This window comes from Cavia porcellus, unplaced genomic scaffold (genome assembly GCF_034190915.1).
Source record: "Cavia porcellus strain 051 isolate PalLab524CR breed Dunkin Hartley unplaced genomic scaffold, mCavPor4.1 scaffold_9, whole genome shotgun sequence".
Lineage (NCBI taxonomy): Eukaryota > Metazoa > Chordata > Mammalia > Rodentia > Caviidae > Cavia > Cavia porcellus.
The window spans coordinates 67,832,679-67,976,857 of NW_026947492.1; the positions used below are offsets into that span (position 1 = coordinate 67,832,679).

The following is a 144,179-nucleotide window of genomic DNA, read 5'->3' on the forward strand; positions in this document are numbered from 1 at the left end:
GTTTTGACTTACAGCTTTGTTTTGCCATATTTGACTTTATTCTCTCCCCCCCAAAAAAGTAATAAGAACTAAGGAGTAATAAAATACAAAATGTGTAAATTTTGTTATAAAAAAGAGAGGGAGGGGAAAAAAAAGAGCTCTAACGGATATAACAGCAAGTGTGTTTAGGGATGTTAAATAGCTGACTATATTAATGTTTTTGGATCATTGAACACAGCTGTTTGCAGTCTCTCCATTTGAATGTCTATTTTGTATTCTTTGATACTGTGATTTGAGCAACTATTTCCAAGATGATATTATGTAATCTATTAACAGGTGATTTCTTACTGTTATGTTTTTTTTTTTTTTGTAGTTCTGTATTATGTGTAACCTTACACTGCTTTGTTTTGTTTTGTGTTTTTCTCTTTTTCCTCTTAAATTAAAAAAAAAAGTATCTGAATTATGTAAGAAATTCACACAACTCACTAGGAGATAAGACCCATTTAAATTGTAAATCTCTGATATGTTACACCATGGAGAAATCTTGAACTTTCAGGTTAATGAACTAAGCCACAACTTAAAGCATAATAATTCCATGGTTCTACTTTTATATAATAACTTGGATACCAATATCTGTATGAGATAATATAGAAATAAAGGAAGTTGAGAACAGGGGCAAAAGAGTGAATTATGATTTAATACTTACTGGTTCTGTTTCAGGAAATGAAAAATGCATTGACTGAATTTTATACTTAAAAATGACAAAAATGACATATGTTTTGTGTATGCTTATAATAAAATTATTTTTGAAAAATTGGAGGAACATGACAAAAATCAATATTTAATTCTCTAAAAATGAATAAACTTAAATATATAAAAGTAATTTCATGTAAAATAGAACTAAAATTTTATGGTATAAATGTCACTAAATATCAGATATTTTAATCCAAAACTGCTCAAAAACTACAATAAATAACTTAGCATAATGAAATTATTAAACATATTTAAAAGATCTACAAACGTGGAAAACATCCGTAATTATGAAAGAGAATTACAATTAAGATGACAATGCATTCCAAGTTGATACATAATTTCAGCATATTCCTACCAAAATTTTAATGTTCTTATCTTGCAAAAATATGCTGTCAAAATTATTGTGGCAGTTCAAATATACATAACAAGACCAACATTCTGGAAACCATAAAAACAAAATTGAAAGACTCATCTTCATTTTAAACCTTACTAATCAATGATATATTGTGATGCTGGCATAAGGACGGTTATACAGCTCACTGGAAACTAATTGAGAGTTCAGGGTGTTAAGAGCTCTGAGAATACAAAGAAAATTAGTGGAAGGAAGACCTTTTTAAAGAAATGACAATAAGATAAGTAGAAATCCATTCTCAGAGAATAAGAATTGCAATATTAACTGTCACTATGGACACAAAAACAAACAACAAAATCAAAACTGGAGCACATTATATACTTAAATGTAAAAGTTAAGATTGTGCCACTCAGTAGGAATAAATATATGTGATATTGTAGTAGATGAAGATGACAGATATAATAGAGCATAAACAATGCTAAAAAATACTGAAAAAGAGATACATCTAAATGTAAACTTTTGCAAATTATATGATCCAGAAAGGTAGCGATATAACTCTGTTTGGGAGAAAATATTTGTAAGTCAAATAACACATAGGATAACTGTATTTAATCTATTCAGCTGCAAATCATAGCTTCCCTAACATTCAGCAAAATAAATCATATTTTAGTTTATAAAGAAACAAATACAAAACATCAAAAATTGCTGTTACCTTACCAGACCATGAAGAATGAAAAAATAGCAGCAAAAGAAACCAATGAAACTCTACAACACGTGACTGAAAAATTCATTTTTGGAGAATCAGTAGGTCATTGAAAAATCAGATAAAAATTTAAAATATTCTTATCATCAAGTGAAAATGAAAACACAACAAAACAGAAATTCTGCTATAAATCAAAGACAGTAGCAATAGGAAAGTTGATCACTATGAGTGCCTCCATCAATGAAAATCATACAGATCACAATAAATTACCTAATCATATTTTTCAGAGCTTTCAAAAAACAAGAACCAGTTGAATCCAAACCTAAAATAGGAAAGAAATACTAAAGAACAGAGTTGAAATTAATGAAATAGAGAAGAAAAGAATAATGCAAATGAATAAGACAAAGTTTGTTCTCTGAAAACATGAACAATATTGATAAACATGTAGTCAAACAAATCATAATGAGTGACTACTCAAACCAAAAAAGTACAATTCCAGATAAAAAGAAATGTTACAATGATTATCGTTGAAATTCTGAGGATTACTGTAGACTAATCAATCAGAGACTCTAGAAGAAATGGAAATTCTAGACACATATGAAGCACCAACATAAAACTGAGAAGATATATAAAATCCACTAACAAGCAATAGGACAAATAAAGTTACAAAAGTTTCCCAACAAGAAGAACTCTAGAACCAGAAAGGTTCTAGTCATAGTTTTATTACATCTTTCAAAGAATGCAGAGCACCTCAAATTATTTCATAAAATAGAGAAGGACTCATGTGTAATATATGCTGCCAAATACAAAAAGGAATTATTAAAAAGACAAAATGAGGAACAACATTAAAATAGGGTCCATATAAACTTTGTTATATACAAAATGTGCATTTTGAGATTGCAGTTTCAATCACAATTTTAAAAATTGCTTATTGTGTTTAGTAAATATAGGCAAAAATGAGATTTTTAGAAATGTTACTGCAATTCATTATAATGTGAACATATTGCCTTATAATTATCATCTTTGAAGGTACTGTGAAATGTACACACTAATAGAATGATTAGCTTTTTGAAAAATTTAGAAACATAACTTCACTGATATATAGACAAAGCAGACTCCTTTTATATTCGTCGATTTAGTAGATAGAATATAAGCAAGATACATAACTTGTTTCTTCTGATTATGTCACAAAATGGTTTTTTGTTTCATCAGAAGTTCACTGAGGAAAAAATAGGTGAACATTACATAAAATTTAATAAGCTGTAAAGCTTAAGGAGCCTGCAAGAAGTAACTGGTAGAAAATGTAAGGTTGATGAAACAGTATTTAACGATAGTTTGTGTCTCCATTTAATTCCAGTAAGATAATCAGGTATGACACACACAGTGAGTCAGAGAGAGTCAGAGACTGAAAGAGAGAGAGAGAGAGAGAGAGAGAGAAAAGAGAGAGAGAGAGGAACAAGGGAGATAGGAAGATAAAAGGGAGCAGCAAAAGAGGAGAAATTTAATCCTTATTTTATCACATTACACATGAATTTTAATAGTTAAATATAAAATAAAAATTAAATGATATTTTAATAGAAGTTATCTGCTTTGAAAAAAAACTAAAATTTCATATGAAAATGTGATAATAAATATTTGCAATTTTATTAATAAAATTTTATCTATCCTGTGGATTATATATATATATATACATATATACATATATATATATATATATATTTGCACACAAAGTAATTAAGACAGATACACAAGTAAATGCTAGTACTTCACTGAAAAGAAAGTTTTGTGTCTATACTATTTGATCAATTTTCTATGCCTATATTTTGTAATATGAGTAACTAGTTTGAAGATAGCAATATGCAATGCATTAATCATTGATACTTTCCTACAATCGTATTTTGAAATTTTGTACCTTTTCTTTTTATAGAACTGGGAATAGAACTGTACCAATTTAGTTGCATTTAAAAAAGTAATAACCTCAAAATTATTATACTACCATTCTGCATAACTAGAATTGCAAGGTATGTTATTGAGGGACGCCTTTCAATTTAGCCCTTGCGAATGAACATTTTCCTCACTCCCTCTCGGATCTGTTTGGTTTTCACTCCATAGACGATAGGGTTGAGCAAGGGTGGAACTAGGAGGTAAAGGTTGGACAGGAGAATGTGCACATATGGAGCAACATTGAAGCCAAATCTGTGTATGAAGGATGTGAAAAATGTGAGGATGTAGAACTGAAGAAAGACAAAGATGTGGGCTGTGCATGTGTTCAGTGTTTTGAAGCGTGCCTCCTTCTGGGGCAATTTAAAGACCGCCTGGAAGATAAAGGCATAGGACAAGAAAATGAAGATTACATCAAATCCAAGGACCGAGAAGGCCACAAAGAGTCCATAGGCTTTATTGGCTCTGATGTTTTCAGCAGCCAGCTTCACCACAGCCATGTGCTCACAGTAGGAATGAGCTATGAGTGTGGTCCGGAAATGCTTCAGGCGCAGTTTAATTAGAAGTGGACACATGATGATGATAACAGATGCCCGGACTGTCACTGTGATGATAATGCTGATAAGCACCTTCCTAGTGAGAATAGCAGAATGCCTCAAGGGTTCACAGATAGCAACATATCGATCAAAGGCCATGGCCAGAAGAATGCCAGACTCCATGCACTGGAAAGTGTGAGTAAAATACATCTGGATAAGGCAGGAATCAAAGTGAATTTCCCTTGATTGAAGCCAAAAGATGGCCAGCATTTTGGGGGTAATGCATAAGGTCAGGCCCAGGTCAGTACCTGCCAATATAGCCAAGAAGACATACATGGGCTCGTGGAGACTGTGCTCAGAGTGGATGATGGCGATGAGGAGTCCATTTCCAATGGTGGCCAGGAGAAAAGAGATGAAGAACGGGATCCCAATCCAGTGTTGCACTGTTTCAAGGCCTGGAATTCCAATGAGTGTGAAGACGGATGGATTGAAGCAGGTGCCATTGGCAAATGACATGATAGGGACACGCAGAATCCCCCCAAACTTTGGGTCTAATAAGAAACAATAAATTTATTGATAATCTTAGTTATGCAGTGCAATCCTGGAAAAATGTATAGAAAAATGCCATAATTTGTAGCATTCCTATAAGTGCTAAACTAGATTTTAGCCTGACTTTATGAAGGAAAAATGAATTTTTTTATGTGTCCAGAATTTAAAACTGTAAATAACTATCCTAAGTAAAACTTTTAGTGTTTCTTAACTATGGATAGATGCATAGGCAAAATAAAAATTCACCAACTTTTCCCACAAATTATTTAAATTCCCAATTTAAATGTCTTTATTTTTAGTATATATTTAGTATATTATAAAGTCCAACTTTTACTACTTAAAAATATAAATGTATCTATTCCAAATTTATACATGTAATTATTAATATTCTACTACAATATAAAATAAAATTGGCTACTTATATTTTTCCTCCTATTCAAAATCATACTTCTTCTAAGGAATTATATTTTAAGTGTACATTATCACTCATGTTGACATCTCTGTATTTTTCTTCCCCAGTTATTTGTATTACCCTTGTGATTATGCCATTTACAGCTTCTGACTATTCTAAAGAACAAAGAGTTCTGTAGACCTTACACTAAATAATCAGTCTGTAGTTTTAAGACATGTTTTTGTAGTGTGCATGACCTGTGTAGTTTGTAGTTCAACAGATACAACCAATAAAATCATTATCTGTATTACTATTCTTATTTCTTATCAGAAAAGGAAATTCCTTTGAAATGTAATTAAATAAACAAAACCATTTCCAAGTTAAGTAAAAACTAACTCCTTAAATTATTTCCAGCTTAAAACCACAGATCCCAGGACTGAAAAGGCCACAAAGAGTCCATATACTTATTGACTAAAACAGAAAATAAATATGTTAAAGAGTCTAATTTTACTTCTTTAGCATTAGTATGATTAATACTTTTTAATAGCTTCTTGCACATTAAATTAATTCATCTGAAGATAAACGTGATCATATTATACTAGTATTATTCAAAATTGTAAGGCCCCTCTTTCTTGGGGTAGAATCCAGTAGCAAAAGGCTGTGGGATAATGTTAAATTCTCCTCCACACCACTTGGACACATTTACATTGTTAAATCACTTACTAAATGTTTTGGTTCCATGACTGTTAGGGGTCCAGGTAAACCATTTAATCACCTCATCTTTACTGTGCCATCTGTCAAATTAAGATAAACGTGTGACCTATGTAGGAAAATGGACGCACCTTTAAACCATAAAGCTAAGTGACATCAGCCAGACACCTAAACTTAAATATCACATGGTTTCTCTCTTATGAAAAACTCAAAATATACCTAAAGAGAAAAATAAAACATTGGGAGCAGGAAGCAGCTAGACAGAACTTTCTCAAATGAGAACAGGGTCAAGTGATAGAGGGAAGGGGAAAAAGGGAAGGAGATGAGAAAGAAAGTAAGATGTGCTATGGATATGCACAACTCCCCATAGAGAAGGGAAACATTCTGCACTGCAAACATCTGCTGATAAAAAAAGGAAAAACAAAAAAAGAGAGTGACGCACTTAGTAACAGTTCTTTCAGTTTGATTTTGTGATTCCAGTCTTTTCAAGGAAATGTATCCAAGCATGGGAATATACTGCAGCGTCACTAGGAATGAGTGTTCTAGAAAGAGCCAGTGCTAACCACCCACTCCCCATCACTCTCTGCAGCCAGAACACCCCAGTGGAGCAGCCTCTGACAAGGAACAGAAGCTTACAGTGTAAATTTTCTCCATGATGTGCTGTATTTTTAAAAGGAATTTTAGGAAAAGAGACAAATAAGGACATGCTCTATCTTGCTGTTTTCTCTTAAAAAATCCAAAGTTTTAGAAAGAGCAGAGATGTTCTATATTTATGGTGCTATATTAAAATTAAAACACACACAATAAAACAAAGCAACAACAAATGAAGTAGATAGGGTAACTAACACATTTAGGTAAGAAAAATGGTTCATGAATAAATATTTCTAATTAACTTGTAGTCTTCTCTGTGTTGTATGGCTATAAAGATATGAAATGTATAATTACGTGTGCTTCAGATCCATTGACTTGGATAAATACATTTTGCTGTAATCAGTTGACAAGTGATTCTAATGCAAATATTTTAGCACTGTAATAATTCAAGTGAATCTAACAAATTTTGTGTAGGTTACATGTAGAAGTTGTATGAGTTGTTTAAAACTACTTAACATTTTTCACATACCTACTAGATAACTGGTAATATTCAATTTTTACAGTTTACATAAATGAAGCATATAAAGTATCATTGCCATTAACTAGTGGTGACAGAACCAAAGCAAGGCTACATTGCATCACTACCTAGGGTTAAACTGCTTCTGGATATACTGTATGAGGCCATTCATGCAAAGTGTATTTGTGCAAGAAGGCTCATAAAATTATATTTGAAATCTCATTAAGTTTCACTGAATATGGATGATAACAGACTGGGAAGAAGGTTTAGGTATTTTCCTTGTTATTATATATAAAATCTCATAATAAGTACACTATACTCAAAAATAAAATCCAACAAGTTTTCTGTTCTTCAGCAAAAGTATGGAAGTGCCAGTGTTTTCAATAAAAATGACATCTCTGAAATCCCAGTGAAGTGTATTTGCCCCATCATGAGTTTGTGTGGAAGAACTACATGCTAAAGAACAAATTTCTGACTTCTAAGAACTTGGTTATAGTCATGACCATGATAGTGGCTGCAGTATGAAAATAAATTTTATACCATCAGTTAAAGCAACAGCATTTATGCATTTCTTACTCAGAGCAATAGAGCTCATCTCTATCTATGAAATTCAATGACAACCAGGGAGACTGAAGATTGCCTTCTAATTAATTTAACATTATAAATAGTACATTTATTCTAAGCAAGTTAAAAATGCGTTAACAGTATCTTGTTCTAAGACAAAGCTTTTGTGTATAACTCTATAGCCACTAAAAGAAGAGGAAACCAAAATTCCCCTCAAAGTATACTATTCATTATATAAGAAGAATTATCATTGTAAAATCAGGTTAGCTTAGAAAAATACTGGGCAAATCCAAATCTCTATGGTGGACTAATGATTGCAAAGTAATCTGAACTTATACTTCTTTAGGGTTCTACTGAAAACATAAACAATAACAACAGCTAACTTTATGGGGTAAAGAAGGCATGGTAAAGGTTTTCCACAAATGCATTATCTTGTAAGAAACAACTTCCATGAAGATAAAATTTTCTCTCTTGCAAGCTATGTAGCTCCTTCTTGGGTCTAATAATTTTTTGTTTTTTTTTTTTAAAGATCCAATACCAATAATTTTCCACCTTAAAACAAGCTATGTAGTTTCTGCTCAATATTGGCATTTTTACATTCATCAAAACCCATTTTAGTAGTGTTAATGCTAAGAGATACAAAAACTAGGACAAATTCCCTCTTCCTATCAGGGCAATTATTTATAAATTATCTCATCATCTTCAGCACTATAACACTGCTTTTCAGATATTTATCCTCTCTCATGATAGCCATCTCTTTCTCTCTCATTATCTTCTCTATTAGAGTAAGTAGAAACTCATATTTGTTTATAGGTTTTTGAATATCTAAACATTCTTTCTGACTAGTGCAAAAATACTCAAATCAGAACTGCAGAGAGGAAGTTGTAAGTACCTGGCTTTTGGGCTCCCTGTGAAGTGCCTCTCAAACCAGCAAGGCCCATGACTGTTACAGAGTTCATAGTATTTAAGACATTTCCCTTAGGAGTCTGACGGTGCTCTGGAGATAAGAATGTGACTTAGTTTCCAAAGTTATCCATCCATCTCAGACTTGGATTTTTTTCTTCCTTCACTGAGGTGCTGTTAAGATCAAAAGTGTTATCACCAAACCCTTTAGGGAATGAGTAAGTGGAGAATCAATTAAAGGACACAAAATAAGACAGGTACAGGCAAAGACTTTCTGAGAAAAAAAAATACCCAGTTGTATAAGAAATAATACCAAGAATCAACAAATGAAAATTTCTGTACAGCAAAGGAAATCTGCAGCAAATTGAACATACAACATATAGAATGGGAAAACAATTTTTGCAGCTCTTCTTGAGACAAAGACCAATATCCAGAATACATAAAAATTAAAAAGTAGACCTTCCCAATAAAACACAATTAAAAATGGACATTTGCAGTGACAAGATATTTCTAAAGTGAGCTGTTTAGGAAATACATACATCAAAAGTATTCAACATCACTGGCCATTTCAGAAATGTAAATTATAACAGCACTGAGATTCTATCTTACTCCAGAAAAAATAGATACCTCCAAAAACTAAGTAAAGCAAATGTTAAAAAGGGTGTGTGAGAAAAGGAATGCTCAGTTAGTGGGGGCATCAAACATCATGAATATTTCTCAAAAAACTAAAACTAGAAATTGCGTTTAACATAGCTATTCTTCTTCTAGGAACCTTCTCAAAAATGTTAGAAAGATTATATTAAATTGATACAATAATACTCACGTTTATTACAGCACAATTCATATCAAATTAATTTTGGAAGCATCCTGTACACCAATGGATGGATAGATAATGAAAATGTGATATTTATACACAATGCAGAGTTATTCTGCCATAAAGAAAGATAAACCTGAGTCCCTGGTTGGAATATGCATACACCTTGAGACTGTAATGGTAAATGATATAGATTAGAGAAGCAAGGTTTAAGTAGTGAGCTTGATCTCTGTCTTTGGGGAAAAAAATGAGACATGAAAGGAGTAAAGGGAGGGAAACAAAGTTAAATAAAGAGGGAATTGGAAAGCGCTGGGTATATTCACCAAGTCTTTGTGAGGTATGTGATCATCATGTGCTAAATAACATGTGTGAAATATGAATGTTCTTTCTCTCTTTTCTTTCTTTCTTTCTTTCTTTCTTTCTTTCTTTCTTTTTCTTTCTTTCTTTCTTTCTTTCTTTCTTTCTTTCTTTCTTTCTTTGTTCCTTCCTTCCTTCCTTTCTTTATTTTTCTTTCTTTCAAATAAAAGGAGGATGAAGAGCGGAGAGATAGAAGGGAATTTAAAAATAATAAAGAAATATCACATAGATATACCAACTCCCTATGATGAATGTAATCATTATATTATCATGCACATGTGCCAATATAAAATGAGAGTTTCCCATAGGCTGGCTTTGAATCAGATTTCAACATTATTATTTTTTAAGGACCAGCTTTATTGAAATAAAATTCACATACTATACAATTTATAAACTTAGAGTATATATAAATCAGCAGGCTTTAGCATGTTGACAGTTGTACACCCATGCCACAATCACTTTCGTTATCCCAAGGTGAAACAGTCTGCCCACTCACTGTCATCTACCAAATTCTCCCCACTACATTCAGGCAACCACTGAGTTGCTCATACAGACTTTTGTATTCTGGAAATGTATTTGTTAATTAAAATAGACTGTGCTTGTCAACAGTAAGGATCTCAACATATCCAAAGAAATGGAAATTCTGCAAATTGCATTTTTATACCATATTGGAATGAATCTAGAAATTGATGGCAGAAACGTACTTGGCATACAGTAATATTTTTCTTTTCCACTCTTTTACTGTTGTGTTTCACTTCATACTTCATGCCAATTTAATTACAGTGAGTAAAAATGTAACTAAATAATTTTGGGCATGAGTAGAATTTGAGAGTAAATACACATAGAACTGTACATAAGCACTGGCCTATTGTGAATAAACTTCCCTGCTACACCAGGGTTTAGTGATAACAATGCTAACAGCGCGCAGGAACATGTGCATTAAAATAATATGTAAATGACTGGTAAATAGTGGAGACCATGTTTCTCTCCTGTCCTGGGAAGTTACAAGTAAGCATGAGATAACACTAGAATGATTCATGCAGTACCAAATTAGAGGTAGAGTAAATACCGTGTTTGGCATGAGATTGATGGTGATGAAGACAAAAGGATAACAGATAAATACAGATAGACAAATATTTATGGGTATGTATTTTACACAAATTTTTACACATACTTTCTGGCTCTGTCAGTGTAAAGAGCCTTGAAGCAATGTGTACAATTAAGATCTAGAATTTTGTTTGTAATGCAAATATCTAACAAAGGAAACAGTGAAATTTCCCTTATTCTAACACTGAGCAAGATGACAAATTAGATAATTATGGTCTCCTTATTTTACCAGAAAAAAGGGAAGCGCCCTCCTGCATACTCCCCAAATTAGGAACACAGAGTTATGATAACAGGGAAAATGGACAGAGTCAAACTTTAATGCTTTGACAAATAAAGGATAGTAGATTGCAGTCTGATATATTATGTATTCCTGAATTCACACACATATAACTAGATGACTGCTTAAACAAAAGAAATTGTAGTTGATTGTTGAGAATATTCTATCCTCAAGGAAGTGAAGGATGGTCTCAAACTGGTTAATTATTGGCTGTAGATTTCCAAAGAAAACATGTGGAAATAGAAGAACAAGAATGTCCTGATCAACAATGCCTTCATTAGGCGAACAAATGCAGTATCAACAGCAATAAGCTGTGTCAGGAATATATACCTTTGATATGGAAATCTATCTTAGGCTTACTAACCTTCCTCCACAAAGCATTCAATATTAGGTTAATCAGAGAAAATAAGCAGACCGACCCAAATTGAAGAAAATTTTTAAAAATGCCTGACTACTGTTCATAAAAACAATCTAATAATAGGAGCAAGAAAAGACAGAGGAACTGACATACTCAAGTCCACTCTAAGAAGATTACTAAGCAGGTGTTTTGTAATATCCTGGAAAGCATCCCATAAGGCAAAAAGTATCATAGCATAACACTAAGAAAATCTGACTAATTATGAACTGTACTGAATATTAATATATGGATATTGTTTTATTTATTTAGGCAAATAAGCCTACTCTTCTCCTTAAAAAACACTAATGATACTGTAAATTATGTAAGAGTTTTAAAATTCTGTTTTCACTATATTTTCATGTTTCTATATTTTATAACTTTTAAGTGTAGCAAATTAAAAACCTTTTTTTTATTAAAGAAGTGAAATATTACCAAGTAATATTACATTATGGAAGTGGAACAGAGAAGTATGATACATTTTACCAGATATCAAGAATTTTAATCCACTGGTGAAATAATGCACGAAGGCTATTGGCAAAAGAATGTTACTCAGCTATAAAAAATGATGATCTTAAAACTTTTATAGGTAATGGAGGCAATTTGAGTTTCTTCATAAGTGAAATAGGCAAGACTCACACTTAGTAAATATCACATTGTCTCACTAGTGTAAAAAATAATAAAAACTGACAGAATAATGGGATCCAAAATGTATAATAGATACTATAAAACTGAAAGGGAAAAAAAGTGATCTAAAGGATATAAAGGTGTGTATAGTGTGTAATACAGATGATCATATTACTAAATTTCTATTAGATCATTGAATAAAAAGACTTGAACTGTCAATGTTTGTGTGTCTAGCCACTTTTCATGCTTTGATTTTGTGACTTTCACAACTATATTTAAGATGACAATATGTAATGTTTCAACTAGCAATTTTATGATGTTATTTTTTTGAATTCTGTATCATTCTATCTTTTCTTTCTATTTTGTTTTTTCTTTTCTTTATTTCTCTGAAATAACATTAAGCAATATAACAACCATTGTTAAATTTCTTTCATTTGGTATCAAAAGCCTATATTATTATTATTTCAGGTTTGTTGTGATTTGTTGTTTTGCTTCCTGTTTTTCTTTTCTAACTTATTTTTTCTTTCTAAAATAAAAATTAATAATAAAAAAGAATATACAAACAGCTCAGTTCACTGAATAGAAATCTCTAAGTGCAGGACTGACTAGCCACACGGAGGTGATAAGACTGAGGTCTCAGTATCTGTCTTTGTACTCTCCCTGCTGGAAAGCAAGTGGTTTAAAAGAAGTGAAAAATTTTAGGAAGGGCCAGGTGATGGGGGAAATATTTAGAAAGTTTGCTTACCAATTTATTTATTTTTCTTTTTTTTTTATTTAAAGAAAAGGAAACGAAAAAAAATACATGGAGATTAAAAAAAAGGGTAGAAATAATACAAAATTACAGACAAACAAAAGGTAAGAAATCGCCGGTTGATAAGTTACACATTGTCATCTTCGAAATAGCTGTTCAGGTTATAGAATTAAAGTATCTAGAATGACATTCAAAAAAGTGACCCTACAAACCATTCTGCTCTATGATCGAACAAAAGCTCAGTAATATGATTATCAGTCCTACACATTTGTTTTACATCTGAAAGAGAGTAAGATTAACCATATCAAAACAGAACAGAACATTTAAAAAAAAATAAAAAACAATTTAAAGAAATACATATTTCAAAGCAAGTCCACTGGAGATCTTCATTATCTAACTGTCTCTAGCTTCTTATAAATAGTTGTCCCTATCTTCACCCACTTTATATACTTATTGCATATTATAGAACTAATCAAATCATTACAGGATGATGGAGTCTTTTTAGGTCCTCAAGTTCCAAATTAGGGAAGACAATAGCAACTACCATCGCATTTCTCATTCTCTTTGTGATAGCCGTCCCCATCTCTGCATATGCTGAAGTTGAACTGAAGAAACCAGTCCAATGTCATTCTAATCAGCAAACAATAGATTGCTAGAATTTATATTATAATGCTACAAAATAAGCCTCAGGTTTCTCAGCGTCTCTTCCTCAGAGCATTTGTTCCTTACATCTTGCATTATATAATCTGTTCCCATAAAAAAAAAAAAAAACCCATGGGTGAATTTCTACATATATATCTATCCTCTCTGTATTATAGGGAAAAACAAGTCATAGCAAGACAGCAAAACAATTTCCTAGAAAAACATGCAATGGATAAGACATATAAAACTACAATATAAATGATCTTCCATAGCTACTATGCTTTCTCTTGTTATTTTCAATAGATTTGTCCACAACACTGGCTTATTATAGTTAAACATACTATCACCTATTTTTATAAAAACTTAACTTTAGCTGCATTGTAGGATTTGAGAGCTGTTACTGATTCATACCAGTGTGGATATCCTTTACATCTTGTCATGCTCAGAGTAGTTTCCTCTACTTTTAGGGTTGATTCTAAACAAGCATACCAATTTCAAATAGAATCAGTCAAGGCCAACCAATAGTCTTATGATTCAGATACAATTAAGATCAGTCATAGTAAGACAATTTAAGTAATACAGGATTTCAGCCTAAGTCAATAGGAAAGTAAGGATAGTTACCATGGTATAGCCTGCTATTTTTGGTTCTAGAGGTCTGTGTCCTCAAATCTGACATGAGTGGACAGACCAGAACGAATTAAATTCAATCTAAATATGGCACTAGGACTACTGTGTCTTTTAAATCGTTATACACCATTAGCAATGACCTCTGATTTTTTTTTTTAAATATACAGTCAGAGCTGTCTATACTAAAGACTGGCTTACCGTTTCTGCCTCCTGTCTGCTACTCCACTTTTCTGCTATAATTTGTCCACCTTATTCCCTCATTCCATTGTCTGCCCCATTCACTGAGGCCTCTCTGCCACTGTTGCTGGAATCCTGATATCTCTTCCTCTCTTTCTCTGTAATGTCCTTCAGTGCTCTCTGTAGGGTTGGATTGGTGGCCACGAACTCCCACAGTTCCTCCTTGTCTTGAAAGTATCTTATTTCTTCATTAATCTTTAGAGAGAGTTTTGATGGATATATGAACTTTGGTTGCATATTTTTTTCTTTCAGGACTTGGAATATTTCTCCCCACTCCCTTCTTGACTTAAGAGTTTGTGTTGATAAGTCTGCTGTTATTTTGACAAATAACTAAATGTAGATTACTATTAGCTTTCATACAGGAGTAAAGATGATGTTGTCAGTGTTGCATGGCTGGTGAACATGTGCTGTTTTCTACTGTCACCCTGTCCGCATAAGGAGCACACAGAATGTAATTGGTCGTCTAATTAAACACTGGTTTCTAGAAGAAAGCACTATGGCCACTGAAACCTACATGAATTTCCACAAAATATCTTAGTTGAGATTATTATCAACAAATATGTTGCCTATATCATAAAATTCATTGAGGACTGAATAGGAGTTAACTTTTAAAATCTCCATGAAACTGCTTTACTCTCGGTATTATACTGCGAAATTTTTAAGTGAAATTACGGAAACTTTATTTCTTGTGTAAAGCCGACATTCATTAATTATGGGAGCTGAGATTCCAAGCCATGCAGTTTTTCTGAAGTCTACTCAGTGTACTCATGTAGCCATTTTTTTGCAACTCATATTTATTTCTCTAGACATTCGTCTTTGTTTTTTTGTTTGTTTGTTTGTTTGTTTGTTTGGTATTTATAAAGGAGTGCGTTTTATTATTAATTAGAACCAGTACAAATGAGTATTTGTGTTTTTAACAGACTGATCTTTGAATATATAATGTATATCAACTAGATTTTTCTAATGCATAGTCCATGAAATAAGAGATAATTGTTGAATTTTTTTTTCCTTTTCTTTTCTTTTTCTTTTCTTTTCTTTTCTTTTCTTTTCTTTTTTTTTTTTTTTTTTTTTTTTGTGCATGGAACTGAATTTATGACCTCATACTTATCAGGCAGGCACCATGCCTCTGAGCTATAATCATGGCTAGAGATTCAGTTTTTTTTTAATTTTATTTAAAAGGAAAAAGAGAAAACAAAACAAAAAAAAAAGCAAAGCGGTGTAAGGGTACAAGTAATACAAAACTACAAAAAAAAAAAGTAAAAAATCATCAGCCAATAGATTACACATTATTATTCCTAGAGATAGTTGCTCAAGTCACAGTATCAAAGCATACAAAGTGGACATTCAAACATTGAGACTGCAAACAGTTGTGTTCAGTGATCCAACCAAAAACATTAATATGGTCATCTATTTAACACCCCTGAAGACACTTGCAGTTGTATACTTTAGAGCACTTTTTTCCTCACTTTTTTACAACAAATTTACACATTATGGGTTTTATTACTCCTTAGTTCTTACTACTTTTTTTGGAAGAGAATAAATTCAAATATGGCAAAACAAAGCTGTCAGTCAAAACCAAGGATGGATATAGTACATGATGTAAAAACAGAATACAAGGTTATCAACAATGGTTACCATAATGCCTCTTGCTTCCTTAAAAAGAATTGTCTATCTCATTAGGTATTATAAAGTTGAACAAAACAGTAGAGAACAAGACCAGTAAAACCTAAACATTGTAAACATTACAGGACTTCCAAAGCAGACAATAGTCAAACCAGAATAGGCATCCTAGTGAATCCTACTGCCTTCAAAGTAGTTGTCTATAGCCTCAAACTTGATACTATCATACAGAATGGAACAGAGACTAATCAGTCAAAACAAGACAGTGGGAGCATTACAGGACCTTAAATCAAGTCAATAGGAAACCAAAAAAGTTACTATAACATATCCTGGTAATTTTTAAAAATTTCCCCTTAATTAAAAAAATCATAAAAAATAGCAATAATTTTTTTTAATGATTAAGGGAGAGATTGATATAAAAGAGGACATAGCAACACAACAATATAGGCCAAAGCATGACTGTTTCAGTAACCTAGTGCTTCACCAGCAAATAACCCAACTTAATAGTAGTTACCATAGTGTATGTCTTTTCCTTGAAATATTTGGATAAAACTTCATATACTGTAGCTTCAAATATTTCCATATCAAGAAGCCCAGAATCAAGCCTTTCTAATTAATAAGTGAAAACTTTATAAGGCTCCAAGGCCACATAATGGGGAATCATGATTACCACATATTTTATACATTTGAATCATTACTTACATTAGGGAAACTATTTGGTATTCACGCGTGCAAGATTGATTTATTTCACTTATGAGTATGGTCTCAAGCTGCGCCCATTATTGATTAATATCCTAATGTGATCCTTCATTATAGCTGAGTAATACTCCATTGTATAGAAATACCACAACTTTTTTATCCATTCCTCAGTTGACTGACACTTGGGTTGTTTCCAAGATCTGGCAATTACAAATTGTGCTGCTATAAACAGAGGTGCACATATATCACTGTGGTATGATGCTTTTGGTTCTTCTTGGAATATGCCTAGAAGTGGAATATTTGGAACAAATGGGACTTCCAATCCCAGCTTTTTGAGAAATCTCCAGACAGACCTCCACAAACGTTGTACCAGTCTACATTCCCACCAGCAGTGTAGGAGAGTTCCTTTATTCCCACAGTCTCTCCATCATTTGTTGTTGGTTTTCTTGATCCTGGCCATTCTTGCAGGAGTGAGATGGGATCTCGTGTGGTTTTAATTTGCATTTCTCTAATGACCAATGATGATGAACACTTTTTCATGTATTTATTTTCCATTTGTATTTCTTCATCTGAGAAGTGTGTATTCATCTCAAATGCCCATTTTTGGATTGGATCTTTGAATTTTGGGGGTCTGAGTTTTCTTTTTTTTTTTAATTCTTTATATGTTTTAGACAAAAGTCCCTTGTTTGAGGGGGAGTTCAATAAGATCTTTTCCAGGTTTGTGGGTTTTCTTTTCACTATGCTAGAGATTTCTTTTAACATGCAGAAACTTTTTAAAAGAAGTAGTCCCAGTTATTGATTCTGGGAAGTGTTAGCCATGCGGTTTGAGTCCTGTTCATGAATTCTCTACCTACCCCTATGTCTTCAAGGTTTCTATACAATTTGTCTTCCAATAGATTTAGTGTTTCTGCTTTAATATTCATATATTTGACCCATTTAGATTTTAATTTAGTGCATGGTGATAGGTATGGATATAACTTTAGGTTTTGGCAAATGGAGATCCAGTTTTTCCAGCACCATTTATTAAAGAGACTGTTGTTCTTCTAGTGAACCTGCTTGGCTCCTTTATCAAAGATAAGTTGGTTGAGTGTGTTTGTATTTGTGGTTGTATCTTCTAATCTATTCCATTGATCTTCATCTCTGTTTTGATTCCAGTACCATGTTGATTTTACTACTGTTGCTTTGTAGTATAACTTCAAGTCAGCGATTGTTGTGCCTCCTGCCTTGCCTTTGCTGCATAAAGTTGCCTTTGCTATTCTAGGTCTCTTCTGGTTCCAGATGCATTTTAGGAGTGATTTCTCTAGATTTATAAGATAAGTTGATGGTATTTTTATTCGGATTGCATTGAATCTGTATAACAGTTTTGGGAGAATGGCCATTTTCACACTTTGTTCTTCCTATCCATGAGCAAGGGATGTCTTTCCATTTTCTGAGATCATCTTCAATTTCTTTTTTCAGTGTATTATAATTTTCCCTGTATAGGTCTTTCACTTCTTTCATAAGAATAATTCCTAAATATTTGATTTTTTGCTTGCTAGTGTGGAGAGTGTGGTTTCTATTATTTCCCTCTCTGTGATTTTGTTGTTAGTGTATAGGAATGCTATTGATTTCTGAGTATTGATTTTGTATTGAGCGACTTTACTGAATTTATTTATTATATCTAAGAGTCTTTCAGTGGAGTTTAGGGGGTCTTCTATAAAGAGTATCATATCATCTGCAAACAATGATAATTTAACTTCTTCTTTTCCTATCTTTACCCCTTTTATTTCTCTCTATTGTCTAATTGCTCTGGCTAGTACTTCCAGTACTGTATTAAATAGGAGTGGTGATAGAGGATATCCTCGTCTTGTGCCTGATTTTAAAGTAAAAGCTTTCAATTTTTGGCCATTTAGCATGATGCTGGCTGTTGGTTTCTCATAAATGGCTTTTAGTATATTGAGGTAAAGACCATCTATTCCAATTTTCTGTAAAGTTATTATCATGAATGAATCTTGGACCTTATCGAAAGCCTTTTCTGCATCTATAGAAATGATCATGTGATTCTTACTTTTGGCTTTATTGATATGGTGGATTACATTTATTGATTTACATATATTGAACCATCCCTGCATTCCTGGGATGAATCCCACTTGGTCATGGTGTATAATCTTCTTGATGATTTGCTGCATCCTATTTGCAATATTTTATTGAGGATTTTTGCATCTGTGCTCATTAGAGAGACTGGTCTACAGTTCTCTTTTTTAGTTGGGTCTTTCTCAGGTTTTGTTACTAGAGTAATATTTGCTTCCAGGAAGGATTTAGGAAGGATTGCCTCCCTTTCAATTTCATTGAATAGTTTGAGGAGTGTTGGAATTAGGTCTTCTTTGTATTTCTTGTAGAATTCTGCAGTGAATCCATCTGGGCCTGGGCTCTTCTTTGTAGGTAAGGACTTAATTACATTTTCAATTTCATTAACGGATATTGGGTTATTCAGCAGTTTTACATCCTCTTGATCTAGCTTTGGTTCTTTGTATGTTTCTAGGAATCTGTCTATTTCTTCTGTGTTATCAAAACTTTGACAGTAGAGGTTTTCGAAATAGGTGTTGATGATCTTCTGTATTTCTGTAGATTCTGTAGTGATTTGACCTTTTTCATTTCTTATTGAATGAATCTGAGCTTTTTCTGCCCTTTTTAAATAAGGTTGGCTAGGGGCTTATCGATTATATTTATTCTTTCAAAGAACCAACTCTCTGATTCATTGATTCTTTGGATTGTTTTCTTAATTGCTATTGCATTGATTTCTGCTCTGATTTTCATCACGAGTAGCCATTCTTTTGGCTCTTGTTTTGGCTTTGGGCTTGACTTGCTCTTCTTTTTCTAGCTGTTTGAGGTGTAGCATTAGGTTATTTATCTGTATTCATTCTGGTTTCCTGATGTGGGAACTCGGTGCAATAAATTTTCCTCTGAGGATAGCTTTCATTGCATCCCACAGATTCCAGTAAGTTGTATCTGCATTTTCATTTTCTTGTAGGTATTGTTTAACTTCTTCTTTAATTTCTTCTGTGACCCACTGATTACTTAAGGGTGTGTTATTAAGTTTCCATTTGTTTGTGGGATTTTGGCAGTATCTTTTATCATTAATTTCTAATTTCAGAGTGCTATGATCTGATAACATGCAAGGAATGATTTCAACTCTTTTGCATTTATTTAAATACATTCTGTGAGCTAACATATGGTCTATTTTAGAGAAGGACTGATGTACTGCTGAGAAGAATGTGCATTCTGATGTTGTTGGGTGGAACATTCTGTATATGTCTATCAAGTCCATTTGTTCACAGGTGTGATTCAGTTCTGTTATTTCTTTGCTCATTTTCTGTCTGATTGATCTGTCCCTTGGTGTCAATGGCGTGTTAATGTCTCCTGTTGCAATTGTGTTACTGATAATTTGAGTTTTCATTTCTGTTAATAGTTGTTTTATATAACTGGGTGATCTGGAGTTTGGTGCATATATATTTATCTCTTCCTCTTGGAGTTTTCCCCTAACGAGTATGTAGTGACCTTCTTTGTCTTTTATGATCATTGTTGGTTTAAAGTTCACATTGTCTTCAAACGGAATGGCTACTCCTGCTTTTTTTTGGGGGGGGTTCTTGTTGCATGGAGTATTGTTTTCCATCCTTTGACTTTCAGTCTGTGAGTATCCTTCTGGGTTAAATTGGTATCCTGTAAACAGCATATGGTTGGATTTTGTTTCTTGATCCATTCTGCTAGTCTGTTTCTTTTGATTGGTGCATTGAGACCATTTACATTAATGGTTATAACTGTTATATGCTGATTTATTGTTGACATGTTATCTCTCTCCTGTTACATCTTGATCTTTCTGTTCTTTTTAATTATCGGCTTTGCTTAGTGATTTTTTCCTTTGTGTATGTAAACTGTCTCTCAATATTTTTTGCAGGGTTGGCTTGGTGTTCATAAGGTTCTTCAGCTGTTCTTTTTCATGGAAGTATCGTATTTCACCATCAGTTTTGAATGATAGTTTTGCAGGGTACATCAGTCTAGGTTGGAAATCATTTTGCTTTAGGATTTGGAATACTTCACTCCATGCTCTTCATGACTTTATTTTTTGTGCTGAGAATTCTGCTGTGATTCTGATAGGTTTTTGCATATACATGATCTGTCTTTTCTCTCTGACAGCATTTAATAATCTATTCTGGTGTTGGATTTCTGGGATGGTGATTATTATATGTCTGGGTGTAGTTTTATTTTGGTTATGACTATTTGGATTTCTATAGGCTTCGCTGAACCTGATGTCAGTTTCTGATCTCATGCTTGGGAAATTTTCAGCTATTACTTCTCTAAATATCCTCTTGACATCCTTTATGTTGTCCCCTACTTTTTCATTAATCCCTATCAATCTTATGTTATTTTTCTTTGCATCATCTTGCAGTTGTTGAATTGTTATTTCCTGATTCCTTGTTATTTTTAAAAGATCTTTCCTTTCCTGTTCACTAGCTGCAATCCTGTCTTCAAGGTCTGAAATTCTATCTTCACTTTCATTGAGGCAGTTTTTACAGCTTTCAGTGGAGTTTTTTTTTTTTTTTTTTTTTGTTTTTTTTTTTCCTGTATATCTCGGTGCATCTGCTTTATGTATTCTGTTTGTTTCTTATATTGCTCATCCAGGCATTCTATCTTTTTGTTTAGTTCCTCCAATTTTTTAACTGTGTTTTCTTTTGATATATTCAGAATCTCTTTCATTTCTTTTATCATTTCTTCTTTTACCTGGGAGATTATTTCGAGTTTGAATTCCTTTAAAGCTTCCTGGATTTGCTTGTTTATTTCAGTAGCTATTATGTCCAATATTTGAGGTGTATGGCATATATTTTCTTCTATATACATCACTTGTATGGTTTCTTGAGATGGGCTGGAGATTTGAGGTTGTAATTTGTTATTTTGTTTTGTCATTTTCCTATATTTCTGTGTTTCAAGTGTTATTTGAAAGCTTTCTCATGGTCTGTTGGAAATCCACTTTATGTTTGCAGCTCCTGAGACTCTGGCACCCAGTTCCCCCAGGCCACTGGGCCTCTAGAACCAGTGGCCCTCTTCTGCCTGTTTAGAACTCCATAGTTCCATATAAGCGGGGCTCCAGGGACACTGTGTGCCCACCTGCTTGCTGGAAACTCCACAGTTCTCCGAGTGCACCTGGAATGAGGAGGCAAATGTAGATGCCTCAGACCCACTTAGCCCCTTCACTGCACCCAGAAGCCTGGAGGGTCCCAAACAGTCTGGGCTTGGGGCAGTGTGCACTAGGCACTTACTGCAGACCACGGGGCCTCTGGAACTGGTGATGCTCACCTGCTTGCTTAGAAATCCACAGTCTTGGTTTATCAATTTTGTAAGGCTCATCAACTCTTTTTTTAGAGGTTTTGAAAGCCTTAGAGGTTTTTATTCCACATTCCTGAGCCCCAGGTTCACCTTATTTTGCTTTTCAAGTTCTTTTGAAGACTTTGAGACCTGAAGCTGGATTAGATGCCATCAGAGGTTTAGCAGTGTGACATGACAGTAGGAAGAAGCAGGCACACTGCAGCCCACTGGTCTATGCCAATCGCCTTCCTGGGCAAGGAGAACTGGAGATGAGTAAACTCACAGTGTCTTTCTCTCTCTCTCTCCCCCAGGGATTTCACCCTATCGTACCCTAGAAATATTTACTCTCATCTCAGTGATAAGTACCTCAAAACAACTTCACTTACCCTTGAGTCTTTTGTGCATATTATGTGCCAGGAGTTCCCCTTCCCTGAGGTCTAATAAAAAAGTAACATACGATCAATACTTTTACGACTCCTGTTTTTACTGCTGCTATTTATTGTTGTAAAATCTCCACTGGATGACATATCTTTCCAAAGGGGAAGAAGAGAGACAAAACCTGCAAAGTTACTAGGGAAAAGAAAAACCCTAAGGAGAATTAAGAGCTAGTGTTTCAGAAATATTACAGATGACACAGATGGTGTAGTCATAGATATAACAAAGCTATTTAATTTTAGAAATATTATATGGTTCCTTTCAATTTATATGACAAAAGTTTTGATATAGAAGCCACTGATCATTGTTTCATAATTTCTCAACCTTTCTGTTCTAGAAAACGTATTCCAACTCCTGAGGTCATTCTGTCTTCTGATTTCTTAGGCCTTGAGAAAGTACTTATGGCTACCTCTCTGTTTATTGCCCTGTGAAGATGCTGGGCTGACCCTGTCATATCTAACCATACTTTTCCTGTATCACCAAAACCACAGCTCTGTCTTTGCTATAATCTGCTGCTCTTTCAGGTGATGTCAGCTCCACTAATAGTCCAAGACTTACAGTCTCCAGGGACCAAGACAGTGTGCAGGTGTACACAGACTCCCTGGAAAAGCAAACATGCCACAGGACAGACTTGTGAGTAGAAGGCAGCAACAAATCCTCAGTTTCCCTTTCACCATTTTAAAATTAAAAATCAAAGATAAAGGAACAGAAGTATTTTTCCCATGCAAACTGCCTTACTATAGAATTTATTATTGGGGACATAGTAGTTGATCAAAATATTTAGTTTAAGCACATGATTTCAAAAATAATTTCTTAGAAATGTATGACTACTGTTGTTTTGTTTTGTGTTTTTCTCTTTTTCCTTTTAAATAAAATTTTTAAAAAAGAAATTATGACTACTTTAATATCACCTAATTTTGACTGTGTTGATTATATATGTTTTCTTAAAACACACACACACATACATAAGTTTTCTTAAGAGAAAATAACATGCAATAAATCCTTTTTTGTAATGCTATAATTTTCATAATTTTAATTTTAAAGTCACAAAACATATTATTGATATTACATCCTACAACTCATTGAAGCATTCTGCAGTACAGAGTTGAATGTGCTTACTCAAGCAATGCAATCAAAAATTCTTTGCATTCGGATGGGTAACAATTGATGAATTATATTCACCTGTTTAATTCTTGATGTTGAAAAGCATCACATTGAAGCAAAACCTTGAGCATAAATTTTTTATGTTATGATAGAAGATGCAGACATTTATTCTAAGTTTAAATTTAACCTTTTAAGTTAGTACACATTCATGACCCATAATAAATGCATTCATTTGAGGAAATTGTTACAGACGAACTAAGGTACAGACAAACTGCAACTGAAAAAGCTGTCACCACATAAACCAATCCCTTTGTTTCACAAAGTCAAAGAATGAGGTTATTAACAGAAAAGTTAAAGAAGATATGTTTATTGGAAATATGAAAGAAAATCTAGAAACTCCCAGTATCCATGACCGGGGGCCCCAGGAAAAGGGGTGTGTGAGCTCTTTGTTCAGAAACTTTTATGAATGAGTGGAGCAATGCAGATTCTCTAAAACCAGTTACCAGTTGTGCAGCAATAAATGGAAGCCAATTTTAAAAACTCTGACTATTTTGCATTTCTAAGTTCCTGAGAAGTTAGCCCTCTATGTGAGGAGAGGTTGCCTTCCACTTTACTTGAGCAACTCTCTATTAGTTAAAGAGTCAGCTTGGCAGCCTATTATTTGTTTTAATTTTTAACCCTTGCAGGTTACCTTCCCAACTGCATCTCAGTCGTTTCTCTTTGTGGCTGCCTATTCATAAGCTAAATAATTATATTACTACTTACAATATTTGAATCATTTCAGTCAACTTAGTGACATTTCAATACTCAGACTGTTTATTTGTAATTCTCTCTCCTTTGATCTCACATAAATATTTATTGGCTCAAATATGATAATAAATATATGTTTATATATAATTATCAAAAGTACAAAAGTGCTCATCCACATTATGATATGATACTATGAATACTGAACAAAATTGTGGAGTGGATAATAAAGACAGGGTTCAAGAGATAGAGGGAGCAGGGAAGAAATGGAGGGGAAAGGTATGAGAAAAAAAGAGTTAAGATGTATTATGTATGTGTACATACAGAAGTAACATAAACTTTATGCACATGTGCTAATAAAAACTAAAAATTAAAAATTCTACAGAAGATCTCCATTTCAACTTTAGTGACACTATTACTCAGAAGAAACATAAACTTTATGCGCATGTGCTAATAAAAACTAAAAATAAAAAATTCTACAGAAGATCTCCATTACAACTTTAGTGACACTGTTACTCTCTGGCTGTAGTTTTGAGTGCTGTGTTGATGGGAGTAAAAAAAAAAAAAAACAAAAAACTGTATACCCTTGCCTTGCTCCTGATTTTAGAGACAATGCTTTCAGTCATTTTCCACTTATTTTGATGCTGGCTGTGAGATTATAGCTAATTGATTTGATTTGGGTTCTTTTCTCTACCTGTTTTGGTCAGTGTTTTATCATGAATGCATGTTGGGTTATATCAAAGATTTTGTTATCTATTGAAATGATCATGTGATCTTTATTCTCAATTCTATATATGCAATGTTGTTAATTTATGTAACTTTTAAACTTTCCTTTCTGATGGGAAGCCAACTTGGCCGTAAAGTGTGATCTATTTAATGATTTGTTTAACCCTATTTTCAAGTATCTTAACGATGATATTCCTATCCATTTTCATTAAATATATTGGTCTGCAGTTTGGTTTTTTTGATAGAGCTTTTCTCCAGTTTTTATATTAGTTTACCCAGCATTGAGAAGCTAGAGGCCCTTTCTAGAACTGGTTTCTGGATTCTTTCTGTCCTGAGCAAAGAACTCATCAAGACAGGTGTGCAATATAGCAATATTTTACATTTATTAAAATAAAGAAAAACAACATACTCTGTGGAATGGTTTGGACCCACTGAATATAGGAGAGGTACCCAATCTTCTGGGTGAGAGCAAACCACTCTGAGAGAGCAGTGACGAAGCGCTCAATGGCAACCATCTTTTCTATCTCCCACTCTTCAGGCTGACATCAGGTCTAGGCCATTTTATCAATAGATAATCAATTTGGGCTCTTCTGAGAAGACCACTGATTGGTTCCAACTACACAGCCATTCTTCAGGTGTGTCTTAGAACTTTGTGATTAAGAATTCACACCATTTTCCAATCCATTTTGTTAGGCCCTGGTCACCTGCCTAATTATAGTAATATTGACTTCATGAAATGAGTTCTCTTTTAATGTCTTAGAAGAATATGAGGACTATTAATTGAAATTCTGGTAAAATTTAGTGGTAAATCCATTAAGTCTTTGGATTTTTTACTTGGCAGTTTTTAATAATCCATCAATTTTATTGTCTGATAGTATATTCTGGTTTTTACAGCTTCTTAGATCAACTTCAGTGAGTCCTGTTGTGACACTGCTGCATCTGAGAAGACCCCAAATCTGAGAAGCTAAATTTAACACCAGTTTAACTTAGAATATTTCAAGGCTCATTGACTCTTTTCCAGAAAAAGGACATCTTTAAGAAGCCCTGGAGGATTTATTAGGCAGGAGATGACACATAGCATAGCAACTGGATATTCTGAAGAGGCTGTAGTTGTTGACTTTTTCTTTTATCTGTCAAATGTATCTCAAGCCCATGTCAAACAATGAGACATTAGAAAAGCAATTAGGAGTTGCAGAGGCAACTCAGGATGGATTCAGAATTAACCAAGGATAACATAGCTCATGAATCAACAATATTCATAGAATAATATTAACACATTAAGCCAAGATCTACACTTGTTACAGTGTAATAGTGCACATAAATGAACATTGTTGGAGAATTCAAAAAGAAATCATACCCATGTAGCACTTTCCATTAGATGTTTGAGAGTCTCTGGTTCCCAAGGAAATGATCTTGGGACTGAATTATCAACCTATGTTTTCCACTTCACATATAATATCTTGAGATATCCTGTTACATACTATCAAATTATTTCTAAAATGTCTCCAGTTACTCTTATTAGAGGGTACAAAAATCTAACATAGAGTGATTTCAGACATGGAATATATCCTTACTTAATAAATACTATGCAGAAAACTATCAAATAAGTGATGAATCTAAAATTAAAGTAACTATATTAGAAGAAAGTAGAATACAGTAAAGCCTTAGGAAAAGAAATAAGTTTATGATTGAGTCAAAATGCAGAATTAATACTCTTAAGCTTGATAAATGACTGTATAGTAATTATAAATTATTTTAATGATTGAACAATAATTTAACATAATGGTGATTTTGATAACTTTTTCAAATATTTCACAAGGTATCATTTTCCAATATAAAACCAATAGTTGTACTAAATGGTAGGCGTTAAAGTATTGAATATAGAAACCAAAATCATCCTGTGCATGCTTTGTATATGTTGTCCTTCTAGGCATCCATAGTTTTTACGTAAACCATTCCTTGATACTGTCTCATTGTAGTCTGTAATTCTCCTTTTAGATGGTCCATGTCATTCTCATTCACTGTGTGGCTGGCTACAAGAATGTTCATTGCTTCATCTTCATGCCATTTTGCGTTGTCTGAATGGAAGAGTGGGCCACTTATCATCACTCATATTTTCAGAAGTCTCCAGGAGCCCATATACTTGCTGTGTGTCCCAGTTACACTTTCCTTCATGGACAGTAGCATGTCCATCTCAATCTTTCCTGAAATATTAAAAGTTCCTGTGGTTTGACATGAGGGAGACTGCTTGTATAGTCCACAGGTACTCTGTTAAAAGTATTTTTTGATGATGGATTCACCTGTGCTCCTAGCTATAGATTTTACTACTATGCGACGAAATGTGATTCTTGATGCACTACAGTAACCTTATTTAAGGTACTTTATCTGTATAGAGACCTTCATCATAATTAGGTGCTCTATTATGCTCCACATTGTTCTTCTTTGTGTTTCCACATTTTTATTCCATTTCTCCCATAGTTTTTTATGCTGTTTTTGTTCACAGCAAGATGCAATCCATTATCTTATGCTGAAAAACTTGTAACAATTTTTGTGGCTTGTTTGTTGGAGCATTTTACTAAGGTATGGATTCTCTGGAATTACTTTTGATTAATGTTTTTGTCTTCCCTTTGTACTAGACATTATATCTGAGGAAATAAAGACAAAAACCTCAGTACAAGAGTGTCACATAATCTATGCTGCTTGTTCTACACATGACAATGATGAAAGTAGCCTCAGCACATTTATTTGAAAAAATATTCCTTCCCCATCATCTATATAACTGTGGTCAACGTATAACCAATAGTCCTCTCGGTATGCTACTCAAATATTTATAGCATCATGACAAAGCCTAGTCACCAAAATTTTCTAAAAATATTAGGACTTATTGTTCTTATTTATTCTTTATAAGTACATGATTTCATATAATTTTGTAACTTGCAGGCAATTTTTTTCTCCCTGAATATCTTAAATTTAGAACTTCTAAATTTATTCACATTTATTGCCCAATCTTCCCTTCACAGTTCATATATCCACACGTTCCTACTATTAAAGTACTAAATTTGTGTCTTTCTAACTTTACAAATCCCACTATGAAAAATTTTAGTAAGACAAGATTTATAGTAAAATAATTTATGCATCTGTTTTTCTACTCAGTCTGGAAAAGCAGTCTAGTTCTTGTATTTCAATGTCAAAACTTGGAGAACTTTAACTATTCAAAATGAACAGAAAGAAAAACAGATTTGTAATTGTTAACCATATGATTTTCCTTACATGAGACAAAGTGAAATTCATTCTCCAGACATTGATCAAAATAATAGTCAAATGATTATATGAAATGATATGAATGAGGCTACATTCTTCATATCTACTGCAGTAAGTACCAGAATAAAACATTGGGAAATATATACGCAGATTTTAATTTCTCCAGTGAAGAAAACAATGAGACTAATCAACACTTCATATCAAAGTGGCTAGATACCTATCATGATGCAGGATGAAAAAATCTTTTCATTATCATACTTTTTCTTTTAGACAAAAATTTTTCTGTGCAAACTTAGGAACAAAATTTATTTTAAAAAATTTCCAATGATAACTATCTTTATGTCTAATTAAATTCCCCAGAAAATAAGAGAGAAACTAAATAATCTTTGAAACTCAGCCTAAATTATACAACCAAGTAGAGAACTGTCATAAAGGTGAGGTAATTAGAAAGACTCCAGAAGAACTTAAAACAAATCATTTCTTGTGGATATGCTTTTCAATGACCTAAACATTACATTTCTTTACGAACTAACAGGAAGATGGACAATGATAAAAATCAGATTTTATATTAGACTAACACTTGTAATTTGAAATAAAGAAACTATATAGAAAATAAATGCAAAATTATTACAAAACTTAAAATAAAAAATTTCTCAGAAAATACACCCATCTCTAGAAAGAGAAAAATAGAGCAGACACAGTTACGAAAGCATGCAGAAAAGCATGACTTTGTAAAAATACAGTTAAAAGATAAATTGAGTTATGTAAGCAGATTTTAGATAGCAGTGTCTTAGGGATCCTTAGAGACACAGATGATATAAAAATGTGTGTTGAAACAACAGCATGAGGTAATCCACAGTTCAAGAGGATAAGGATGAATTTAGAAAAAATAGAAGTGAAATAGTAAAGAAAATGAGAATTAAAAACATAATTGATATATAAGTCACTTTATAATTTCATTATCTAAGTAAGTGACATCCTAATAATGAGAAGCAGAACAGACAAAACAGAAGTTGTTAGAAATAGTTTTATTTCAGTATTATAAAGTATTTCCACTGGGGCATAGTTTGCTATGTTTATTAAAGATCATAAAGAAAGAAGATTAAATACTTTGAAAAATGTTCATATCAACAGAAAAGAAATATATTGAATCAGAGTCTCAGAGTTTAAGTTAAAAAAAGGAATGGAAAATTGTAATAAGGTCGAGGTAATTACAAAAATGATTTAAGAAGAACCTATATAAGGAGAAAAGTGTGTGATACAACATTATATATTCAGCTATACTATTTGTTTATTGACTCTTTTAATATACAGAGTATATGTCTAAACAATTTAGAGAAGAATGAAAATGGTAATGATACAAACAAAAACCTCAATGGAAAGTGGATCTGTTGATAACTGTTTCCTGTCATGTTTCATAAATGACAGTGCTGGCACTGACAGAGCTGCTGTCACTATCTCACACTTAATTCTGGGATTTAATTCCCTCAGGACCGCAAGAAGCCTTTATTAATTCACCTCACTTGCTCTGAATTTTAGAAGAAATCTCTCTTGGCAAGAGGAACTATTTTGGTATGTGAGACCTGGGAACAATAAAAGTGGGAGAGATTAGGAAAACTGAGAGTCACTTGAAGAACAAAAGACAAGAAGGGCAAGCCTTGAAAGTTGGAGAAGGATCAGGGATCTATTCAGAAAAGCTGCAGCTCTAAGATCAGCTCAGGACATAATTTCCATTCATCAGATAAACTTCATGTCCAAATCAAGCATTCATTTCTTTTTAACATGATTTTAGTTAACATCTCAGAGGTCTCCCCATCTACATTTTTTAAATTTTGAGGTTTTTTTTTAAGAGAAAAATTCAAAAACATAAAAAAAGTTTTAAGACAGGTTCGTAGGTGTGTTACTGCTAACACTTGGAAATGACCCAAATGACCATCAAGTGACACACTAATAAAGAAGATTTGTGTGGGTGTATTTTAAAACATAAAATGGAGCGCTACTCACATGTAAAAGAGAATAAACTGGAGACTTTTATAGGTAAATGGATGCAACTCAAGATCACAGGCAAAAGTGTAATAAATCAGACTCATATGTATAAATATCATATTGTGTCACTAGTGTGAAAAGATGAATTAGTAAATAAGATTCAAATGTACACTAGATATTGTGAATTAGGAAGAAATTACTCAGAAGAAAAGATAAACTGGATGGGGAAAAGGAATAAGAAGAAAATGAAAAATAAAAATACATATTGATATATAAGATAGTTAAGATAGTTATACAGCTAATCTCTTAGTTCACTGAAAAAACTGTTTTGTGCTAATACTGTTAGGACGTGCCTATACCATGTACTCTGAATAAGTACTATGAAGAAAACATTCAGGTTTATAACTGAGCCTCAAAACATTATTCTCTTCTTCTAGAAAATGATGGAAGACATCATGTAGTCAAATGGACAAATTTGAGATTGTAAGGTCAAAAAAATAGGAGGCAAACAGTCCTAAATCTAGTGATGCTACAGTGTAAGGGGTAATTAATATAGGAGAATTAGTACCTAATGAACATATATGTTGAATAGTGAAAATACGTGATATTGGAGCTTCAGATTATTAATGTGTCTGCACGGGTTCACGGCTCACTGAATTTCCATCTGTGTAAGCCAAACTTTACTTTTTTATTCTGGGCACCTTTTTCTTTCTTTAAAGATTGCCCTGAATAGAATGACAAGCACACTTGTGGGCACATCATAAATACTGGGAAATGTTCAAAGTAGCCAAAAATATGAAACCAAACATTTCTTTGCCTATGTTGGGCCTTTGCTGCATACAAATGAGATAAAGCTGACAGTTGTATCCAAAAGAAGAGTGCTACCTGAGACCCTGTTTTTCTCTGTGAGAGGAGAGTTCAGAGCCTTCCTTTTCTCTCACCCTTCCACTGTGTATCAAAGGACACTGTCCTGCCAGCAGGAGCATTTTCTAGTGAATATGTGTAAAATTTATTTTATGAATTCTAGTAACACTTCATTTGTAATTGATATTTAAATATAGTTGAGAACAACAGAACTTGTTAAAACTTTTGAGGTTATGGGTTTGTGAATTTTTTCTAACTTTATCACATATTAGTATTTTAATTCTCAGCCCAATTATGTAAAATTGTTATTATCTTCAGTTAACAAAGGAAGCAATGCTGGTACAAAAGAGAACCAAATAACTCATTTGCCCACAACTAAAAAGCAACCAAACAGTGGATGCCACAGGAGATGGAGAGTCCAAGAGACAAGGGAGATCACAGCTAGGAGTCTCCCTAATGCCTCGGGAAAGTCTCTGAGTAACTAACTGTGAGCTAAATGACCTCCTTGTGGGATATATTCCAACCTTCAGGTTAACTGAATATTTCCTCCTTCTTGGTGAGGTGGAGGGAGATAACAGGATCCGGGAAATAGTCCAAATTAAGTAGTGAGGTGGTGAAGGGGTTCGTGTCTTAGTTCGGATTTTGGATAAAAAAAAAATGGAAAAGATTAAACAACCTCAAAAAAGGGATGCAATATGAAGAAAGTGATAATAAGCAGAATCACAGGAGTTCAGAGGTTAGTTCTAAGGTCCACAGGGTGAGAGGGACAGCAGGCTGATCAGTTCATAGGCGGCATAATTAGAATTTCATTATAATCTGAGCAGCATAAAAGACTGACTTTACCTGTGGAATTTACTTGTTTGATTTCCTGTTTACGGGTCTTTCATTTCTTACAAAATTGCCATTATTAAACATCTTATTTAAACATCTACCACAAGTGGTTAGGAAACAGGAACTTAAGAATCTTAGTGTCAGAGTAGATGCTGTAATACAAGCAGATACCAGTTTATTTTCTCACAATTAGGAGTAATCTGTGTACATGCAGTCCATTATTCTGCCAGACTTTTAATAAGCAAGCATGCTTGGCAAGTAATACACTAGCTGGATTTTAAGAGAGAACTGGTCTTTTTACTTCAGAGATGTGTTTTTAATCTGAGAGTAAGTGGGGAAAAATGTTTTCTCATTTACTGTCAAATTTGAATGTCTATAGGGTTATTCTGACCACTGCGCACATATATTCTGTTATTTTATGTGATCTTTCTTTTGTTTAAAATTGTAGGTTTCCTCTGAATCTCTCCAAAGTCATGCCTATCATTTAGCTTATATTTGTGGGCAGAATAATTTTCTGAGTCCTAAAATAAAGCAGGAAATGACTTTTAACTTTAAAAATCAAATTCATAGACCAGTTCATGAATTAAACATTACATATTCTGCATTTTTAAAATATTCTATTTTAATTTAATCTGCCTTAATCTGATCACACTCATGGGGATAACAAACAAACAAAAAATACTGATGTTAGAGTTGGTTATTAGAACAAGACAAGCTTGTGACACCTGAACAAGAACCATGCTTACTGAATCTTATTTAAATTCTATAAATTTTATATATGTGTTTTGCTTGATGTTCTGTACAGTGAAATAAAATAGTAGGCTTTGTCATACAAAGATTGTAGGAGTCTTTTTTTCTTTCAGATAAACAGGCTAATAACAAATCAATTCCCTTATCAAAAGTGTTTCTGAGAAAAATATGAAGTTAAAATTGTGGCATAGAATTTTGGTGTATACTGCTCCCTATGGATTATATCTTTCCAAGATAGAGTTTAGATGGATGATAAATGGGTTTGTAATTAGCAAGCAGAAATAAAGACCCTGCTGGGTATAAATGGATATTTTACAGACAAAACCAGCAATGAAATAGAGAAAGATTAAAGCTACATGGATTGGTTTCAGAAGAGCCCACTGGTAGGCATTAAATTTTTGTGGGTGTTCTCTCTCTCTCTCTCTCTCTCTCTCTCTCTCTCTCTCTCTCTCTCTCTCTCTCTCTCTGTCTGTCTCTCTCTCTCTCATTCTTTTCTTGTTGCAGTTTCAGTTCTTAGCGATGCCCTTTCCACTGGAGTGTGACTGTGGAATCTGTGGTTGAACACTCATCTCCATAGCAACTTCAAACACCAGCAGCACCCTGTCCCCCACATTCTATCTCACAGGTATCCCTGGCTATGAAGAATTTCACCACTGGATTTCCATCCCCTTCTGTCTCCTCTACCTTGTTGGAGTGATGGGCAACTGCACCATCCTTGCACATTGTCTGGAAAGACCCCAGGCTGCATGATCCCATGTACTACTTCCTGGCCATGCTTTCTCTCACTGACATGTGCATGTCCCTGCCCCTGATGATAACACTTTTCAGGGTGCTCTGGTCCATTTCTAGGGAGATTCATTTCAATATCATTCATTTCAATATCTGTGTGGTCCAAATATTTCTGAATCATACTTTCTCCTTCACTGAGTCATCTGTGCTCTTGGCCTTGGCCCCGGACTGATATGTAGCTATCTGCCACCCACTGTGATATACTACCATCTCACCCCAAAACTGATCAAGGTTGGGATTGTAGCCCTGCTCAGGAGCGCTATTCCACTAATCCCACTCCTGGTTCATTCTTTCCTTCTTGGCACTCCCATGTCCTTTCTTATTATACTGTCTACATTAGGACATAATCTGCCTTGCTTGTGCTGACACATAGTTTAATGTTATGTATGTTTTGGTTGTGATTACTATCCTATGGGGCCAAAATTTAAAATCTGTAGATATTATGATATGAGGATAGTAATGGTGAACCTTTGATTTTATAATATTTAATAAAAATTTAAACTATACATTTGTATACAAGGAATACAGATCACTGATATGTAAATTTTTACATCTTTATGGTACTTAAAACAGGAGAAATTTTAAGTAATTTTATATAGTATTCCTTTCTACATATGAAATTATCTTTTCTTTGATTTTTGAAATTGTCATGAAAGTGATTGTGTATACTTTTAATGTTGTTAATTTAGCTGCATTTACCCAGTTCTCACGTCTGCATTCGCTCAAATGAAGAAAAAGACCAATAGCTAAACAAAGGCTTTAACCAAGAATTATGGCTATCAATATTTGTATTTGCCATATTCTAACTGCATATTTATATAAATCATATCCTAACTGCTATTATTTAAGAGTTGCAAGAATTAGACTATATGCAGTATGAAATGGTCATTTAACAATTACTTATTGTAGAAGTGTTAATGAATTAAACTGGTCTTTAAATCACATGAGCAGTTTAGTTTAGTTATATATTTTTCAACCTCAGAATTCTGTTGTGGTAACATTTCATACAATAAAGAGATCTCAGAAACTTGTAATTAATATCTCACATTTTTGGAATATTAAATGATACTAGCAAATTCATGAGCTTTTCTTTGCTCTCTGATCTTAATTCAACCTTGTGTGTTCTCACCTCTTTTTATCATGTTATTGAGTATAACTATTTTTATCCTTTCTTTTAGTACATTCACCTGTTCCAAGAAAATATAAACTACAGAAGAAGTTTGAATATCAAAAAGATAATTCTCTTTGTATAATGGTGAGGAAAAATTGATTAAAAAGAATATTTTGACAGCTTGAACGTTACAATCAGTTAATTGTGTTGACAACAATTAATTACACATTACCGCATTTGAAATACGACATTCATGTAATTACTGAACAAACTCTTGAGAGCAATTGTTCTAAAAAAATAAATGTTTAATATGATTTTTGCTTGCAAAGGTACATTTAAGCTATTGGAGCATAGATTTTTTTAAATTTATAAATCTATTAAACTATTTTAGTAGTTATAAATATGAAATACATTTGTTTATGAATTATAGTTTACTCGCCTTTACCTTATAATTCATTGTTAGAATTATGCTTTATTCATAAAGCATAACTCATCAAAAACATGTGGAAAATACATGTTCTAAAAATTAAGATGCTCCTTCCTACTAATGCATTTTGTAAAGAGGAGAGTGATTCAATATGTGAAGTAATAAGTAAATCAATGGCAAGATTCTGTTACTATCAATGGAGAAAATAAACTATGTCTTGCTTTTAGAACTTAATAAGCTGTGGAGTCCATATCTTTGTTAAATACTCAGGACTAGCGCAGGAAACTCTGCTTCTTGGCCAGAATTGCAACAATACAATTAAAGTATCTATCACATTTGATTATGGATTGATAAACTAAGAGATGTTTTCATAACATTACACTGTTAAACAATTACATGAGTTTATATTTGTCTCCTGAAAGTATTCTCTGCATTTCTGCAGAATATGTGACTTATCCATCATCTCAGATAGTACTTATTAATTTTGTATTACAAATTCTCCTTAGGCAAAAATATCAGGAGTTTGTTTTCACAATGTTCAGTGTCACCCTTTGTGTAATGTGAAGACCGTCTTCATACAGGAAAAGATATTTTTTTGGAAAACACAATGAAGGAAACTGTAATAGCATTATCCATTTCACCATCTAAATATTTGGCCATTCCTTCTATAAAAAGCACTATTGTAAAACACTTAATAGTTTCACTTGCCACACAATCATTCAATAAAATGACATAAACGTCAAGGAAATTTATTTTCAAAATCTGTGGAAAGCTACCTGATTACATACAATGTACAAAGAATTATATAAATTTATAAATAGGATGACACATAATTTTTTCCATAACACTCAATTCTGCTGAGAATATGTAGGTTAATATTATATTATTTATGCACTTTTATCTTGTCAGTATGGCTGGGATATATTTCAGCTATTTTTGTAAACAAGAGATATATGTAGTGAAGGAATTGACTGTGTTGAAGGGGTTGTGGCTGTTAGGTTTGTAGATTATAAAGTAGGACCCTGGTTCCACAGCTGCAGTTAGCAAGGAAGGTGAGGGTAGCAAAAGCCAAACTAGAAAAAACTAGTTTATATACAAAAGTCAGATGAATACAGGGAACAAAGTCTCAAACATTTTCCATTATTCTTCTCAAAGATGTCTCCAACACCGTTGTAATCCTTTAAATTGGAATATGAAAGAATATAAGGGATTTATCCAGCATAACAATCTGAACCAATCTGAAGCTAACACACTTATTATCACAGAAATAAAAGCAGCTGAGACAAACGATGTCACCTCTTTCAGTGATGCTGTCATTCAGTTGAGAGAAAAGCAGCCCGGCTTCTGTCCTTCCTAAATCTTATCTTATGCATAGATGTCACAATATAACTCAGGATGTTTCCATAAAATAACCAGTTTTTATGTACTTTATCAAACAAAAGTGAATGTTTAGCATGTGGCAATGAAAATTTCTTTATTATGAAAAAATAATAAGGAAGATAAATAAATATTTTCTGAACACCAAAAGAAAGTGTGTTTGTTTAGAAAAAAGGAATAGATTTTTACCTATAGGTTTCAAACATAAGTACATATCATAATTCCTATTTGAAATTATTTATTATTGATTAATTAAATATTTGTCTTTTTAGCAACTATTGGTTGCTTATTAGTGTTTCTAGGTCTTGCTGGAACAGTCAGATTTGAAAACACAATTAATACCTGGCACTACCAAATTTTAATTTTATCCCTTATCCTTGCCATGGAAACGACATTAGAAGAGGCAGGTCTGATGCAAAACAGAACTTCAGTCCTTTGCTTTGTTCCCTGATTTCACTATTTTAATATATTGGTAGACTCCTTGATGGTGCCTAAATTTCCTGTTATCACCTTGTGTACCCATATCAGTAAGGCAGTGTTTGGGAATATGAATATTCTATGCTCTATTCAGTGGTTAGGAGTTCTTGGATAGATTTGCCCAGATTGATTCAGACTTGACATTTGAATCTGATCATCCATCTTGGATTCCTTTGTTCCTTGATGCTTCATTGTTCCTGGATTGTTTTGGTTGGCTAACAAACCCCTGAACTCCCATACTTATTTCTTTGGTTTTTATTCCATAAATAATGAAATTCATTGTAGGTGGTACCAGTAAATAGAGGTTGGCCAGGAGAATAAGGATGTACCTGGGGTACGTGATGCCCAAAGCGATGGGTAAAGAAGGAGAAGGAAGCCAGAGTGTAGAATATCAAGATGACACATAAATGAGCTCCACAGGTTCCAAAGCCTTTTGTCTGAGCCTCCCTAGAAGGTAGTTGGAAGACTGTTCTTAAGATTAACCAGTAGGAAAGCGTGATAAAGACAAAGTCCAGCCCTGTAGTGAGCAGGGCAGCAGTGAGCCCATAAACACTGTTCAGAGTGATACTATTACAGGCCAGTTTGGCAATGTCCATGTTCTCATACTAGGTGTGGTGGATGATGTCACTCCCACAGAAGTGCAGACAAAGAATGAGAGGACACCAGGAGTGACAACAGCCATACCCCGAGCCACCAGCACTAAGCCTACCTTGTCAATGAATGAACCTGTCAGCAGAGCTGCATAATGGAGTGGTGCAGAGATGGCCACATAGGGTCAAAAGCCATGGCCAGTAAAACAGCAGATTCAGAGAGGAACAGAGGATGAACAAAAAATATCTGTGTGAGGCAGGCTGGAAATACTGATAGAGAAGGACCCTGCCAGAAAATATCAAACATTTTGGGCACTGTGACGGTACAAAGGAGGACATCGTTGAGTGCCAGCATGGTCAGAAAGAGATACATGGGTTCGTGGAGGCTCTTGTCACAGGTCACCACCACCAAAGCAAAGCCAACGCCTGTCACAGCCAACAGGTACATGAAGCTGAAAGGGATGAAGATCCAAATTTGGAAATCTTCTAATCCTGGGACACCAGTCAGAAGAAAGTAAGTGAACTGAATAGATGTATAGTTGCTTGCTGTGACAGAGAGCTGGCTGGAGTCTACTGCATGGAGAACAGAGACATAACTTCTAGAATAAACAATAGTACAGACATATTTGCCAAGCCCTAATCATTTCTTTTGATTTGATGGCATGGAGGTAATGAATTTCATGAATGACAGTGTCTGAGACACATTATTAAATAAAAATGTTTTATAGTAAATTGCTTTTTATGAAACACCGTTTCCTTTTTTTTCAAAAAAAAATCATGTTAGAAAAATAAACAGTTGAATTCTTTGCTTTTTTTTTATAATGTCAGTTGTTTTACCAATGTAACTCGTGAATGTATCTTTTAAATTTTCAGTTGTTGTATGTGTATGTGTTTTGCCTTTTATCACCATAATGGAAAAAGTAAAACTTTACTTCTCTCATCATTATACTTAATAAAACACTGGAGAAAAATTTTTTAAGCTGTGGAAAAACTAAATGAGAGAAGTGTTTGATGTTATTGTGATATATAACTGGAAATAATGTTCCCAATTCCTGTTTCCCAAACTAAGGATCTGAAATGTATTCTGATGGATTAATTTCATATCACAAACAAAACCCCGACGTATGTTAGTCATCTACACCCTTGAAAATCATAATGAAGTTATCATTAAATTTAAAATGTCATAAAAAATAAAAACAAATTAAATTTAAAATGTTATAATATCATTCATACCCTAATAAGACTAACTCACGAGAATTCTAACATGGAGTCTTCAACACAAACAAAAATTCAAAGTAAACTACATTCTCATTCAAATAAGAAAAAAGTTGAAAAAGTCAAGGACCACAATTATTCACTATCTCACATCAGTATAGTGTTTTACACAGCACAGGGGTTGTCATTTTCTTTTCTATTAACATGACAGCTAGACTCAATTTTCACAATTTTTTCATTGTAAAAATTCTTCTTTATTTTTATATTAGTACATAATGTTAACATTCGTTGTTGAGAATTGGTGCATACATAATCCACCTTAACTTCCTTTCTTCCCTTTTCCCTTTCCTTCCTTCCTCCTCTATTTGTCTTTTGCTTTTCCCTCTGAGAAAGACCTGTCTCCTTACTTCCCAGTGTCTATGTTTAAGTGACCAAGCTATGTATACTACAACATGCTTTGTACAAAATACCTCAAATATAAAAGTATATTTTCCATCCTATGAAATATTGACTTAATTGATCAAGCTGGCAATTAAAATTGCTAATTTTAATTTTAGCAAAGACAAAATAAATATTTATCAACATTTTTAACTGCTTGTGGGAAGCCTCAGTTCTGGACACAGTGGATTGTCCTTAAATGATGTTCCAAGATCTGAGATCTGCAGCAGCCCACTTTCCATGTGGTACCACCAAGCTGACAGAAAATTACTCTGTTTCTAAAAATACTTATCTGCCCCTATGTTAATCAAAAATTTCCTTTCTTTAGAAAGATCTAGAGTAGATTATCACATTATCAATGCATATTCTATATTTTATTCTCCCATATATATTATCCTCTTCTGCCTTAACATAGATGAGGAAAATGCAAAAATTCTAAACTAATGGGCAACAGATAGGATCACTGTTTGGCTTTTAATAAAAAGCAAAAGAGAGATAATTGTTTGAATGACATTAAAAACAGTGGTATAACTATAATTATGATTGCCATTTAAGACAGAATTTGCTTCATATATATGGTTGTCTTCCAGCAATATAATCCCATAGAAGACAGCATGTACTTAAATATTACCTAATTTAAAAACAAGCTATCATATATCTTCATGAGAATTGCCAATATTGCAGAAATAGGAAGCAATAATAATATTTGAAAATATTTACCATTGCTTGCGATGTAAATATTACCCTAAAACTTCCTTTTCCCATGTATTTTGCATATATTGTCAAATTTAAGGTTCACAACTACATATTCCATAATTCTTACTATCTGAGCTTTACACGGAGCACTCAAATCCTAATTTATTTACTTATCAAGGCCATATCACAGTATAAAATTTTGTTTTAAAATAGAGATGCTAATATAGACTCTTCAATTTTAAGCACTAAATTATTCTAACCTACCTTTTGTGTGCATTTTTATAAAGCACTAGTTGTGGCATAAAACATAGATCTTGATTTTCTTCTTACCTTTTCCTATAGTAATATTTATAAGAAGTAGATACAACAGTCATGATTAGCACAAAAGAATTCAGAAAAAATATGTGTATATATTGACCTCCGCTGTGCATGAATATTTATAAGAACCTCCAGGGATGGTCGTTCTAACCACTGGATGAGAAGTCTTTTGAGAATTTTTAATGCTGAGTAATTACTTTTATACCTGAGACCTCACAATTAGTATTTGGATTAGATTATTGTCTTGCCTTTCATACTTGTGAAATGATATTCTTTAGTTCTGAATTGCATTTGTTAAATTTCCATCCTAAGCCTAATCGCAGAGTTATCTGTCTGCATGATTTTGCAAGATCAATATTTATTCTTTACAGAAAAACTTAACAAATAAAGATTTCACACTTTATACATATAGAACATGGATATCTCCTATCTAAGTTCTTGAAGAAACATTGTTAACAACTTATTCAATATCTTTTTTAGTGTGATGTTTTCAGGTTTATAAATAGTACATTGTTCGGTACTGAGCAACTTTAGGTTTACAGAAAAAAGTAAATCTGAAGTATTTAATTTGCACATATCCCCTTACTATCACTTTTCTTTTCTCTATCATGAATATTTTATGTTAATATGATACATGGTTATAAACAATGAGTCCACTTATGACACTCTAATTTTAGCTAACATCTATATCTTACATTATTCACTTGTTACATTGTATATTATATAAATTTTAACTTCAGAATTCTAAGAGGCCTTAGTTGATCCTGACAATTATATTTAAATGAATTAATTTTTATTGAGATGGTTCCCATGTCTTGGTCATAAAGTTGTGAGAATGCAGATAGTAAGACTGAGAAAGTACATTGGAGAGTCAGAAGAACAGCCCTTTCAAGAGAATGAGGCACCTTTCCGGCCAAGGTTTGCAAAAGAATAACCACAGTTACCTTGGAGACCACTGTGAGTCAGGAGGGTGGAGTAGGGCAGTGGCTGAGAAATGGCCACATAGCAGTCAAAGGCCATGGCCAGAATAACAGCAGACTCAACATCCTAGAAGGTGTGAATGAAGAACATCTGGGTGAAGCAAGGAGGGAAGGTCAGCTCTGGAGCACCCAGCTGGAAGATATGCAGCATGGTGGGGATGGTGACGAGGGACAGACCCAGGGCAGAGGCAGCTAGCATGACCAGGAAGAGGTACATGGGCACATGGAGGCTGTGCTCCCTCCACACAACTGTCATGATGGTCACATTGCCCTCCAAGGTAATGAGGAACATGGCACAGAAACATATGGAGATCCCAACATGTGCAGCTTCCAGCCCTGCGACACTTGTGACCAGGAAGCTAGAAAAGATCATTTCTGCTGTTGACAGGCAGTGTGGTCCCATGATGGGACCACATTTGAAATCATCCTCATTTAATCAAATATTTTAAGAAAAATTATCAACAACTAAGGAAAACCTTAGAATTTTAAGATTTACAATAACATTTAGGGAAAATTGGTGTAGTTCTTTGTGTTTACAGATATCCACACTACTAAAAAAAAAAAAAAACAGATCATTATAGATGTAGGTAATAGAATGCTTCTGGAATCAAAAGAAAAGGGAAATATGCTAATATATATCCCCCTTATTTCTTAGACAAAGCGTCGCATGGGAATTTCATTAGCAGTTCATTCTACCTTAAAACGTTTCAAGTCCAAACGCACATTTCTCATCTGCCCAACAACAATTCTCACAAAATATGGAAAAAATTGTTATCATGACAATAAATGCTAGAGCTCCAATACCAGCTAGAATGATAAAATGCGAAATGCCCCTGAGGCTTGGGAAATGGCTGGTTAATGCGTTGAATATTTGCTCAGTTTCTTTTGCTACGTCAACTTTTATTGCTGGTGCATTTGTTATATCCTGGATAGTTTTATGAAGCTTAAGCAAATCTAGAGAAGTATTGGAATTATGCCATATTCCTAGCAAATGATTTTTCACTCTATCCTAAGGTACATCACTTTCATTATATCTATATGAAGTAACACAAATATGTTTGTATAAGGCATGACATTTCAAAGAAGATTGTACTTGCAAAGCATATAATTGGTCTCCTAAGGTTATTACTGTATCTTGTAGAGCATTTAATTTTTGTTCGATCAGGCTATCCCAAGTTTCCTGTATTTTCAAAACCAAAGAAACATTATGGGATAATTCATTGACATAGGATGCAGTTTGCACACTTTCCGTAAGAGATATTGCAGACATTGCAGTGGAGACTATTAAAGTAATAAGTGCAGCAATTCCAGTCATTAACATCCCAACAAATCCTTTGGCCCAATTTAAAAGGTTAGTTAATTTTTTAGTGAGAGATGAGCATGTTCAACAATTCCTTGTCCTTGATGGTTATAAGATAATCCAGTAACATGTTTAATATGGAAAGTCTGACAGAATTTGGCAAAGGGTTTACTAAAATATGCTGGGCCATTATCACTTTTAATGGATCAAGGAATGCCCAGGATAGAGAAACAATATAGTAGGTGTTGTATTACATGGGTGGCAGTTTCTCCAGTCATAGGTGAAACAAAACATGTAATGAGAAAAGGTGTCTATGGTTACATGTAGGTATTTTAATGACCCAAAAAAAAAGGATAATCCATCCAAAGTGACACCCATCTGCCAGATGTCGTTTGGATGGAGTCCTCGAGGGTTGACTCCAAAATGAGGTACTGGAAGAGGAGGCGCACATGAGGGACAGTTTTTAACAATTTCTCGTGCTTGCTGCCATGTTATACCATATTGATAGCATAAAACCTATGCAGCTTGGTGATGAAGAGCATGTGACTGTTGTGCTTGCGAAACAGCAGACAGTCCAATATGCGTGGCTTGATCTGCAATTGCATTTCCATGAGTCAGAGTGCCTGGGAGATTAGAGTGACTGTGAATATGTCCTACAAAACAAGGTGCAGATCAAGAATGTAAAAATGATTGAATGAGACCAAATAACTGTGCAACAAGGATATTAGCAGTGTTGATAACAGGTACCCATTCTAAAACAGACAAGGCTTGTACTACATATTGGCTGCCTGAAAACAAATTAAAGGGAACATCAACAAAAAGAATAAAAGCCTGATGAACAGCATAAAGTTCAGTCTCCTGAGCTGAAGTACTCCTCAATTGCCATACATAAGTTTGATTTGGGGATACTAAAGTAGCTTTTCCATTGGAGCTTCCATCTGAAAATAAAGTAATAGCAATAACAAGAGGTTTCATGTGTATGATTTGAGGAAATGAGTAGGTAACTTTAGAGGCAAATTGAAGAATTTTATCCTTGGGATAATGATGTTGGATTTGACTGGTATAGGATGCTAGAGATAGAGGAAAATAACCAGTCATATTAAGCAACCATTCAAGCTGTTCAGACGTATAAGGGATTATAATAGAGTGAAGGTCTCTTCCTAAATGCATTATAGACAGTTTTCTTCCTTGCATAATCATTTCTGTGACAAAAGAGGCGTAAGCAGGGAGAGCCCTTTACGGGGAATGCGAACCATGAATCCATGAGAGAACTCCCTGTTGATATAGCATACCTGTAGTGGAAAAGGATGTGGGTATGATGATAAGAGACCAGGGAGTGGAATAATCACAATAATGAAGCTGCGCACTTTGAAGAGCCTTATTAACCAGTTCAAGAGCTTTGCGAACTTCTGCTGTCATTTGGCAGGGTGAACTTGGGTCAGACTCTCCAGCTAATAAGGAAAACAATGGGTGGAGGTCTTGAGTAGTTAACTTTAGAGATGGCTGGATCCAATTAATTTTGCCTAAGAGTTTTTGAAAATCATGTAATGTACGCAAGTGAGAAGTATTAACAGACAATCATTGAGGAGAAAAATGCTGTGGATATAAGTGAAAACCTAGATAAGAGAAAGGAGGTGAAGCTTGGACCTTCTCAGGTGCGATGACCAGCCCATTATTTGTTAAATCCTGATGAAGAGAGGCATATACTTGCAAAAGCATCTCAGAATCTTGATGAGCTATTAAAATATCATCCATATAATGAATAATGGTGGCAGAGGCAAATTTAGATCTGGTATTGGCAATGGATGCATGTACAAACTTTTGACACAAGGTGGGGCTATTAGCCATTCCTTGAGGTAACACAATCCACTCATCTTTCCAGAGGTGAGGACAAATTACAGGAAGGAATACTAAAAGAAATCCTCTTGCAATCCTCAGGTGGAGAGGGATAGTATAAAAGCAATCTTTCAAATCAAGAACAATTTGATGATGTGACAGAGGTATTGCCATAGGTGACGGAAGTCCAGGCTGAAGAGCCCCCATAGGAAACATAGTATCATTAACTTTTTAAGGTCTTGTAATAACCTCCATTTTCCTGATTTCTTTTTTATTACAAATATAGGCAAATTCCAGGGGGAGGAGGGAGGTCGGATATGACCACAGACTAACTGTTCCTGCACTAATTGCCTGGTGGCTTGGAGTTTAGGCTCAGGCATATGGGCCACTGATCTACCCAGACTGGTGTATCAGATTTCCAATTAATTTTATCAGCATGGATAGCAGGATGATCAGAGGCCACTAAGAAAAACCCAAGCCCTGTTTATTAACCTTTTGTGGGATGGATAAAGGGTCTTTGGTACCTTGATCATTTTTTCCCATGCCTGCAAATGGCAATTGGCCCATTTACAACATCTGTTTGGTCACAGTGGGACTTGGACTCCACAAGTACACTCCCATTTGGCTTAGTATGTCTCGTCCCCACAAATTTAGGGGAAAATTAGGTAAAACATATGGTTGGAATTCTCCAGTATGTCCCTCCAAATCAATCCAGGATAATATAGAAGAGGATTTAAAAGGAGCGGAGGCTTGCCTGATTCCTTGGAGAATGGCAGGGGCAAGATCCAAGGGCCAGGATGAAGGCCAATCTTGTTGTCCTATAACAAAAACATCAGCCCCCGTATCCATTATTCCAAGAAAGGTTTTTCCCTGTATTTTTAGTAAGCATTCTGGCCTTTCATCTTGTATTTGTCTAATAAGAAAAGCATCAGAGGAGCCAAACCCTTGGGTGCCTCATTTTTTCCTAAGCATTTTTGTTTTGTTTTGTTTTGAAAAGGGGCAACAATAATAACTGTGCTATATGGGTACCCGGAGGTATATTAATGACTACTGTATCAGTTTTAGCCATAACTTTAATTTCTCCCTCATAATCTTGATCTATCACTCCTGGAAGTACTATAAGTCCTTTTAAAGTAAGCCCACTTCTCCCTAGTAATAGCCCCCAAGTGTTTGGAGGTAACAGGCCATAAATACTGGTAGGTATGAGATGGACTCCTAGCTCTGGGGTTAATATGATGTGGGTGGTGGAACTGAGGTCCAATCCTGCGCTTCCTGGAGTTGCTCTGGAGAGGTCTGAAATGGATTGTTTCTGGGTTGAATTGCCCAGAAGGGCCTGGGCCTGGCCCCTCTTGGAGTTTCCCTGCTGGGATGGTAGTAAATTGCCTTCTTTATCTCTTTTAGAATAACATTCATTAGCCCACTGATCTCCTCTCTTATAGCGTGGACAGAACCCTGGGGCTTTCAGCTTTTTATCAATTTTAACCTTATTATTTGCATTATTATCTCCTTTTGGAGAATCAGAGCATTGTTTGGCAATATGCCCCACTTTTCCACAATTATAACAACTTCCTGGAGGGCTAGGGACACATTTTTTGTATTTGCTATGTTGTATTGCCAAACATTCTTGCAGGGTTTGTCTCTTCAAAGCAGCTGCCGTAGACAATCCTTGAATATATCCTGCTCCTATGTCTGCACAAAGTCTGATGTAATCATTTAAGGTGCCCCATCCCTTCCAGGGTCGAAGAGCTGCTTGGCGGACTGTATTGGCATTTTCAAAGGCCAATTCTTTTACTAATACATTGCTGGTTTGTTGATCATGTATTAATTGTCCTGCAGCCTGAAGGAAGCAACAGACAAAGTCCTGGAACAGCTCAGCAGGGCCTTGCTTAATCTTGCCTATCTCTCCCTTCTTGGATCATGATAGCCATGATAGCCAGGGATAGCCAGGGTAATTTAATTGAGCACTGAGGGCCACAAAAGCCCCTTTCCCTTAAAGATGATCCATAGAAATTCCATCAGCAATAGCATGATCATCTAATGCATATCCCATGGTAGTCTCTTCATATTCTGATAGCCAAAGAAGATAATCTCCCCCATTTAGTATAAAAAAGCTAAAAGCTTCCAATTTTGAGGCATCAAAGTCTGGCTCACTACTGATTCAAAATAGACATAGTAAAAGGAGCAGTAGCTCTGTATTGTGTAGCTGCCATTTTTAATTCTTTAATTGTTTTAAAAGGAAGCCCCTCATGTTCATTGTATGATTGTCCTTGTGGAGTAACTCTCCTTACTACTGGGTAAACTTGAAATCCCTCTAAATTTTCACCTTGCTTTCTAGCTTCTTGAAGTGCACGTTGTAAGGGGGATATCACTAAAGGTGCAACCGGACGTATAGGCACAGGTGGGGGCAATAAAGGCATTGGTCTAAATCCTACTCCAGCAACAAGAGGTGTAGTAGAAGTTTCATATCGATCAAACAAAGGCCTTATCAATGAAGAATACTACAACTTTTATGCTGTTGATCCCTTAAATTAACCCCAGATAACTTTTGAATCTGCTTAGCCATATCAGGCAATTCTTTTTTTAAATGTTTCAATCAAGTGTTCTAGGCCCTCCATTGGGTCTTTACATTGTGGGTTTGCCTGATCTTGAAGCATGAAAGCCTCATGTTGATGCTCATATTGGGAGGCTTCACGCTCTAACGCTTCCCATTCTTTCGGACCTAATTCTTTATATGAATCTGAATCAGTTTCTCTATCAGGATTATTGACTTGCAAATCATCAGGCCTATTGTTTATTTGTAAATATGCAAATTATGTCTTACTTTGCACAGTTTCAGATGACTTTTCATTAAAACCTCAGGAAAGTGAAAAGAGTTAAATATATCATATTGCAATTGTGCATGCACACACGTTGTTTATAGCAGCACAACCCATAATGGTTAAATCAAGGAATCATCCTATATTCCCATCACCAGAAAAAAGGATACAGAAAATGTAAAACACATACATGTTGGGATACTTCTCAGTCATAAAAGGGACAAATTTGAATCATTTTTAGAAAAACAGATGCACTTTAAGTTTGTAATGCTAAATGCAATTAATCAGAACTGGAAAGCCAGTGACACAGTTTCTCTTATTTGAGAAACCCAAAGTATAAGCAATTACAGAAGTAAAAAAAATAGTAAAATAGATAGTTAAAACAGTGAAACAAATGATTAATTTAAAAGAGTAAAATGATATGGTGGATTACATTTATTGATTTGTGTATGTTGAACCATCCTTGCATTCCTGGGATGAATCCCACTTGGTCATGGTGTATAATCTTCTTGATGATTTGCTGGATCCTATTTGCCAATATTTTATTGAGGATTTTTGCATCTGTGTTCATTAGGGAGATCGGTCTATAGTTCTCTTTTTTAGTTGGGTCTTTCTCAGGTTTTGGTACTAGAGTGATATTTGCTTCCAGGAATGACTTAGGAAGGATTGCTTCCCTTTCAATTTCATTGAATAGTTTGAGGAGTGTCGGCATTAGGTCTTCTTTGTATTTCTTGTAGAATTCTGCAGTGAATCCATCTGGGCCTGGGCTCTTCTTGGTGGGTAAGGACTTAATTACATTTTCAATTTCAGTAACCGAGATTGGGTTATTCAACAATTTTACATCCTCTTGATCTAGCTTTGGCACTTCATATGCTTCTAAGAATCTGTCTATTTCTTCTATGTTATCAAACTTTTGAGAGTAGAGGTTTTCGAAATAGGTGTTGATGATCTTCTGTATTTCTATTGGGTCTGTAGTGACTTCTCCTTTTTCATTTCTTATTGCATGAATTTGAGCTTTTTCTTCCCTTTTTTTAATAACGTTGGCTAGGGGCTTATCGACTTTATTTATTCTTTCAAAGAACCAACTCTTTGATTTGTTGATCCTTTGGATTGTTTTCTTAGTCTCTATTGCATTGATTTCTGCTCGGATTTTAATAATTTCCTCTCTTCTTTTGGCTTTGGGCTTGACTTGCTCTTCTTTTTCTAGATGTTTGAGGTGTAGCATCAAGTTATTTATTTGTATTCGTTCTGTTTTCCTGATGTGGGAACTCAGTGCAATAAATTTTCCTCTCAGGACAGCTTTCATTGCATCCCACAGATTCCGGTAAGTTGTATCTGCATTTTCATTTTCTTTTAGGTATTGTTTGATTTCTTCTTTACTTTCTTCTGTGACCCACTGATTACTCAAGAGTGTGTTATTCAGTTTCCATGTGTTTGTGGTATTTTTGCAGTATCTTTTATCGTTAATTTCTAATTTCAGAGCGCTGTGATCCGATAACATGCAAGGGATGATTTCAGCTCTTTTGCACTTATTTAAATATGTTCTATGAGCTAATATATGGTCTATTTTCGAAAATGATCCATGTACTGCTGAGAAGAATGTGTATTCTGATGTTGTTGGGTGGAACATTCTGTATATGTCTATCAAACCCATTTGTTCACAGGTATGATTCAGTTCTGTTATTTCTTTACTCATTTTCTGTCTGGTCGATCTGTCCCTTGGTGTCAATGGCGTATTAAGGTCTCCTGTTACAATTGTGTTACTGATAATTTGAGTTTTCATTTCTGTTAATAATTGTTTTATATAACTGGGCGCTCTGGAGTTTGGTTCGTATGTATTTAAGATAGTTATCTTTTCCTCTTGGAGTTTTCCCCTTTCGAGTATGTAGTGACCTTCTTTATCCTTTATGGTCATTGTTGGTTTAAAGTTCACGTTGTCTGCAAACAGAATGGCTACTCCTGCCTTTTTTTGGATTCCTGCTGCATGAAGAATTGTTTTCCATCCTTTGACTTTCAGTCTGTGAGTATCCTTCTGGGTTAGATGGGTTTCCTGTAAACAGCATATGGTTGGATTTTGTTTCTTGATCCATTCTGCTAGTCTGTTTCTTTTGGTTGGTGCATTGAGACCATTTACATTAATGGTTATTACTGTTAAATGTTGGTTAATTGTAGGAATCTTATCTCTCTGCTGTTGCATCTTTATCTTTCTGTTCTGTTTAATTATTTGCTTTGCTTAGTGGTTTTTTCCTTTGTGTATCTAAACTGTCTTTCAATATTTTTTGCAGGGTTGGTTTGGTGTTCATGAAGTTCTTCAGCTGTTCTTTGTCGTGGAAGTATCGTATTTCACCATCTATTTTAAATGATAGTTTTGCAGGATATATCAGTCTAAGTTAGAAAAAAATTAGGATATATAATAGTAACTCTTTTTGATCTCCTATTAACTTGTTTTGAAGTCCTGTAATACTCCCATGATCTTGTTTTGACTGATTAGACTCTGTTCCATTCTGTGCGATATTAGCAATTCTGAGGGTATAGGCAACTAATTTGAAGGCAATAAGATTCACAAAGATGCCCATTCTGGTTTGACTATTGTCTCCTTTGGAAGTCCTGTAATGTGCACAATGCCTAAGTTTTATTGGTCTTGTTCTCCGCTGTTTTGTCCAACTTTATAATGTCTAATGAGATAGACAATTCCTTTTAAGGAAACAAGAGACAACGTTGATAACCATTGTTAATAACCTTGTACTCTGTTCTACATCATGTGCTATGTCTATCCTTGGTTTTGACTTACAGCTTTGTTTTGCCATATTTGACTTTATTCTCCCCCCCCCAAAAAAAAGTAATAAGAACTAAGGAGTAATAAAATCCAAAATGTGTAAATTTTTTTGTAAAAAAGAGAGGGAGGAAAAAAAAAAGAGCTCTAATGGATATAACAGCAAGTGTGTTTAGGGGTGTTAAATAGCTGACTATATTAATGTTTTTGGATCATTGAACACAGCTGTTTGCAGTCTCTCTGTTTGAATGTCTACTTTGTATTCTTTGATACTGTGATTTGAGCAACTATTTCCAAGATGATAATATGTAATCTATTAACAGGTGATTTCTTACTGTTATGGTTTTTTTTTGTAGTTCTGTATTATGTGTAACCTTACACTGCTTTGTTTTGTTTTGTGTTTTTCTCTTTTTCCTCTTAAATTAAAAAAAATTTAAAAATAAAATAAAATAAAATAAAACAGTAAAATAGATGATAGGAAACAGAGATTATGTGGACTGGCAAACACATCTAGGAATGAGAGAGAAGAGGAGGAGACACAAATGTGAAAAGAAGGGAGATAAAACATGAACCTGTACTCCAAAAGAAACATGTTCACTGTGCATTGCAAGCATATAATAGTCAATATTTTTTAAAAAATGAAAGTCATGAAAATAAACATTATTACTTCTAAATCATTTTAACATACTTTTACTATAAATTCATCAATACTATCTCATCATTCCCTGTAAAATTATTCCCTCAGAATCCACTGCTTGGAGCAGCTTTCACACTTTCATGGGGAATCCAGAAGAAACATTGGTCAGATGCTATTTTTAGATCTTAATAAGATTGTGATTTTAAAAATAGTTTCCATCAAAACAATTTCTAACAATTCTTTATAAAGAGTTTCCTATCCAAGAGTCAGCATAGAAAATGAATCAAGCAATCATTATTGGGGAAAAGGTAAGCATGGCAGACACAGTGTCCATGATGACAAATAGCAGTGATGGTGATGAACAGAAAGGTGATAAAGTTGGTGGGTAAGGAGAACCTGAAATTCTTGCCCAAATTTTCACTCTAAATACTTTTTCTCTGTTCTATGTCCAGTGCAAGCCCTGAAATTTTTTTCAACCTTCTCATTTATTTGAAAATTTGACTATTTACCCTAGAATTTATAGAAAGATAGGTGACGTATATAGTATCAATTAACAGTGGCAAAATATTTTTTTTGCTATAAAGATACTCTAATTTGCTTGCCAATAAAAATGTTGTTTATTAGAGAACAAATGTTTTAAAAACAACTACAATTTAATATATGGAAAACAATGGTTTTCCTTGTTACATAGGGAAATAAATTCCTGAGAAGATAGGGAATGTTTATATCTTTTGATGTTCTATGAATGAGATTAAAATACCTATTTTTTTCTGAATAAGTGAGATATTTTAAACACAGAACATTATATTGAATTCAAGCAAAAAATCATTTGCATTTAACATACCATAAGAACTATGTTGTGTAAGATAGAATTATTTCAGTCTAGAAATTAACAAGTGAGTCATTAAAAATCAAAAATCTTTATTTTTACATTTTAACTTCTTTAAAGTAGCCAAATAAGTTAATCTGTTCTTTTGGTTCATAAAATATTTAAATTTATTTTTCACTAATACAGACATATATAACTGATACAGAAAAATTACGCCCACTGATGGGCACCATGTGCTGTCCTAAAACATGAATACATGGTAGAAAGTTTAAAATAAGGTCAACATATCCAGGCATGGACTTTTTTTGATGCAGTCAAAGATATTATTGTTGATATTGCTACTGTATAAGAGAAAACTCAGACTGAAAAATAGGTGTTTGATTTTGTTAACACTTAAAAAAATTTTTTAAAAAAATGTCAGAGGGATTTATTTTTATATTATCTTTAATTAAGTATACTAACCCACCTCCACAAGATAGTAAAAGTGTAATAAGATATAGTAAAGAAATTCAAGACAAAATATGCTTGTATGTTATAAAATATTCAGCCTAGACACAGATGTATTTAATAAGATTGCTAATATAGAGATCAATAAAAGTACAACAAGGTCTAATAATAAATATACGCTATATACACAGCAGGAACAATAAGAAATGAGAAAAATTTCCAAAGTTTGAGAAAAAATATTTGCAAATATGAAGTATAAGTACTATACAGAAATTTGCATGATATCTTTAAGCAAAGATTATAGGTGAATATAAAAAGGTATGAAAAGTGAAAATTGAAGAAAGAAGGTCTCAGTGTATTTTATTTTCTTAGTCTCCTTATATACATAGAAATACGAAAATCAAAGCCATGTCAGAAGAATTGGAATAGTGATTTATTTCTACCTAGTTTCTCAAGATTTAGGTTAACAATGCCACTTTTTATTCCACAGTTTGTTTTTTTAAGAAGAGTTTCAGGACTTTGTCTCGAATCTGCTTAGTTTTCACCACATACACAATGGGATTCATCACTGGGGGAATGAGGAAGTGCATGTTGGCCATGGTCACATAGACATGGGAGGGAAGCCTGGGGCCAAAGCGGTGCAGCATAGACAGGCAGATCATGGGTGTGAAGAAGAGGACCACAGCACATAGGTGGGAGATGCAGGTGTTGAGAGCCTTGAGGCGCCCACCATGGGAGGCAATGCTCAGCACAGTTTTCAGAATCAACATGTAAGAAAGAAGAATGAGGAGGAAGTCAAGACCCATGGTGGAGAGCACCACGAAGAGTCCATACATACTATTGACCCTGGTATTGGAGCAGGAGAGCTTTATGATATCGGGATGCAGACAGTAGGAATGAGAAAGTACGTTGGAACCACAGAAGCACAGCCTCTTCAAGAGGATAGGAGCAGGTACCTGTGTCATCAATGTTTTTACCAGCAAAACCATGGCTATCCTGGAAGTTACCCTGTGAGTGAGGATGGAGGAGTAGTGCAGTGGATGAGAAATGGCCACATAGCGGTCAAAGGCCATGGACAGAATAACAGCAGACTCAAATATCTGAAAAGTGTGAATGAAGAACATCTGGGTGAAGCAAGCAGGGAAGGTCAGCTCTCGAGCATCCAGCCACAAGATGCGCAGCATGGTGGGGATGGTGACAAGGGACAGGCCCAGGTCAGAGGCAGCCAGCATGGCCAGGAAGAGGTACATGGGCACATGGAGGCTGTGCTCCCTCCAGACAACTGTGATGATGGTCACGTTGCCCACCAAGGTGATGAGGAACATGGCACAGAAGAGTATGGAGACCCCAGCGTGCACAGCCTCCAGCCCTGGGATGTCTGTGACCAGGAAGCTGGAGAAGATGCAGTTTGTGCTGTTCATAAGGAACATGATGCCAGAGGAACATGAATTTCCTAAAATAGAAAACCGCATTATTATCCATATTTGATTTGAGCTCTGTTTGACTACTCTTTGTGTTTTCTCATTTTAAACTGAGATTTTAATATGAAATTAGTATCTTAGTTTAATATGAGATTAAATCCTGCTTTCCAGTATGTAGTCTGAGCCTCTATACTAAGTAACAAAAGTTTCTTTTCCAGCATCTCTGGATATTGTTATCTTTTGGTAGCAATGAAAAGAAAATTTTAAAATTTAACATTTAAATTACGTAAGTCATTTTGCTGGCATAGTGATTTTAAAAATTAAAAGTTACACTAAATATTGTGCGAGTAAATACTGCCACCCTCTCTTATCTGTAGTTTTTCTTTTCAGTGTTTCAGTTATTCATGGTCAACTCTAGTCTGCACATATTGAAGGCATAATTCTAGAGAAAGCTACTCCTACATTTGAGAAACTTGCTATTTGTACTGGCATTGTATTCCTTGCCATTCTGTCCTGTGGCCCCCCCACCCCCACAAAACTTAGTGACCCTTTAGTTCACCACATTTATGTTGCACAAATGCCAGTTAGTAATTCATGTGTCAGCTGAGTTGTCAGGTCCTCTTATATGGTCATATAATTATTTTACTTTATAATGGCCCTGGAACAAGAATGACAATATTGCCAATTTGGATATGCTAAAGAAAAATATAAAAAAAATATTTAAATTTGGAAAAATTTTTATGCAATCAAGAAATGTTTTAAAAATCTTTGGTGGAGATTCCTAAGGTCTCTGAAAAGAGAAAAACCTATTCAAGAAGTTGTGAGAAAAAATAAAACTATGCTGTTTTTCCTCTTACTCATAAAATTCCAAAAGTTTCCACCTTTGTAATTGCTTAGTGAAAATGGATAAAAAGATTTAACTTATCACAGTTATTTCTGTACAGGATAAAACAGTACCCACAGTACCCATGGGATTCATACTGTTTTTCTTAGAATGTGTCTCATAAAGGTAAGAGGAGACAACTGTAAAGTTAATTCAAACTAATACCAGTAACTGTAGTTAAAATAGTAGTAGATTATGACCAGTGTGTTTCTTACTACCTTGGTTTATAATGACTCATATAAAATAGTTTATGAGCAGGCTTTAATATTCTATATTTTCTGCATGTCATGAGCACACGAATTATAACTTAACATGTGGGAAATTTTGTCATTTTTATGTGACAGTTTTGTATTGTTTAATGTAACAGTTAATCATCATAATTGGTACGTGAAATGACATTTTGGATATAGTTTTCATTTAGTTCTTTAAACATTATTGTTTCACTTTGAAATATTACCTTGTGATAAAAGAATTTTAAATGAACTTTTGCCATACATTTTATTTGTTGTTCAATGTAATGATTTTTTATCTAAAATAATATATATTTCCTTATATTTAAAAACATTAAATATTGAATACTGTATCTAATACTCCTTTAAAATTCATCCATGTGATCTTTTGATTTCAGGACTAAATATTGTTAAATTAAAAATATAGAGTGATAGTTTACTAACCTTCTTTAAACATTATATATGTATGTGTGCATTAAAAAGTACTTTCTGATAAACTATGTGATACAAATTACATTGACATATCCACAAAAATATTATTGTTCACTCATACATTAAATAAATACTTCTTTTCTCTGCCTGCCAGAGACTGTGCTTGTTACCCTAACAAAGACTTAAATTGACTCAGTTAGCTGCTTTTGTCTTAGAAATGAGAAGTCTGACAAATATTTTAGGATAATACACAACACATGGGACACAGGGTCATTTTCTAGCTCTGTGCTATCAAACAGATTCATTCAGATAAAGTCAGCTTTAAATGCACTTGTTCTTCTGCCCCAGAAAGGGTAGTACACATTTTTTTCTTATCTATCTATTATCATACTCTGCATTTAAATACTTAAATTGATAATCATGTAACTTCATATCTCTGTGTAGTTGTCTTCAAAATGTTGCATATTGGTTGTATGTATTAATCATTCTGATGCTCACATAGCCTCACTCATTAACGTCAAGTCTACTGCTATCAGTTCTGTGGAGCTATGCAACCAAATTTTAATTCCTTGACTAAGTCCCAAAAGCCCTAGCTGGAGTGGGTTGAGTATTTCCTAGCTGGTTCTACTGAATTCACACATTACCCTGAATTTTGGGTAGGGGAAAGTCAGAGAGGAAAACAGCAACAGAATTTTTGCATTAAATTTCTTTTTTTCCTTTGTTTAGAGTAAGAAACAAAGGTTTTGTCTACTTCTTTCTAATTTCATTTTTCAGGTTATTGTTCTTTTACACCAGTGTCAGTCTATGTCTATTGGGATGAGACATTCAGAAGAAATAATAAAGCATTAACATATTTGTGTATTCTGTCTTCAGAAAATAAATATGAGCTTCAGAAATTCTGTTACAATTTTTTTAAATATTAAGTTTTTTTGTAAGGACACAAAATGTTCTCTAGCATAATCTCCAACTGGTAAGAGCACATTTTACTGAAACTGAATCATCAGATCCTTTCTAATTAAGGGACTTTTGCCAAATTCCTTTCTCATGCCTTGTTCTCATTCATGAGTTTTTAAATATTTTATTTATTTTTATAAACATTTCCATTTTTATTTATTATGTAAGCTTTTAGAATTTATACTCTTTGATTCACAAAGGAGTTATGCTCAAGAATAAGATCAAACACTACAATCACGTTTTAGTAAGCAAGAATAATTCTGTTTCTCAATTTAAGCTTACGAAAACTGATCTTATGACACATGACGAAATGAACAAATACTTAGAAGAAAAAGATACACTACAGTACTCAGTGCTAATCCCAGAGTGTCATGATGTGAAATGCAGCAATACTATTATTCTTTATTCAGAGTGCTTTTAGCCTAATTTGGTTTGTTTAATCTAAACATAAATGAAGATATGGATAACTGCATACATGTTTAAGTGTATAGGATTGATAACCATTTTACTAAGTTTTTGTTGGATAATTGAACAGAGCTGTTTGCAATATTGCCATGTGAATCCCCACTTTATATGTTCCACTTTTGTATCCTGAACAACTATTTGTAAGAAGACAATATGTAAACATCAACCAGTGATTTCTTACTGTTTATTGTTTCTTTGAAAGTATGTATCATTTCTATCCATTTTCTGTTTTGTTTAGTCTTTCTTTAAATAAAATTTTAAAACAAGAAAACTCTATATCTAGTCATACTGAAAAAAATTTAAGGGCTATGTTAATTTTCCTTCCTTACTTGGTTCATATCATTTGTTCTAATTATCTTAGGTCCTTGAGAAAAGCAGACAAGGATAGTTTTACAGAAACATCCTGTAAGCCCATAGTACTTCTTATATAATGATATAAACATTTTGTACTCACTAATTTATGCAAAGTTCTTTGATGTTTCTCCTGTTTCAGATGTAAGTAAGCCAAGTTTTGTCCCTCTCTTGGCATCTGAAGACAGAGCTTGGCTAAAATGTAACACAAGGAAAGCTGTCTCCTTCTTGTGCAAAGTCAGGAATACTTGTGAGCTGCTTTAGCCTCCTTATTAACCTCACAACTCTCTCTTGATGACAGTGATCTCCTGGGAAACCTCTTTGATGTTCTTGACCTGAGTGCAAAGTAACTGATTTCTAAAAATGCCTCATTATGGCCTAGTAATGAGTGTTTTTCACTTGAAATTACTTGTTAAATAAAAATGTCATGTCTAACCACTCTAAGGTCAATTTTTAGAAATGTATTGCTTGCATTTTAGAATTACTCATATATTTTGTGAATTTCCAGAAACTTGTTTAATCAGAGGCATATCTCTGAGTTCAAATATTGTTCATTTCATATTGTGTATTTCAGATATGAAACAAATCATACCAACACATGCATGTATTTATGTGTTCAAGAATATTTCTGGCCATTTTGGAACTTAGGTTGCTGGGAAACCAAGAAACCAGCTTGCCTCCCTGGTAAGCAGCCATGGTTTGGGCAAGCTACAGCCACCCCAGGGGAAGAACCACCCAGCGTCACCCCAGATCCATGCCATGTTGGAACTTAGGGCACCAAGCTTGCCTCCCTGGCAAACAGCCATGACCCTGCTGGTATCTAGGCTGAGAATCAAACATCACATCTACCCCATTAGCAAATGGGAGCCAGAGGTCTGAGCAACTCTTGGGAAGCTGACCATATGCAGTATATCGAATGGGGGGGGTGGATTTCCTTCTACCATGTCTTTGAAGGCAAATATTGTTATCACTGTTTTGCTTTGTTCTGATTAATTGTATTGCTCTATTCAAAATTTTGTGTTATGTTTTGATAAGTTCTGTAATGTTCTGTGTTTCATTTGATTTTGCTATACCTGATTGAAAGAACAACTATTGTGAATATGATGAGATATACTGAGGTACCTGTTACTGTTAACCCAGTAACTGGCTGTGAAGTTCTGTTCCAATTTCACTGCACTGTCTCAGCTGGCTTTGTTTTATCTTGTTCTGTGGTATTTTGCTACCTTTAAAATAGCAAAATTTTAAAAAGAATATTTATGACTATGTAGTTTCTAGCAAAAACATGAGCATGATTTTTCAGGCTAGGCAAATCCATTAATTCATTTACCTTCCTAGGAATTCATTACCTATAATGACTCATGTGGGTAAATTTAAAAATTATATATTTTATCATTTTCATTTTCAATTTAAGCATAACATTATTACATTATACCAATCCTCATATCAAATCATTACTATCCTTGCAAAAACTAAACCCTAGGTTATTTAATTTATTTGAACTACATCAGAAAATTGTTATATATGTAGACAGTTTAGTACACAAGAGGAATACAGGATTCAGATTATATTTGTCTCTGTTATAACTTTTTATCATTAGCTTCACTGAGTTAAAGGTGCCTTCAGAGCTGGTAAAATGATAGGTTTACATGAGCCTGTGAGGGAATGGATTAGCTTTTGACTCAATACACTTTGGAAAACAGGTGATACCCAACCATTGCCCAATATGAAGAACAATCAATCCACTGAGAACGTGAGTGGAACTAAGAGTCAAAGGAAGATAAATTTGCTGTCAATGTTTGCTGAAGCGTCCTCTTCTCTTACCCTGATAAGATCTCCTGACCCTGTGGTTTCTAGATTCAGGCCTACAGTTATCAGTAATCCCACAATTTCCAAATGTCCCTACTTAGACTGAATAAATTAATGACTTCCAGTTTTATAAGTTCTAGGTAGCATACTTTAAGATTTTTTTAAACTCCATAACTTTTTAGGCCAATTCATATAATAAAAGACCTTTTACACATGTTTATATTAATCTTATAGTTTCTGTTTCTCTGGAAAACTGTAATATAACCAGCTATCAATATATCTAGCAGAAGTAACATCCAAGTTATAATTTATATGGTCTAACTTTTACAGGTAAAATATCTCTTCTCAGATGAAAACTATTTTTCTCCTCTGTGTAGAAGCACAATATTTGAAAATCACTTTACTGAAAATGTGGGTAGTGCAGCATCCTTTTCTGGTTATACTCAACCTGAAGTTCTCTATCCATGTGGCACTAGTATTATGGAATATAAACCACTAATAATTGTCAAATAAAGCACTAAATATACAATAGTATTTAAAAAGGAGCAGAAGGTTGTTGTTTGGGGACATGCACTTATTGTTTTTTTTTCTGTTCATTTATGCATCACTTTCATAATTGCTTATTAAATCCTGGACTATATTTCAATGAAATGTAAATTCTTCTCTACTGAAAATTTTATAGTCACCTGACCTTTACATAAAGGACAGGCTTTATTAGGGAAAGAAAAATTGTATAAGATGTTTCCATACATTTGATCTCCAAAATTTAAAGATAGATCTAGATAAGGTTTATAAATATGTAACTTGATTATCAGTAGAAGGGATACTTGTAAATATCAGTATCATTATTTTGTTGATTATAGGATACAGAAAAGCCTAGTATTATATCAATAGGTCATTGCTTAAAAATAGCACCTCTTAAATATATATATATATATATATATATATATATATATATATTAGCAATTTTAATGTCTCTTCTGTACTGGAGACACTGAGCAATGCTTGAATTACATATGATTATAAAATTCATCAACAAATAAAATATCTTGGGGGTTTTAGGGATAAACAAAAATTAAACATAATTTCAGAATTGAACCAACAACAAACAACAGCCAACTTGGCTATACTAAATCAAAAATTTGTTCTATTTCTTTTCTGAAGTGGTTTACATAACTGATAACATCAGGGGCTGGGGATTTAGCTCAGCGGCATAAGCACCTGCCTTGCAAGCAGGCTGTCGTGAGTTCGATCCCTGGTACCGATAAAAATGAAAAAAAAAAAAAAAAAAAGACCAACAACAACTGATAGCATCAGATGCCCATAGATTGATTATATCTGGAACGTCAACCAACATCATTTGTGACAATTTTCTTATTTATTCAAAGAAATTATTATACAGGAAAATTGATATAAAACAAAAATTTTATCCAAATATTTCTTTAATTGTGGAAAATAAATTTGCTTAACAAGTGTGATTATCTGGAAAATGAAAATTATTTAGAAAAATTGATAATTGCTCAAGTAATGTTTAGTTTACTTACCATGGAATAATTTATTTTTAAGACTTCATTATCTTGCTCCATGTCTACCAAAAGCAATGTTTTATGTCATCTACTTTAAGTATTGCCATTAAAATTGCATTTTCAAAGGGATATCTTAGATTATCTCAGCACAGATCTTGAAACTATAAATATTCCAACCTCGTAATCTTCATCTGAAACACTATTAAGACCATGCCAACATAATATTCTCTTTTGTACAAGTGATGCATTTTGAATTTCACTTACATTTACTTTCCCAACATTTGTTCAAAACCATAATTCACAGCTCACTTTCTTAATGTTCAAAATAACTGTAATATTGAGGGAAGTCTCCTACTTGAAATTTTTTTTATGATTTATTGTTAGAGATGAACACTTTAATATAATGTTTCCATATTCCAATGGATTAGAAGGCTAACGCTGGTGAAGATTTTACTTGTTAACAGAAATACTTTGTCTTGTCTGAATCCTCACTGAACATTTATGGTAGTATAAAATTATTTCATGTGGAAGATGGGAGACACAGCCCTTAGAAGTCTGGCATTGACTAACATCAGAAGTCTCTACAGTATAAAAACCTTAAAGGGTAGATTTTTATTTTGAATGATCTTCTAACAACCTTCTGAGAAATTTCCACTTTTGTCTCTTGTTTTTCCACAAGAGTTTTGAGTGATAGAAAACTCTCCTCCAAAATTCCATCTGTAGTTAAATACGTGCTGAATCTGTGATTTAGACTTCTAGCAATTATGGTGGAGAAACAATATAGATGACAGAAGCAATTTAATTGCCCTTGTATTACCGGTCATTAGCTTGTCTCAACCCATGTGTGTATTCACTGTGTGACAGACTCACGTGTCCAGCTAGTAGTACACTGAAACTAATTTAAGAGTGTAAATTTTCAAATCACATAAGCATATGAAGCATTTGCCTCTTTTTGAGACTTTCAGTATCAGATATATCTATTTGAAACAAGAATAAAAATAGAGAAACCTGTAAGCTTTTGTCTTTTATAAGCTTCTACAATAAATCTTAATTATAGAGGTACAATAGAAGAGTCAATAGTTTTGATGGCAGTCACTTTACAGAAGAATTGGAAGAATATGTATAAATATTATCTAGTACTCCCAAATCTATGCTTATCAATTTGTAAATTGGTAGGGAACTCAGTTGAAAAAATTGATGTAATAAAGCAAAAAGGATGATATTGTGAAGGTAATATAAATTCATAATTGCAAAGGAAGAGAGAATTTAGAAAATCATTGCTGTCAGATATGATCTCATAGAAGGAATCCTCCTGAGTTTCTTGTGATAATGCATTATATCCAGTGCTGCACAAGGGAAAAACGATAACAAGAGAATGTATACATAAGATATTTTTCACATTCAGAAATGAATTCTGAAGTGAGTGTAACTTCAGGTTTATTGCTATGCTTTGTACGTCACTATGGTCCAAAAAAAAGACCATAGATAGTAAGCAAGTTGTTGACAGTGGCTAATAACCAGATAGAAAAAGAAAATATTGAAGGTATCAGGTGGACAAAAATGGTATATTAAATATAAACAATATACTTTAAATGTTGCTCTCATAGAAGTAGAGAATAGAATCATGGTTATGAGAGTCTGGAGAGAGTAGTTGGTCAACAGGAACTGAATTAGAAAAAGTTCTTATGTGCCCTTATGCAGAAGAGTGAATATAGGTGACAAGGAACTTCATATTTTAGAAAGAACAAAGCATTTTAAAAGGATAAACGCTGTGCACATCAGGAGAGATGTGTTTGGCCTGATTTAAACATTTTTCATTACATGTGTATATATATATATATATATATATATATATATATATATATCACATTATAACCCATTAATATGCACAATGTTAATGTTTTATACAAAAAATCATAAATCTGAGAAGAGAGAAAATAACAAAATTTCCTGTCCCAATTTAATACCACATTTTGAGTGATAACAATTACAAAAATATATAATAATTAGCAGACTGGAATGAAGTATTTCCTCAGGAAATTTTTGAAAGAAACCCTTGATACACAATATGTGACGGGTTTTCACAATTTAGGAATCAGAAACTAAACATTGTAAAAATGTCCAAACTGTTTAACATTTACTTTACCAAAGTAGACATGCCCAGAAAAAATATGATATGGTAAATTTCACCATGATTAGTCATTAAGTAAATAAAAAATAAAACCATAGCATATGTCTACATTTCTATCTAGAATTAATAGGAAACTATCAGATCTCAGAGAAGAATGTGGAGTAATTTTCATATGTGCATATGTGTAATCATATCTGGCATTGAATACCTGGTTGACAGGTATTCAACCAGCTAAAGTAAAACCATGTTTACACATGTACCTATTACCTCATTGTTTGGTTTATAATCTAAATTTCCAATTTTATACATATATAAGCTACAAATGATAATTAGATAAACAAATAATGGCATAGGCATAATAGTGATGTTAAATATCAAGTAATAAATATTAATTATTACTAAATAAACCATATGGATAAAATCTCAAGAGCATACTTATCAATATCAATATACCATATGGTTATATTTGTGTGACTTTCTTTTAAATCTAAATCTGTGGGGTCAGAAATCACAAACCTTGTTCTAGGGAGTTAGAGACAATAGACAATAGTTAGAGACAATAGACAATAGAGACAAAGAGCTCTCTTAGTAGCAGAGAGCACTTTTGGAGTGTTTAAAACTTCTGCATTGTTATTTTAATGCTGATTATGTAAAGATATACATGTAAAAAATCACAAAACATTCACTTTAAAATATTTAGATTCAGTGTATTTCATATTTCAAGGCTCACCATAGAAAACAAATGATTTGGGGCTGGGGATTTAACTCAGCAGCATAAGTGCCTGCCTTGAAAGCAGGCAGTCCCGAGTTCGATCTCCAGTACCGATAAAAAGGAAAAAGACAAAAAAAAAAAAAAAAGAAAAAGAAAAAGAAAACAAATGAGTTTTACTATCTTTCTCAAGCATAATGTTAGGTGCAAAATATTTTATCATGCCAGAGGTAGAATTAGGTCAAGAATATAAAGAGAAGAAATAATTTCAAGGTATGCTGTTTAAAAGCTTGTAATTAATAATGTTCATTAATCAATGCCTACAATAAATCATAGTTTCTGAAAAGTTACTCAGTGTTTTTCAATATAAAGGTACATGTGAATTAGAACTACTTCAAAAAATATCAATTTGCAGCAGGGCGTGCAGTGCAAGCCTGCAATCTCAGCACTAGGGAGGCTGAGGCAGGAGGATCACAGCAAATTTGAGGCCAGTCTGGGCTACAAAGTGAATTCATGCCCCAAACTGAATGGCACAGTGAAACAGCGTCTCAAATGACAAAAAAAAAAAATCAGTTTGAATGTCTTAAAATGTCAGATTTGGCAAATTTTAAAGTAAAATGGAGAAATGCTCAAAAATGTACTTTCAAAAGCCATAATCATAATTATTAAGAAATATAATAATCCAAATTAAATGAGCAATTCACATATTTGTCTAACATTAGAAAGTTTTAAAGATTAGCATGTGTGGAAAGAAAAGCAGACAGTCTTACTCTTTTGGGGGATACAAATTCATTCAACATTTTTGAAAGGATATTTGACACCAATAAAATATGAAAATAAATATACCTTCATTCAACAAATGAACTTGAACATTTTTATGGAGCTACACTGTCAAGTATAGAAAGCACAAGCATAAGATCATGAAGGAGATATTTAATTATTGATATAACATCCTTACTTTACTAGTTGTGTAGTGTAAAGCAGCTTTTTAAAACTCAGAGAACTATTTTTGTACTCTCAGGAGAAAATATCTTTCAAAAATTCTTTATAGGAGAAAACAAGACATAGAATAACAATATAGAATATATAATGCAGTAACATTTACCAAATTAGGTTAATATCATTTATTTTAAATTTAGAAAGATATTACTTCTTTATTTTACCTAGGAGTGGCCTGGTAGGTTTGTCCCAAAATTGTATGAAGCAGGTCTACATATTTGGGTGTTGATAATATGCAAGGAAATGTTTTTAATAAATTAAATTAATTTTTAATTAAATTAATTTGCAAATTATCTAACACTGTAAACAACTGGTTTTACCTTGGCATAGCTCACAATATGTACTTTACTTGTCTCTCATTCAATAAAGTAAACATGGATCAGAGCCACAGTATCTGATAAAAAGATGGCTGTTTTTCTCTCCAGTACAGAAAGACACTGAAACACACAAAGTCTAAGATATGCTACCTTTTTCTCACATCGCTCAGGAGAGAATAAATTTAAGAATTTTGGCTAGAATAGTTGGAAATCCCCAAAGCTTTCTAGACCTCAGTAGAGTTCTTGAGGCACCCGAGAGACCTTTCCTATAGAGATGAGTAATGCACTTTTAAAGTCTAAGAAATAGGGCTCTCCTTCACACTGAGCTGCAGACCTCAGGGTCTCACAGGGGAGGACAAGCCGCAAACAGGAACTTCTGAAAGTTGAAGGCCATTCATTGTGCAGAAAGTGAACTACTTCAGGGATAAGTAAGATCAAATACCACCTTAAATTTTAAAAAGCCCATTCAAAAATTGATATGAAAATAACTAATAATCAAATTTCAACTTAAAAAATAAATAAAAACTGGCTGTCCTGTTTAAAGGGATTATTGCAAATCAATAGTGTTGCTCAGTTAAGATATGTGTGATTTGAAGATTTTACTGTATTTCAAATACTGAGTTTGATAAGTAAAATTATTTTAAAATGAAATTATTGGTTAATTTTATCTATTTTAAGTAAAATTTCTTGTATTCATCTACAATATATTTAAAGCTTATTTATTAATCAGATATTTGCATTTTTTTAAAGAGATGAATTTATAATTCTAGATTTCTTAAGTTTCATGATTGTGTCTTTTGTTTCTATATAGCCTTTGCCTAAGTCCTGAGTAAATATCTCATGACTACAATTCACAAACAGCAAGACACAATATGCTTTTACAAAGTTAACTGACTTCCAAAGTTAACTTTTTACAAAGTTAACTGAGAGCCATTCTAAAAGATTTCCATTTTGATTTTTTGTTCAAAGAAAAGGTTTAAATTTGTGAGGGGGAGAATAGCTAGACACAGAGTTAGGTTCTTTGAGATAGGAAAATGTAGGAGACAATATTTAAGCATAAACTTCGATGAGGCCACACAACTCATTATTTTTAATGTGGCATGTGTAATGTAAAAAGTTTGTTATTCACCTATATTTGTATAAGATACTGATGACAATCCAGTTATTTCACAAATTTCAGTGGCATTTCCTTCACAAAAACAGGAATCAAAGGGGATATTCAGAAAACATACACTTTTGTAACTGCAGAATTTGTATTATTAAGAAGTCTACAACAGACAAATATTTATTTTTGCTCACCTTTTTGCTCATTACCTACACACAATAAAATGTATCAGTTTAACCTGGACACAGTAGTGTAAACCTGTCACTCTACCCCACAATACTCGTGCAATTCTCACACAAAAGTTGTAAAACTTTAGGAGTAAATTTTGATGTTATTTTAAAAACATATAAAATCATAGTGTCACTCATGGTAAGAAGAATTTATCTTCCTAAAGTCTGTTCAAGTCTATTTGTTATGTGTCTGTTCATTCTCCTTACTAGCCTTTTGATCAACCCTTTCTCACGGCGACTTTTACTTTGTTAATTTAAATGAAATTTTACAGCATTTGCTTCTTTTGTATTTGTCTTCTTTTTCATGGCATGTAAGTGATCTATCCTGTTTTGTACTCTTTTTTCCTTTTTAGATTAAATTATATAGATCATAGTTCATTTTTCTATTAAATCATGTTATCACATTTCTTTCCAGTTTTTTGCCATCATAAATAGCTTTTGGAATCATTTTGTGTGACTACATGAGGGTATGTGATTTTACTTCTTTTTGATAAATTTCTTGGAATGGAATTACTAGGTAATGGCATCTGTATGATAAATCTGTATGTGTTCAATGTAAAGGAAATTGCCAAAATATTTTCCAAAAAGGCTTCACAGTTTTGCATATCATTGGCAAAATAGGATAATTCTTACTTTTCTGCATCATCACCAACAAAATCTGGCGTTCAATTTTGAGTTACTCATGTCTCAACTTTCTACTTCCATGTAAAACAAGCTCCTTCTAATTTCTTTTTTGCTTCTCTGATTTCTTCTTTGCAGTTTTCAAGCATCGTGGGCTGCAGCCTTACCTGCATCTCACCAGGTTGGCTCTTAATAACACTTCTACTTGGCCCACTTTTTCCTTTAATGGAATTCCTGGTCTGGAGGCTGCACAATGTGGATCTCCATCCCCTTCTGTCTCTTGTACCTAATGGCTGCAGGGGGTAATGTTTTTCTTCTCATCCTAGTTAGAGTGGAACAGAATCTTCATGAGCCCCAGTTCTATTTTCTGGCCATGCTAGCATTACCGACCTTGGCCTTTCATTGTCAATAATGCCCAGTGTCTTGACAATCTTCTGGTTTGATGTCCACCATATTGGCCTTAATGCCTGCCTGACCCAAATGTTCTTCATCCACACCCTTTCCTCAGTCCAGTCAGGGGTCCTGGTGGCCATGGCCATGGCTTCTGATGGCTTGGTTGCCATCTGTGCTCCACTAAACTACACCAGGATCCTGACCCACTGCACTGTTACCTGCCTTAGTGGAGCTGTCCTCATCGGAGGCACCACTCCTATAATGACAGATAGTAATTTTAAAAATATATAACAGTAATAGTTTTCCTAGGATCAGATTTTTAACAATTAATTAACCTGCTTATAAATAACATAATTGGGCACTGGTCTTTAAGACAGATCAGTGAGGTAGAACGATAGTATTGAGTGTTTTTCTTACATGGAGGACTTTATATTTTAAAAATCAGTAGCAGAACAGGAAAATAAACAATGAATTCAGTTTTTGGCTTTAGTATTGCAACTGATTTAGAAATTGGATTTATTATCATTAAGTGGATGGACATTGAAGATCATATTCTTAAGTGAAACAAATTGAACACAGGAGTGTAAATATCACATTGTCTCTCTGGTGTGAGAAATGGAAATTGTACATAATAAAACTAAATACTATATTCTTTGGAATAGGAAGAAATTGTTCAAAAGAAAAAGGGGACTTGGGGGTGGAGAGAAAGGGGGAATGAAAAGGAAAGGACAAAATAGGAACTAGATTCTGTAAATAAGAAGGGGAAGAGGAAGAGAAAGGGAAAAGAAAGAGGAACTAAGACATCATTACAGATTCCAATGTTGAATATATATATATATATATATATAATATATTTTTATTATATATATATATAAATTATAATTTTTATTATTATTGTTTATTGGTACAATTTATATAAATTGTACCAATAAACAATAATAATAAAAACAAATTGAATTCATGATTGTAATAACCACAGTAGTTATAATTTATTTTTCTAGCGATTGAAATATGGCTGCATTTTAAAAGTATTTGTAGTGTTACATTCTCTATGTAATTTCAAAAAGTTCTTTCACTATTCAGTTATCTTTGCTTAATTATGATTTTCAAGGTACAGTACACTTTTAAATTTTTATGAAGCCTAAAACTCTACTTCATTTTATCTTTCACATCTTTGAAATTGAGTCATTTTCTAACAATTAAAAGTATTTTGTCTAAGCATATCTCCCAAGGCTTTTATTATTTTAGATTTCACACATAAATCTAATTGTAATTACTATTAGTTTTATACATGTATACAACTATTTTCCATATCAATATATTGTTCTACCAGCAATATTTGTAGAAAATATTAGATTTTACCCATTAGTTATCCTGATATAATATGTTTAGTCTATATTCAGCAATATAGTGCACTTCAATAAACTGTGTCAAAATTTTATGTTCCTAGATTTCTGTATTTATTATGATAGTATTATGATGAGAATTAAAATCGTGTACTACAGGTTTTCAATTTTGATATCAAAAATATTTGACTCTCTAGATCCTTTGTTATTCCAGTGAATTTTAGATTCCTTGTAAAATGTTTCATCTTGTCCGTCACTGATTGATTTAAACTTTGCTACTGTTTCACATGACATCTCAGAAAATAAGACATCCCCATCTTGTCTTTATTCTTCTTTTCTTTCAGATTATCACAACCAAAGAAAAGTAGTTACCACAAACATCTCATTAAAATTTTAATTAAAATTCCTTTGTGTCTGAGCATTAATGGTAACTAGATTTCTCTGTGGGCAGCAGTTTAAGAATCATCAGTGAGCTTTATATCTAACAATCCTGTGGTTGAAGATTCCTTAACACTTTTTACTCCATTAAGCTCACAGAATCTGGAATATGTGAGAAATGATAGGCCAAATGCTGTACTAAGAATATAAGTTTTTACGTGTTTGTATTTTATTGAAAAAATAAAAATTGTGTGTGTGTGTGTGTGTGTGTGTGAGAGAGAGAGAGAGAGAGAGAGAGAGAGAGAGAGAGAGAGAGAGATTGAAGTTTTCCTTACAATACATTTGGGACCATTAGCCAAAGTAATAAATACTCTCCCTAAACAATTCAGTCTGTATAGCTGTAGTGTCAGCCCAGTGAAGTTCTCCTGCCATAGTCATCAAGGTAAACTTAAATATTAGAGTGGTGTGGAATCTACTAGAGTACAAAGGGAAAATGAAAAGTGAGAAACAGAACATATTGGTTAGAATTCTTTTTCCTGATCTCTAAAAATTCCTTTGGAATGAAGGTAAAAAGTGTGTTATTGGTTTTACATTACTTAGTATACTTTTCGGTATCTTTCATCTACCCACAATGTTTATTTTGAGGAGGTCAAGGTATGACTTTTAAGTTAGTACAATATAGACTTAAGTAAAATCAGGAGCCTTTAATTATGTACCAGTGAGTGAAGAACCTGCCCACACTCTTCCAAAATGATGGCTGAAGCCTCTTTGCTTTCATTCATAGAGGCAAACATGCCCTAATTCCAGTCCTTCCCTGGTAATAGTCTCAAAATGTATTTGTTTTCATTCAGTCCTTCTTAAAGTCAATCTCCATGCAGCAACCAGAGTGAATTTTCTTAAACAAAAATGTGTTTATATCAACCATCTATTTAAAAGCTTTTGGTGATTTCCTAAGGCTTATTACACCATGGAACATCCTTGCAAACTATCACCTCATCACTATTTCAGTCAGGCCCTCTGTTTCTCCAAACCAGATTACCCTTTGAGTGATTCTCTCAAACATAGGCAGAGCACAGTCCCACAGTGTCTCTTGACAGGTACAGCCCTTCCTTCCCAACATCTTTCCCTAGTATTGTACAGTTGTTGATTTCATTCCACACACTTGTAGAAACATCTTTGTGTTAACGTAATTCCCGCCCTGCCAAGAGAGAACACAATAGTACAATTCTGGAAATGAATTTGGGTATCTGTTTCTGTAATCCAGTTCTATACACTGTTCAAGGAATGAAAATTAGTATCTCACGCTATAATGTAAGTTTGCCAAAAGTTGAATATCAGTAACTCTTAATGAGAGAAGTAAAAATCTTCCCTAAAACTGTGACAGTAATCCAACTAGTACCTGCATGGTTTCTTTTTAACTTTTAACTTTTAGGAAAATAACTATTTGTGTCTAGTAAAAGTGTTCTCTCCCATATGAGAATGACTTTACAGGAAATGAAACTATTCAACTTAGTTTTCTCTTTAGAGATTTTGAAACTTTCAAATGCAACTGAATAAAGGTCATTTGACACACATTTTAGAAATATTTGTATGATCATACTCCTAGATTTCATAGAACTTAGTGTCAGTAATGATATTTTGGTGGAATGAAGTCAGAGGAATAAATTCTCTCACACCATTTAGATATTAGAAGAAAGAGACACTCTTTCAATGTATTCTCAGAGCATAAAGCAACCTTTCGGCTATAGCATTTGTTCACAAGTCTGTAGTGACTGGAATGGTATGAAAATGTATTCTAAAGTCAAGATACACACCTTGTACTGAGAGTTTCCAAGGGGCACGGAGTTGTATGAGAAATATTAGAAAATGTATCTTTTATGGGATTTGAGGATATTTTAATTTTTAAAAAATGAAATTTGCAATAACAGGGACAAGATTTAAAGAGATACAAGTTTCTAGCTTAACAAAAATTTTGTCTTCATAGATCAGAATGTATTATTCTTGCCATGTGATAATCTATAAATGGTAAATATCATAAAATAACTAAAATTTAAGAATTTTCTCTTTGGATAATACATGACAATGAATCTGATTTTATGACTTTCATCAATTGTGAAATACAGGCCTATTTCCTTCCTTCCTTATAAAGCCTTATAAAGTTTTCCCTTATTAATTGGAAAGGCTTTATTCTTGGTTTCTTGATACGGAAATATTTGAAGCTATAGTATATGAAGTTATATTCAAATATTTCAAGGGAAAAGACAGACACTATGGTAACTACTATTAAATTGGGTTATTTGGTGGTGAAGCACTAGGTTGCTGAAACAGTCATGCTTTGACCTGTATTATTATGTTGTTATGTCCCCTTTTATTTCAATCTCTCCCTTATTAATTAAAAAATTATTTAGTTATTTTTTATGCTTTTTTAATTAAGGGGAAAAATTTAAAAAACTAACAGGACATATTATAGTAACTTTTTTGATTTCCTATTAACTTGTTTTGAAGTCCTGTAATGCTCCAACAATCTTGTTTTGACTGATTAGACTCTGTTCCATTCTGTATGATGGTATCAAGTTTGGACGTATAGGCAACTACTTTGAAGGCAATAAGATTCACTAAGATGCCCCTTCTGGTTTGACTATTGTTTCCTTTGGAAGTACTGTAATGTTTACAATGTTTAAGTTTTATTGGTCTTGTTCTCTACTGTTTTGTTCAACTTTATAATACCTAATGATAATACCTATAATACCTAATTCTTTTTAAGGAAACAAGAGACATTATGGTAACCACTGTTGATAACCTTGTACTCTGTTCTTACATCATGTACTATGTCTATCCTTGGTTTTGACTGACGTTTTGTTTTGCCATATTTGACTTTATTCTCTTCCAAAAAAAAAAAAAAAAAAGTAATAAGAACTAAGGAGTAATAAAACCCAAAATGTGTAAATTTTGTTGTAAAAAAGAGAGGGGGAAAAAGTGCTCTAAAGGATACAACTGCAAGTGTGTTTAGGGGTGTTAAATAGCTGACCATACTAATGTTTTTGGTTGGATCATTGCACACAACTGTTTGCAGCCTCTCTGTTTGAATGTTCACTTTGTATGCTTTGATACTGTGACTTGAGCAACTATCTCTAAGACGATAATGCATAATCTATTAACTGGTGATTTCTTACTATTTTTTTTTTGTAGTTCTGTATTACTTGTACCCTTACGCCACTTTGTTTTGTTTTGTTTTGTTTCTCTTTTTCCTTTTAAATAAAATTTAAAAAAATAAAAATAAAAATTACCTGAATTTTTCATGCTGTTATTTTCTTGTTCATATATTAAAATACTACATATAATCTTTACCTACTATTCTACTTAATGTTACAGTACATATCTATACCCACAAATGTAAATCATGTACCTAAAATTGTGATTCACACTTCTACAATGTCCACAATTTCTCTTGTCCTTATCTTCTTTTTCCCTCACATTTAATTATTTTAAATTTTTCATTATTTATTTTGGTGTTTACATGTTATTATCAGTAACTTTAAAATGGGGCCAGAAATTTAGCTCAGCAGTATAAGTGCTTACCTGCCAAGCACGAAGTCATAAGTTCAGTCCCTAGTACAAATAAATAAGTAAATAAAAGAAATAATGATAATAATTTTTACTTTTTTACTGGTCATAGATTTTTTAGTTTTCATTTTAAAACAGAAAAAGAATAAAAATAATGCTACAAAACTTCAAAACAAAATAATAGGTAATCAGCACTGTTAGTATATTGAGTATTGTTATCTTCAAAGTAGTAGTTCAGATTACAAAATATAGGCATGAAGAAGAAACATTATTTATAATGTTTTAAAAATTGTATGAAACTTTTGATTTTTAATATGATGTTTAAATTTCTCTGTTTTCAATTTTCTTTTTAGGAAATAACTAGAAAAATTCTGATCAGTTTGTTGTGGTTCTCAAAATTGTTTTCCCATTTGTCACCTCAAATTATTGCTTTTGAGAATCCTGAAGTCAGAGTTTATGCATCTTTTATTTAGTTCCCCTGGAATTATCTCTTTTTTATTATGAAAAATATTCTTCAATAAATTTCTCAATGCATTTAGTTCAAAAGTTGTATGGGTCTGAAACTGTCTTCACTTTACTATCATATTTCATTAGTAGCTATGTGTCCAGAGTACCATAGATTGAAACAAAGAAAAATAATTGTTTAGACATTTAATAATTTAATAATGACAAGAATAATGACTATTTGGTCCTCTGTGTTTCGTAGATTTTTTCATTTCCCTTTTCTTTACTTTATATTGTTTTGTTATCAATAAACATTCAAGATACTGTTATTTTCCACCAAGTCTCAAATGTCATGAAGAAGGGTGTGAATTTATGCTCTGAGTCACTTTTTTAGCCTGATGTAACCTTTCAAGCTGATAACTAGCATGTATATACACATTATGCATCATATATCATCTATACTGAAATGTTTTTATATAGTTCTACCCTCAATATCTGTCTTCTCTCTTTTTAAATATTTCAATGTCACACCTCATATCTCCTTAACTGGTTTTCATATTATTTTTTGACTTTTATTTTATCTGCAGTTGAGGAAGAAGAAAAAGAAATAGATGCCATGCATTGTCTAAAAGTTTTCCTCTGCCTGAGATTCTTTACCATGTCTTTTTAAAAGGTTCATCTGGTTTCTACTATATGGCACTATACATTTTATTTATCTAAACAGATACTTCAGGAGAACTTGAATTGGTACTTTGCTAGAGTAATATTGTTTCAGAACTTTGTGAAATTATTTTCATTTGATAAAGGCAAAATTGTAAGTTCAAGACGGTCAGGTCAAATTTCATGACAGTACTGGGATGAGGATTTGCAGTGACACATTTAGTTAATGTAGGATAAGTATAATTTCTTCAGCTAGGATATTATGCAGATTATCGGATGATATATCACATAGTGTGACATCAAACTGTGCATGGAGAACATGACTTTAGTTTTAGAAATGCTACATTCAAAGTACACGGAGGTAATAGAAGAGAAGAATGAAGAAGCTACACAGTCAAAAGCAACTAAAGCAAAAAGAACAAATTCAGTCACTTACGAGAAACACAGCTGAAAGCAAGGTACTATTTATAATGCCCAGATCATGAGAAAACTTTAAGGAATTTAAGCTGTACCCATGGAAATGAGATAAATATTAGGATGAGATCAGTTTATGGAGGCCAATAAAGACAATTTGTATGGATTAAATACTTTAGATGTTAAATGCTTTCAAAAGATCAAACAAGGTAAGTGTATTAGTGACTTGGATGTTATGCTTAGATGATAACACAACCTAATACACCTAAGAGTATCTTGCATCAGAATTTTCTCTCATTCTGTGATAATAATTATTAAGTCTCCCTTTTAGTCAATAATATGAGCAAATTTGAAAATAATATTGTTACCATAGGGATGAAGCACTGACTATGGGGCGTACAGGAGGGCATGTGAAATGCTTATACAAGTGTATCTTCATTGACCTTATATATAGTTTAATATTAATATATAAATGGTATACTATATTTTATAGGGTATGCACATATTTACAAATATATATAATGCAATTTAGGTATATTAATTATGAAATAGAAATTAGGAGTATATTTTTATTGGGAATTCAGGCTAAAAATTGGTTTTGTCTATTTTTTTTAATCTAAATAATTTCAGCATCTTATATTACAGATGTGAAGAATCAAGCAAAAATGTTTGCACTGTAATGAAAGGTGAAATTATAAATAATAATATGCTAAGCATACTAAGTTGAGAAAAATATTACTTTTAAGAACAGGAAAGACACCTCCTTAGTTTTAAAAAGAATGACAGTGCCCAGTGAAAGTTATATATAGTGGTTTAAAAGTTGAAACAGTTCCAGATGAAAACTTCAAAACACATGAAATGGGGTGGTGAGGAGGGCCAGAAGAAAGAAGTGATGCAGGGAGAGATGAAGAGAGAGTGAGAGGGGAACACAGGATATTTCTTTCTAGTTGAAGAGGAATCTTACCCTGATCCAGAGCTCAGAAATACTGGTTACACTGTTGCTTAAGATCATTTATGCCTTAATTTCTCCTCTTAAAGTGTTAGTTAGCCCATATTTTAAGATGTAATTCTTTGTTTTTACTTATTTTTAAGGTAACAAAATTAGGAAAGAAGATAGGAAAACAAACAGGCTCTTCATAGAGAGTCTGGTCCAACTAAAAGTAGGAAAAATAAGTCCACCCACAGTGGAAAGGAGAGGCCACTGTGGGTGAGAGGCACAGAGGTCAGAAATCTTTGCTTTCATTATCACATGATCTCAACCTGTCTTCCCAACATGCCTTATTTAGAGTGAACAGAACACAGCATACAATTTAACCCAAATCTTAACGTACATCTGCCCTAGTGGTGATTCCTAATAAAAGTAATGCAGTCTCCCACAGCAGTCTCAGAAGAAGAGTACTCTCATTCCGTTACATAAGAATCATTGCTATTTTATTCCCATAAGCCTTTGTTCCTCATCTACAGCATTTATCAGGACTGTTTAACCAAATTAGTGGCCTGTTAAATACGATGTTTCATTTTCTTCCTCCTTAGGTTGCATGTCTGAGAAGCCGTTTTGAGCAGAGCTTCTCAAAAGCTTTCCATGTCTGAATTCAACACCACAGAGTTTCAGCCTTCTCTTTCCATCCTCACAGGTCTCCAAGAGCTTCTATGCTCCTGCTGTGGCTGGGGCCACTCCTGAGATTGACGTACATCATTACAGTAGTGGAAAACTGCACAGTGATACACTTGATGCTGAATGAAGACTTCAGGAGCCCCAGTACCATTTCTTTTCCATGTTGTCTGGGGCTGATATCATCCTGTATGTCTCCACACTTCTCTCTGTGTTAAAGGTCTTTATCCTTGGCCTCTATGAAATTGCTTTTGATAGTTGCCTCACTCAACTCCTTTGTCCATACATCCTCTTCCATGGCTCAGGAATCCTGCTGGCCATGGAATTTGACTGTTTCATTGCCATCAGTAAACCCCTGCAATATACCACCATTCTCACCAGCTCACATGTCACCAAAATGGGACTGGCAGCCCTGACGAGGGGCGTAGTGCCCATGACTCCAGTGCCCATCCTGCTAAAGCAGCTGCTTTTCTGCAAGGGCCAGACACTCTCGTATTCCTACTGTCTCCACCCAGATGTCATGAAGGTAGTTTGTGGACAAGTCAGGATTAATATTTTATATGGGCTGGTTTTGTTTATCTTTTCTTTTGGGGTTGACTTTCTATTTATAGCCATTTCTTACATTCCGATATTTCAAGCAGTGCTGGGTATTGCTTCCAGAGAAGGCCAGATGAAGGTGCTCAACACCTGTTTGCCACACAATTGTATTGTGTTTATTTACTAAGGACCTCTCCTGGCAATAACTGTCAGGCATCGAATCAGCATAAGAAGTTCTACAGTAGCACATGCTGTCTTCGGCAATATCACCTATTTATGTCCCGAGTACCCCATTTTGTACAGCCTGAAGACCAAGCACATCTGTGCTGCTCTGAGAAAGTTGTGCAAGATTGAGAGAAGTTGAAGAATTAGAGAAGTTAATGATGGTTTAGGTGAGGAAAATACATGACTTGCAGTTGTATAATCATTTGTCAAATCCTTGTTGGCATCTAATCCGTGGAATAGATATAAATGTAATATAAAATGTAACAAGTTATGACTTTATGGCTTAAACCAATATATACTCATAGTATTTTCTTTGCTCCTACATATCTTGAAATGCAGCTTGAGATATTTTATAAGCAAAATGGAAACAAATGAGAAAGACTTCATTCCAGTATTTATGTTATTCCCTGTCATAGGCAGGTCTATCATTGATCTTATTTCCAAGTTAAATTTATAATTGTATAGCTTTTTAAAGAAGTCATCAAATATCTTTCCCTATTTTCCAACTTTCTGCTTTGTCTCTTTAGTTCATTACATATTCTAAAATTCTCCCTCTTGTTTTGCACTACTTCTAGTACAACAAAGTTCATTTGTGTCTTCACCAATTAACTGTTTCAAGTTGCAAAGTGTCTGGATCTTAGAAAAAATTCAGAAACTTTCCCATGTGCTGCTTCATTTATTCAAGAGTTGAATCATTCAAGAAAACACTCTCTGTCTTCCCCACCAACATATGAAAGTCCATAATTTGTAGAAATTGTTTATTCTAAATTCAATTATAGATTCTACTAGTGTTTTTACTGTTATTTGTCCCACAATCATGTAATACAGTATATGTAATCATTTGGAGAAGAAGTTTTAGGAGCCAGTCTACAAGTTTTGAACCTCAGAGGAAGATGATCAAGGATTAAAAACATAAATGGTCTTTATTATATTGAGGTAAAGACAATCTATTCCAATTTTCTGTAAAGTTCTTATCATGAATAAATGTTGGACCTTATCGAAGGCTTTTTCTGCATCTATAGAAATGATCATGTGATTCTTACTTTTGGCTTTATTGATATGGTGGATTACATTTATTGATTTACATATGTTGAACCATCCTTGCATTCCTGGGATGAATCCCACTTGGTCATGGTGTGTAATCTTCTTGATGATTTGCTGCATCCTATTTGCCAATATTTTATTGAGGATTTTTGTATCGGTATTCAGTAGGGACATCGGTCTATAGTTCTCTTTTTTAGTTGGGTCTTTCTCAGGTTTTGGTACTAGAGTAATATTTGCTTCCAGGAATGACTTAGGAAGGATTGCTTCCCTTTCAATTTCATTGAATAGTTTGAGGAGTGTCAGCATTAGGTCTTCTTTGTATTTCTTGTAGAATTCTGCAGGGAATCCATCTGGGCCTGGGCTCTTCTTTGTAGGTAAGGACTTAATTACATTTTCAATTTCATTAACAGAGATTGGGTTATTCAACAGTTTTACATCCTCCTGATCTAGCTTTGGTACTTCATATGTTTCTAAGAATCTGTCTATTTCTTCTGTGTTATCAAACTTTTGAGACTAGAGGTTTTCGAAATAGGTGTTGATGATCTTCTGTATTTCTATTGGGTCTGTAGTGATTTCTCCTTTTTCATTTCTTATTGCATGAATTTGAGCTTTTTCTTCCTTTTTTTAAATAACATTGGCCAGGGGCTTATCGATTTTATTTATTCGTTCAAAGAACCAACTCTTTGATTCATTGATTCTTTGGATTGTTTTCTTCGTTTCTATTGCATTGATTTCTGCTCTGATTTTTATAATTTTGTCTCTTCTTTTGGCTTTGGGCTTGACTTACTCTTCTTTTTCTTGCTGTTTGAGGTGTAGTATCAAGTTATTTATTTGTATTTGTTCTGTTTTCCTGATGTGGGAACTCAGTGCAATAAATTTCCTCTGAGGACGGCTTTCATTGCATCCCACAAATTCTGGTAAGCTGTATCTGCATTTTCATTTTCTTTAGGGTATTGTTTAATTTCTTCTTTAATTTCTTCTGTGACCCACTGATTACTCAAGAGTGTGTTATTCAGTTTCCATGTGTTTGCGAGATTTTTGCAGTATCTTTTATCATTAATTTCTAATTTCAGAGCGCTATGATCCGATAACATGCAGGGGATGATTTCAACTCTTTTGCATTTGTTTAAATATGTTCTGTGAGCTAATATATGGTCTATTTTAGAGAACGATCCATGTCCTGCTGAGAAGAATGTGTATTCTGATGTTGTTGGGTGGAACATTCTGTATATGTCTATCAAATCCATTTGTTCAGGGTGTGATTCAGTTCTGTTATTTCTTTGCTCATTTTCTGTCTGGTTGATCTGTCCCTTAGTTTCAGGGGTGTATTGAGGTCCCCTTTACAATTGTGCTACTGATAATTTGAGTTTTCATTTCTGTTAATAGTTGTTTTATATAACTGGGTGCTCTGGAGTTTGGTGCATATATATTTAAGATAGTTATCTCTTCCTCTTGGAGTTTTCCCCTTACGTGTATGTAGTGATCTTCTTTGTCCTTTATGGTCATTTTTGGTTTAAAGTTCACGTTGTCTGCTAACAGAATGGCTACTCCTGCCTTTTTTTTTTTTTTGGATTCCTGCTGCATGAAGCATTGTTTTCCATCCTTTGACTTTCAGTCTGTGAGTATCCTTCTGGGATATATGGGTTTCCTGTAAACAGCATATGGTTGGATTTTGTTTCTTGTTCCATTCTGCTAGTCTGTTTCTTTTGATTAGTGCATTGAGACCATTTACATTAATGGTTATTACTGTTAAATGCTGGTTTATTGTTGACATGTTATCTCTCTGCTGTTGCATCTTTATCTTTCTGTTGTGTTTAATTATCTGCTTTGCTTAGTGGTTTTTTCCTTTGTGTATCTAAACTGTCTTTCAATATTTTTTGCAGGGTTGGTTTGGTGTTCATGAAGTTCTTCAGCTGTTCTTTGTAATGGAAGTATCATATTTCACCATCTATTTTGAATGATATTTTTGCAGGATACATCAGTCTAGGTTGGAAATCATTTGTTTTCGGAACTGGAAAACTTCACTCCATGCTCTTCTTGACTTTATCGTTTGTGCTGAGAAGTCTGCTGTGATTCTGATAGGTTTTCCTTTATAAGTGATCTGTCTTTTCTCTCTGAAAGATTTTAATAATCTATTCTTGTGATGGATTTCTGGGATAGGGATTATTATATGTCTGGGTGTAGTTTTATTTTGGATATGACTATTTGGAGTTCTATGTGCTTCACTGATCCTGATGTCAGTTTCTGATCTCATGCTTGGGAAATTTTCAGCTATTACTTCTCTAAATATCCTCTTGGCATCCTTTGTGTTGTCTCCTTCTTTTTCATTAATCCCTATCATTCTTATGTTATTTTTCTTTGCATCGTCTTGCAGTTGCTGAATTGTTGTTTCCTGATTCCTTGTTATTTTTAGGTTTGAAATTCTATCTTCACTTTCATTAAGGTGGTTTTTACAACTTTCAGTGTAGTTTTTTATTTCCTGTATATCTCTGTGCATCTGCATTATGTATTCTGTTTGTTTCTTATATTGCTCGTCTAGGGATTCTATCTTTTTGTTTAGTTCCTCCAATTTTTTATCTGTGTTTTCTTTAGATGTATTCAGAATCTCTTTCATTTCTTTAATCATTTCATCTTTTACCTGGGAGATTATTTCGAGTTTGAATTTCTTTAAAGCTTCCTGGAGTTGCTTGTTAATTTCAGTAGCTATTGTGTCCAATATTTGAGGTGAATGTCATATGTTTTCTTCTATATACATTGCTCCTAGGGTTTCTTGAGATGGGCTGGAGGTTTGAGGTTGTAATTTGGTCTTTCGTTTTGTCATTTTCCTATATTTCTGTGTTTCAAGTGTTATTTGAAAGCTTCTTCAGGATCTGTTGGAAATCCCCTTCTTTGTTTGCAGCTCCTGAGACTCCGGCACCCCGTTACCCCAAGCTTCTGGGACTGCATAACCAATGGCCCTCCTCTGCCTGTTCAGAACTCTGCAGTTCCAGATAAGCTGGGCCTCAGGGACACTGTGCACCCACCTGCCCTTTGGAAGCTCCACAGCTCTCCAAGCGCAGCTGGGATGCAAAGGAGGATGTAGCTGCCTCAAATCCGCCTCTCCACTTCACTGCACCCAGAAGCCTGGAGGGTCCAAACAGTCTGGGCTTTGGGCAGAGTGTGCTGAGCACTCACCACTGGCCGCAGTGCCTCTGGAATCTGTGATTCTCCCCTGCTTGCTGAGACATCCACATAAAAATATGTGGTAATCATGATTCCCCATTATGTGGCCTTGAAGCCTTATAAAGTTTTCACTTATTAATTGGAAAGGCTTTATTCTGGGCTTCCTGATATGGAAATACTTGAAGCTATAGTATATGACGTTTTATTCAAATATTTCAAGGAAAAAGACAGACACTATGGTAACTACTATTAAGTCGGGTTATTTGGTGGTGAACCACTAGTTTGCTGAAACAGTCATGCTTAGACCTGTATTGTTATATTGTTATGTCCTGTTTTATCTCAATCTCTGCCTTATTCATTAAAAAATTATTTAGTTATTTCTTATGTTTTTTTTAATTAAGGGGAAAAATTAACAAAAAAAATAGCAGGGTATGTAATAGTAACTTTTTTGATTTCCTATTAACTTGTTTTGAAGTCCTGTAATACTCCCACGATCTTGTTTTGACTGATTAGATTCTGTTCCATTCTGTATGATAGTATCAAGTTTGAGGGTATAGGCAACTACTTTGAAGTCAATAAGATACACTAAGAAGCCCATTCTGGTTTGACTATTGTCTCCTTTGGAAGTCCTGTAATGTTTATAATGCTTAAGTTTTATTGGTCTTGTTCCCTACTGTTTTGTTCAACTTTATAATATATAATGAGATAGACAATTCTTTTTAAGGAAACAAAAGACATTGTTGAAACCATTGTTGATGACCTTGTACTCTGTTTTACATCATGTGCTATGTCTATCCTTGGTTTGACTGACAGCTTTGTTTTGCCATATTTGACTTTACTCTCTCCCCACCCCCAAAAAAGTAATAAGAACTAAGGAGTAATAAATCCCAAAATGTGTAAATTTTGTTGTAAAAAAGAGAGGGAAAAAAAAGAATTCTAAATGATAGAACAGCAAGTGTTTAGGGGTGTTAAATAGCTGACCATATTAATGTTTTTGGTTGGATCATTGAGCACAACTGCTTGCAGTCTCACTGTTTGAGTGTCCACTTTGTATGCTTTGATATTGTGATTTGAGCAACTAATTCTAAGATGATAATATGTAATCTATTAACCGGTGATTTCTTACTGGTTTTTTTTTTTTTTCTGTAGTTCTGTATTACTTGTACCCTACACTGCTTTGTTTTGTTTTGTTTTTTCTTTCTCCTTTTAAACAAAATTTTTTTAAAAAGTATTAAAAACAAAGAAACACAGAATTAGGCGAAAATGTGTGGGCCCCAGGAGGCTCTTGTTCCTTTCACAACAACCCCCAAGCCTCTGGCTTATTCTGCTTTTATTCACTAAGACATGGGAACAGACAGTTGGAATAACATAAGGTTTTTCTGTCTCCCATCACCCATAGTGCATATCTGGGGAAAAAACTGAGTCTCAGCTGAATTGACTTTTCCTGAACCCAGCAAAGTGTCAACAAGCTTGCACACCACCTTTATCTTTAATGCTCACAGATGAGGCCAATTAGCTTCAGCTCTTCCTATCTAGTCTCATATGTTTCTTCCTTTTTGTGTTTTGTAATATCAGAAGTTAGATATTCACCTCTGCTATTAATCCCCAGGGAAAGTACATAGTGCAGTTACTCTTTCCTTTTCCTGAGTCCTAGTCTTTAATGAAAAAACCCCATCTACAGTTGTAATGGATCCGTACTTGTTCTTTTCAAGAACCTAGTACTATCTGCCTAAACTGTGACCAACTTAATTTTCCTTCCTCTGGAGAAGCACCCCTAACTGCCATGAAAGGGAAATAGGCAGAGACCATTCTGGCTACTTCTGGCTGAAGAGTTGTATTTAGCAGTCAGAGAGTACAGGGGCAGTCTATTTAGAGCCCCTTGATAGACGTCAGATGATTTCCTCTTGGGTAGATACTGATGACAGATCAATCTATCTACCTCCTGGATAGTTTTATTTAGCTGTTATTTGGGAAAAGACTCTCATTGCTGAGAAAGCTTAGTCAAGTTTCTCCATAGGTCCATCCCAGAGAGGACTTTTCCATAGTCATACGTTTCTAAAGGGTATACACACTGTCTGTGCATTTCCTGCAATGGCACAAGAAAATAATGACCCCATGCCAATAGGGTAACTGGTTCCTCTCCTTTTCCCATCTCCAGGGACTACTACAACATGTGTGCCGCCTCCTTTCACCCATCCTCTTGTGCTTATGACCAATGCAATTCCACTGGGGTGCTATTTATATCATCAACAGGATTAAAAATGCTAAGTATAAATGTCGTAAGATTAAAGCAAACTTTAATTATGGTTTAGGAATCTTTTTATCAACAAGTAGGGTTACCTTATTGGTAATTTGAATTTCCCACTGTTTCAGTTGATCTTTACCTCACTCATTTCTTGGGATCCTAGTAATAAAAGGTTGAAAGACTCCTCTAAAGCTACACAGGCTTAGAAAAGGCCTAGAGAAACACCATTCTGCAAGACCAGTTTGTGTCACCTGAGCCAAGGAGGTGATCGCTGCTTGATTAGTCCAGGCAGGCAGCCATTGGGATAAAGCCATTACTGAAACATCTGTACACTTAATGTCCAATAGCCCTCAAAAATGTTTTCCTTTAATCTCATGAGCATAATACATGTGTTAGTAGTCTTCGACAGTTTGAAGGATGAACATTACTTTATGTGGGGGATGCATCTAAGTCCTTTATCTTCTCAGCTAAAAGCTGTGGTCATGAAAGTTTGTAAAAGCATTAGTTGAGTGATGTAATCACCTGGCTCAAAGATTCATCATGTGACTGCACCACCACCTGAACTTTCCTCAAAGAGTTTGAGTCAATAATCATAGGGAAGAATTCAACAGTCTGTAAATTTAAACTATTTTTTCATAGGACCAGACCCACAGTACCTAAGGGAAGAGGTCTGCAGATTCCTAGAGGGATTTTAACAGGTTAGTCTCCACCAATCAGTGTCTCTCAGTGAGCTAGAAGGTCTAATCCTATGTTTCCTGGGGTTCTAATGACAAGGTTAGGGTTAGCTTGTACTGGAAATGTCCCCAATATTTATTTGGGCTTGAGGCCAAACTCGCATTCTACTTCTTGTCAGTGGGTGCCATCTTGATAATATTTAGAATGATATTGATTAGCCTAATTATTTCCTCCTTGACACCTGCGAAAAAAGGACAGCCTTTTCCTGTAGAACATACGTAATTGTTTCATTTCTTCCCTGAGTTCAAGTGCACCATTTGTAGATATTCCCTGTTGGGCCATAAGTAAAACTGTATATTTGAAGAAACCCGATAAAACCCTAATTAGTTTGGGCAAAAATATAGGACTTCTAACCTTTTGTATCCACATTTTAGCATACTTTCAAATAGTTTTCAAGATTTTTATCAGATGGCCCTTAGTGCTTGTTCACAGTCCTTCTTAGCTACAACACAATCATCTCTGCTGCTGGGACTTGTGGTATCTGCTGACATGGTATCTGCCATTGAACAGCTTCCTGCAGTCTGGCTAAGAATTGGGCCTGGAGCCAAAAGAAGATGTAAAAATGACTGAGTGGGAATACTATTCTCAAATGTCCTTATGCAGGCTCATTACATCATGAGAGCTATTTGTTGATAAAGGTGGTCCTGACAGATTACCCACGGATTGAATCTGAGTATTGATCTGTTACCAACATCATTTCTTCTGCCATTGCCAAATGTCAATGCCCCCAGTTAGGTCATGCTTGCTCAAATGCTAACACTTGAAGATTAACATGGAAATTTAAGTATTTCCCTGCAAAGAGACATGTCCTCACGAAATGCTAAGTTCTAAAGGCGGTAAGTGCAAAGCTCCGAAGACTGGCTCCAATAAGTCCAATATGAATAATCTATGAAGCTTATTGTTCATGACACTGGATTTTATTTTTGGATTTTAATTATTTAACCAATTTATACTCTCAAGGATTATGCTCAGGAACATTTCAGTGTGAATTGTAAAGGTCTTGGGATGAATATAAATTGGAAATGCATGCATCCCAAGGGCTGTCCATGAAGCACAAACTGTTTAATGAATCTTGCAGAAGGAGACATTATTTCTGCCTCAACAACAAATGGAGGGGATGGAGGAAGAGAAGAGGGTCAGGATCACCCCATTTTAATCTTCTCTCAAGGGTCCATTATGTGTAGGATGTTTCCCATGGATAAAGGACAAAGAAAACCACACAACAAGCTCTACATGAAGCAAATTTCAGGGGAAAGAGCCCTGGTTATGAGCACGCTCCAAACCCTCTCTCATTCAATCTCAACTCTCTATATCACATATGACCATCTGAGGAAATCAAAGATTTTATGTGCAATAACATCTTTCATTATATAAAAAAAAGATTGGGAATTAACTTGAACACCAGATTGGTGTAAAAGAATTTCTAGCAAAAGGATATAATGCTGTACTTCAATGAGCTCTGCTCTATTTCCCTGGGTAGAAAAAGGTTTTCCCGTGCATTAGCATTTCTTTTTCTTTCCCCCTTTTGATGCCTGGCTCTTCTCTGTGGAACTCTTCATTGCCGACTCACCACAGCTTTCCCCAGGAAAAAACTTTCTGCTTCCAGTTCCCTGTTCAGGGCCAGTTGTAGGAGTGAGACTTTAAGCTTTGTAATTGGCCAGAGGTAGTATGAGGATGAAAAACCAAGACACACAGAATCATCCTGAAACCTCTGGCTTATCCTGCTTCTATTCACTCAGACATGGGAACAAGCAATCAGAATAAGACAGGGTTAATCTGCCTCTCACTGTGGTGCATGTCTGGGGAATCAACTGACTCTCAGCTATGTTGACTTTTCCTAAAACTGACAGTGTGCCATCCCTGGTATACCAGCTTCCTCCTCAGTGCTTAGAGAGAGCAACTAACCCTCAATTCTTCCTACCTGGCCTCCCAGATCCCAGATACGTGAGATTTCTCCATACATTTATTTATTTTTATCTTTAGACAAATGGAGCACATAGTCATGTTCCACAGGAGAAGAGTCCTTTAATTCAGTTTAACCCAAAACTAAACTCATGAAATTCTCCTTGAAAAGTTTCTTTTTTCTAAATCCCCTACATATATGATTGTTGATTGGATTTTTAATAGTGTTACAGTGAAAATAATGTTTTTATCTTTAGGGAGTTCTTACATTTTTCGTATATAACCTTCATTAATTTCCATTTAGTTAAAATTACTACAATACCTTTAATATTTCCATGTATCTACATCTCTACTTCCCTTCAATATTTTAAGCTTTTATCATTTTTTATCTATTGTAATACCCACATTTTCAACATATCATAATATCTTGTTCTCAAATGAGTTTTTATAAAGCTGCATAACCCTTGTAAAACAAATATGATCACATTGAATTTTTATTTTGAATTTTTGCAATTAAATGCAAATTTTACATGATAAATGGTAAAACCCAGTGCATGATAAACAAAGCTTTCCATGATCTCAAATGTTTCTTTTCTTCCTTACTCCAGGTTCACTGAAATTTCTTCATTTTCCTAAAAAAGGAATACTCATTAAAAATTTTGTGATTGTTTATATTTATACTGATATACACTCTTCATTCATTGTTCACTGAGATGACTCTTGCTCATTTTCTAAAATTAGATAAAAATGTTCAAGTTTCTTTAATATTCAAAATTTCAATCAAAATTTTAATGAATATAATTTCAAAGCTAGCCCAGTGACCACTATGTAGGAGCATTGGAAGTGAGCCTTCAGTTGTGTGTCTGATTCTCTCTCAAGGTTCACAATGTCAGAATCGAATTAAATTACAAGGTACCCATCGTTGTGTACTGGGGCATTGCTTGCTTGGTGTATGGAGAAATCTCACGTATCTGGGATCTGAAGAATTCTGTTCTGTATATGAGTGACTGTGAGTTTGGCTATTGTGAGAGGTAGTATCAATGTGGTTGGCATCAAGCCATCCCAACAACATTTCCGTTTGCTGGAAAAATATGAATTAGGCTAATAGAATACCAATTGAATAGAATAGTTACATAATTAAATTTTGATAACCAATTAAATAAATGTAAGCTCCTGATTAATTCTTTGATAGCTATTTCTTTCTATTTTTGTTGAATTTTTCCAGAGTATCATCTATCAGTGTATTTTTCTTGTGGTTCCTACAAGCAGAATATTATGTCCTATTCATAATTTTAATACGTGTTGCTAATTTTGGCTAACATTCTCAACTTTTTTTTTTCCTTGAATTGGTGTTGTGTGTGATTTTTTTACCCATTTCCTTGTCTCAATTCTTCCACTTAAATTTTCCTGACTCTTACAACCTGGATCACACTTACTGTGCAGCTCTGACTTTAGCCTGACTTGGTATATACTGAATATCAGTCACTTACTGCTCTCCCTCTCCCTCTATGTCACTTCCCATACAAAGTAATTTGCTGAATTCTGTTTATGATCCTAGTCCCCAGGCACAGGGAGACACCAATTAATTTCTAAAGCAGTTAAAAACATAAGATGAGGGCAAGAAAAAAGGAAGACAGAAAGCCTAGTATGTTGGTGAACACAAAGCAATTTGTTTACATTCACAAAATATATATTTATTTTATACCGACTATGCTCCAGGCCCTTACAAAGACATTAGCTGTATATTTGGAATGAGGTAAAAATATTCAGCATTGTGAATATACATCTTAGGAAATGAAAAATCAGGGAACCTCAAGGCCCTATCCTTTCTGAGATCCCTGGCTCAGTAAAAATCACTGATGTTTCCCTATATGCATGGTCATTTTTTTCTCTCTTTCAGTGTGATAGCAGGTATGTGCTCTGAGTCTATACTGAGGCATCTGCCTTAATCCAATGGGCAATATGCACTCCCTCTTCCATAAGTAATACTGACCTCTTATTTCTCTAGACTTATCCTTGGGCCGTAAATTGCAGAAGGGCTGTTCTTTAATGAAAATTAAAATACAGTCTCTTGAAAGAGGAACCTAGGATCTAGTGCTTTATATCACTTTGAATATTATAAATATGCTATTATCCTATGCTGTCATTATGAACTTGCTTTCCTCATTCAATATCATATTAGACAAGAAATTCCTGTATGTATACCATTTGTCTACATAAACACACAGTCAATATGTAAAATGCTGCACACTACACTTATATAGCTCTTTGCATGCTTCATATATTTGTAAAATTTTGCTCCTCTGCTTTAGTATCTGCATTTGTTCTCTCCTCTTTCTGTCTCTTTCTGTCTTTCTCACTCCCTCTTTTTCTCTCTCTCTCTTTCTCCATATTATCACACACAATCTGTCTGATTACCCTCCCAGATAAATATTTTCTTAATCATTTACAAAATACTTCCATATAATATAGCATTTAGTATTAAGTCCTTCACTATATTTACCTAAGAATGAAACTATTCTCTTAAATAGCCACAGTACAGTTACAAACTTCCATGAATTTATAATTTGTACAATAGTTTTGATGTGATAGCTCATCTTTATTCAAATTCACCAGTCACTCCAATAATATAGTTAAAGGGCTTTTCCTCTCCAGTTGAGATTCATTCCAATTATATGTGGTGTTTCTTTAGTATTACTGAACATGCAGCCTCTTTTTAATTTTTCCTCTTTTTAATTATTTCCTCAAGTTAAAAAAAATTGGGCACAAATTTAAGCACCTTATGCTGGACAATTCAGTAGAATTCATTAAATTCACAAGCCTGTATAAATCACCAACTTTATGTAATCCTGGAACGTATAATTATAAAACAGAAGTTCAGATCCATTATACAGTTACCAACTGACCTACTTCTGGACTCTGGAAACTACCAGGAAACATTGTGTCCCAATAGATCTACCCACTATAGATTTTTGTTGTAATTATAAAACAGGGCTGTCATATCATGTATCAGTACTTACTTTATTTTATGGCTGAAGAGTACCCCACTATCGACATGCATACCCATATGCATGTCTCTATTTGTTAATCTACTCATGCGTTAGATGATAGATCTACTTTATTTGAATGATTAACTTTCAATGTCTCATTCCTAGTTAAAATATAAAAAAATATATCATCGGTGTCCCCCAATTTCCAGATATTCTTTTTATGATAATGAATGAAATGTATAAGAGAAAGCTTAGTTTTTCTTACTCTGTGTTGAATAATGCTGGTTTCATCGTTAGTTTTCAGAATATGAATAGTTAATTAGTTATCAATTCATACCTATTCCTGGTCTTAAAATTTTCAGGTTCCTTGTGATCTTTTAAAATAGAATACAAAAACATATATATATATATATATATATATATATATATATATCTCACACCAGTGGTTATATATATGCTTATTATGCAATTTAGCATATACATATCTTGGTTGATTTTCTTTCATTGCTGAGAAAAAATACCTGAGAATCAAAAATAAATATGAAAGTGTTATTTAGCTTACAGTTTTTGGAGTTTTGAATCCATAATTTGTTGACTCTCAGGCAGAGTGGCATGTGGTAGAGGGGTACAGTTCATAGAGGCAGAAGATAGCAAAAGCAACAAGAGTAAAAAGGAAAGACCATATAGAGAAGACTCTTTCTGTCCCTTATATTGTATTTAGGTCACCCACCCCAGGTTTGTGTAGCATTCACAAGCATAAGCTCAGCACTGGATCACGAATCAATCACAAATTCTAGAAGCCCACCTGCATGACTGAATGAGGCTTTGGGAGGACACCTAAACACAAACCATAACAACATATCTGGCAATTTTCTTCTTTGACAATAATAAAACTATAGTCACCTTTCTTTCTGACAAGAAAAAAAAATCTCAACTTATTCACCTTATGATGAACAATTCAGTAGAATTCATTAAGTTCATAATGCTGCATAAAACATCTCAAAACCAAACCTTGAAGCAATGATGTGTTTCCCAGAAATGAGTAGAGAGGCAAAAATAAAAGAAAATGAGTGTTCTATGCGTCTTTTTTCATTTAAGGTCCTATGTGGCTATATGAGCTGGTCTGCCCTGTCCTTGAATCCCTTACCCACTGCTGACTGTATCTGTTTGGTTTTTAGAATATAAACCAAAGGATTAAGGACAGGAGTCAAAAAGAGGAAGAGGCTGGCCATAGTGACATGGAGAATAGGAGATTTAAATGTACCAAACCTATGAATTAAGACCAGAATAATGAGTGGCACATAAAAGATGGAGACACTGAAGATGTTAGAAACACAGCTATTAAGTGCCTTGAGCTGACCATCTCGAGAGGGAATACCCAGCACTGTTTTCAAAATGAAGATATATGAAATGACAATGAACAAAGAGTCAATTCCAAAGGAACAGAGGACTAGAGACAATCCATAGATGATATTGACTCTGACAGGTCCACAGGCCAGCTTCATCATATCAGGATAATAGCAGTAACAATGGGATAAAACCACACTTTTGCAGAAAGGCAAGTGCTTGAGCAGGATTGGTAAGGGGGGCATTAATACCAGGCCCCTAATTACTGCTACAGATCCCATTCCAGTAATCCAAGAAGTTAAAACCAGTCTGTAGTGCAGTGCTTTGCAAATAGCTACAAGTCAGTCAAAGGCCATGGCTAGCAGGATGACTGATTCCATGGAGGAGAAGGTATGAATAAAGAACATCTGTGCTACGCAAGAGTGGAACTCAACCTCCCTGTGATTCAGGAGGAAGACTTTGAGCACTGTAGGTAGAGTTCATAAAGATAGACCCACATCTGTCACTGCCAGCATAGACAGAAAGTTGTACTGGGGCTCATGAAGGGTGGAGGTGGTTTTGATAACAAAGAGAACAGTACAGTTTCCTAGTAGGGCAACTAAGTGCATGATGCACAGAGGGATAGAAAACAATATTTGTTTAGATTCTAGTCCTGGGATGCCCATTACCAGCAGAGACGGTGGCTGAAACCAGGTAGTGCATTGTAAACTCCATTAAGAGTATCTCTTGGGTTTCAGTCAGATCAGCTTCAAAATATTGTTATTAAAGGAAAAAGAAGTATACATTTTAAGTAGGAAGAGACAGCGTATCTAACTCTTCTGGGCCAACATTAATTTCAGACATATTTAAATTATAAAATTAAGCCCTAGAAGGTTCTCATTTATCTGGATAACTATCTAGAATTAAGATAATTGATAACTATTATTAAAATGTACGATCAGAAAGCATTACTTTGGCTAAACCGCATAATGATCTAATGAAAAGAAAAATAAACAATGTATTATTTTATATCTATGCTTAGAAAAATGGCTTTTCTCAAAAGTTTTGGGAAAAATGATCAAAATATGTAATATATATTTAGAAATATGCCAACATGAAATACACTATTCTGTAACTAGTATTCAATTTTGTAAAAGTTCTCCTCTTTATAGTATTTTTAAATTACATTGCATCTACTTTTATTTTCAGTCTCTTCCAAGACTCTTAAGAAATTCTTATACATTATTCCAGAACTGCATTATACCTGCGATTACTGCAGTTTCTTGAAGCATGAACATTTTTTCTGGCATTTCACCCTGAAAAATGAACAAAATTATAATATGATAGCCCACAGGTACACCAACTCATCTTTTAAAATTTTATATGATGCCTTTAATTATTATGATGTATCTCTCAATGCTTCAATATTTTCTTTTTAAATATGTAATTTTGCTCAGTGGAAAGCACTCATCAAAATATGAGGTGAACTCACTTTCCTGCTGGACCTAGAAAAATATCAAATATCAATAATGCAAAACATTTGAAGTACATCTATTCCAAATTATAAATATAGTGTTTAGGAATCATAAATATTCATAGCAAGTAAATATTTTAAAGTAGCACAGTTTGGGTCCTGGGGATTTAGCTCAGTGGCATAAGCACCTGCCTGGCAATGTAAGTATGTGAGTTTGATCCCCAGTATCACAAAACAAAGTAGCACAACTGGAAGATGTGTTATTAGTTTATGTATTTACCCTACATGAAGAAGGAAGAGGTATTACTTATTTTGATTGAATTCACTTAGATTTAAGTTACAATTGTAGTTTTTCACATAGGAATAAAAAATTCTGATGTGATTGCATTTGTATATAGAGAATGAGATAGGAAGGGAAATAAATAACCGAGATTATCTAAAAGACAAGCAATTCAAATACCACTTTGGCCTTGCAACACAGTATTAAACAAAAGTATGACTAAAAGTAAAAAAATGCCAGAGAAATAAGTAAGCAAAAACTAAAAAAGGAAAAAGGCTGCAGGCATAGAAAACTGGGACAAGAAACTATTCTTTCTTTGCTCTCAGCCAAAGTAAACAGTTTTTATACTATTCTGGGATTATGCAAATGCATACAAAAACGGTTAACATTATACTCATTAGATATATAACTTTGCCTGTGCATATAATATAATTATGTTCCTATAAATTTTAATTATCTTTCAAGAACAGATCTCAGATTAGTCACAATTTGCATACTCTTGCATAGACTGTGCTTCCGAAGTCTTTTTTTTTTTTAATTTTACTTAAGAGGAAAAAGAGAAAAACACAAAACAAGACAAAGTGGTGTAAGGGTACACGTAAGACAGAACTACAAAAAAAAAAAAAAAAAAAAACATAAAAGTAAGAAATCACCTGTTAATAGAGTACATATTATCATCTTGGAAATAGTTGCTCAAATCACAGTATCAAAGAATACAAAGTGGACATTCAAACAGACAGACTGCAAACAGCTATGTTCAATGATCCAAAAACATTCATATAGTCAGCTATTTAACACCCCTAAACACACTTGCTGTTGTATCCGTTAGAGCTCTTTTTTCCACCTCTATTTTTTACAACAAAATTTACACATTTTGGATTTTATTACTCTTTAGTTCTTATTACTTTTTGATGGGGGGAGAGAATAAAGTCAAATATGGCAAAACAAAGCTGTCAGTCAAAACCAAGGATAGACATAGCACATGATTAGAACAGAGTACAAGGTTATCAACAATGGTTATAAACGTTGTCTCTTCTTTCCTTAAAAAGAATTGTCTATCTCATTAGATATTATAAAGTTGGACAAAACAGTAGAGAAGAAGACCAATAAAACTTAGACATTGAAAACATTACAGGGCTTCCAAAGGAGACAACAGTCAAACCAGAATGGGCATCTTAGTGAATCTTATTGCCTTCAAAGTAGTTGCCTATACCCTCAAACTTGATACTATCATAGAGAATGGAACAGAGTCTAATCAGTCAAAACAAGATCATGGGAGTATTACAGGACTTCAAAACAAGTTAATAGGAAATCAAAAAAGTTACTATTATATATCCTAATTTTTTAAATTTTCCCCTTAATTAAAACAAACATAAGAAATAACTAAATAATTTTTTTAAAGAATAAGGGAGAGATTGAGAATAAAACAGGACATAACAATACAGGTCAAAGCATGACTGTTTCAGCAACCTAGTGCTTCACCACCAAATAACCCGACTTAATAGTATTTACCACAGTGTCTGTCTTTTTCCTTGAAATATTTGGATAAAACTTCATATACTATAGCTTCAAATATTTCCATATCAATCAGCCCAGAATAAAGCCTTTCTAATTAATAAGTGAAAACTTTATAAGACTTCAAGGCCACATAGTGGGGAATCATGATTACCACATATTTTTATATATTTGAATCATTACTTACATTAGGGAAACTATTCGGTATTCACACATGCGAGATTGATTTATTTCACTTATGAGTATGGTCTCAAGCTGTGCCCATTTACTGATAAATATCTCAATGTGATCCTTCTTTATAGCTGAATAATACTACATTGTATAGAAATACCACAACTTTTTTATACATTCCTCAGTTGATGGACACTTGGGTTGTTTCCAAGATCTGGCGATTACAAATTGTGCTGCTATAAACATAGGTACACATATATCACTGTGGTATGATGCTTTCAGTTCTTCTGGGAAGATGCCTAGCAGTGGAATAGCTGGAATAAATGGGATTTCCAATCCCAGCTTTTTGAGAAATCTCCAGACTGACCTCCACAAAGGCTGTACCATTCTACACTCCCACCAACAGTGTAGGAGAGTTCCTTTTTCCCCACAGCCTCTCCAGCATTTGTTGTTGGGTTTCTTGATCCTGGCCATTCTTTCAGGAGTGAGATGGTATCTCAGTGTGGTTTTAATTTGCATTTCTCTAATGACCAATGATGATGAGCATTTTTTCATGTATTTATTTGCCATTTGCATTTCTTCATCTAAGAATTGCGTATTCATCTCAGATGCCCATTTTTGGATTGGATCTTTGAATTTTGGGGGTCTGAGTTTTTTTAATTCTTTATATGTTTTAGACAAGAGTCCCTTGTCTGAGAGAGAGTTCACTAAAATCTTTTCCCAGTTTGCGGGTTTTCTTTTTACTATGCTGGAGATTTCTTTTGACATGCAGAAACTTTTTAATAAGAAGTGGTCCCAGTTATTGATTCTGGGAAGTATTTCCTGTGCGGTTTTAGTCCTGTTCATGAATTCTCTACCTACTCCTATGTCTCCAAGGTTTCTACCCAATTTGTCTTCCAATAGATTTAGTGTTTCTGTTTTAATATTCAGATATTTGACCCATTTAGATTTTAATTTAGTATATGGTGATAGACATGGTTCTAGCTTTAGTTTTCAGCCAATTGAGAGCCAGTTTTTCCAGCACCATTTATTAAAGAGACTGTCATTCTTCCAGTGAACCTGCTTGGCTCCTTTATCAAAGATAAGGTGGTTGAGTGTGTTTGTAGTTATGGTTGTATCTTCTAATCTATTCCATTGATCTTCAGCTCTGTTTTGATTCCAATACCGTGTTGATTTTACTACTGTTGCTTTGTAGTATAACTTCAAGTCAGGGATTATGATGCCTGCTGCTTTGTCTTTGCTGCTTAGAATTGCCTTTGCGATTCTAGGTCTCTTCTGGTTCCAGATGAAATTTAGCAGTGATTTCTCTAGATCTATAAGGTATGTTGATGGTATTTCTATTGGTATTGCATTGAATCTGTATAACAGTTTTGGGAGAATGGCCATCTTCACAATGTTTGTTCTTCCTATCCATGAGCAAGGGATGTCTTTCCATTTTCTGAGATCATCTTCAATTTCCTTTTTCAGTGTATAAGTCTTTCAGTGTATAATTTTCACTGTATAAGTCTTTCACTTCTTTCAGAAGAGTAATTCCTAAATATTTCATTTTTTTGCTTGCTAATGTGAATAGTCCAGTTTCTCTTATTTCCCTCTCTGTGATTTTGTTGTTTGTGTATAGGAATGCAATTGATTTCTGAGTATTGATTTTGTATCCAGCCACATTACTGAATTTATTTATTGTATATAAGAGTCTTTCAATGGAGTTTAGGGGTGTCTTCTATGTAGAGTATCATGTCATCTGCAAACAATGATAATTTAACTTCTTCTTGTCCTATCTTTACCCCTTTTATTTCTCTTTCTTGCCTAATTGCTCTGGCTAGTACTTCCAGTACTATATTAAATAGGAGAGGTGATAAAGGACATGCTTGTCTTGTGCCCGATTTTAAAGTAAAGGCTTTCAATTTTTGGCCATTTAGTATGATTTTGGCTGTTGGTTTGTCATAAATAGCCTTTATTATATTGAGGTAAAGACCATCTATTCCAATTTTCTGTAAAGTTCTTATCATGAATAAATGTTGGACCTTATCGAAGGCTTTTTATGCATCTATAGAAATGATCATGTGATTCTTATTTTTGGCTTTATTGATATGGTGGATTACATTTATTGATTTACATATGTTGAACCATCCTTGCATTCCTGGGAAGAATTCCACTTGGTCATGGTGTATAATCTTCTTGATGATTTGCTGCATCCTATTTGCCAATATTTTATTGAGGATTTTTGCATCTGTGTTCATTAGGGAGATCGGTCTATACTTCTCTTTTTTAGTTGGGTCTTTGTCAGGTTTTTGGTACTAGAGTAATATTTGCTTCCAGGAATGACTTAGGAAGGATTGCTTCCCTTTCAATTTCATTGAATATTTTGAGGAGTGTCGGCATTAGGTCTTCTTTGTATTTCTTGTAGAATTCTGCAGTGAATCCATCTGGGCCTGGGCTCTTCTTGGTGGGTAAGGACTTAATTACATTTTCAATTTCATTAACAGAGATTGAGTTCTTCAACAGTTTTACATCCTCTTGATCTAGCTTTTGTACATCATATGCTTCTAAGAATCCGTCTATTTCTTCTGTGTTATCAAACTTTGAGAGTAGAGGTTTTCGAAATAGGTGTTGATGATCTTCTGTATTTCTATTGGGTCTGTAGAGATTTCACCTTTTTCATTTCTTATTGCCTGAATTTGAGCTTTTTCTTCCCTTTTTTAAATAAGGTTGGCTAGGGTCTTATCGATTTTATTTATTCTTTCAAAGAACCAACTCTTTGATTCATTGATTCTTTGGATTGTTTTCTTAGTCTCTATTGCAATGATTTCTGCTCTGATTTTTATAATTTCCTCTCTTCTTTTGGCTTTGGGCTTGACTTGCTCTCCTTTTTCTAGCTGTTTGAGGTGTAGCATCAAGTTATTTATTTGTATTCCTTCCGTTTTCCTGATGTGGGAACTCAGTGCAATAAATTTTCCTCTCAGGATGGCTTTCATTGCATCCCACAGATTCCAGTAAGTTGTATCTGCATTTTCATTTTCTTTTAGGTATTGTTTAATTTCTTATTTAATTTCTTCTGTGACCCACTGATTTCTCAAGAGTGTGTTATTCAGTTTCCATGTGTTTGTGGGATTTTTGCAGTATCTTTTATCATTAATTTCTAATTTCAATGCGCTATGATCTGATAACATGCAAGGGATGATTTCAACTCTTTTGCATTTGATTAAATATGTTCTGTGAGCTAATATATGGTCTATTTTAGAGAAATATCCATGTACTGCTGAGAAGAATGTGTATTCTGATGTTGTTGGGTGGAACATTCTGTATATGTCTATCAAACCCATTTGTTCACAGGTGTGATTCAGTTCTGTTATTTCTTTGCTCATTTTCTGTCTGGTTGTTCTGTCCCTTGGTGTCAATGGCGTATTAAGGTCTCCTGTTACAATTGTGTTACTGATAATTTGAGTTTTCATTTCTGTTAATAATTGTTTTATATAACTGGGTGCTCTGGAGTTTGGTGCATATATATTTAAGATAGTTATCTCTTCCTCTTGGAGTTTCCCCCTTACGAGTATGTAGTGAATTTCTTTGTCCTTTATGGTCTTTGTTGGTTTAAAGTTCACGTTGTCTGCAAACAGAATCGCTACTCCTGCCTTTTTTTGGATTCCTGCTGCATGAAGAATTGTTTTCCATCCTTTGACTTTCAGTCTGTGAGTATCCTTCTGGGTTAGATGGGTTTCCTGTAAACTGCATATGGTTGGATTTTGTTTCTTGATCCATTCTGCTAGTCTGTTTCTTTTGATTGGTGCATTGAGACCATTTACATTAATGGTCATTATTGTTAAATGCTGGTTAATTGCAGGAATGTTACCTCTCTGTTGTTTCATCTTTATCTTTCTGTTCTGTTTAATTATCTGCTTTGCTTAGTGGTTTCTTCCTTTGTGTATCTAAACTGTCTTTCAATATTTTTTTGCAGGGTTGGTTTGGTGTTCATGAAGTTCTTCAGCTGTTCTTTGTCATGGAAGTATCGCATTTCACCATCTATTTTGAATGACAGTTTTGCAGGATATATCAGACTAGGTTGGAAATCATTTTGCTTTAGGATCTGGAATACTTCACTCCATGCTCTTCTTGATTTTATTGTTTGTGCTGAGAAGTCTGCTATAATTCTGATAGGTTTTCCTTTATAGGTGATCTGTCTTTTCTCTCTGACAGCTTTTAATAATCTATTCTTGTGTTGGATTTCTGGGATGGGGATGATTATATGTCTGGGTGTAGTTTTATTTTGGTTATGACTATTTGGAGTTCTATATGCTTCACTGATCCTGATGTCAGTTTCTGATCTCATGCTTGGGAAATTTTCAGCTATTACTTCTCTAAATATCCTCTTGATATCCTTTATGTTGCCTCCTTCTTTTTTATTAATCCCTATCATTCTTATGTTATTCTTCTTTGCATCGTCTTGCAGTTGTTGAATTGTTGTTTCCTGATTCCTTGTTGTTATTAAAAGATCTTTCCTTTCCTGTTCACTAGCTGCAATCCTTTCTTCAAGGTCTGAAATTCTATCTTCACTTTCATTAAGGCAGTTTTTACAACTTTCAGTGGAGTTTTTTATTTCCAGTATATCTATGTGCATCTGCATTATGTATTCTGTTTGTTTCTTATATTGTTTGTCTAGGGATTCTATCTTTTTGTTTAGTTCCTCCAATTTTTTATCTGTGTTTTCTTTAGATCTATTCAGAATCTCTTTCATTTATTTTATCATTTCTTCTTTTATATGGGAGATTATTTCGAGTTTGAATTTCTTTAAAGCTTCCTGGAGTTGCTTGTCAATTTCAGTAGCTATTGTGTCCGATATATGAGGGTGATGAGATATATTTTCTTCTATATACATTGCTCCTAGGGTTTCTTGAAATGGGCTGGAGGTTTGAGGTTGTAATTTGGTCTTTCATTTTGTCATTTTCCTATATTTCTGTGTTTCAAGTGTTATTTGAAATCTTCCTCAGGATCTGTTGGAAATGCCCTTCTATGTTTGCAGCTACTGAGACTCTGGCACCACGCTACCCCAAGCCATTGGGCCGGCAGAACCAATGGCCCTCCTATGCCTGCTCAGAACTCCGCAGTTCCAGACAAGCTGGGCCTCAGGGACACTGTGCGCCCACCTGCCCCTTTGAAGCTCCACAGCTCTTCAATTGCATCTGGGTTAGGGTACTCACCACAGGCCATGGTGCCTCAGGAACCTGTGATCCCTCCCTGCTTGCAGAGATATTCACAGTCCTCCAGACACACGGAGAGGCCGATGCCGGCACCCCAGATCCGCCCAGCTCATCCTCTGCACACTGATGGCTAGGCGTGGCAGTGAAACAGGCTGGGCTCCAGGGATAGTGTGGGCCCCGCCCAACCGTCAGGAGCTCAGCAGTTCTCCAGGTGCAACCGGGATGGGGAGGCAGATGTAGAGGCCTCAAACCCACCTCTCTCCTTCACTGCACCTGGGAGCCTGGAGGGACCCAAACAGTCTGGGCCAAGATATCCACAGTCCTCCCGACACACGGAGAGGCTGATGCAGGCACCCCAGATCCGCCTAGCTCCTCCTCTCACACTGATGGCTAGGCGCAGCAGTGAAACAGGCTGGGCTCGGGGGATAGTGTGGGCCCGCCCACCCATAGGAAGCTCAGCAGATCTCCAATTGCAACCGGGATGGGGAGGTGGATGTAGAGGCCTCAAACCCACCTCTCCCCTTCACTGCACCTGGAAGCCTGGAGGGACCCAAACAGTTTGGGCCAAGATATCCACAGTCCTCCCGACACACGGAGAGGCTGATGCAGGCACCCCATATCCGCCTAGCTCCTCCTCTGCACACCAATGGCTCACTTCTGAAGTCTTACAAGGTGATGGTCTCATCTCCAGAGGTCTTCTGCATCCTTCTGCATTTTTCCTAACGTAACCAGTAATGAGTATTTTATAAAGTACATTTGTATAGATGAGGGAGGGGGAGACATAACAACACACAGAGACCCTGGAAGAATGATATTTTTAAGAGATCTTGAAAACTAAGGAAAAGTTTAGCTTAAGGCAAATTTCACACTGATTTACCTCAGTACACATTGAGTATCAGAGTCACTCAGTTTGATGGAAAAAGGAAGCTGTAGTGTATAGTAGACTATTCATTCACATCACAGACAACCCCTACTCTTATCCGACACACAGTGTTTCAGTGCATTAACACAAAGTGACTCTTATAAACATTAATTTCTGGCCAGCCACACTCACACACCAGTTTAAAAACACACACGAATACTCATAATACAGGATCAGAAGCAGGACCAGAAATGTAACTATAAGCTACTGTTTAGGTTCCTTAACTCCTTTCTAGAATATCCTAGGATGCACACTCTTCTTTAAACTCATCCTTCTTTCTGTTTTTAGTAAGGCATCAGTTACAGTCACCACCATAGCATGAAGAACCACTGTCAACATAATGCAATGATCAGTGCAAAGCTCAAATACATACTCAGTTCACATCATCTCTGGTTGATTTTTAATATGTATGTGCATATTCTTGATCCTTTGCAAAGACAATGTTTCCTAAATGATTTAATGTTTTATGTCACTCTCCAAATCTAATTAGATTGATTGCTTCAGTCCACTGGTAATAATTATTCAATCTCACATCAGAATTCTTTGTCACATTCTCAACTGCAATAATTATATTTTTTTTTGTCTTTTTCATTTTTATCAGTACTGGATCGAACTCACAACCACCTGCTTGCAAGGCAGGTGCTTATGCTGCTGAGCTAAATCCCCAGCCCCACAATAATTATCTTGACTAAAACTGATTTCCTCATCTGATTAAAAGCTAGTTTATGTACCACATTCTCTATTAAAATACTCCTATGTCTTGATTATCATAAGGGTTAACTATTAAATTTCTTTTTTGTTTACCCCAAAACAAAGTCCTAAGATATTAATCACAATGGGGCACAAGATGTCTCTAAGAGAGCACTTTATTTAAGCTGGTACCCAGCGGCACAGTGCAGGTGTAGTTTGCAAAGCTGTGCAACTGGGTTAGAATTTTGACAGATTTTTATAGTTCATTTATGACTAGCTCATTGTTTATTAAGTACATAGTGATGAGAAACAGAAACCAGGGGGGGGCCTTTGTTCCTCTTTGCTTGAGGTCAGAGGCATTTCACAGTGAGTGGTTAGCCAATTCATAGCTCGCAGTCTGTCAATTCCAGATACATTTGCATCTCACAAAGGGAACAAAGGTTGACACAGCATCATTTGTCTCTTATAAAAGGAACAAAGATTGACACAGCAAACAGGTTCCTTGGAGGACAGTGCACACAGAACAGCATGACCACGTGGTCAGTTAATCTATAACTATGTGGTTTGTGTGTGGTTACTAGGGTAATGAGCACAGAATGACAATACTGCTAATAAATATCCTTTTAATTAACTATTTTAGTTTTTTAGAATATTAGTACAACACTTTTCAGTATATTTTTTCTTACATTTAATTTTTGTCATGTATGATTTCTTGTTACTACTCTTCTTTACCAAAACATGCTCTAAGATTGGGGTGTACACTTCACATATCTTATTGGTGACATAATTTAACATACAAGGCACACAGGAAAATCAATTTAAATGGATAAATTAATAGTTTGGATATTCTTACAACCAGGCCTCTAATGCCTAGAAAAGATATACAACTTGCCAAAAATGAAAGATTCATCTGTTTTGGACAATGATATACAAAACGTTTAGTGGTGGATACTTTCTTCTGGCCTCATTTAGAACTGAAGTTTAGATGCTACTGAATCAAAAAGAGGAAGAAGGATGTATCTTTATACAGACAATATTCAAGCTGATTTTTTTTTCAGCTCTCACAATATGACAATTATTCTTGCACTTATTTTCCACTTATCTGTATGGTGGATTGCCCACCTCAGACAAAAAGAGATTCTTCAGACAATTCCAGGAGATCTAAAACTATCTTACTACCTTTAATTATTTATCCCTTCCTTTGAAGACTTACTTTCCATCTTCCTCAAATTCCTTTTTTGGACATAATTTTTCTCATCATCCTACAAAGAAACTGCTTTCTTGCTGTTGTACCAACTTCCACTTATTTAACTTTCAACTCCTATAACACTCCTCTTGGCTCTTCCACTAGGCCTTCCTTGTTTTTTCTTCTCTTAACTGTCTGTTTCTTCCTTAAACAATTGGAGATTCTGTGACTTTAGAGTCTGAAATAAGGAAAACTTCAGTTAACCAACTCCTAAAGACAATGTTCTATCTCTATTAACTTAATGAATATACTTGATGATCTCCTCACCGTGATGCCAGAAGCCCCAGCTCATGTTAACAAATGAAATCAGCAGCACAGTTTCCTTTAGTATCAGCATCCTTGCATAGAAAAAGAAGGAGTGAACTATTGAAATGTTAGAAACCATTGATAGAGGCATCTGCCTGGTACCAAAAATTTTATTCAAATACATAATAAGTGTCAAAGGAAGGTTAAACAAATATTCTCATGAGAAAGATTTCAATATGTCACACAGGGGATGCCACAAAAACAAATTACTTGAAATCAAGGTGAGGGCAAACTTGATTTCCTCAATACTCCAGAGCCCTTAATTTATCTCACACTTAAGTATTTATTCACTTGTGTTTCAACTGTCCAGTTCAAACTGCAATGATCCTTTCTTTTGCATCTGCTTATTCCTGATAAGTGACTATGTAGTAAATTTAGATGAGGTTTTTGAGATAAATAAGTTTTAAATGTGATTTTTCAACTTTTAGAACAACTGAAGGTTAGAAAATATCTCTGTGTTATTATTGTTATAAATGCCTATTGTTGTTATACAATTGTATAGCATTGCAAAATCAGAGACTTTGTAAGAGATATAGGGTCATTTAGTCTGAGTTACTGTGGCCTCATTGAAAGGTTAGACTTTATTTTCTATTTATCTGTGAAGCAATTGGTTGAAATTTTCCTGCCACATTTCAAAGTTTTATTCTACTTTTAATCAAAATGAAATAGGAGGGATTAAATGTATCTTTCTACCTGAAACAACCAAAACAGATAGAAAAATGTATAAAGTAACTATTTCTAAACCAATGAGTTTCTGGCAACAATAGCTCATAATCTCTAAGACAAGGTTAGAAAATAAAGAAAATATTAAAATCGCCACACCTCAGTGCATTGTGAGAGTTTCAAGGCTGTGATAAAATAAAGAGAAACTTAGAAAAAGCCTAAGCACTCATGGAATTGAACAATCGTTGATGAGAGTGAAGAAAAATTTAAGATTGCAGAAGACAAAGTTGTACAAAGAAACATCTGCAGAATGGCCTCTCCAATATTTACTACAATATTGACTGTTTGCAAGTGATGTGAAAAACTATTTGGGACCAAAAACAATCATCCCAATTACAAGAAGCAAAGACATATTGGCAGCCTGGTCTGAGTGAGCACCTTTACCTAACTAGACTGGAAAACCTCATAGTTCACAGGGCGCTTCATAGAGTACACAGAATAGGGCCTAGGAGTGGTGAATAGTGGATTCTTGAAGAGTGTCATATATTTATGCTTGTCAAATCTTACAAAAATACTTTAAAGTTCAGATTGTTTCCAGGGAATTTAAACATGACATCAAAACAATGCCTAAGACTATTTAAGTGGTGGGGAACTTCAGAAAGGGAAATAATACTCAAAGTACATGAAGTTTCACTGCCTGGGAATTATGTTGCATGCCAGAAACAGAGCAGAGCCCATTTATGCCTTGGGCTACCACTGCCTACTTGGGTTCATGCACAGAAATGAATAAGGTCTTCAGCTGTCAGTGAAACATTCCTTGATCCCCTGACAGGCAATGTGAATAGGTCTTGTTCAGCCTTCACCCAAGGAAATTTTCCAAGAGCAAAAATAGAGGTTTTCTAGGACTCCTACTTGCTTTACCTGACTGGGAAGAGCTGAGCTGATTCAACAAACACCTTAATTATTTGAAACATATTAGCAATAAATAAGCCACGGCTTCCAATAATGGGAGTTGGTGAGTCCTGGGCCCTTGGCAGGAGGACGTGGTGCAGTGGGGAGTGGAGCCAAGTTAGAGATCTTTTATTGGCTCTCGGTGGGTGCTGGAAATTGGGTCCTGAGGCAGGGGAGGCTGACTGGAAAACACCTTGGAGTAGGGCAGAGCTCAGCACTGCAGTGACATCAGTCAACCACCCCTGGCCCAGAGAGAACTGTTGCAAGCAGCTTGGGGTGAACCATGCTGCTGGTCAGGAACCAATAGCTAGGGATGAAATTGTTCCGACCCTGTGATGTCTGCCACAGCACAGTGTAAATGTTGAAGGCACTTGCAGGTTGACTGCCTCAGAGGGGAGGGGCCTACCACAGTGTCCCTGCATGCCACCTCAGGTATCAGAAAACTGGAGAGGGTAGCAAGCCCCCAGCCAGCACACTTTAGAAAAACTGTAAGCAATAAAGAGACAGCCTAAGACATCCTCCACACAACTGTCTGAGAGAAACCAGAAACATGAGAAGAGCAAAAGATAAGACAAAACCTCCAGCCACTGATCCTGGAAAAATAAGCCCAGGAGAGATAAATACAGAAGAGAACCAGTCCAGGAAACATACAATGTTTGCCACAACATCAGCAGACATAAATACATTTGTGACTTCATAGATGAACTTAAAACTGAACTTCTAACCCAACTGAGACAAGAAATAAAAAGGTTAATTAAAGAAATGCTAAGCCCGTCTCAAGAAAACACAAAGGGAAGATGGGAGGAACCCAGAAAAGGAAGAGAAACCTTTGGTGAAGAATATACACAAAATCTAGAATACATGAAACAAATCCAAAGAGACTACCAGGAAACGAAAAGCTACATTGAAAGCTGCAAAATGCCTTGACAGAAACAAAAGTTAGCCTTTTGAAGCTAGAAGAGAGATTTACAATGTGTGATTGTGAAAGAAAAGACCTATTAAAAATAACAAGGAACCAAGAAATAACAATTCAAAGACTAGAAGACGACAACAGGATCTATAACTTAAGAATAAAAAACATAAATGAAGAAGCAGGAGTTACCACAAGAAAATTACAAAAAGTATTCACAGAAATAATTAAGGAAAACTTCCCAAGCATAGGAAAAGAGAAATGATATCCAGATAAATGAGGCATACACCACACCAGTCACTACCAAAACAGATTTACACCCAGACATATAATAATCAAGATTTCAGAAATCCACCACAAGAGCGGAATATTAAAAGAGGCCAGCAAAAAGAAGCAGATCACCTACAAAGGACAAATCATCAAAATAACAACAGACTCATCAACACAAAATATTAAATTGAGAAGAGCCTGGCTGGAAATAGTCCAAGCCCTGAAAGAAAATAACCTCCAACCAAAATGAATGTACCCTAAAAATCTCTCTCTCAAGATTAATGGAGAAACAAGATGTTTCCAAGGTAAAGAGGAACTGTGGGAATTTATGGCCACCAACCCAACCATACAAAAAATACTGAAGGATGAGAGAGAGAGAGAGAGAGAGAGAGAGAGAATACCAGGATTCCAGCAACAGTGGCAGAGGCCTCAATGAACAAGGAAGACAGTGGGTTGAAGGAGAAAAATAGACAAATAATAGCAGAAAAATATAATAGCAGAGTTGGGCAGAGAAGGTAGGCTATAATTTTTAACATAGATAGCCTAGGTACACTAACAAAAAGAAACACAGGCAGAGTATTTTAGGAGGCAGGATCCATCAAGATGCTCTGAATAGGAAACATACTCAACCTGAAAGTAGGTTAATAAACTGAAAGTCAAGATGAGAAAACGAAGCTCCAAGTGACAGGGAACCAGGGAGAAACAAGGGACAACTCATCCAGCAGCCACAGATAGGTTGGAAAGTTATGACACTTTTGTGCAATGTTGAACTACAAAGCTAGAATGAAAAAAACCTTGTGGCTTTAGTAAGTAAAAGAGTACAGCTCAGAATCAAACTAGGGGTAAAAAGGTTTAGCACCACTCAGATAGATAATGGGTTGCCCCCTTAATCTAAAAACTAAAGGAATTAGGGGGACCTAAAATATACAAAGCATCCTGAGAAAGGGAAAGGTGAAGAATTGCCTAAAAAAAGAAGGCAGAGGACATTGTTAATAGTGTATCAGGATTTAAAAGCCCAGTAGTCTTATCACTCTGCTTAGTTTGATTTTATTTTGTTTAGGTCAGTCTACTCATACCAGATTTGAGGGCACAGATAGCTATCCCCAAAATAGCAAGCTGTACCACAGTAACTATCCTTAATTTCCTATGAAACCAAAGCCCTGTATTAGTTACATTGTCTTGCTATGACTGATTTTATTTGAAACTAGTTTGTTAAACTGCTGTTTTGCCTTGACTGATTTTATTTGAATTTTGTATGCTTGATAATATCGAGTCTAATAGTAGAGGCAACCACTCCTAAGATGACAAGATGTAATAACATATCCATTCCGGTTTGATTATTAACTGCTTTTGAAATCCTACAATGTCTCCAACGTTGTGTTTTTATTAAAATAGCTATGTAATGCTATGTTCAATTATTATATGTCTGATGGTGTGGAAAATTCTACTGAAAATAATACGAGAAAGTATAGTAACTACTGTAGATCATCTAATAATGTGGTTTTATATGTCTTTTACATTTCATGGTTTTCTAAGAATTTGTTTTTTTGTCTTGCTATGATCTGTTTTTCCTTAGAATACAGAAAGGATAGATATGCATGTTATATCCACACATAGGGAGAATTTCTAAACAGTTTCCAGGAACAGATTATATAATCACGATGTAACGAACAGATACTCTGAAGAAGAAGAAGAAGAAACCCAGTGATAATTCTGTAACATTATGATATAAAATCTAGATAAACTAATATTCACTGTTCAGAGTGATATTAGTCTAGTCTCTTATGTTCAATTTCAGAATATGTAAAGATAAGGACCGCTACTCTGAAGAGAATGAGGGACATTATGGCAACCACTATTGACTTCCCCAATGTCAGGTCTAGAAGTCCTAAAAAGCCTTCACATCCTGTTAAGATCAAATTAGTTCTATAATGTTCAGTATGTATTCACTGTGTGTGAAGATGGGGACAACTATTTGGAAGAAAACTAGAGACAATAAGACAGACGGTGAAGATATCCAGTGGACTTGCTTTTAAATCAGTGTTTCTTAAAATTGTTTCCTTATGAACTCTTTTGTTCTGTTTTGGTATGTTTAATCTTACCCTCTTTAAGATATGAGTAATTCTTTTGAAAATAGCAAGAGGCATTATAGTAGCCATTGTTGGTCACCTGTATTTTGTTTTTACATCATATACTACATCTATTTTTGTTTTAACTGACTCTATTTTGCTTTGTCACATTTGGTTTTATTCTCTTCAAACAAAGTAATAAGAACTGTAGGAGTAATAAAATCTAAAATGTGTAATTTTTACTATAAAAAGAGAGGAAAAGAAAGTGCTCTAAAGGATATAACGGCATGTATGGTTAAGTGTGTAAGACAGGTAACCATATTACTAAGTTTTCGTTGGATCATTGAACAGAACTGTTTCTGTTAAACAAGTTCACTGTTTAAATGTCCACTCTGTATGCTTTATTTTTGTAACTTGAACAGTGACTTCTAAGATGACAATTATAATCTATCAACCAGTGATTTTTTACTGTTTTTTTGAAATTCTGTATTTCTTCTACCTTTTTTTCTGTTTTGATTTTTTCTCTTTAAATAAAATCCTTAATTAAAAAATTTAAAGTAGGCTAAACCCATGTATTTACTATAGATCATCACCCACTGGAAGAAATATAATAAATGTATTTCTATAGGACTAAATATTATAAAAATCTCTTACCTGCACAAATACTGCATATATGTGTAAGAAGTATATTTACTGTTATCTTGCCCTGTTTTAACTAGGAATTATTTTAATTTTGAAATTCTGAATCAGTGGTTCCATGATGGTCTAATGGGTATTGACTGTCTAGTGTAAATATAGTCCATTAATAATTCATAGAGTTCCATACTATTTGCTTAGTGTGTCACATAAAGATAATAATAATTGTATAAAGTCCTTTTTAACTTCAAATGAATAATGACTATGTTGAAATATCACTATTCCATTAATGCTAAATGTCTAGAAAAGACTGTGAGATTTAGAAACACTGAGGGCTTTGGGTTGGTAGCTTATTTAATTGCTATTTCTGTGGATGAACAGTGTGCCTTGACTTTTTTTTTTTTGTTGTTGTTGTTGTTCATGTACTTATCCTGTGAAAACCAATTATATCATGAATTTTCATTGCTTTAAATAGCTGACACATCAGAAAGAGTATTTTAAACTAGAAGAAGTTCTGTAGCCATGAGAGCATGTCAAATTTTTCCTACACCACACTATGGGCAGGGATTCAGGGTGGTATATTTGTTTATATAACTAGTTGATTCAGATATAGCACAGAAAAATGTTTTTAGAAATAGTTGTAGATAAATTGTTTTATTATTTTCACTCCCATATATTGCATGTTTTTTCAAGAAATAGTAGATTCCTAAGGAGTGTTCTTATAACACTAATAAATAGACCTTTTTACTCCGATAATAATATTCTTACAAAAAATTCATACCTTTGGTGAGCGGAAACTACAGCCACATTCTATCTTTCTCCAGTTTGTTTATTTCTGTCAGACTTAGTCATAACATGCGTTGTTAATTCTGATAGGTTTTTATTTTTTTATTCTCCAGCATGGTTTCACAAATAAAAAACTTCTTATGAGTCTATTTGATATTTAACAATTCAGTGAGACTTTCTTGACATTATTGAAAGAATCCAGGGCTCTGTAGATGACATCTGTTTTCCTGGATTCCTCAGTTTTAGTCTCCTGGGATACAGAACTCTATGCAGGCAGCTTCTGAGGGGAACTAGGATCAAGATCAAAACTGTCCTTCCTTCCTACACTGTAGTTGCAGTGCAGACAAGGTTGCAGACACCTGGATCCTGTACTAAACAGTAGAGGCTGCTGTGTTCACCAGGTGCATCATGAGTTGAGTCCCAGTTCCAGCTTAAGCACACTCCTGATTGAGGGGAAAGGTCTGTGCCTTCTTTGCTGCAGTGCCCACCCAGGTTAGAGCACATTTCCATTTCTTGTGAAAACATGCTTGTCACTGATGGTCATATCTGACTCCCTGGCCAGAAAGTTCTTTGATAATAGTTCATGAAAAACTAGTTTATGCATTCGTTAAGGGCCTGTATCCATGAAAAAGTATTATACTGGAATGTGAAAATGGAAGATGTCAAAATGAGAATTAATGGAAGAAATAAATCCAAAGTTTGTGCTTCTAACTATAATCAATTACAAATTAGATTTCCTAAAAAGGAGGGTATATCCCTTCTATTCCTTAGAATTTTACTCACAGGTCCTATGTGGGTAACTATGCTTTTTCTCACTAAAGATCTCTTTGAAGAATTAAGTGGAGGAGAGATTTTTTATTGCTTCATTTCAAACAGAAAAGGAGGTAACACAACACAACAATTGGTTAGATGTAATGAGTGTCAAGTGCAGTTTCTCAAGCTAGTAAGAACTGAAATTACAGAAGACTCTTATGGTAAAAGTTTTCCCCTGAGTTGTTTTAATTTTGCTTTTATTTATTTAAAAATATCTCTCTTTATTTGGGATAGGATAGATTTGTAAAGCACATGGAAAAGATGAAATACAACAAAAATTAGTAGCCAAAATTTTGAGAGATACGTAAGTTGTTCAAAATAAAGAATAAAATATCTAAGGAGAGAATTTAGTGAAACTTCATTGCTAGTAAGTAAAACATTGAGGAATACTACACTGCATGTATTAGACGAGCTTCAGATTACCAAGAAAAAAAGGCTTACAGATTTCTCAAATTATTTGCTCATCATTATTTATGGCTTCTCTTGTTTATGCTATCGATTTGGTTTAATCTCAAAGCTGCAATGCTGTGTTTGCTTTGAATACAATAAACAGTGATGATTAGGGAAAACTGCAAAACCACATGAGTTACAGTAGTAGCTGTGAGGTTGTGGGTCATTTTTAGATCAGCAATGAGTGAACAAAATGTCATGGGAATCCCAGGTTGTGCATTTCACAGAATGCCTGCCCCCTCTGCTCATTTTATGAATATTAAGTAATTGAGCTGATATCTGCTGTAGCTTCCATAAGGAGCTTACTTCTTTGTATGCATGGGTTTTATTTTTTATAACTATGAGTATTAATTCCTGAGTATAATATTCACTGAAGGGTAAGATCCTCAGGACTTTTTAAGAGGAAAATAGAAAGTGAATAAAAGCTAAGATCTATGTGGAGGGGATTGGCTGCATACGATGGGTCCCGGAGGAAAGAAATACAGAACCATCACCAAATGAGCATTAAATGAAAGTGGCAAAAAATATCTCTAACCAAATCCTCTAGTTTTTTTTAGTTCTGTGTTATTGAATTCATTTTGGAGAATCACTCACCTGTCCTCTCAGCATTTAATTCACCCCTGGGTAACTCTAAACTTTTAAAAAGTGTCCCAAGAATGCTTTTTGCAGGATCTGCAGCACATAAATTTCTCTAACTGATAACAGAGACAGCTCTCAGTTATTTGGAATTTGTAATCCATTTTTGGATCCCAATTTGTATTAAAGAAAGAAACAGAAAACTAATCAAATAACCTCATTTAATTATATTTTACTGTAATAGAAATTTAATTCCAAAACATTTCAACACCTTGATTGCAATGTCTTCATACCATACCCCCTTGATACAAACTACCTCAATATAATAATCTCTTTTGCATTCAGAAAATGTTTTGCAACATTTTCCGATCAAGCCGTTTGATTTTTTATTTGGCTGTCATGTAAATCTTTTCTACAGTTATCTACAGTGTAGCCTTCATCTGTTATACAGCCAACATTTTCAATGTAGTTGAAATTTACTCTCCATAATTCCTTGAAAATATAGTAACCAGTGGTAACTGATACCGTATTTTTGTTTTTCATTCTATTCCAAACATAAAACTTTGGAAGTGACATTGAGTAATAATAATAATAATAATAATAATAATAATATAATGGAAATAAAATCACTGTCAGTGGATAAGAAGGCAGAGAACTGTAAAAATACAGTAGGAAAATCAAGGTTATCGTGAGATCAAAGAAGCTGGGAGAATAGAGCTTGAAAAAAGAGACTGTCCATGGAAGATGAATGCAGCTGTGCATCAGAGTGAGATGATCTGAGTTAGGATTTCTGCTAGTCCGATCATAGTTGTGTCAGCCGCTGCTTGGCACTTGAAACGATCATGCCAGATCTTTATAAGTACAAATTGGAAATCATATCAGTATCCTTTTTGTTGGATTAATATGCTTCTAACTGGCATTTTAAAAAAAGTAATTAATGAAGTGTTTAAAACAAGACACAGGTCATAGAAAATGTCAAAAATTGGTTTAACAATAGGAGTAGTAAAATATGTTCACTGAGTTATAAAGAATATATCTTCCTGAACTGTCATTATTGTCAGTGAAATTATGCACCAAGGTTATAGCTAAAGGAAATATTTATCTCTCATACATAATTCTTTTCTTCTTCCTTTATTAAATATATAATGACTTATAATACAACTGGATAATACAGTTCAATATTTGCCTGGCTTTGTATTTTTTTAATTTTAGGTGTAAGATTGTATTTCTCACTTTATAAAGGATGAGGGAATATTGAAAATTTGTTAGAATACAGCTGTATAGAGTTGGGTGAGGTGATGCACTCATGGAGGCTGAGACTGAGGCAGGATTCAATTTTGGGCAACTTGGTGATTTAAGTCACATTACATAATCATTAAATGTCTGTTATTGTGCGATAGTATCAAGTTTGAGGGTATAGGAAACTACTTTGAAGGCAATAAGATTCACTAAGATGCCCATTCTGGTTTGACTATTGTCTCCTTTGGAAGTCCTGTAATGTTTACAATGCCTAAGTTTTATTGGTCTTGTTCTCTACTGTTTTGTCCAACTTTATAATATCTAATGAGATAGACAATTCTTTTTAAGGAAACAAGAGACAACGTTGATAACCATTGTTGATAACCTTGTACTCTGTTTTACATCATGTGCTATGTCTATCCTTGGTTTTGACTGACAGCTTTGTTTTACCATATTTGACTTTATTCTCTCCCCTCCAAAAAAAGTATCATTACCATAATTTTCAATAGCATAAACTGTATAAAATCATGATGACTTTCATGTCAGTGAATGTCTCTTATCCCTCTTGGATTATGAATGATCTTCTATCTTTTATTTTTTTGCTTTATTTTAAAAGAAGAAAAAAAATAAAACAGTTTCAGGACAAGATAATAGGAGAGCATCAATAATTAACACACTGCATACTGCTCCCACCATGCAAATTCAAAATCAACACAGCAAAATAAGCCTCCTTCAATCTTGTTCTCAATTTTCTATTCTGAGCACTAATATCAGGGACAAATAAAAGATGAAAACTTCCTAAAATAACATCACCTTCAGAGACATCTGGTTCCTCATGAAGCGTGGACTACTTCTTTAAGAGAATGTTTTTCATTGTGAATATTCTTTCATTGTATTTTTCTTTCTTAACACCCCTTCTATCTTTAAGAACTTCTATCACAGAATACCAATTAAAAATAAGATAATGGAGAAGGAGGATGGGATGCAAAATATTTTCCTTTTAAACACACACAACAACAGAACACTATTCAACATGAAGTGGGGGAAGAAAAACATAGCTGCAAAAAGGATCACAGCGAACGCATAATGCTTAAGATCCCCTTTTCAGTTACATATTCCCTGGCCTTCACTCAAGTTGTCACGGTATGAGGAAGTAGAAACCCAATGTGCTTCTAAAGGGAAGCTAAAAGGAAAGGGTCAGTAATACCAAGTTCCCTGCTTGTGGGTCTGAGGGAGCTTCCCTTGCATGATATCTGGTATCATGGGGGAAAAGCACTGGAGTAAAAAAACCACATAACCTGTTGAGTCAGAGAAAGATGGAAAGAGTGTCTCAGATTTCCATTTCTTCCACGGGACGCTAGAGGATCTCAGCATTCTTCACAGCACTGCAAGGGTCACACAAGTCATGATGAACACACATTTGTGAAGCTACCAAGAAACTGAGCCCGAGTTTGTCCATTTTGGGCAAGTGATGTTTTAGCCAAGGCCCAAAAAAGACAAGTCCAGTCAAAGAGAATATAAGAGGGTGAGTTCATGGCTTGCACAATTTTTCTCATGAGAAACTAAGTGAATTCAAGGAAAGTATCAGTCATACTTTAGCAGAAGGTACAAAAAGGTGGAGCTCCATACAGAGAGGGGAGCAGAATGAGATTCTTCCAACATGGATCTCCTTTGCAATGCAACCCTAGACTAAAGGCTCACCCATTCTTTCATTCCTGAAACACTTTATCAGCTTCACTTTAATGAATATGCCAAGAAGGTTTTGGGAGTGAGTGGACAGATACCTCGAAAGGAAAGAAATAAACATCTAGCAGAGATCACCAACTTCCAGTTGTCTAAAAGTTACTCAGGCAGAATATGATACATAGCAAAGATTTCTTTAAGCTTACATGGATTAACTTGACTTAAAGGGAAAAGTAGGCAGTTCATGCAAATTTAACACACCTTTACATAAAGAAAAATTACAAAAATAAACAAGCTACTTTATGGTTAAGTTTAAAGTATAAAACTGGTACATACAAATTTGGAATATTATGTCATCAACTGAGAATAGAATGATGTATTAAATAACAGCATCAGTAACACATTGGAAATATACATTTACATAAATTACAAGTGTAAAATTCTTACCTCATAGCTAAATCTCACCATCACTAACAAAGTAACAGAACAATGAGGAAAACCCTACAATAATAACCATGAAACAACAGCAATCCTGGTATAAGTGCTAATCATGAAGCCAAAATGCCTCACCATCATTTTCTAGAACAATAATGTTAAATTCCTTTATGACAATATTCTTATAACATAACCAAATGGTGATGATTTGCCATGCAGATTTAGACTCTGGTTTCAAGCAAGAATCACTGCTGGTGCTCCCTAGGTACCTGGCATATAATAGACATCTAATTAATATAATTATTTGTTGTTTTGAATTCTATCATAGTTATTATTGTTATTAGTTTCTTAGCATTCGAAATATAAATGGTAAGTATGATACCTACTATTTTTTGGAGAAATGTTTTATATAATATACTACGTATGTTCAGAAGAGCGTTATTCAAGGCTAAAACAACAAAACAGAAGAAAAACAGATGAGTGAATTGGTAGCCCCTTACATGTGATACACTTGAATAGTAACAACAACTACGAATACAAACAGCAATAATAACGAATTTCAAAAGTATTATGCTATGTGATATCAAGCCTTTATAATGGAAATAAGGTTAATGGCTTCCACACACTTGAGGTTATGCGATAGGATGGAGCAAAAGCAGGTACAAGGACACTCTTGATCATAATGAAAGTATCTATTTCATGACTGTGTATTGGTTACATGAGTATAAATTCTACAATCTATACATATTATCTAACAAGGATATGATACCATTTGTAATTATATCTTAATAAAATGACCTTATAGACAATAGAATGTCAGCAACCCATTACTGCAGAAATAATATTTTGATCTATTTAAGACAGAATAATGTATAAATTTATATTTCATTATCATATATAATACACATCAATTATTTTTACTTTATCATGTATATATTTCACAATGATCACTTAGACATTTAAAAACTACATTTAAAAAGTACAGGTGAAAAGTCAGAAAAAAGACCTATAAAGAGATTTGAAATTAACTAAGAAATATGTCCAATTTCTAAAATGCAGTGCCTACTAAAATTTTGGCATATAATTTAACCAACCTCCATTTTAAAAGATCAGTGTATATAATAGAAAATAATAGTTACCACATTCATGAAGAGCAGATTAAACTATAAACATTTATATTACATTTTCAAAGTAACAATCTAGGCATATTATTTTCTTTTAGGTTGAGCAAGGAATTCTAGAAAAATTAGTTAAAAATTTGGAATCAAAATCAACTTTTGAAAGTGATTGCAACTGTATTCTAATAGTAACAAATATTTGGTGAAGTACATAGTTGAGAAAATCTATTTCTTTTTACTCTGCTATTACACATTGTTTATATCCCTAGTTCAATTAATATTCATAAGTTAGGGCTACATGAATTGTTGCATGAGGGGGTAATACAGCATCAACAGTTTTGTTGTTTCTTTCACTAAAAATTATTTAATCTATTCAGTATCATCATTCTGATTTCTCAAGTATGTAGCTATGTTGATAAATAATAGAGTAATAAGACTAGGTTAAGATGACGTTTGATTCATTAGTATTAGTTGAAGAATATTAAACACCAAATTTACCTTGTTCATAATGAGTATATCCAACAGCCCTCATTCAATTGGTGATGACACATCTAGAATTCAATAGAAAATTCACTTCCTACATTATGTGTATATTATACATACGTATTCTTATTTACAAAATAAATGAGTATACCACACTTTCAAGGAAAGATTTGTTGGATGTTAGGAAAGAGATAGAAAAAATTGTAACATGTCAAACATCATTAAAATGGAAGTGAAAAAATCTATTTTTAACTACTTACTGATTCTCACCATTGTAAATTCCCTTGTTGACTGCTAAATACATTTAAGTTCCTTTTGAGCAGAAGAGTCTCTGTACTCTCCTACGTATCTGTTGGGTCTTGATGCTATAAATGATGGGGTTCATCAAGGGAGGGAAAAGGATGTAGATGTTGCCCATGAGGACATGAACGAGTGGGGAGAGGTGTTTTCCAAAGCGATGCACCATGGTCAGACCAATGATGGGGACATAGAAAACCAAAACAGCACAGATGTGTGACACACAAGTCTGCAAAGATTTTATTCTCTCTTCCCAGGATGCAATGCCTAAAACTGTGTGCAAGATCATGACATAGGAGATTAGGATGAGCACTGCATCCAACAACAAGTTGCTGATCACCAGAGCCAGACCATAAATGCTGTTGAAGCGGATGTCTGAGCAGGCCATTCGGATTAAGTCTTGGTGCAAACAGAAAGAGTGCGAGAGGATATGAGGGCGACAATAATTTAAGAACCTAAGGCGAATGATGACTGGAGGAATGAGTAAAGAACTCCTACATAAGATTGCAACCCCAATTTTCATGATTTTTTCATTTGTTAAGATAGAGGAATAGCGTAGAGGGTTGCAAATGGCAACATAGCGGTCAAAGGACATAGCAAGGAGGACTGAGGACTCCATGAAGGACAGACCATGGATGAAGTAGGACTGAGCGATGCAGGAATCCAGACTGACCTCTTGAATCAATCCCCATAGCACCCCGAGTACTGTGTGGATGGTGGTGAGCCCCACACACAAGTCGGTGAAGGACAGCATAGCCAGAAAGTAGAACATGGGCTCATGCAGGCTCGGTTCAGTTCGGACAATATGGAGCACCATGCAGTTTCCCAGGAACACCGTGGCGTAGATGAGGGAGAAAGGAATGGAAAACCAAAAATAGTACCTTTCTAGGCCAGGAAAACCTGTCAGAACAAATTTAGAACTACTGAAGTTTGAGACTGAGATAGCAGACATTGAAGGGAAGTTGAAAAATACTTTGTGAAATATTTTAAGTTCTATAACTTTTGATGTCCTAATTTCCATCAATGTGGACCTGTCTGGTGAAGAAAATAAAGTCTGGCACAATTTTTGTAAGCTTCATATATGCAGCAAAATTTCAACTTCATCCTTTAATGGAAAATTCTCTTGTCAAGCCATGGGACTTGTTGAGTCAGTCACGAGGGACGCCAAATATAAGGGAGTTTTATGAAGAAATGGGAAGGGACACATGGGATTTAGCATGCAGGCCACACTTCTGGGAGTGTCTGTTCCGTGATAATGAATTAACATCATTATTCAGTAATGCAACACTTACGTATGATGACAAGTATGTACAGTGCTGCCACGTCTGATGTCACCCTCAGAGGAAGAGGAAGTGCCGAGGTCATTTTTGTCTTTGATACCACAGATGGGCCTTTCAGTTTTTCCAAAAAGTGTTAAAGAGTTAATCTTTTATAAAGTATTATATTTTGGAAACATAAAGGTATTAGCCAAAATAAGTATGTAAAACAAAGTAGAATTTAACCTTTTCACATTATGTTTAGCTGTTACCTCATTTAAATACATATTTAAATTTTACTTTATTTTATCTTCACTATTTTCATATAGCTTACAACCTGAAAGGTGACAGTTGCTTAGCATCACAAAGCTGTCACCTCTTGTCATCGCTCATACATAACATAATTGGAAGACTGCTGAACTAAGTGGTAAAGGTGCATTGCTCAGGCCTGCTTTATTATGATACTGTGTCACTTCACTAATGATACCTATGTATCCTGTTCTTGTGGTCTGCGATGTATTATAATATTACACACTGGTTGTTAGTCCACTATATAAGTATTTAATTAAGTATTCAGTATTTAAATAAGTATCCAGTATTTAATTAAGAAAGTATTCGAGACATACTTTTGATTGCTTTCGCTGAATCTCAGATTATCTTTTAACTTGTTCTTTTGAGTTTCATGTCATTCAGGAGTTTTTTATTGTTTGTAGGAGAGCTGCCATATAATACTATCATTCCTGGTAAGAAGTGTTGTGTGTAAGATTTCTTTTAAAGATAAACTTCAACTACTCCATTACTATTAAAATGTAAACTCTGTACACACACACTGCTTGATTTGTGCATACTACATCCTGCTATAATTTTTCACAAAATCATGCAAACTGTGAAGCAAATGGATTCATTTTCACATTAAGTTAAGTAAACAAAAATGTAAGCAAATTCTTTAACAGCAATATAAATTCTTTGTAATTAATAAATTAAATTCTTAGACATTTGATCCAAAAGCATGCAGCGATATTGACAAACTAATCAGTAATGACGCATTTATAAGTGACTCCAGTATTTCTTCAATATGTTGATTGTGACTTTTACAATATTGCCCATAACATCAAAAACTATTTTCTCCATTATGATCATAATTTATGGTAAGAAATTTTTAAATAATTATATTCATCTATATATTTATGCATAACATTTAACTTATATATAATATTTATATATTATGCTTAGCAAATTTGATAGAAATTACATGTATTTTATTCAAAATTGGACAATAAGAAAAAATTAAAATATAAAAATAAATGTTACAAATTATATTAATAAGGTATATCATACTCAAATTTACATGAATCAATTTAATAGCTGGGAAAAAATAAGAGATCAGTTTGTAATTCAGAAACTATCAAAGCTCTTTACAAAAGAAATAATGTAACAGATTTTGCACAGTTTGAAAATTTTATTTAAAATCTTTCAGTAAGACATTCACCAGGCCTAGTTGGATTTACCTGGTAAACATAACCAAATATCAGGAGAAAAATGATATGAAAATTTTGTAAACTTTTCTCAAAAAAGGTAAAGAAAATGCTTCCCAAATCTTTGTAAGTGGGCAGAATTACACTGATACAAAATTGAGGCTATATCATTACAAGGTAAAGAATGAACTTCGCCTACTCACATTCAGCAATTCTATTACTAATGGTCTACACTTAAGGCCTTAATAATGCTGACTTCTTTCTGTCTGCAAATCACCAGTTTTAAAAGTTTCCTTCTTGAAAAACTCTTGGGAATGCCTTCTAGGGGATGTCACTTCCTCTAAAATCTTTGATAATCCTTTAATATCTTAGTTTAGGAACAGAAGTTCGAACCAGATTAGAAACAACACCTAATGAAAAGGAATACTTTTTCCTGAAGACAGACCTCACAGGTTCTTGTATCAGCTGATGCTAGAGTTATGGATGTTTGCTCTAAGTTTGTCTTAAACACAGAAGAAGAGCTGCAGGAACTTCCCTTCTCAGCAGGACTCTGATGGACAGTCATGATCTCCAGTAGACTTGAATCTTCATGCATAGACCCTGAAACTATCAATAGTACTACTCATGAAGAGTGAGATAAATGGATAAAACACATGGCCTTGTCAAATCCCAGTTCTCTGGCACAGTGTGAATACTCTGGCTGTTTTCTCTAAATATAAATATTAAAGTGTGACTTGTTAGTGATTCTCCAGGCTTGTAGTGGCCTAGACACCGGAAAACAAGCTAATCCACATTAACAGAAAAAGAGAAGTAGAGTGTTTGAGCTAAAGTGGATGACATAGTTTAATAAAAAAATAAAAAATAAAAAAAAACACTGCCTAAAGGGAGATAAATTTTAAAGTGTCTATCCCAAGATCCAACTGCATAGTATCCAAAACAATGACATTGGCAAGGAAAAAGACAGAAATTCTGCAACCATAGACATGGGTAAGGCTGTGAGAGTTGGTGCCAGAAGGAAACCCCAAGATTCCAATCAAAGAAAATATGGCAAAGCAAATCAGAACATTATCAGGGATTCAGAAAAGAAGGAGTTCCCCAGAGAAGCAAGATCAGTGAATGCATCACAGCATACGTGAGTGTTGCTTTAGGATCTTCATAGCTCAGAATGGTCTCTTCTTCTTTCTTATGACTTATATTTAACGTCACACAGTCTCATCCTAGATATCTGAGTGTCCTGCCACTGAACATGAAATTCATGATGTGCATCAGACATGCTAGGAGAAAACTAGAGAAATGGATTCCTGGAAAGAAACTGTTGTTAGATTAGGCAGGAAAGTGAAATTGTTACTGGAGATTAAAAGGCAAAATAAAACAGGAGATGTACAGAATTAAAGTAAAAGTTATGAAAGGACAATCCCAGGATTTTAAATGATTTTATTCAATAAAGTAAATTTATCTGGAAACATAGTTAATCTATTGGAATAAAATGCAGTCTTGTAACTAAGTGGATAACATCAGAGTCACAATGCAAAAACTCATATATATGCTCCAATGCTTCTCCCATAAAACCTTAGGAAAATTAGCTTAGTAGGTACAGTGTCAAAATTGAAGAAATGTAAGCAAAATATTTACACTTCTGTCTGGAATACAATAAGTATTATTAAATGTTAGCGTATATTTATATATATTATAGAAGTTACTTTGCAGAAACATCGTGGGTTGACAAATGGCTTCAACATAGCATATTGAGCAAAGCAACTAATTCAAAAGTGAATTGATAGTATTTTATAAGTAAATGTTTACCAAATTGGGACATGCTAGAGAAAGCACAGAAATTACAGATAATAGAGTATAGATACACATACATTATATGTATATGTATATATATATATATATATATATATATATATATTATACATGTACTTATATATTGATTTGCAAAATATTTTTGGAATGCAAAGTTACTTTTCCATTTGATATTCCTTGTCATCAGCAGGAAATGGAAGCTGACATGTCTGAGAACTGGCAGTGAAAACTGGAGGAGCCTCTGCTCTGTGGGCTGTGCTACCTAAGTAACTCATGTTGAATGACTCACTTGAAAACATATATTTACATAAATATACAATTTTAATCCTATAGCCATCACCAAGATGTTAAAAGAAAAGATGAAAATAATTCCAACGTAACTGATACAGTGATCACCTTAGTTGAAGTCTTTCTTTATGTCTCCCAGTTATTTTCTAGTAATTTAAAACACTTTTGTCTCAATATTCTCATCTACCAAACTGAGTGGTTCTGACATCCTCTAGGTATGATCTCAGAATTAACAGCTGGAATTACATGTCCATACTTTCAACTTGCATAGCAAATGACAGACACCCCAAAATATAAACTACTTCTTATTGTCTTTAAGATTATAATAATTGTTAGGATATTAGTCGCTCCATCATTAATAGTAAAGGTGTGAATGTTAAAAATAGCAACCAATTTGAGGGAAAATGTTTCATAATAAGATATGATACATGTATTTAAAGCTGCACTGTTCAGAATTTAAGCAACAAACCAGTAAAATGTAGAATATTTGTTTCATGCATAAACTTTCTGTGTATGATACAATGTAACACAAATGGATATAAAATTAATTTATGGATACAAGCAGCAACAGGAATGAAACTGAAACAATTATTGAAAGTGTAGTAATCCAAACAAGTAGGATTCTGTTTTACCCAATTTAGTTTACATTACCTTCTTTAATAACAAAATTATGATAGTAATTGAACTATTGACACTTGGTAATTTGAGGTCCTGGGAGTGAATGGATGAAAAACAGTTAGAACATAGTTGTGAGGGTGATGGATATACTCTACATCTTCAGTGTGTGGTGTTGCCTAAATATACATGTCACTCAGAGCTCATCAGGTGATGCATCTCTATCTAACAGGGCATAGTTACTATTTAGAATTACACATCAATATTTCAGCCTTTGAAATACTAGCTAAATTTTGTTCAAATCTTTGCAGAAATATGTTGAAGAAATTTACATATATAAGCATAATGTATCATCCATCATTGACTGCAGTAACATTTTGTTCTTTTATTTCCAATGTAAAAGTTTTATAATGGTTACCTAAACATTAAAAAATTGATTTGAATGAATTGTCAAAAAAGAAGGAAAGAGATATCATGAGACTTGAAGCAAAGTAAAACAAGCAATATATCAAATGCACATCAGACATTGCCTTTGGTAATTTGGTACATTGTCTAAACTATGTATTTTCAAACAATCCACTCATAATTTAAAAGTATATCCACCTGATATTATTGATGAAAAGGTTAAATCAGAAATATTTTAGACTATTTATTCATATCAAAAATTAAGGGTTTTTCATATCTAAACATTGGGATCAGATATTAAGTTAGAAAAAACAAGAAGTATGTACTCAAACATTTTTAAATGACTCAAGTGATTGTCTAATGGTAGTTTTAATTGTTCTTATTGTTTGGAGGAATAAACAAAAAACCAAAACAATCTATTTTTTTTTGGCTGGTCCGATGGCAGTGGGTTATCAGAACTTATTAACATTAGTGTCACTAAAGTTGGTATACCACCCCCCCCACTGCTAAATTTGACTGGCTTAAAAAAAAAATCTATTTTTTGTACTTGAAAGTTAACTGATCATATACATTTTACTAGTTGCAGATAGAGCTTGGAGATTTTTGGGTTGTTAGACAAACCGGCATCAAGAGTGTGACTTTTGTCATTCATTTAACTAATTTTTAAATGATTTAAACATCCCACAATCTATGGTATTATGCTAACTTATCGTAATGCAATATGGTTGAAACAAGTATCAAGGACAAAGCACATACTGTAAATATAATCCTGAGAAATCTAAAATGAATTAAGAGCCTAATCTTTGAGCAATTACTTGAATGAATTTAATCACCAAACTGTGCCTAAGATAATGGAAAGATACAGAAATGCCCTAACACTCTTGGTCAGAGCAAGTTGTGGATGTTAGTAACAAACGTACTTACTTACACATTGTTTGACTTTCCACGTATTGTACATGACTATTTCAATTTATAAAATTCATTCCATATTAGGTGTGACAAGCACATAGACTTATTGTGGCCATTAAAAAAGTAAAGTATAATGTTTAAACATCAAAGAAATAGAATTTTATAACTGCATTTAAATTACTTACCCTCACCTTTCTAACTCCACTCTGTGACTTTAAAATGCATTCACATTTCATCTCAACACGTCAGCTCATTTCAAGAACAATCTCTGCACTCTCCTTTGTATCTGCTTAATCTTGATACTATAAATGATGGGGTTCATCAAGGGTGGGAAAAGGATGTAGATGTTGCCCATGAGGGCATGAACGAGTGGGGGAGGTGTTTTCCAAAGCGATGCAACATGGTCAGACCAATAATGGGAATGTGGAAAACCAAGAGAGCACAGATGTGAGACATACATGTTTGACTCTCTCCTCTTGGGATGCAATGCCTAAAACAGTGAGCATGATCATGACATAGGAGATGAGGATGAGCACTGCATCCAACAGCAGAGTGCCTATCACCGAAGCCAAAACATAAACATAGTTGAACCGAATATCTGAACAGGCTGTTCAAATTAAATCTTGGTGCAAACAGAAAGAGTGAGAAAGAATATGAGGATGACAATAAGAACTTCAGGCTGATGAGGACAGAGTAAGCAACTCCTACCTAGGATTGCTATGCCAATCTTCATGATTTGGTCATTTGTTAGGAAGGAGGAATAGTATAGAAGGTAGCAAATAGCAACATAGTGGTCAAAAGACATAGACAGGAGGACTGAGGAGTCCATTAAGGACAGACCGTGGATGAAATAGGACTGATTGATTCAGGAATCCTGGTTGACCTCTTAAATAAATCCCCAGAGGACCACTAGCACCGTGTGCACAGTGGACAGCCCCATGGACAAATCTGTGAGGGCCAGCATAGCCAGGAAGTAGAATATGGGCTCATGGAGGCTCGATTCAGTCCAGATCACGTGGAGCACCATGCACTTTCTCAGGAGCACCATAGCATATATGAGAGAGAAAGGCATGGAGACCCAGAGATAGTAAGCTTCTAGGCCAGGAAATCCAGTGAGAACAAACATGGAAGAATTTGTATTTGAGATAAACATGGGAGACATTAATAAAAGACAAGAAATTTGCTACAAAGTTAAAGCAAATTTCATAAGGTTTGGCATTAGCAAATTTCACAAGGTTTGGGATTACCACATTTCTAATTATGTTACTCTGCTTTGTAGGAAAAAATTGCAATCAAATCCAATTTCCACTAGCAGCAGAAGAAAGTTCGAAATCTTATGCTTTAAGGCAAGTATCTGTTTTCTTAGACAACAGAAATTTGCAGTGCTAGTGTTAAGGGTTGCCAGAAACTTAGTGATTTTTATGCAGAAACTATAGTGTCAGTGGACACGTTGGATTTCCATCACAGGCTGGACCTGTGGGAGCTTCTGCTAAATTCTTAAGGGACACAATACATGAGCCTAGGTTTTTTGCTCTGCAGTGTCTAACTTGGCTCTCAAGGGATTGTGAAGTACATATTCTTTAGTACCATAGCTGTAATTTTTACTTATTCCCAAAGTTCAATGTCAAAGAAATAGATGATTTTAAACGTTTATATTTTTATAAAACAAAAAATTGCTATGAGAAACTCAACAAACACAGTGGAATGTGGATTTCTACCACATATTACATTGCCTAGTCCCTTCGTAAACCATTTGCAATTTAATTTGTACTTTATCTTTCTTCTCTAGTTTTTGGTACCTCTTCATTATACATGAGATTTATAACTTTTCTGAGTGTCACAGCATGCTTATTTCATATCTCTCACATAAACCATAACATAATGAGATTACTTTTGAACCAGGGGCAATTAACATAATTAAATAACAGTATCTGTTATCCACATATGTGGAAACTATTTCCAGACGGAATAATATTGATTATTCAAATATAACGCTGTCTTAAAATAAGCGAGGAGTCACATTCTATAGATACTTCTCAGCACCTTGGCTACTGTAGCTCTACATATAGTAAAGAATATTGTAGAAATTCTCCCATATTGAGTAGATAATGTACCATGCTATGAATTTCTTCGGTTAAAAGAGTCTGTGGATTACTAGAGCTTACTTAGATTAAGTCTAAGATTTCAGAATACAAGTGTTTCTCAAGCAGAATCAATGATTTGTATGGTTGGATAACTAAGAATTCTTTCTGACTAGGAGTTAATGGAACTTTTAGAGATAATGCAAAAGTTACAAATGTAAAATTACAAATGTAAAGAAAATATTATATGATAATATGATAATATGAACACTTGGGCATTATTCTCAGAATACAATCGAATACTTCAGTAGAAGTCTGGAAACAAGGAATCAATAAATATAATAAAGATGAAAATGACCTATGTGAAAATATAATATTTTTCTCCTTTAGTACACTGGCTCACGTTTGACTATTAAATTAGCTGTACTATATTTACTAAGAGTTTTATTTTATATTTTTATATTCTGGAGGAGCAATTTTCTGTAATTCAGTTTTTCTTGTTTCATTACTGTGGCTTTAATGCTACCCTTGGAGTAGAAATTGGAAAGTGTTTCATCCACATTAATTTCCTGAGAGACCATATGCTCTTCTTGTAATTTTTTTTTATCAGAGTCTCAAGTGTATCCTTTACACCTGAAGTTTTCATTATTAGACTATTTGTAACTCATCATTTGATGACTTAACCAGATGTGCTTAGGCTCAGGTTGCCTATTTTTTCTTGAGCACTATTTTCATGTTGTGTTGTCTCCTTCCTTCGTTTATTCAGTATTTTACATTTTTATGTTGTACCAATCTTTCATCTTCTTCAGTAGTTTTTTTTTGCCCTTTCAATGGCCTTGTAATGAATCTTGTTTTCTTAAATTGTATCTTATTTCCTTATTTGTGCAGACGAAAATATCTAATTACTGATTTTGTATTATCTTACTTTAATGAAACTATGCATCTTGAGGAAATTCAAAGGACACTTAGTATTTTCTAGATACGCAATCATTTTGTCTGCACATAGAATTAATCTGAGTTGGTCTTGCATATTTGTGTCCATTTGACTTGTTTTTCTTGCCTAAGAGTTGTCACTAAAATTTGAACAAGTATGGTTAGAGTTGAACCTTTGTCCTCTTAATTTTAGAGGATACATTTTCAACTTTTCTTTTTGAAGAAAGAAATTGGCCATGAATTTACTAGATATATTACTTATTATGTTGAGGTATGCTCCTTCATTATCTAATTTATTTACAGTTTTTATAATGAGGGATAATTTAATTATTTTATTCTTTAGTGAATTTATCTTAAAACATATGCATGAGCAAATAACAGTATTGTAGGCTCTAAGAAAAACCAGGAAATACCTTATGAGTCATAAAAGACTATTATAGTCTTTTATATAGACTTTATAGTCATAAAAAACTATAAGATGATTCTGGGAAGATCATGAAAGTTGGATGGCTTTGACAGATGGACAGATCTCTTAATTTCCTCATCTTTATTTTTTAATTTTTTGTTTCATTTTATTAATAAATATTTTCATCACACTAGATTTATGTTTATTTTAGGAAGGAGGTAAATGTACTGTGTATGTATTTATTCATTTCAATTTAAAGAAACCAAATGTAAGGAGAGGGTGCAGAAGGGACAGTGAAAAGAAAAATATATAAGAAGGGACATTTAATTTTATTGAAACTCTATCTGCATGTGTTGAAAAGATCATGTAATTTTTATCTTTGATTTTTATGTGGGATTTTATATTTATTTATTAGCACATGTTGAAACATTTAAATCTCTAGTATAAACCTGCCTACTTCTATATATGATATTTTTAATGAGATAATACATTTTATTTGCATTTACTTCTTGTGGATTTTTGAATTTATTTTCTTTGGAGGTTTTTGACTGCATTTTTCCTTTTGTGTCATCAGTTTACTGTCAAAAGTTTACACAATGAGTTTGGAAGTTTTCTCTTTTTCTATTTTATGGACGCGTTTGAATATAACTAGTATGTAGACACAATGTGAAATGTATTTTTGATATTGCTGTCCTACTGGATTTTCTTGAAACTCTGTTTTAGTGGTATTTTTAAATATTTTTCTCTTTGAAAAAAAAAAAGGTTCTAGTTTTTCAAAAGTCTGTTGAGCAGTGAACCCACATAGTCACAGGCTGATTTCTGTTGTGCCAAAATGTAATTATTGACCTACTTATTTTTTTATATCCCTTAGATAACTTTTGTCAGATCTTGTATAAGACTTTGTCTTTAGCAATTTCATTTTATTTTTGTATGAAATTAATTGAAATTCACAAAACTAATCATATTTAGTCAGCAATATGACTACAGATGGAATTGCTCACAGAAGCAAGACCATTTAGTGCATCCCAGAATTATATAAAGATTGTTTTAAAACTTTAATTTCAAAAATATCTCCTTTCCTTAATTAGAAGTCTCTATTTATGGCAGCTAATTTAGCTCAGTGGCATAAGCAGCCACCTAGCAAGCATAAAGTCGTGAGTTCGATCCCCGCTACCCACACCCCAAAAGAAAGAAGAAGATGTCTATTTAATACTACATTAACACTTTCTAGACATCCAAATGTTCTGCTACTTAAAATGAACTTTAGATTATCCATGATAAGGATATTGGGAAACAATATAGAAAATAAAGTGTTGTTAGAAGGGTGTGAAAGTGAAGATGCTAGAGATTTAAAATAAAATAGTGCAAAGGATGTATAGGATCAAAACACAAATTGCTAATGGAGACTCCTAGATCTTTATTCAGTGGAATGATACTCATCAACAGAGTCAATGTTTTTGCACTAAGACAAAATGTAGACTTATTATGAAGAAGCCAATCCCCAAAGACATATTATCACTAATAAAATTTCCACTTCACTATTAATAATCATACTATCCGAGAAATCACTTTACCTGTGTGGTAAACTTTTCAATGCAGAAAGTATATGTAATGCTCTTTCAGTACTGTTTGCAACATAATAAATGTTAGAAGAAAGTGAATAATAATTTATAAATAAAACAAAGATTTTTATTTTCATAGTTGTAGAATTATGTGGATTGGCAAATCCTTTAAATGTAGTACAATGGCAAATAAAATATGACAAAACAAATTTGCATTATCTTACAAGTTGCAAAGTTTAGCATTTACTACCATAAGTAATCACATAATTGAAAATAGAGTTTAAAGGCCTTCACAAACATATAGCGCATATAAAAGTAATACATATATACGTATATATGTGAAAGTGTAAAATGCAAGTACATTTGACAACTGACTCTCCTTGACCTTATTTGTTTTTTACAACAGCTCTGCTACTATTAAAAATCTCTGCTACAGAACAAAAACTAGAATTACAATAGAGGGGAGAAAGTTAGATACAGAGAAAATCCCTTTTACAAACCCCAGCAAAACAAAACAAAAGCAAGCAAACCATTCCAGCATGAGATGGTGGAAGGACATAAAGAAGGAAAATAGGAAATATAGGAATTTAAAGAATGGTTATAGCTGCACATTCTCTGATCCCTCTGAAAACGTCACACTAAGGATAGAAATCCAGTGTGCTTGAGAGGCTAAATAAAAGAAAGAGTCAGTAATTCCCTGTTTTCTCTTATCTCACTTAAATTCTGAGATTCTTCTCAGAACATGGGAGAACAATAGGGTAAAAATGAGTATGTCACATAGTCAGTCAGAGGGAGGAATAGATCTCACCTAGTTCTCTTCTCTTCCAGTGGGCACAAAGTGATCTAGAAGCTTTTTCTATCCTTGTAGGAAACTCGTAAGTCCGAGTGACGGTACACTTATGATGGTGTCAAGAGGGTTACATAGATCATGAGCCGATTGGGCCATGAAAAAACATTTCAATTGGAAAAGTAGGACAGTGTGGGTCATGTTTCAGGACGTGTTTAATAAAAGTCAAAGACGTGAATGGCTCGCTGAATGAATCCAATGAAAATAATCAGTCAAAATTCCACACAGGGTACAGAACTGACTAGGTTCCACGCAAAGTAAGAAGGCATAATGCAATTCGTCCAAAATGCATCAGCCATGTAATTTAACTATGAGAACGTAGGCTCAGATAGTTCACTCAGCGAGTCCTCAAAGACATGTTGCTTCCCCTTTAACATAAGTAATACCCAACATGGGAGTGAGTGAGCAGAGAACTGTACAGAACACAATGTAGCACATACTGTCAGCTTCAAAGCTTCTAAGGAGTTACTGAGATAATTATATCACAGCACAGCAAAGATATAATTATTCAAAACTAGTGACTGACCTTAAGGGAACAGCTGTCAGTTCAGTATACCATTTCATCAGTAGGATCACTGTGAAAACAAAAAGGTATAAACCTCCCTACATGAAAGTTGCAAAACCTGAGGAAAGCATTTTAGTGTATCATAATATAGATTGAAAAAAAAAAGATCTTACAGGATATTTTCAGTTGATAATTCATTTAAGAGTACACTTACAAATATATAAGTATACTTTTACCCAACATTTTTCTAGTGACTTTATAGCCTTTTCAATATTATTAGTGACAAAATTGAATGAGTATGATTCATCCACAAATTTTCCCTGAAGAGTAAATTCAGTTATACTCTTTGCTTCCAAGATACATGACATACAATAGATACCTGATTATTTTAAATGGATTAATTTTAAATTATTGTGACCATTGTTATCTGGTGGTCCTTGCAGAGTAGAAGTGAGGTTGGATACAATCAGAAAAGTTCTATATGTACAAGCACAGAGATATCAAAGGGAAACCTACTAATCTGACAATCAGATTTAATAATTATGTAAAGCTTTTAAATATGAATTCTTTCATTAGGAAAAAGTGTTATAATTATGTGATATCTATGTTACTGGTACATTTATTCAGAATCAGCAAAACAAATCTAAGATGTAAATTAATGAATGACTAATTACATTCTATGTATGACACAATGGAACCATAAAAAGCAGAGAAGAGGATGAGTTATGCATGTAAGCAGCAACAAGAACAAACGTCCAAAATGAAATGGAAGTGAAAGATCCAAGTAGAAAACATTATGTTAGCTATTATATCACTCTGTTAGATTTTCAAAAGCAAACCTCTGCAACACAAATTAGATTATTGGCTGACCAACACTTGAGGCAGTGTAAGAGGAAAGACCATAAAATAGATGTTAGGCCCTTTGGAGGATGATAGAAACCTGTTATATGTTGATTTTGGTGTTTATGTGATTATAAATTATTCCAAAACTTTCAAAAATGTGTACAAAGCTAAATTACTGATTAAAAATGTAGATTGATAAGCCACCCTAAAATAATGAATAAATTAGTCATCTAGTATAAAAATAATATTATAGGATAATAAACACACAAGCAGTATTTAAATGCGTAAATTTTATTATTATCCATGATTTACTTTGGTGAACTTTTAATTACAATATAAATTTTGTGATGGTCACAGTGTCTCTTAAACTTTTTCTATAAAAAGAAGTATATAAGAAGTAGGAAAGAAAGAGCTATCATGACATTTAAAACAACTGAAACAGACAAAAATGGTTCCAGTACCATATGTATTACCTAATATAGTTTTTCATGCCACTTAACCAATGTGTATCAAAATCTGTAAGGATATAATACAATAAAATATATTAGAAAGAATTGGGAGATTAAATTAGAAACATTTATGAAGCTTAGTCACAGTAAAGATGCATAAATTTATTTTCATTGTGACCTGAGGTTTGAATGAGCTTAGCCAATTACCTGGGCACAAGTCACTACTTTTAATGACTCAGATGATCTTCTGATGGCATTGCTAAAGGCATTTCTTAAATATAGACACCAATGACAAAAGGTTACTCATTCCAACTCTTGTACTTACAAGTAAACTTGATGAAAAACTCATTCACCATTCACAGGGTAGTTCTGGGGAAACTCTTGCTTTGGTAAGTAGGATTTCATTTTGGACAGTTGTTTAACTACTTGTGATTTAAAGAGTCCAATGTTTTTACACTACTTATCCACTATATATTCACCTTGTGCAAATAACAGGATGGTTAGGATCATGGATAAACCACAGGATTATGCTATAAAAGTTGAAAATAGACTAAAAACTGAAGATCATTTAGGAAATATTTGAAAGGTTTTGCCACCAAAATTGAATGTGGAATAGGTAGATACAAAAATACACTCACAGCAAGGTGTGAATATTACTAAAGAAACAGCATCATATGTTAACTTGAATTGCAGCATATTCTGTGTATGTCTTCCAGTACATAAAATTGATTTTAACAGTATAAAAAAAAAATTTCACTGACACAGTGTTTGGAAACATGACAGGAAATTTCATGTAACACAAAAAAAAAAAAAAAAACACAAAATTACTACTGAAGCAACACATTATTAACTTACTACTCTTACCATGGTGACTCCACTTGCTACCTTCTAAATACACTGACATTAAATCTCAAAACCTAAGTTCCTTTCAGGTACAACCAGCTCTGGATTCTACTTCGTATCTGTTGGGTCTTGATGCTATAAATGATGGGGTTCATCAAGGGAGATGTAGTGGTCAAAGGACATAGCTTAGGAGGACTAAGGACTCCATCAAGGAGAGCGTGGATGAAGTAGGACTGAGCAATGCAGGAATCCAGACTGACTTGTTGAATGAACCTCCACAGGATGCCAGCACTGCATGGTTGGTGGACAGCCCCATGGACAAATCAGTGAGGGCCAGCATAACCAAGAAGTAGAACATGGGCTGGTGGAGGCTTGGCTAAGTTTGAATCACATGGAGCGCCATGCAGTTTCCCAGTAGCACCATGACATAGATGAGGGAGAAAGGGGTGGAGATCCACTGATAGTAACCTTCGAGGACCACAAAACCAGTGAGGATAAATCCAGAATTATTTGAATTTGATATAGACATAGCAGATCTTGATAAACATCTGGAATTTTTATTCAGAGATGATGCTTACTACACAAGTTTTCAGTTTCCTATTTTACATTGCTTATCTGCACTGGAGAAGAAAATGCAATACAACTTCCATTACCAGAAAACAAAGTTAAACAAAGCAAAAAGAAATGTACAAAGGAAAGCAAAGTGTTCTTGGCTCATTGTGGCAGCTGTCTGCTGTCTAAACACCACTCTTGCAGAGCTAGCGATGAGGATGCTCGGGAATGTGAGAATTTTATGCAGAAGGCTTAGTGCTTATTAGCAGATGAGGTTTACACACATTTCAATAAGAGAAGAAGAGCCTTAGTGGAGGGAGTTACTAAATCTAATAAAAATTTTAAGAAAGCCTACATTACTCTTGTAGTATATTTCATTTTGAATTTTTAATGCTATTTACTACATTAGCTCTTGTTTGTATATTGTATTGTTTGTATTGCATGTGGTCTAAATTAATACTTTTCGGTCATTTCACTGTAAGCTGTTTTATTTTCTCCATTTTGTTATTTCCCTTAGATAATCAGGTGAAAATTATTCTATCTTCATTAATTCTCTGAAAGAACTTACCTAGATTTTTTATTATTGTTAAGCCAATTTTGTCAGGATGATGTGATGCAGTGTCCCATGGTTTTCATTGTTGGAATGTTTGAACTTAATATTCAATGCCTGTAATAAATTCTGTGGTACTTAAATTACCTATATCTTTATCACTGTCAAAGCAGTTTTGTAGGTTTCTTCAAAATTATTTAATTAATTAACAAATGCCTCCCTGTATTATTGCATTATTATGCTGTCATGTCAGCCCAATCACTAGTGAGGTCATTTCTCAATCTTGATAATGGTTTGTGTATGTCATTTTTAGGTTGATTTCATAGTGGAAATATATTAAAATATTTTCAAAAATCTAGTTGTTTTAGTTTTCTCAGAAGTTTCTAACATTAGTGTCCATTCTGAAGTGTTCTCAATGTACTGTTTTATAATCCTTCATTAATGGTCATATTAGTTTGATTTTAATGCCTGCTAATATTTTGCATGGATTCTAGGTGATAAATTTCTTTGTTATCTGTTGGTTAGCTTTGTATTCATATATATATATATATATATATATATATATATATATATAGTCAAAATATCTGTTCCTGAAAAACTAGAATTGCTAATTTGGTCAAAGAGTACTTCTGTGAATACTTGAAAATGTACTTTGAGTCAAAAGATTTCCCATCAGAGGTACGATACTGAGCTGGGTCGACACCCTAGTGCATTAATCAGGGTTATACATAGGAAGCTGCTGAGACATTTCTCCTTGATCATGCACTTTTATTGCATGCTTTTGTCTGTTGCCAAGCTGTGCCCTTTCTCTAATTTTTGCTATTCTGTTCTTTCCCCTGTATTCAGCTTCTTTTCATCATCCAAACAGTCTACTGTACTCCTTTTCAGTTCCTTTTACTTGTTTCATGGCCTTGTAACATTCACATCAGTGAACCAGGAAAATCTCAGTTTATCACTACCTATGGCTCAGAGGCCTCTCTTGTGTGTTCATTTCATCTATGTCTTTATCGTTTTCTTGTCTTTTCATCTATTTCTAAGAGAAGTGTTCAAATTTCAAGTTAAATTTGGAGATTTTAAATTTTCATTTTTGTTTTTTCTTGCTTCATTTATTTTGAGGCTCTATCTTCAAAGCCATGAAAAGTGTCACATTGCTGTGTCTCTGTGAGATTTAACAACGTCACAGCAGTGATTACATGATTCTCTTCAATGCCCATAAATGCATGATAATGAAATGTAGTGTGTGCACAACAAAGTATTATACACCTATAAATAAGAACAAAAGTGTATCATTTGAAGATAATGGGTGGAACTGATGATTATTATATGAAGTGAAATAAACCAGCCTCTGAAAGATATACAGCACTTATATCTCATATGAACAATGTAAAAAGAACATTAAAAGTTGACATGAAATGTGATCATCATTTCTTTACTCATTGTTAGTAGTGCCATGGTAAGCCTGGATATGTAGTTGTCTTCACTTTATACGGACATTGATTATGCCAGTCACATACTCAGTAGTGACACAACTAGATTTTGTAGTGGTTCTATTTTGAGACTTTGAGGAACATTGACATTAATATGGTTGTATTAATTGATATGTTTACCAAAAACATATAAGTGTTTCTTTGTTGTACATCCTCACAAATATTTTTGTGGTTTGTTTTCTTGACTCTGGCCATTCTGAGTAGGGTGAGATGAATTTCAGAGTAGTTTTGGTTTGTCTTTCCCTTATGATAAATATATCAAGCACTGTAAAACATATTTTATGTGTGCCTAGGATTTAGCTCAGCAGTGTAAATCCTTGCCTGGCAAGTGCAAGTTCCTGTTTGATCCCCATTAACAAGAAGAACAACAAAAAATATTTTTCTCATATACAAAGATACATTCAGCTCTCTCGATAAAGTATACAATGGAATATTTGTTCTTTGTGAAACTTTTTGAGATCTTTGCATAGTCTGGATAGTGGGTTTATGTCAGAACAGCTAATTAAGATTTCCTCCCACTCTGCAGACTGCCTATTCACTTTGTTGATTCTTTCCTTTGCTATGAACCTTTTTATTTTATTTAGGGCATTTCTCACTCTTGTCTATTATTTTCTGTACATTGGAGTCCTATCCAGAAAATCATAGTCCACAGCAATATTTTGAGTGTTTCCTGTATGTTTTCTTCTAATGATCTCAATATCTGAGAACATAGGTGTATTTAAGCCCTGCTTGTGTCTTAAATTTACATACACAATGTGTAATATAGAGATTTAGTTTTTATCTTCCATATATGGACGACCAGTTTTGTCAGCACTCTGTTTCAAAGAAACTCTTTTACCAACATTTTTGGCTCTTTTTTAAGAATCAGATGGTTTTAGAAGTTCAAGTTTATTCTTGGATCTTCTTTTCTTTTGGTCTACATGTCTTCTTTTTATGTCAACAAAATGTTTGTGCTGAAGAGACTGTGTAGTGTATTTTTATTATCAGGTATTACAATGTTTCCTGCATTATTATTTTCACTCGGGATTCCTTTGAGAATTTGGGATCTTTTGTGCTTCCATATAGGTTTTAGGATTTTTTCTTGTACTGTGATGAATGTCATTGGTATGTTGATGGGAATTACATAGAATCTTCAGGTCTGTTTTGGTGATGCAATAATTTTAAAATCGTTACTTTCCTAGTCAATGAACACGGGTGAATTTTATCATATTTTATTGTCACTTTCCCTTTACTATCTGTTTCTTTTTTTGTATAGAACTTTTATGTGCTTTGTTAGGTTGTGTGATTTTGTTTTTTTGACGCTCTTGTGAATAGTATATTTTCATGAATTCTTACTTTACTAATTATTTGTGAACAGGAATGCTTGTTTTAATACTATTCATCTTGTAATCTGCTACTGTACCAAATTTATTAATGTAAGAAAATTTTAGAAGATTCTTACTGTTTTCTAGATATCGACTCACTTTTTTCCTGCAAGACAGGAAGGATTTAACTTCATCTTTCTCCATTTGGATATCTTTTCTATCTTTGTCATCTTTTCCTCAAGTTTTCTCGAGAAATTGATGTGATAAGTCTTTCTTGTTTTTAGAGATAGACTTTCAGTTTTTCTTCACTCAATATTATATGGGCTTTGGGTTTGTCAAAAACAACATTTATTATGTAGGGTAAAAGCCTTCAATGTCTAGGTTATGGAGGGTTTTTTCCATACAGTGACATTTAATTTTACTGAAGGCTTTATCTCCTTGTGTTAAAAGAGATCATGTAATTTTTTCCTCTTGATTTTCTGTGGTGTTTATAATGATTAGCACACGTTGAAATGTATCACACCTCTGATACAAAAACCAATTGCTACCTGTCTATGCAGTTTGATTAATATGATGATGTCTGATTTAAAGTTATTTTGCATTAGATTGTTGCATCTATTTTCATCAGGGATATAGCACATATATTATCACTTCTTTCATGTATCTTAATATATTTTAACTATTTGTAGTTTTATCCCTCTGATAAATAAGATACTTTATGAAATTTTATTGAGTACAGAGTTACCAGAGAATGTTATCATAAATGTTTAGAAGTATTAATTATCAGTTTACCATCATGTTTCAGCAATGAAAACATATATATAACTCCAAAATTTTTAGTCTCCACTATATTTTTCATTTATATCTGTGTGTTTTTCAAGATATCTAAATGTCTTAATTAAAGGACTCATTCAAGCACAGATCCCATGATCTGTAGATGAGGCTCATATCCATTTGTGAATTCCTTGAAAATAGTACTTTTGGGAAAGAGAATTTCTCTAACCACCTGTATACCTCTTAATTTGTCTTATTGTTCTGCCTCTTTCACACATTTGGTCAAAACATTCAATTGTTTCATATATTTGACTGTCTTTCTTCACCTACTTCATTGTGCAAAATATGTAAACTCTAGATCAAAACAGTGTTTAATTTGGTCAGTATATCAGTATTCCTGATGCTTTCAAGGTTCAAGACATAATAAACACTTGATTAATATAGACTATAATCATTATAAGACTTAGTATTTGATAGTTTTTATTTATAATAAGCAAGATGATGTAGAAGGGCGTATGGACAGAATCAGTCAATATGTTGATGTATGGAAATGTCAAAGAAAAACCTATTAAACTGTACAATTATTGTATATTACTTTTTATATAAAATTTTAAAACAGAAATAAATTCTGTCATTTTGAAAAAACTATCATGATAGTATTGTGCATCTATGTTACCAATATATTTATTCAGAGTTAATAATAAATAAAACAAAATTGTAAGATGAAGGTTAATTACATAATGATTAAACACTCCTGTGTATGCCACAATGGGATCAGAAAAACAAATGGAAAAAAAAAAACAGTCATCTACGGATTCAAGCAGCAATACAATAAAAGTCCAAAGCACTATTGTAGCTGAATAACACATAAAGGATTACATGACTCATTATTTTGTTCTCACTTTCTCTTATAGGCAAACTTGTATGGCAGATTAGATTACAGTGGCTGCCAAAAGCTTCAGGCAGTGGATGCAGGTGGCTCAAACTACATTAGTGCGTGCACTTGACAGTGATGGGTGTATCCTGTATGTTGATTTTGATGCTGATTTTATGACTGTCAGTATTTGCAAAGCTTGCTGTACTGTGTATATAGATCTAACATCAAGGGATTCTATCTTTTTGCTTTGTTCCTCTAATTTTTAACTGTGTCTTCTGTCGGTGTGTTCAGAATCTCTTTTATTACTTTTATCATTTCTTCTTTTACCTGGGAGATTATTTCTAATTTGAATTGCTTTAAAGCTTTCTGCTGTTATTTCCTTATTTCAGTTGCTATTATTTCAGGTATTTTCAGGTATATGGCGTATATTTTCTTCTTTATACATGACTCCTAAGCTTTCTTGGGATGGGCTGGAGGTTTGAGATTGAATTTTGGTCTTTCATTTTGTCAATTTCCTGTATTTCAATGTTTCAAGTATTGTTCCAGTGCTTTCCCTGGGTGTGTTGGAAATCATTTCCTTTGCCCTTGGCTCCAGATTGCTGAGCGTGGTCCAGTCATGTTCACAGGACCTCCCTGCCACATTCAGTGTTCCAGGAAGTTGGGCGGGCACCTATCCACTGTGGATGATGGTCCAAATCTCTTCCTGGTAAGGACCAATGCACTGGAACTCAAGTCATGTGCCCTCAACTCCCCTGATTGAACAAGGTGACTGGGCATTATCTATTCTGGCTGCAAAACCTCCCAAGCCTAGTCTAGTGTGGCTGGAAGCTGTGCAGGTCCTTGATCACTTGGAACAATGATCTTAGACTTTCCAGGGGCTAGGGATGGTGTGCAGGAGCTCATCTCCTCTGGCAGCCAAGTTCCCCAGATTGAAAGAAAGTTAGTGGGCATGGACCAGGCAGGCCTGAAACCTGCAGAGCCCAGTCTAGTGTGGCTACAAGTTGGGCAAGTCCTTAACCACTGGAAGTGATGATCTTAAACTCTGCCCAGGCCCCACGTCTGGTGTGCCAGAACTCAACTCACTGCTGGTAGCCCATTTCCCTTCAGAGGCAGTTTAAATTCTATTTATTTATATATTTTGCATGTATCTGTATGAATCTTACAGGATCTGACTTTATAAGACAGATTGTAAACAATTACCAGCATTATGTTGTTTATTACAAAGTATTTCCTTAAATTTTGTTTTAAAGACCCCCTCCAAAGACCCTTTTTAGTACGTCTAGAAGTATGAGATATTATGTTGAACATTTCCCCAATTTTTGATGCAGTATGTGTTTCCAACATATTCTTATTTTGTTTTTGCCAAATTGAAGCCAGGAAACAACTGTTTGACAAAGAAGCCTAGTTTCTGTCAGTGAACCAGTTTATCCAGAAACCAAGATAGGAGAAGTACCATTTGCTGTCACTGTTAAATTGTTAGTGATGCAGCTCAGTGTAAAACTTGGGTTCAAGTCTCAGCACCAAAACAAGAAGAAAAAATATTTTTGCAACTTTCTAACTAATTGACCTATGTTACAGAAAATTATTTTCACAATTCATAATATTAGCCTTTGAATTTTGTAACATTTTTCAGAAATTATGTATTTCACAATATTTCAATATACACACCTACCTAATAACATAATTGAGTTTTATTGTCTTGCCCATATAGTCTAAATTATTTATCATTTTTCTCTTTTCATGGAATTTTGCTTAATCCTGATGAAAACATTAATCCTGGTGCTGTACAAGTTTTACTCTTAAGAAAATGATGTTATTTAAAAGTAAAAGTAAATTAACTATCAATAACCCTCCAACAACTCTAATAAATACATATACCTCGATCCACCAAAGATGTTTCTATATTTATTCTGTAGTCATCCTCAGTAGCTGCAGGAATCTGATTATACTCATTTCACAAAGGCAGTGAAAATATCCACCAGCCTGTGATATGTGGTCCACTGATTTGCACATCGGCCAAGATTGTAATCTGATAAATCAGTGCATGGCACCAGTACAACTTAATTTTCTATAACCTTAAAAATAATACATGATCTTAGATTTTTAGGGACAATCATCTAGTTCTAAGTTCTCATGTCATTATTCTTAGACAAAAAATTCACTTTGTTGGTAAAAGAGCCTACTAATATAAAGGCATGCCTTTTTACACCCACTGAAAGAGTATTGTGCCCTCATCCATGCCAGTGATTTCCTTGTAGGGATAAAGCCTCCACTGAAATATTGTATCTGATGAAAGAATGACACCTACACACAGCATTATTAACCATAATATCTATAATTTTTCTATCTCCCGCATTGTGTCTTGCAATCAAAGCGTACTAAAAATATCCTCTGCAACCAAGAGCTACATTCTCTAGTTGCAATGTCCTATCACCTACCTGATCGTCTGTGTTTCTGTTTCCTTGATCACACTTCACTCCTTAAGAATCAATTTACCTAACTAAAAAACAAAATTCTTTTTTCCTCTCTTTCTTCTTCTTTCTCATCTTCCTTTGTATTCATTCTGTTCTCTTCTTCCAGAAAAAAACTAAGCCCTAAACTCATAAAACATAAGATATGTATCAAATTTATTACTGTATTATTATTCTCTTGCATTAGATTTCTAATAGAATGGCTTTCACACCTGAAAAAATAAGATACAAAAGCCAGAGGTAATGAAAAATTATTGATTAAGTAAATTCAATACTTAGCTCTCAAAATATTTGTGACTACAATATTCCTGTGACCTTGAAAAAATTTATTTTTATAATTATTTAATGGATTTCATAAAAATTTTTCCACATAAGACCGTATTAAAGAATTTATTTTACATTGTTTTAGTTAACCAAGATTTTCAAAAAGAACACATTGGATAACTGGTTTTCAGTGCCTGGACATGACAGAATGCTGAGTTCAGAAATCGTTTCATGTCAGTGACAAATGTGTACTTTATGAATTCCTACAGAGAAACATTCTCAAAGGAGCATCTTAAGCAAGGATTAAAAAATAAAAAGGAAAAAGAGATAAAATACATTCACTATTTTGTTTCATTTATATTCTTTACCCTCATTCCTTATGTAGGAGGCACAAACCCATTGATTGATGGCTGTCATGGACTACAGCCTTCATACTGAAAAATGTCACATGTCAATTCCTGTAAAAGGAAAACTTTGGTATCTCAAATAATGTGGGCTGATGTTCTTGTTTTGTTCTGAAAGAAGGTTATATGGCTGAATGAGGAAAGAGCAGATCATGATGATCGCCATATTTTTACCATGCTAACACGGATCTGATCGGTCTTCATGCCATAGATAAGTGGGTTGAGGAATGGAGGGACAAGCAAGTAAAAGCTAGAAAAGAGGATATGGATCCATGGGAAGATGTGAGAGCCAAACCTGTGTGAGAAAAAGGAGAAGAAAGCCAGGAGGTAGAACTGGAGGAAGACACAGATGTGAGCAATGCAGGTGTTGAAAGTCTTCAACCTCGCCTCCTTCTGGGGCAAATTAAAAACTGTGATAAATATCTGGATGTAGGACAATGTGATGAATGTGAGGTCAAACCCTGCAACAGTGAAGGCCACAAACAAACCATAGATTTTGTTGACTCTGATATTTCCTGCAGCTAATTTCACAATGGCCATATGCTCGCAATAGGAGTGGGAAATGACTGTTGTATGATAAAATTGGAACCGACACTTTATCAGCACTAGACATGGGGCCACAAGGATGGCAGCCCTCAGGGTTACAACAGCTCCTAATTGAGTGACAAGCTGAGTTGTGAAAATGGTGGCATGTCTCAGTGGATAGCAGATTGCCACATAACGGTCAAGGGCCATGGCAAGCAGAATGCCAGACTCTACACCCTGAAAGGTGTGGATGAGCCACATTTGAAACAGGCAGCAATCAAAATTGATGTCTGGCAAATGAAACCAGAAGACTCCAAGCATCTTGGGCATAATGCTGGTAGCAAGCACAATGTCTGTGGCACCTAGCATGGCTAGGAAAATGTACATGGGCTGATGGAGACTGCGCTCTGACCTGATGATAACAAGAAGCAAAGCATTTCCAATCACACCGATTAGGTACATGGCACAGAAAGGGATTCCGATCCAGCACTGCACAGACTCAAGGCCTGGGATACCAATTAGTGTCAAGACAGAAGGCATGAAGACTGTGATGTTGGAGCGCAACATGGTATTCTCAAGCCTCCTGATGTCAACAGAAGATCCACACAGCCACTGTAGATCTACTTTGTGTTTTTATCCAAAGCCACCATACTGAGTCTGTTTGATATTTCTGGAATACTGCAATCATATCAGCCACCGCATTCACGCTATTGAAGGGGAAACACAGCTCCACAGAGACACATCCCTGCTTTAGAGAAGGTGTCCATGAGTATTATCTCAAAGTGAGATATTCTGTACATAGGAAAAAGACTTCAGTGAACCAAATTGCCTGTGTCAAGACACTGTTGCTGATTGTCTGTTAATTTATTTCTAGACCTGTGGATGAAAAATTAGACTCCTTTACTTTTATTAGAAATTCAAAATATCGCAAGATACTAGTATTTCTCACTATATCCAGCATTTCACCTGTTCTTCTAATACTACTCTGATTCCAGTCATTTTTTTGGTGAGGATCGGTTGGTTTAGATCAGCTAATTTTCAAGTAAGACATATTACTGTACAGCAGACTCCAGAAAGTAGAGATAGGAATAGTTGAGACTCAGTAACATAACATAATCCAGGCATGATGGGGCTCATGGGTAACCCCAGAGCTCTAGTAAACTGAGAATGTAGAATCTCAAGACTTTGTCTCACATTTAAAAAATTAGGAAAGGATGAGGCTGTGTTACCAATACATAGTACCACAATAAAGAAGGAAAGAAAAGGTAAGAAAAAAAGAATGAAATAATAGAAAAAAGAGAAACGAGAAACAAAAAGATAGAATAAAGAAACAACATATGTATATGTCTATATCATTTGTACCTATATAGAATTTCAAATCATAGCAGCAAAACATGTCATAGGGTATTTAAAGAAATCCTTTCAAATATTCTGTAAAAAATCCACTTTAGAAAAGATAATTCAAATATTTGTCAAACTTTTCAGTTTTCTTCTTTTGATTATTGTTACATGTTTGAAGTATACAATAAATGCATCTAGTGGTGGATTGATACACATACATAACACATCTATGAACTTCTGATACATGTAAGTCAATGTGCTTTGCCAGTTTGAATTTCTACTTACTTTCACTGTACTTCCAGTAGTTGACATCTTTACAGTTAGTAGTCTTCTTAAAATGTCTAAAATTCTGTAATACAGTAGAGAATTCTAGAAAGAAAAACCACTAAGAAACAAAATAATGGACATGTGTAATATAACTGATGAGAGAACACATTCATGATGAAATGCAAATATAGGAAATTGAGTAGGTCTATAATTCCTTCATTTTAGATGCTAATTGCTTGACTTTAACCTTCCCAGAGTTACGATTGTAGTGAGATGTGGACCTTAGAAATTCATTAACTTGTAATGAAATATTTTTCTTTTGTTAGGTTAGCTATAAAAAGTTAATAAAAATAAAATGGTAAGAGATTAATTTAGAAGAGTTAAATAATGAGTCAAATGTGCTAGTTAAGGGAATTGGATACCAGATTTTGAGATACCAGAATTTTTTGGAAGTGAGCTTCACAATAACTTGAGAAAGCTTAATTACTTCCAAATTTCTCTGGTGACTGAATTTTCTCAAAACTTGCATTCTGAAGTCCAATATGAAAGCTGTTTAATGAAAACTGTCACCTGTTAAAAATTACAATTTTAAATCAAGAAATTGTTAAACTGCTTATTAAATTATTAATGATTTTGACAAAAATAGGTTATTTTATTCAATCCTAGACTTTCTAATCAATATCATGTATTTCAAAGACTCAGGATTCAGCTAAATTATATTTCATATAAAAGTACACCAGTAATTCTATAAACAGTTGGTCCTAATGATCCTAAACCTTAAATAAAAGATGAGAATCAGCAACACCATTTGATAGGAAAGCTCTGTCATGTGGCAAGTGTTTATGGTAAACTCATCAGTTAACTAAGCAACGTGGTTTGCACAGATTTGCTTTCAAATGCTTAGTGCTATGATATTACTATTCATGGACAACTGACTGTTTCTAATAGGGGCAAATTTTTATCTCTTCCACAGATAATCAGAGTTAGAGGAGCAATTCTTTAGCAATCATCTCCTGACTTGTTTCAGAGTAACCAGGTGACCTATGAGCACTGCTGTACTGATACATGTGTACAGAGGTGGCAGTTGAGGGGAGCATGTAATTATCTAGTTAACTGAATTGTGTGAGTGTCATTGCAAAAGCTGATAAAGACAAATTATGGAGAGAATACTTCAAAACATTTACATTTATCCCATAGATAGTGTCTGTGAGCGGGCTTTGTTCTTACCACATGTCTGAAGAGTACCATCAGTCTTCCATCATTTTCACTCATCACTCACCCACTGATGCTCTCCTAGAGATTTCAGTCTCGTTTCTTCACACTTTGTGCTGAGTGTTCTCTGTAATGGCATTCAGAACGTGTCAATCAGACAGTGTGAAAATTTTGGCAACAGCTTCTCAGACTTTTCTGTCTCTGCAATTCACATGCTTTTTTCCTCTCTCAGTCTGTCTGAGTCCCTGCTTTCATGTTCCGCTTCCAACAAAACTCATGACCAGGTCTGCAGCATTCTAGAACACTGGTGAACAGAGCTGCTGGCTGTCACCTCTAATGTTCCCTAATGAAAGACTGGGGAAGTTGAAAGCCTTATGATCCTGGAATAAGGGACCTTCTTCTCCCTAGAGAGACACAAATGAGTACCAAGGCAGCCCTCTTGGGTTCAGTCATACCTAATATGCCTCTAATTCTCTTGGCAATTGCAGAAGTCTCACTCCATTTTGGCTGTTTTTTCCTTTATCAAAAGCTGAATGCAGAGGGATGGTGCTGCATAAAATTTATTTATGTAAGCTCAGTTTCTTGTCTACAGATTTTAATTAAAATCTAAATTTGGCTTTATAAAAAAAAAAAAAACTTTGGGGGCAGTAAGGCTGAACCAAAGAACTCAAAACTGAGTTATATCTGTGGTGTGTGTTGGTTTATTTGTTTATTTATTATGACAGGACCTTCCTAAGAAATTAAATTTCTACAGATGAGGTTCAAATTTTTAATCTTTTTGCCTCAGCCTCCCCGAATTGAGATTATACCCAAAGTGTAAAGTGTAAGTCACTCTTAGATACAGACATGTTCATATACAAATTTCATTGATGCTTAAAAAATACTTCTGATAACTTTTCATGGAAACAATTTTTCGTTTTCTTTTTACAAGGAAAAAATCTATCCTATATAAATTCCATATTTACCTGCTTGTCTTTGGCAGTCTTGTTCTTCCCAGATTCATCTTACTTAAGCCTTCTTCGCAAATTCTGTAATGTCTCCATCATGACCCATCATAACAGACATTTCTAAGTCCTACTACATAATGAAATAATTTCTACTAGTTTGGTTCCATTCTCCTCTTCTGCTTTGCTGGCCTTAACTAAATGCATCAGTTCTCTAAGATTCCATCTTAGGTCCTTTCATTCTTCTGCTATGCACATTGCCTTGTAATTCCTTCCACTTGAACAATGTAGCTGCCACTTTCATTACGCCAGCTCTGATAACAGTATTTCTAGTTTTATTTCTTGATTCCTGGCTCAAAGGAGGAAGGTGACTCATTCAAATTTCACTTTATGTCTCATGTTCTTAAGAAACTGTAAGTGGAGGCCTTATTTAACTCTAGAGCAGGTAAAATATGTGATTCCTGCATTTTTTTGGTAAAGTTTCAAAACATCTTCAAACATCAATCAGAGTCCATCAATCTAAATAACTTTTTGTCAGTCTCCTGCCTATCCTTGAAGGAGTCATCATTCTAATTTTCATACCCCAAATACATAGACATGACTACATTTTGAAATAGTCACTGTTCTGGCCATACTACGATATCAGCCAGTAAAACTGATTAGACTTTTGTGGTGTTTTTTTTGTTTTTTTTTTTTTATTTTACTTTTTTCTCCCCTATGAATTGAACCCAGGGTTTTCAAAACAATTTGTGCCCATATTTCTAGAAATTCTAAGCAGGCTAGGCATTCTCTCTGTACCCACTGGCACTTTGATCCTTCAGCACTGCATAGTTTCCATGTTGAGGTTTACTGAGTTTCTGTTTCAAGTGTGCTATCATGTCTTGTACTAGAGAGAAACTCAAACCCTGTTTGCACAAATTCAGAGTTGTACTTCTCAAAATGAAGTAAGAATTCATCTATAGAGCCTATTTCATTCTCATAAGACTCTAGTGCGATCCAGAGAAGTACAAGATGACTTTTCATAATTAATAGAGAGGAGTGGGATGTTGAATAAGTTGTGCTTGCCTCTGGAATTATTCACTGTACTTGGAACAGCCCCAAGCTCTTAAATTATAGACTTGGCCTCCAGTACATCTAAGCATTGTTATACTAGAGCTCACAACATGCTGAAATCAGTTCAACGCTGGGTGAACAGCAAGGACTGCATCAAATGCATTGTCTTTTTCCGAGGTAGTCTTGCCCTAGATCAGGCAACCAACCACAGAGGTGCTGTTTAATTTTCTTCATTTGCTTCTTTTGGATTGAGGTTTGGACCTAGGTTTGGACCTAGGACCTAGGGGCTTCACAATGAGCTTTATCCGCAGCTCCCCTTTTTCATTTTGCATTTTCTCTTACTGCCTCACTAAGCACCACATCACCCCAGCTGGACTCAATCTAGCAATTCTGCTTCTGCTTACTGATTTATGAGAGCATATTCAGTTTTCTCTCTGGAATAGAGGAACTGTGCTGTAGACTAAGGTCATATATAATTCCCTAGCACCAGAGCTTTTCCAGAAGGTCTTTTCCCAGGAATGACTAAAAAGGAAATGGGAAAATTTAACTAAATTTTGGAAATATACACAAATCATATATATCTGTTTTCTAGACAGATTAAAATGAAAATTGTATGATACTAGAGATTAAATTTGATCACAGTGTCACTATTATATCAACAAGAAAAGTAGAATATACATAAAAGAATGAATATCCTTTATTATAATAATATTATATTATATAATATCATAATTAAGATAACATCTTAATTAATCAAGTAGTAAAAGCTCAAGATAACTCAAGTTTTTAAAGATTAATCTAAATTAATCATTATTTATTCAAGGATAAATTTATTTAGGTATTATATAATCAGAGAG

The 144,179-nt window shown here is 34.1% G+C and overlaps 4 protein-coding genes and 4 pseudogenes across 4 annotated transcripts; 1 reads left to right on the forward strand and 7 right to left on the reverse strand.

The window, feature by feature from the left end:
* Positions 1 to 3,835: 3,835 nt before the first annotated feature.
* Positions 3,836 to 4,780, reverse strand: LOC134477502 (olfactory receptor 52A5-like). The gene has a single exon (XM_063255631.1). It carries the CDS (start codon positions 4,778 to 4,780, stop codon positions 3,836 to 3,838), a length of 945 nt encoding a protein of 314 aa, XP_063111701.1.
* Positions 4,781 to 37,021: 32,241 nt separating this feature from the next.
* On the reverse strand, positions 37,022 to 41,144 carry LOC100724909 (olfactory receptor 52Z1P-like; annotated as a pseudogene).
* Positions 41,145 to 52,221: 11,077 nt separating this feature from the next.
* Positions 52,222 to 53,172, reverse strand: LOC134477578 (olfactory receptor 51G2-like). Its single transcript, XM_063255677.1, has one exon. It carries the CDS (start codon positions 53,170 to 53,172, stop codon positions 52,222 to 52,224), a length of 951 nt encoding a protein of 316 aa, XP_063111747.1.
* Positions 53,173 to 74,703: 21,531 nt separating this feature from the next.
* On the forward strand, positions 74,704 to 75,634 carry LOC100723798 (olfactory receptor 51I1-like; annotated as a pseudogene).
* A 7,451-nt stretch (positions 75,635 to 83,085) lies between these two features.
* Positions 83,086 to 98,235, reverse strand: LOC106026570 (olfactory receptor 51G2-like; annotated as a pseudogene).
* Positions 98,236 to 114,081: 15,846 nt separating this feature from the next.
* LOC100721216 (olfactory receptor 51V1-like) lies at positions 114,082 to 115,026 on the reverse strand. The gene has a single exon (XM_003465276.1). The coding sequence runs from the start codon at positions 115,024 to 115,026 to the stop codon at positions 114,082 to 114,084; it is 945 nt and encodes a 314-aa protein (XP_003465324.1).
* A 6,052-nt stretch (positions 115,027 to 121,078) lies between these two features.
* Positions 121,079 to 121,990, reverse strand: LOC100723245 (olfactory receptor 51V1-like; annotated as a pseudogene).
* A 16,140-nt stretch (positions 121,991 to 138,130) lies between these two features.
* On the reverse strand, positions 138,131 to 139,072 carry LOC100722966 (olfactory receptor 52A1). The gene has a single exon (XM_003465356.1). The coding sequence runs from the start codon at positions 139,070 to 139,072 to the stop codon at positions 138,131 to 138,133; it is 942 nt and encodes a 313-aa protein (XP_003465404.1).
* Positions 139,073 to 144,179: the final 5,107 nt, after the last annotated feature.

Coding starts and splice junctions, on each gene's coding strand:
- LOC100721216 (XM_003465276.1), bottom strand. CDS start 115,026: ATGTCTGCTATCTCAGTCTCAAACTTCAGTAGTTCTAAATTTGTTCTG.
- LOC100722966 (XM_003465356.1), bottom strand. CDS start 139,072: ATGTTGCGCTCCAACATCACAGTCTTCATGCCTTCTGTCTTGACACTA.
- LOC134477502 (XM_063255631.1), bottom strand. CDS start 4,780: ATGTCATTTGCCAATGGCACCTGCTTCAATCCATCCGTCTTCACACTC.
- LOC134477578 (XM_063255677.1), bottom strand. CDS start 53,172: ATGTTCCTTATGAACAGCACAAACTGCATCTTCTCCAGCTTCCTGGTC.